The sequence below is a fragment of the Bombyx mandarina genome, chromosome 18 (genome assembly GCF_030267445.1).
Source record: "Bombyx mandarina strain Sakado chromosome 18, ASM3026744v2".
Classification (NCBI taxonomy): Eukaryota; Metazoa; Arthropoda; class Insecta; order Lepidoptera; family Bombycidae; genus Bombyx; species Bombyx mandarina.
The window spans coordinates 4,752,385-4,896,563 of record NC_143224.1 but is presented as its reverse complement, the minus strand read 5'-3'; the positions used below and the strand labels follow the sequence as shown (position 1 = coordinate 4,896,563).

The 144,179-nt window shown below is 37.8% G+C and overlaps 1 protein-coding gene and 1 long non-coding RNA gene across 3 annotated transcripts; both read left to right on the top strand.

Moving 5' to 3' along the window:
* The first annotated feature begins 3,907 nt into the window (after window positions 1-3,907).
* On the top strand, window positions 3,908-9,651 carry LOC149500951 (uncharacterized). Its single transcript, XR_016324560.1, has 3 exons — window positions 3,908-3,971; window positions 8,930-9,168; window positions 9,561-9,651. It is a non-coding gene; the product is annotated as an uncharacterized LOC149500951 (long non-coding RNA).
* Window positions 9,652-82,325: 72,674 nt separating this feature from the next.
* On the top strand, window positions 82,326-140,854 carry Cph (BCL11 transcription factor chronophage). Of its 2 annotated transcripts, none has more exons than XM_089734964.1 (5): window positions 82,326-83,247; window positions 118,602-118,778; window positions 119,479-119,682; window positions 120,732-120,917; window positions 137,205-140,854. In XM_089734964.1, the coding sequence occupies exons 1-5, from the start codon at window positions 83,211-83,213 to the stop codon at window positions 139,202-139,204; spliced, it is 2,604 nt and encodes an 867-aa protein (XP_089591090.1). In that variant the 5' UTR covers window positions 82,326-83,210; the 3' UTR covers window positions 139,205-140,854. The 2 variants fall into 2 exon arrangements, with proteins under 2 accessions (XP_089591090.1, XP_089591091.1); XM_089734965.1 differs by lacking the exon at window positions 82,326-83,247 and adding an exon at window positions 101,966-103,246.
* The last annotated feature ends 3,325 nt before the right edge of the window (window positions 140,855-144,179 follow it).

Genomic DNA, 144,179 nt, shown 5'->3' with positions numbered 1-144,179 from the left:
ATTGCCTTTATAGGCAGACGAGCATACGGCCCACCCGATGGTGAGTGATGACCGTCGCCCATGGACGTCAGCAATGCGAGCGGCTAGCTAGGCCGCTGCCCATTAATGTTTTTTGAGCTTTAGCGAAAATATCAAACAGAAAAGAAAGAAATATCGAAACGACTGGTGTTATTAGATATTGTGAGCTTGTTTCAATAGGAAGTAACACGGCCAAAATTTCTTTTTTTTTTAGTATTGGGCTATTACTGTTGGCCTTTCCAGTTTCATCAGAATATGTATGGGCGAGCAAAGGCTCAGTCAGGAGGAGTTGGAGGGTTGGATTTGCAAACATCTGCCCGTGCGCCTCCAAAGGAGACCTAATAACTCAAGAGTAGCTGCTTCGCGAATGAATTTACTATCGAATCGGGATCGCGACCCGCTGAGAAGATCCGGCAAGAAACTCAGCGGGCTGATGTTGATTAAGTAGTTATAAATTCTGCTTTGAATGCTGGGATAGCCATTCCTTAATACATCTGAGACCCGCAATGGTGTGACATAATTCCCGTTTACAATTACAAATACGTAATACTACCCCGTAAGGACGTCTGCTCGTCATTACAAAAAATACAGAAAGAGGTTTTGTATATTTGTCTTGTAGTTCGAAATTAGTACAATTGTTGCTGGCACTTGTATACAAGTGTTTTTGAGTAGATTTCACGTGGATTTAACATTTCAACAAAATTGCTCTATTTTTAAGAGCAGACGACGGTCTGCATGGTGTTAAATGCTTTTAAAGTTCATAAGCGGACAACGTTATTCTTTTATTTACAGTTGGTCGAAGAATCAGTTACAAGAACATGTGATTGATTCACGACAGAAATCGGCCAAACGACAGTATTAGTACAAGTAAACATAACCAGTGCTCATGGAAATTAGGCAGAAGCGTAGAGAAACTTCGGTAGGTAAAGTTACAAATGCAATATGTAATAGAATCTAAGAATTAATCGAATAAAGTGATTAAAAATATTATTTTCTAAATAAGTTAACTCTTTATTTAAAAAAAAATTGACAAACAGATGAATGTCCAAACTAAGGTTGAAAATAGGAAGCTTAATCTTTTGTAATACCGTGGTCATTCGATCCTAACGTCAAAGCCATTGTAAGAAAAACGGACTTTGACAAAAAAAAGGGATGACAAATATGTGTCAGCTATTCCGACAACAATCGATTTTGTAAGAACTTGTTATTGTTGTGTAATTGTTACAACAACATTTGTGGTTTTGTTTTGACAGTTCTAATAATCGAAACAGTAGCGGAGCTCATGTTGAATAATTTGTTACTTATTGTTGTGTTTATGGACTTTTTTTTGTGTGAGGTATTTAAGTTTATAAGTTGATTTCCTTTTTACATTTTTCTGTTTATCTTTGTCATATCAATTCAGCAACATACTTTTTGTTTTTTCTTATTTTATTCCATAAATAGTTACAAGTGCCCTTGTACTTACTGGTGGTAGGACCTCTTGTGAGTCCGCGCGGGTAGGTACCAGCCTATTTCTGCCGTGAAGCAGTAATGTGTTTCGGCTTAAAGGGTGGGGTAGCCGTTGTAACTATACTTGAGACCTTAGAACTTATATCTCAAAGTTGGTGGCGCATTTACGTTGTGGATGTCTATGGGCTCCAGTAACCACTTAACACCAGGTGGGCTGTGAGCTGGTCGACCCATTTAAGCAATAAATAAAAAAAACCCTCACATAAATAGTTAACGGTTATTTACATTGGTACATGGTAGTGCGCTTATAATTCGCTCCAGTGCCAATTACGAAGTATTCGTGGTCATATTTTACGGGTACTTTATTAGTTTACTTAGTTTTACGTTTATATACTATATCTAGTTCTTCTTCTGCTTGCCCTTATGCCATAGTATATGGACTAGGGGCAGCATTTCCTTTTAGCTCTGTCCTACTGCATAGAGATTTGGCATGAGTTTTATGATTGGCCTGTCTTACGTCAACCCTCTTTGGGTTATATCCAGAGTGGTATATCCATTGCAATTGCAATTGCATTGCTTAAGGAGGAACTTTTCTGTTTCTTCTTTTGCTGTTTCTTTTACTTCATCGATATGTGTTTCTATGATATGCATTTTATAATTATTACCATTTACACTTAAATTTAGATTATCAATTTTAAAAAATATAATATTTTACTCGTTTTTAATACTATAAAGGACTATATGCCACAGATGTGTGGAATATTAAACTAAATAGTATACTAAAAAGTAAAAAAAATAGTACTGTTCTTATTCTTATAATATTTCCAAAATAATACTATACTATTTAGTATACTATTCCACACATTAGTGGCATATAAGCGCCGAATTCCAGCTCTTCCCTTACCAAATAAATTCAATTTACATAGTATTTTGAAAGTTATATATAAGCAACGCTGGTTATAGTCAAAGATAATCAACAAAATATAACCTTACGCACAGGTCGACCGCAAAACAACAGCCGGACACGGTCGGGTGACCGTCGCACGACGAGGCTCAATCAAAAAGACCCCTGTCATTAACAAAGCCCATATTCTCTAAACTTGTTGGTTTGAAGTCACGAAGGAAAATCGCGTCGTTCCGTGTGACATGTCAACGCTTATCATAAACTGTTACCTCTACTGTTATTTGGTGGTTATGACAATAATATATTTTCTAAATAGAAATTGAAGGCGAGATCTATGATATTGTAAGCACAATAGAGAAATATACTCTGGGTTTTCGATAAACATGTTATAAAGCTCAATCAAATAACGCAAAAACTAAAAGTTGCGCACAATATTATTAAACAATGAAATTCTTCTGAAATATGTAAATGAAAGCGTTCTATTTAGGTTTTTTCGTGTTCGATCGAGTCCAAAGTTTATATTAACAGTTTTTTTTTTGGCACATAGAAGGATTGTTTAAATTTTGCTAATATACTAACAATAAAAATCATAATAGTGATTATCATAATCGCCAAAGTCAGATAAAAATCACTTCGATGGTATTTTTTTTATTGCTTAGATGAAAATAATATATTTTCTAAATGCAAATTGAAGGCGAGATCTGTGGTATTGTAAACACAATAGAGAAATATACATGGTATATTTAGGAGGAATCGTGGCCTTAAAAATGAGACGCCCGTTTTATTCGGCGTTACTCTTACGATGAAAGAGTAAATTCAGGTACTGAAATCAATAAGGCGAAAATAATAATTTGTGTAAGTACTCTTCATCATATCAGTTTGTCCACTGTCCACTGCTGAACGTAGGGCTCCCCATGTCCAGTCCAATGTGGCCAGGTCAGTCCATTACCACCATGTGCAGCCAACGTGACCCAGCGTTTTTCACTCACTTCTCCTTCATCTTTCCCTCACTGCTGAGAATCGTAACACATATGATTTTCTTCCACAGTGTTCCGTCATAGGTGGCAAGGACCGAATGGTATAGACTATTACCACTCGCTTTCTTAACCAGATCTGACAATTTGGCTGGTGTTCTGGCCAGGTCGCGCTTACCTTCTATACAAGGTCATCGTAATTACTCTTGGTAGGACCTATTTTGAGTCCGGACGGGAAGGTACAAATATCCTGCCTATTTCTGACACAGAAGTGTGGTGCGTATGGATTTAAATGGCGCTACAGACGTTGTACAGTGCTGCCGAGACTTAGACCTCACGTCTGAAGATGGATTGTGACAATCACGTTACGATTTCCATAAGCTTCAAAACCAGATGACTAAATGAGTTGAGACAAATCCGCATATTCAAGTTTTGTTCTCAATGTAATTTAGAAACAATTTAGAGGTGTATTATTACGAAATAAATAATGGAGATAAACCGCTTGATTCGTTTCTTCAGTTTGTTTGTTATAACATAAGGAGCGGCCGTCGATAGCTGTGGTCTTGTCGTGAGAACACCACGGCGTATGGTTTCGTGGTAATTGACGATCATTAGGAATTGGGCAGGTGGGTATTGAAATTTAAATCAACCTTTCATATTGACTTGGATCGAATATTTGGAACATGGAACATAATAGAGAAATTATTCTACCATTCTATAATTGTGAACAGACATTGTAGTTATTATTGAATTTTTTATTAAAAACAAGGAGAATATTAGCAAAATTTACATTGGCCAATGTTTTTAATTCATTAGCACGTAATGGCAAACGGTTAAACCGTTATGGCGACTGGGTACCTTCGGGTTGTTTTGATGGGTTCACGAAACAAAATAATAACAATTAATGCTTAGTTTAATAACCTAGTTTGTTTTCCATTTACTATGGCCTAGTAGAATTTATTTGTGCTTCCCCCGGTCACCGTACTCGTCGAACTCGTTGATTACGACGAAGAGTTCGACGAGCCACAGCCCACTGAGTTTCTCGCCGGATCTTCTCAGTGGGTCACGATTCCGATCCGGTGGTAGATTCTGCGAAGCACTGCTGTTGCTGGAGCTGAAGCTAGCAAACTCTCTCAGTTGGAGCCCGTGAGCTCACCTACCCGTCCGGGCGTAGCTGAAATAGGTCCTTAGGCTACCACTGAATAGTTAGGGAAAAAAGGAGGAAAAATACGCATTACTAGATAAAGTTCTGCTATTCTAGTATATACGGCTTTCACTACATGAGATTCACATTGCTGTGTTTTGGGCTCTATCCAAATTGGTCCAAAAAAACAAAAACTTTAATAAAAAAAGAGACAAGAACTGTTTCTGGATCTTTCGCTTAATTTCGGGAAACATCCAGAAACTGTTTCCCAAGTATTTCTTAAGCATATGATGTTAAAATGCATAATGTATTTCACGTTGGTTGTGTGTGGTCCAAAAGTGATGGTGACGACCAATATTTGTATAAGATACTGTTGGAAACTATGGGAGTGATGTTACAGTAGAGAGAGGAGCGGTTGGCGAGTTGAAATTTAAAAATATGAGTTAACTATCTTTTACAGTGTTAAGTTATATAAGAGAAATGGTAATCAGGCCATGAGAAAAAAAAGCAAATAATGAGGCTTAATATTTAAAAGAAATTTTCAGGCCTAAAAATTAACAGTATTGATGGTTTCAATGTAAAATAGTAATATTAGAATGAAAATATTAAAAGGGGTATTAAATAATAAAACAATTTCAATCAGGTCTAACACTCGTTGTTGACCGTGGTAGCCCCCCTACCTCATCCGGGTTCTGACCTCGGAGGGGATCGGACGTCGGGTGTAAGAGTGCAGGGGAGTCGTTTAGTGGGTGGGCCCTAAAATCCTTGGGCCCGCGGTCTGCTCGCAACACCATGCAGATCGTTGAGTCTCACATACCCCGCGCGCCCCTCTTGCGCGGGGACCTCGTAGGAGGTTTGGCCCTATAACCGAAAAAAAAAAAAAAAAAAAATGTCTAACACTCGTACGACAACTGCGAATGTTACTTATGACGACGCTTGTAGTCAGCTACAAGTCAAGTAAGTATTGTACTTTTTGACGAAGCATGTTGCTGATAACTCTATTTCTGTAATCTGACGAAGCGTGTTGCGGATAATAACATGTACTTTTAGGTTAGGAGTATTGTTTTTTTTTTTATAATAAATTAAATAAAAATTTTACTAATGCGAATAGACTAAAATATTAACAGTTATTCACCTTTTTTTTTTTTTTTCTCGGGCCGGGGGCCGAACCTCCTACGAGGTCCCCGCGCCTAGGGGGCGCGCGGGGTATGTGAGACTCAACGATCTGCAGGTGTTGAGAGCAGATCGCGGGCCCAAGGATTTTAGGGCCCACCCACTAAACGACTCCCCTGCACTCTTACACACGACGTCCGATCTCCGTCCGGGGTCAGAACCCGTTCAGAGTAGGGGGGTTCCCGCGGTCAACACTACAACCAGACACGCGGCGCCACCCCGAGGACGCCCGACCGACGGGTCGTCGAGGCGATAGTCGACGACCAACGACGTCAGTCTCCGCGGTACGGCGGCCCTACCAGGCCGCCCGGGCGGTGCCGCTGGTGTTCCGGGATACCCCGCTGGGCCAGAACCAGCCTGCCGGGTGGGAACGCGATACACCGCCGACCGGGTTGCTCTTCAACAGTATGTTCGGCGACGACTGCGACGACGAAAATGCGGACCGCATCGCAGTCCGCAGCCGCCGACGCGCCGTCCCGTCCTCATGGTGCCAGCGCGCTAGAGTGACGGTAGCGTGCGGCGCAGCCTCAACCCCCTTAGGTCGCCCCGTGACCATCACCGGGAGGAGACTGCCTCCTCATAGGGGCTGGAGCTGGACAAACGCCCTCCTCCGAACCCCGGCTCGACGGCGGCGGCACGGCGCCGAGAGGGAAGAAGAGCTCTCCCTCTCCCGTTCCGCCACCTCCTTCTGCGAGATGGTGGACTCGCAGAAGTCGAGCATCGCCTGCCAGGACTCGTCGCTGCCGAGCATCGTAGCCACGACGGTCGGAAGCGACAAGTCCGGTCCTATTTTTGCAACGAGGACGCGGCGCTGCTCCGCGAAAGCGGGGCAGTACGCGAGCGTGTGCTCCGCCGTGTCCTCATTGCAGCCACTGCAGTGGTGGCACTTCGGCGTCGGCTCCCTCCGGGCGACGAGGTGCAGGTAGCGACCGAAACAGCCGTGTCCCGTGAGCACCTGCGTCGCCCGGAAGGTGAGACGTCCTCGGTCGCGATTCACCCAGTCCGAGAGGACCGGGCGGATCGCCTCGACGGTCCGTCGCCCGTAGGCGGGGTCCGCCAGGCGGCGAGACCACGCCTCGAGCACGGCACGCCGAGATTGAAGCTTCCGCGCTCGAACTTCCGCCGCACCAGGACGCGGCTCCCCCCTGGAGCGGAGATCGCATCGCCACGCGTAATCCGCAGCGAGCGCCTCCGCTTCCAGGTCCCAGGGAGGCGTCCCAGCTAGCACGCACGCCGCCTCGAACGAGACGGTGCGGTATCCACGAACCGTCCTGACCGCAATCGCGCGCTGCGGACGTCGCAACGCCGCAACGTTGTCGCGGGTCAGGGCGTGGCACCACACGGGAGCCCCGTACAGTGCCATCGACCGCACCACCCCCGTGTAGAGGCGGCGCACCACCACGTCAGGCCCCCCGACGTTCGGCAACAGCCGACTCAGCGAGCCGGCAGCCGCCATCAATCGGGGACCTAATCTCTCAAAGTGAGTGCGGAAGCTCCAACGACCGTCCAGTACGAGACCGAGGTACCGTAACCCGGTCGCCTCGATCTCGACGCGAACGCCTCCGATCACAAGGTGGGCCCCCTGAGGCGGCGCTCTCCGGGCCCCGTGAAACAACAGGGCCTGGGATTTATCGAGCGCCACCTCCAGACCCAGCCTTCGGATCCTGCCAATGACGAAGGCCACCCCCGCGCAAGAAAGACGAGCAGACTCGCGCAAATCCTTCCCCCGGGCCACGACTAAAGTGTCGTCCGCGTAGCAAACTATACTCAGACCCGGGAGAGGAGCGCTAAGGGCGCCCCGCAGAACCCAGTCATAGCCGATGTTCCACAAGAGAGGGCCAAGGACCGACCCCTGTGGAACACCGCGCTCGACGGGGAAGCGGAGCACCGTCCCATCGTGCCCGGTGCACACGACCGATCTATTCTCGAGGTAGGACCCGATCAGCCGACGGAGATACGCAGGGACGCCGTGATACTCCAGCGCCCCTGCGATTACCGACCAGGGCAAGGTGTTGAACGCGTTGGCGATGTCAAGGGACACCGCCAGTGCAACCCCGCCCCGGCCGACAGCCTCATCAGAGAGGGCACGCACGCGCATCATCGCATCGATGGTCGAGCGGCCCTCCAACAGTTATTCACCATGCGCTAACCCGAATCGCACATAAAATGAGACTTATTTATAGGCAGGCTTTCCATCATCGCAATGCCCTCAGCGTCCCGGTCACCGTATCCTTATTCAAATACCCGCAACGATATCACAATTATACAGTCCAATCTGATAACGGGTGTTTATTCAAGCAATCTGCTATTTTATTTCAACGGTCTTTATCTACGAATTTCAGGGTTAATTAATTGTGATGAAATCATGAACTCATCAAGAACATGAGCTCTTTTTTTTTATAGCTTAGATGAGTGGACGAGCTGACAACCCACCTGGTGTTAAGTGGTTACTGGAGCCCATAGATATTTACGACCTAAATGCGCCACCCACCTTGAGATATAAGTTCTAAGGTCTCAAGTATAGTAACAACGGCTGCCCCACCCTTCAAACCGAAACGCATCACTGCTTCACGGCAGAAATAGGTTGGGTGGTGGTACCTACTCACGCGGACTCACAAGAGGTCCTACCACCAGTAATTACGCAAATTGAAATTTGCGGGTTTGATTTTTATTACACGATGTTATTCCTTCACCGTGGAAGTCAATCGAGAACATTTGTTGAGTACGTATTTCATTAGAAAAATAGACTGATGAATGATCTAGATCACAGAGAAATCGTTTTTCAATCGTAAACTACGACAGGACATTTGAATTTCTTATTATTGGTTTGCTCAGAACATGCCGCAAGCTCGTTCGCTTCTCATTTAACCCGGAATACATTATTAATTAGCCGAAGAAATACAAACATAATAATACCTAACCATGCAGGCTTGTATTTTAAACCATTGTCTATCTCAGACCAACAGTAGATCTAAACACGACTGTCTACACTCTGCCTGCGCCGCGCACTTGCGTACTTCGGGCATATTGCTCGGAAAACACCAGATATCTTAAAAAGACTGTTCGTAATAAGGAAGATCGAGGGAAAGAGACCGCGCTGGCGCAGTCCGACAAATCTTGCGAGTCCGCACGGACAGGTACCACCACCCTGCCTATTTCTGCCGTAAAGCAGTAATGCGTTTCGGTTTGAAGGTCGGGACAGCCGTTGTAACTATACTGAGACCTTAGAACTTATATCTCAAGGTGGGTAGCGCATTTACGTTGTAGATGTCTATGGGCTCCAGTAACCACTTAACACCAGGAGGGCTGTGAGATCATCCACCCATCTAAGCAATAAAAAAAAGGTGGGTCGATCAAATCCGCACCGCACTAGAGATCTCATTCCACGAAGCTCTTCATGCGGTCAATGATTGGAGGCGCTGGAGGGACAACTACAAGGAGTAAAATCCTGTCGAAATATGATGGTCCCGACCCTCAGCAAGGAGGCAACGACGCGAGTAGAGAAGGTTTGTATCACATTGTAGCGGTATCTGAAATAAAATTATTCGGATTATGATGAATATAGTAAAAGATCGTTGAAGTTGAGATCGCATACTTTTAATGTTCATTAATTTAAGGAAATATAAAATAGACGACTAAACAGAAGAATGTCGTGACGATAGTTTAACAAAACGTTAAAATACCTCTTGTAAAAATTAATATAAAAAAAAAAAATTAATATAAAAAAAAATCGACATGCCCGCTAAGTTTCTTGCCAGTTCTTCTCAGGACGGAGGCTAGTTTTTGTGAATTGGCGGTAGTTCTTATTGATGTTCAACAAGTATGTACTTTCATTTATGTTGAATAAAAAAAAATATTGATTGATTGATTGATTGAAAAGTGCCCTTGTTTTTTTCAGGTTCAAGTTCAACAATTGAAGAATTTTGTCAAGAGATGGGATAACAAGAATAAAACTGTTGTCTTGTGAATTATTCAAAAATAAATTTGCGTATAATACGTAGAATATAATTGTTTTTATTGCAAACAGTCGGTGTAACCAAATTTTTCAATTCTAAATTTTTATTACTGGTGTAATCATTGACCGGTTACTGTCGTGAACTTTAGAAGAGAGAGTCTTATGTCCAGCAATGGACTTCAGTGGCTGATGATGAATGGACGAGATCATTTTTTAAAACTGTTTCAAATGTTTAGCTATTAACACTCGTAAAATTTGTTTGTTGTTTGTTTATTTGAATAACAAAGAGAGTTCATCTTGAGTTTGTTCACATCTTGACGTTTCTCAAGTCTGTTTCGCCACAGCGCTGTTGTCTCTCTCAGTTTTAATTTAATTTTGGTAGCTGTCCAGACACGAACACGGTGTTAGGGTTGGTTTACATTGAAGATCGAGGGAATTTTTTTATGCGCAAAAATTAATTTATTTTTCGTTTTACGTGTAATAAATGGGTCAAATGATTGGAGCACACAGGCATTACAATCAGAAAGCCAAAACCCATCCTGAAACATGAGGTCGAAATCTTAATTGTATTCTATAACCTCTGTCTCATCCGTGAGAACCGGACGCGTGAGTCGCGGCAGAAATAGGCAGAAATGTGGTCCCATGCGGGCTTTAAAGTATGCGCCATTACCAATTAAGTTTGATATCGTAACCAAAAAAACTACATATTAGTTAAGGAACATCAAGAAGTATTAAAAGAAAATACGACCATAAAACTATTTTTAACAATGGACACGGAGCTTAAAAGCTTAATATCACAAGTAAGGATGGACGCGATTAAGCTTGCGGTTAGATTTGCAACACTCGAATTACCTACATAGCAATGGTTGCGTTTCATCCTCCTCTGTTACTTCATAGTGTTTTTAATTGTGATAATTCAAATAGTAATTCTAAGAAAATTACAAAAAAAAAGTTACAATCTCATTCAAAAGTTTTTTTGGAACGAAGTTCCTTATGGGACGATGCGGAGGGGTACCCTAACCGGGAAAAAACGTCCGTAACGTAAGATTTTTATTATTACTCAGGCTGTTTCCAATTGAGCTCATAGACATCAACAACGTAAGTGCCAACCACATCGGAACATGAGTTCTAAATCTCATTTCTATAGTTTTTTTTTTTTTTTTATGATTGAAGGATTACTGGTGGCCCGGAGGCCTTTCCAGTTTCACCAGGACAGGTGGGCGAGCAAAGGCTCAGCCAGGAGGGGTGGGATTTGCTAACAGCCACCCGAGCGCCTCCGAAGGAGACCTAACAGCTCAAGAGTAGCTGCTTCGCGAATGAATCTACTACCGGATCGGAATCGCGACCCGCTGAGAAGATCCGGCGAGAAACTCAGCGAGCTGATTCATGGGTTAGGTTGCACGGCGAACTCTTTGTCGAGTTCGACGAGTACGGTTACCGAGGTCCCTAAGCCTGCTCCTAGTGTTAGAGCTGAAGGCATCTAATGCAAAGGTTATTGGATCTGATGGATCCGTAAGGACGTGTCTAGGGCGTCGACGGTGACTGGCTCCTGCATGATCAGGATTCGGGGAGTAGTCAGCGGCGGCAACGATAAGGCGATTATCATGACGCATAGCCTTATCGAAGTATCGTTCCGACGCTAACTTCATGTATTTCTGGATAGATTCGAGGCCCAGGTCGTCGTGTAGGTCAACGTTCCTCACGAACCACGGAGCTCCGACGGCTACCCTGCAAAAACGGGATTGTAGAGATTGGAGGGTGTCTATGTGTGTGCGGGCCGCGTGAGCGAACACCACACTCGCGTAAGTCATGACGGGCCTTATGCAAGTTTTATAAAGTGTCACCTTGTTCCGAAGGGACATTTTACTCCGCTTACAGATCATGGGGTACAGTCTACCGAGAATAAACGCGGCACGGTCACGGACTGATTTTATATGTGGGCGGAATGTCATCGATGCATCCAGGGTAACGCCCAGGTACTTGACCTTCCTGGCTCAGGGTATGGGTTGTCTAAAGAGAGTAATCGGGGGTGTGAGATTCCTCCTCCTAATCCGGGAGGAAATCCGTGTGGAGCTTCCCCTCTGAAATAGCACCGCAGTACTTTTCGCTGGGTTGATGTCTATGCGCCATTTTCGGAACCACTGTCCTAGGGCTAAGGCTGCGCTCTGAAGCTTCTTCGCGATTAAGGACTTGTTTCTACTGGAATAGTAAACAGTCGTGTCGTCGGCGAATAAGGCTAACTGGGTCGGCGGTGACCGGGGAATATCGTTGTCGAAAAAGCTAAATAGGAGGGGTGAGAGGACAGAGCCTTGCGGGACTCCAGCTGTGAGAGGTCGCGGGGAGGAGCGGGTTCCCTCGACTCGATATCGAAAAGAGCGGTTCATTAAGAAGTCCCGTATGATGAGCACGAGACTATCCGGCACGCCCATGTTGAATAGTTTGAAAATCAAACCGTTGTGCCAGACTTTGTCGAACGCTTTTGCGACGTCGAAGAAGAGAGCTCCCGTATATAACGGTTTTGGTCGATTAAGCCCCACAAGAATGTGCTCCGTGAGGCGGTGCACCTGTTGAACGCATGAGTGATTTGTACGGAATCCGAATTGTTCATCGATGAGAATGCCCTTGGATGAGACGAAGTCTCTGAGGCGCTTGTAGAGCAGACGCTCATACAGTTTGCCTAGAGACATGAGGAGGCTAATCGGGCGGTAGCTCGTCGGATGATTTTTTGGTTTACCGGGTTTATGTATGCCGATAACGTCCGCTTCTTTCCACACCGCGGGAAAGATACAGTTCGCCATAGCGGCATTGAAAATAGATGCCAACACCACGATGAGTTGGACGGGTAGAAGTTTAATAACGCGGTTGGATATACCGTCGGAACCGGGAGCCTTGCGAGGACGTAGGTTTTTGATCAAGTCTTTAACTTCCATCGGGGTGACGGGTGGTAACGCATCCGAGGGTGGCAAGGAGGCTCTGCGTTCTACCTCACTGTCTACTAATTCTACATGAACAGGGTCCACGGATTGAGTGCTGGGCGTGCACTGGGTTTGCAATGTATCGGCCAGCATTTCTATAGTACAACGGTTGCCCCACCCTTCAAATAAGGGCTGAAGTTTTTCGTAAATGTAGAACTATAGAAGGATACGCGAATAGTCAAACGAAAACATTTTGCACACATTACTGCTTTGCCATCAAAAGGCGGGGTGGTGACATCTACGGGCGCACATGAATTTTACCACCACTAAATCTATTAATTTGTTTCACCTTGTTTATAAGTTTTCCTTTTCGGCATTTACTCTAGACATTAAATTGAATTTCAATAGTAGTACATATCTACTATCTATATATTAATACGTGAAACAAAAACTTTGTATCCCTTTTTACGAAAATTGCGAGGACGGAAGAGTATGAAATTTTCCACACTTATAGAGAATATAGAGAAGAAATGCACAATGCTAATATTTTTTTAAAATAATGCATAAAAGATACATTAAACCAATAAAGAAAAAATTACACACACTACATACCATGTATTTGACGCACACACGCATGCATACTATTTATTGTCAAACTTTTGGTCTTGACGTCTGTGGTCAAATTGAGAATAGATTAAATATTGTTTGTCTTTATTAATATTTTTTATAGTGTAGCCTTGGCGAAATTTGTGATTATAGAAGTATAAAATACAATCATAATAGTGTACAAACTTACAATTCCAATTAATTATTATAGTCGAATTTCGACTACTGCGGGACCTCCAGTATAATTTAATACGCTCCATTCTTTTGTGGATAATAAAAAAGCGACATGCAAACCTAAAATCCGCCTGTAAATTTCTTTTTCAAAGAGCGAGTATTTAAAGTAATTATCGTAAACTATTTTTATCGACGAAGACTTACTTATGTATAATATATGTAATTGGTGCACGGCTACAGATTACGCGCAAGACTTAAATTTTACGAAGGAATTTCACTTTACTACTTTGGGTATTTACGGAGCCCATTTTTATATGGTTACAAAAACTATAGAGCGTTCGTATTCTTCGATTTTCAACGATGACAGTCCCAGGCTAAAATTGTTTAGCTGTTGTTACATTGTTATTACTGTCTAGCTTTAGATACTAATGACATATTCGGTATCCGTTTTCTTTCTTTTTATTGCCTAGATGATGAAAGAGCTCACGACATCACAGCGAGAATGTCACTATTCGCCTTCAGTCTTGAATTTTATCACGTCTTAATTGTATGGTAATTACGGAAAATGTAATTTTTGCGAGATTCATTTTTATTAATCGATGCTATTCCTTCTTCTTCATTGTACAAGTGAAAATAAATTGCGAAGTTTTTCATTAGGAAAATTGGTACCTTGTTGCGGGATTTGAACACCGGCACCGTCGTATCGATACGAGTCCACCGGGCGTCTTATCCTTCAGGGCACGACCACTTCAAAAGTCTTTAACATTGGCCCTCAAAGATGGTCGGAGGAGAACAAACACTAACAGCCTAGAGTAACTTAGAAATACCCTCGATAACGTGCAAATAATCATTAAAACATTATAGAATGGGACACTATTTATATACAACAAAATATGCTCTTTAGAAATATGATTGGCAATGAAAAATATAGTGACCGGTAAAATATGTGTGCCGTTGCTAAAACACATTGTTCCGAGGGTGGCGAAGTCATAACAGATGGAAACTAATCGATGTACATTCGCGACGATCATTAATACAGATTTGTATACGTCCGAACGAGCAAGCACACTGTGTACAGATGAGCACATTTATTTTTAGAACAGGTGAAAAGCGTAAATTAACCATCTCTCCTCGTCAGTACTCATCTACAGATCACTTAAAAAACAATTCGTTAAATATATTTTTTATTTTAAAACAACGTTACATTTTGATTTGTCTCAATTGTTACTACACAAATAAAATTGATAGTTTTCATCCTAAATTTCCTTTGTATTAATGAATGCTGCTAATCTGTAGCATCGATCTAGCCTTAAGCACTATATTCTTTCTCTATATTTAATCTTAAGTAATCTGATTATGTACAACTAATTTTATAAACTATTAAATAGAGATGTGGGTTAATTTAATGTTGACGATTCATATTTAGATGGCCTTATGTAATGACTAATTTTATTATGTAATCACTTCTGTATTCGTCTGTATTCATGTTCTCTTAACGATGATCTGTCATTAGCTGTATTGATTCATGAGCTCTGTTGTCACGCCATTTTCTTTACAATATTGTTACAATATTTCCCAGTAGAGCAATTTTACTTTTCAATAGCTCAAATAATTGCTTTAGGCCGGATTGCGGTACCCACCCGTACGGAGCTTCTTTAGTAAACATATCCGAGCCTACTGATATATAATATAATCAGGTTGATAGTTGACCAATTCAAACCAATAAGAAACCGGATTACGAACGTTAATTCTTATCACACTTTTATCTACTTATGTATTGTTCGTTTGACTATTCTGGTATCCTTCTATAGTTCTATATTTACGAACAACTTCAGCCCTTATCATAATCCAAAGCGGTGATATAACAGTTTGAGGCTTATGAAAGCATTAAAACAGCAAACAATTGGTACAAAAGTGTGACGAAATTACATTACGTTGTATTTGTTATTCGACAGGATGTTAAGATTGTGTTTTTTTATTTATTCTGGTGATGGGCAGATTGGCTCATCTAGTATTGAGCAGCGTATTGTGATACTTGACTAATAGGTAGCCCCATCGTGCCTAGTTCTGTGGTGATACAATTATGCGCTTGGGTTTGATGGATCGAACACTAGTTGTACTGGCAAGTGATGTGAATTTAGTGATGACATTAACGCAATCTTTTAATATTGAATGGGCCGCGCGTTCATTCATCGTGGAAGATAGAAAGTAATAACCTTTTGTTAATGTAATGGAGACTGATATATATGCTGATAGCCTTGAGGGGCTATTTCAGCTTTGCCCGTACATGTAGATGAGCTCACGGGGCTCAAACCAGAGTGTTGCTAACACCGGCCCTAGCAAGAGCAGCGCTTCGCAGAATCTACCACCGGGTCGGAAACGCGACCCACTGAAAAGATCCGGCGAGAAACTCAGTGGGCTGTGTCTGTAGGTTAAAAAGTGATATGCATAATGGTGTATGTCGTTAAGTAAAACAAAAAAAAACTGTAACACTGCTAATCAAAGATAAGTGTTGGTCTTCTCCGCATAATCCGTCAACTTTTGGCAGTGAAATATTGCGTTAAAAAAAAAATGGTGGGTATATAGTCAGGACCAAACTGCGACAGCTTTAAGCACAATCAAACAATTGCCTAAAGCCACTCGACAGTGTGGCACACGTGTCGATCTGCTGTAATCCACGGCTTTAGTTTATAATCCGACCACCCATACGATGCTCGCGACGACCACTATTATGCTGCCCACAGAAATAGTATCCCTATTATTAAATAAAACGCAATGCATAGGTGCACATATTATTTTTATGTCGTAAAACTGAGACCACCTACGCGTCGTTTTTTTTGCGTAATGCGAATTTAATGAGGCGTTCGTGATTTTTGCGCTATTTTTGAGTATTCCTGCCATCGGAGATTTCTATAGATGTGAATTCTCTTTGTGTGGCATATTGAATTGGGGCTTCATTAAAAGTGCTACGTACGGTTCTGTATCCACGTTAGAAACTGAAATCTAAAAATATCCTCATATGTGTTTTTTTTTGTGTTATTGCTTAGATGTGTGGACGAGCTCACAGCCCACCTGGTGTTAAGTGGTTACTGGAGCCCATAGACATCCACAACGTAAATGCGCCAACCACCTTGAGATATAAGTTCTAAGGTCTCAGTATAGTTACAACGGCTACCCCACCCTTCAAACCGAAACGCATTACTGCTTCACGGTAGAAATAGGCAGGGCGGTGGTACCCACCCGCACGGACTCACAAGAGGTCCTACCACCAGTAAAAATGTGTTTCATGATTTACTTTACTTCTAATAGTTATTGATGAAAAATGCACTTGTGGTGAAATCATTTGTTAGCTCAAATAACTGTTATAATCATTCTCTACTTTTTTTTTTTTTTTTTTCTCGGGCCGGGGGCCGAACCTCCTACGAGGTCCCCGCGCCTAGGGGGCGCGTGGGGTATGTGAAACTCAACGATCTGCAGGTGTTGAGAGCAGATCGCGGGCCCAAGGATTTTAGGGCCCACCCACTAAACGACTCCCCTGCACTCTTACACCCGACGTCCGAACTCCGTCCGGGGTCAGAACCCATTCAGAGTAGGGGGGTTCCCGCGGTCAACACTACAACCAGACACGCGGCGCCACCCCGAGGACGCCCGACCGACGGGTCGTCGAGGCGATAGTCGACGACCAACGACGTCAGTCTCCGCGGTACGGCGGCCCTACCAGGCCGCCCGGGCGGTGCCGCTGGTGTTCCGGGATACCCCGCTGGGCCAGAACCAGCCTGCCGGGTCAGAACGCGATACACCGCCGACCGGGTTGCTCTTCAACAGTATGCTCAGCGACGACAGCGACGACGAAAATGCGGACTACATCGCAGTCCGCAGCCGCCGACGCGCCATCCCGTCCTCCTGGTGCCAGCGCGGTAGAGTGACGGTAGCGTGCGGCGCAGCCTCAACCCCCTTAGGTCGCCCCGTGACCATCACCGGGAGGAGACTGCCTCCTCATAGGGGCTGGAGCTGGACAAACGCCCTCCTCCGACCCCCGGCCCGACGGCGGCGGCACGGCGCCGAGAGGGAAGAAGAGCTCTCCCTCTCCCGTTCCGCCACCTCCTTCTGCGAGATGGTGGACTCGCAGAAGTCGAGCATCGCCTGCCAGGACTCGTCGCTGCCGAGTATCGTAGCCACGACGGTCGGAAGCGACAAGTCAGGTCCTATTTTTGCAACGAGGACGCGGCGCTGCTCCGCGAAAGCGGGGCAGTACGCGAGCGTGTGCTCCGCCGTGTCCTCGTTGCAGCCACTGCAGTGGTGGCACTTCAGCGTCGGCTCCCTCCGGGCGACGAGGTGCAGGTAGCGACCGAAACAGCCGTGTCCCGTGAGCACCTGCGTCGCCCGGAAGGTGAGACGTCCTCGGTCGCGATTCACCCAGTCCTAGAGGACCGGGCGGATCGCCTCGACGGTCCGTCGCCCGTAGGATAATCATTCTCTACTGTTTCAACCCCGATGAAATTCCGTAGAAAATACAAAAATATTGGATTACCGTCTTTACCATCAAGTGCTTCACTTCATATATTAAAGTCGGCGGCAAATTGCCTGTTATCTGTTCAATTATGAGTTGCCTGCAAGCTCAATTGTTACTTTTCAAACAGAGCGCACGATAACTTCTACAGAAATAGTAATGTTACTAGTACAGCAACACAGCACAGGCTCTGCCACTAGCAATTACCCAAACGGTGTTAAAGAAGGCATTCTTACACAAAGAACACATTAAAAAATGTGTATTCAGGTGTTGACCGTAAAATCACGTAACCATTATAATTTAAAGCTCACAGAAGCCGCAGAAACACGACGCGTGTATTTTTTAAACGCAAAAATTCAAAGGCACAACCGCCCGCGCATAATTCGACTTCCAAGCAAACTTAACGTGATTAATTTTTCGCATTTTTAAATATCTAGACTGCGTTTGTATAATTTACTGTTAAGTCTTATTCGTGAAGCGATAAAGTTCAGTTTCGAAATGAACCGGCCGATTCAATGTCGGCTGGTTTATCCGGGGTTCTTTTCAGTGGATGTATTGGAGCGCGTAAAATTTTATTTTATCGGATGCCCTTGTTTGGTTAGCGAACGGACATCGTTCAAAAATATGCATTCTTCGGCAAACGTTGGCCAAATAAAGGTATTAAGTTTTGGTCGGATCAGAATAATAGTGTTAAATTTCGTGAATGTATCGAGTATGATGTATCTATGGGCGGTTTCTTTGTGGCGGCCTCTGAAGATGTATCAGGAGAGTGAGTACTGACAGATGAGTGGAATTTATAACTACAGTGACTTTTCATTCCTATACATATTGGAGTGCGTATTTATTTCGTGGCGTAACTAGGATATTGCTGAATCTAATTAAAAATACTTTTGCGGCTTAATTTCGTTTTTTTTTTCTATAATAATACTATAGTTTCTTCGCCGTTTTGAATATTTCACAGTTTTAGGTGATCACAGACAATTAGATCATATAAATAAAGTTGTTAGTACAATAACCAAATATTAACTTATAATAAATATCTTAGTCGTCCGTGTCCACGAAAACTGTAAGGTATTCAAAACGTGGGAAATAATGTTATGACGGGAGATCAAGCCATGAAAATACTTTTCATTATCTAGTTTACGACTCAAAATATTATTACCGAATCCCCCCAAATAAATCACAGATTAAGTAATACTATAATCTCAAGACAGATTACTTTATAAGGATCATCATTTCAATGATCATTTAATCATCAGAAGTACTCATAATTTGACACGCTTGAAGCTTGGGACAGCCGATGTACTATAGAACTGACAGTTAGAATTCATGTCTTAAGGTGGGTGGCGGCATTTACGCTGTTGATATCTACGGGCTTCAGTAACCACTTACCATCACATGGGCCATCAGCTCGTTCCGCTTTGTATGCAATTAAGAAAGAAATAATAATAATTGTCAAGGCTCATATTTCACAAAAACGTGTTGTGCGGTTCCTCATAGATGTTTGTCTGATTTTTTTATATTTTATCCTTGCATTTCAATTCCAGGCTCTATATCAGAGTTGACATCCGATCGTTTTTCAATAATTTGTTTGTCAATTTTCTATTCCACTTAGGATATTAGCAAGCAAATTTATTACGATTTTGAATAATTTAACGTCTATGTTAGGCAAAATAACTTGTCGGCTCTGGAGGGTCAGACCTCCTTGTTCGTGACCATGAAGCATGTGTTATGACACATTAGCGCTCGCCCGATGACAGCTCTGTAATTTGCAATTAGCTATGGAAATAGTTCGTCTCGTGAATTTATGGACACTATAGTGTTGTAAATTGTAGCTTCATTTCTAGTTTGTCGAAATTGTTGAATGTTTAAGAAATAATTAAAGAATATGTTTTATTTTAATTTTTATTTATCATCATCGTAGAACAAATGAAAAGTTTTAAGAATATTTCCTCATAATAGTAATAACACATTTATTCCAAATAACCTATTCACGATACATTCAAATCGTATTTTTTTGTTTTTAATACGCAACGCTTCCTTTAAAATACTATGCAAGTCTTCGATAAATTATCGATACGATGAGTACATCCCTAAACATACCAAAGACGTATCTAGTGGTATAGACGAAATAAGACATCATTATGTAATCTTCAGTTTCTTTGCGGTACCGTCGTGGACCAAGGGTCAGGGCGAGGTGTGATGAGCATCGACGTGGTAAGTGCGGAAATTTAACACGAACCTCGCATACCATATACGTGAAATTGTGTGAGAAGTAACTTATACTCTTTCTAAACGTTCATTTTCATACAAGATTCTTGTCGAAGACTATATAATAATCTAACTATATATTAATACCTGAAGCAAAAACTTTGTACCCCTTTTTACGAAAATTGCGCGGACGGAGGAGTTTGAAATTATTTCCCATACTTATAGAGAATATAGAGATTGCTGAATGCTAATATTATTTTTAAATTAATGCAAACTTATCATATACATTTTTTGAGTTTCGTTTTTTGAACCTGTATTATAGTTTTTTTTTTATGATTGAGGGATTACTGGTGGCCCGGAGGCTTTCCAGTTTCACCAGGACAGGTCGGCGAGCAAGGGCTCTGCCAGGAGGGGTGGGATTTGCTAACAGCCACCCGAGCGCCTCCAAAGGAGACCTAACAACTCAAGAGTAGCTGCTTCGCGAATGAATCTACTACCGGATCGGGATCGCGACCCACTAAGAAGATCCGGCGAGAAACTCAGCGGGCTGATGTTTAGAGTAGGTTGCGACGAGTAACCCTGGTCCCTAAGCTCGCTCCTAGTGTTAGAACTAAAGGCGTCTAGTGCAAGGGTTATTGGATCTCGTGGATCCGTAAGGACGTCGACGATGACTGGCTCCTGCGTAATCAGGATTCGGACAGCGATAGAGATAGATATACATATATATAAAGTAAAAGAAAAGGTCGTGGTTGGAGAGATTGAAAGTTGAAAGTCCCATCACTCGATATGAGTAAAGGCATCTTACCCGCTACTCCTGCTAAAAAATCATTTATCAACAGCCGACAATAAAATACTAAAGTTTCTTTCGTATCGTTCGTAATAAATTGGTCGCATACAAATTTAAACGGTAGCTATAACAAACCGGTATATTTATCAACTGACAAATTAATTACTGGCCGACAGTACCGGTCCTATATCGGTTCGTTAGTGGCTTATTGGTGTCGTTCTCTTCATTTCATGTGGCCTTTATCTTATCTAAAGAGGACGTGCGGGTGGTAGGTATATAGGCTGCTTCATTGTTATGCATCTTCGTGGCGTACAATCGAAAATAAGCTTTAAAATAAAAAGCGTAAAACTTAAATTCTAATATCAAATATATATTTTTTTCCGTAAATTTTCTCGCTGCCGATAACGTTGTAATTTGAAGGTTTTTGTAATCGAGTAAGGTCGTTTTTGGTTTGTCATTGACTGGTTTTTCCGGTAGTTTTACAACTAACTACAATGGGCAACTTGTTCGACGATAGACATGTGAATAATGTAGATGGTCATCGACCAGTCGGAGTGCTGATAAGGTGAATTGGTGTCGCACAATTTTAAAACTGAACGTTTTGAAATTTATTTCACATAGCTGGCTCGTTGTAATTTTAACATTATATTCTACCGTAATAAATGAAGCTCTTAGTAATTAATTCGTAGATAACAATGTTGCAGTTGAATAAACTGTTCTAATTCTCGTTTCACTACTCAATTCGTTTCTCTGATAAGAACTAAGAATAATTCGTAAATTCGAACAAATTTCAAGCAGTCAAAGTAATAGATTTAGCTATAAAGCCACTATTACAAGTGCGTTGGATTTTAGAGGCTAAGCAAATAGCAGATCGATACTTCGATCCTCGGTACATTTTGGGTTAGGTAGGCGTATGCTGCTAATTACGATTTTCTAGTTCTTAAGTAATGTACCTACCTTCTCTAATTCTCTAGGTTTTTTTTTGTTGTGGGCAGACGAGCATACGGCCCACCTGATGGTGAGAGGTTACCGTCGTACATGGACATCAGCAATGCCAGGGGCAGAGCCAAACCACTGCCTACCGCGTTTACCGCACCGCTTACCGTATGACCAAGTGGCTTATACAATTTGTTGAAGGCGATAGTTTTTTGTTTAATTGCGTGCACGGGCGAAGAAACTCATGGCCAACCTGATGTTGAGTGGTTACCGGAGATCATAGAGATGCTGTCACCCAACTCTTGTGTTTCAATTGTTTAGTAACTACGCAAATTACGATTTTTGTGCTTTTGATTTTTTTATACCAGTAATTTTCTTCATCGTGTAAGTTATTCGTCAAGCATGGATCGAGCACGGGCACCATTAGATAAATTTATACCTGACTATGGGATTTTAACTAGTATAGTCACATTGTTCGATTTAACACGTCATGGCGGATCCTTCCACTCTTGGTGGTGTTAGTCATTCCAAGGGCCAGTCCCCGTTCTCGTCGAACTCGTCGCAGAGTTCTGCATGCAACCTAGCCTATAAACACAACCTACTGAGTTTAATGCCAGATCTTCTCAGTGGGTCGTGTTTCCGATACGCTGGTAAATTCAACGAAGCACTGCTCTTGCTAGATAGAGCATGTGTAAGCAAACTCTGTCAGGCCACGTGAGCTCGCCTATCAAATGGCTGAAACTAGAATAGCCCTTCGAGGCTACCAGCAATTGGAAGTTATTAGCCAAAATGCATCGAGTATGTACTTCATCAATATTTTTTTCGAGATTTGAATACCGATACAGTCGCATCGCTTGATACGAATGTCCAAGGCTTTTTATCCTTTACGCCAGAACGTCTTCACGAAATTGCTTGCTTTTTCTTATTATGAACACAGCCAGACACAATCGAAGAATATTTGATGAAAATTTGAAGTAATTTGCTAAGCGTTGAAATTAAATTCATTACATTTATGGAGTTTTGTTAAATTTCCTAACAAACTCGCTTCGAGCTTCGGTACTTTTGACATTCTGACGGACAGTAGCCGTTGTTTACGTTACGAATTTAATATTCGAATAGATTTAAATTTAATTTCGTCATGTCTATAATTTGTTTCGAAAAAGGGAAAGCTATCAGACTGATTTCGTGTTAAAATATAATAGGCGTTGAACGAAAATGACCGGGTTGTCGGACCTCACCATGCTAAGGTACAATAGGATGTCATCATCATCATCATTTCAGCCTATCGCCGTCCACTGCTCAACATAGGCCTCTCCAATAGATTTCCAGTGCGACCGGTCCATTGCCACCTGCATCCAACGAGACCCAGCGCTTATATATATAATAGGATGTACTTTTTGTAAAAAAAACTTTACGATGGATACGTGTTTTGTTTTCCGTGCCTTCTACAGTTCCCGACCTTGGTCGAACGTTTTTTGTTACTAACAATAATTTCCTGAAATTGCATTTGTTGAACACTTTCTAGGATAACGACTATTCACGATCGAAACATCTATAAAGTATTGTCAGTTTAATATAATAATAGTGCCTCTCAAATACAATCACTACATAGTATAAAACAAAGTCTCTGTCTGTTCTCTGTCCATATATCCCTATGTATAGGGATATATGGACAGAGAAAGCGACTTTCCCTATACATAGGGATATATGGGCTTAAATCTTTAAAACTACGCAACGGATTTTGATGCGGCTTTTTTAATAGATAGAGTGATTGAAGAGGAAGGTTTGTATGTATAATAACATCCATTAAATAGTGGAAAAATTAATGATAAATTACAGTTTCTGAAGCAAAGTGAGGGCGGGTCGCTAGTAATAGTATAATAAGTAAGTATGAATAGTATAATAATATAAATTGTTTTAGTTTGTAATTTTCTCTCGAGTTCTTGACTCGGCCTAGTTTCTAGCTCCCGCCCTAAAACCTTCAGGGAAGAGGAGGTTTGGATTTCCTTGAATTTATGAAAACTGTATCTCCCAAAACTTTACTTATTATTGTGCATATTATGTGTATGGCTGCTTGTTTTTGTACGAGATGTTTATGTTTGATATAAATTGGAGTTCATTGATTTTTTTGAATTAAATGACCTTAATAATAAATAATAGTTTTAAAAAAACTAACAAAATACACTTTTATAGAAAATCCAACTAAAAATAGAAAATAAATTTTAATATTATAAATTTGAATTACATAGAATAGCGTAAGAAAAAATGATTTTATTGTAAAAAAAAACGTGCGGTGCTTTTCAGGATATTATCAAAATAACCCTTCTACTCATATCTGTTCATAAAATATTTACTACTTATACCATGCACCCCACGCTTTTTTTACAATAAAATCATTTTTTCTTACACTATTTTTAATCCAAATTTTTTAAATTTAATTTCTTGTTGAATTGTCATTGATCCTTAATACGAGTTAATCCGACGTTTGAAGGGGGTCAAAATCATGTTCAAAGATTCCGTTACATACTAACATACATACGTCTGAAGCTAATAAAAGCGTATTAAAAATTTCACATATCCGATAGCATTCGTTTGTCTGATAGTATTTTGTTTACTTCAATTTTTTTTTTATGTTAGTTTTGAATTTGCGTCGCAAATACAGTAGATCATAATGTACACAATACTAAAATATACAGTCGTGAATACGTGTGATTTTAGATGGGGAGGTCGGGGTCCCTGGCAGTACCACTCGCGAGTGACCGCCGTGCGCCCGCACGACCTTTCACCTTAGGGGACCGAACAGAAATTAGAATAGAATAGAAACGTGCTGATAAAATTTTAGGAACCTTAAAGATTACATAATTGTTCTGATTATTCAAATCGAATCGCTATTAATATCTATTTCGTCGTACAATTCGTGTGAAATATAAATATAAAAATTATTTTCTTAATTCCATTATAACCTAAATGCTTTTCGTTGTCAAAGACATTTTAATTCAAATAAGTTAGTTATTTAAAGAATCTCTAGATTCTAAAAATCATTAATCACCCCTTATTCAAAATTTTTTACCTCCACGGTGTTTCGCGAGCGCTATGACATGTCTTCTTCAAACGAGGCTTATGGAGAGTATTAAGCGGGAGGCAGCGGCTTGGATCTGCCCCTGGCATTGCTGAAGTCCATGAGCGACGGTAACCACTCACCATCAGGTGGGCCGTATGCTCGTCTGCCTACAAGGGCAATAAAAAAAAAATATCTTTATCCGTAAAATCTATATTACTTACTGTAAAATACTAAAATGCAAATTCAACCACATACAGTTACAATTTTCTATTAAGAATTGTTTACGCAATGTCCACTCTACAGTTTTATTCGTAATAAATCGAATCCAATACGTACAACTATCAGATTTAATGCCGTTGATAAATGAATGTGTACCGGCCAATTGCAGGGCTGTGATGAAAAAAAAATTACCAAACCATGAATAATATCAGTGAACTATAACAAATCATCGTGGGTTTACTCGTAATCTTAAATTAAATGTATACCTATATTTAAAATATTTTACTTTCTGAACAATTTCGGTAATTTTCAAATTATATTTTCGTCTTTGTGCATAGGAAACACGTTCGGTGTAATGATATAATTGTGTTGTTAAGTTCTATATATTGATTAAGGAGCATTCTGAAATATATGATCCACGCGGGCACGTATCAAGCCCCACTACCAGCTATCAGGCAAGTTTCCAAATTTAGTGATTTTACTACACTACGTTCTTTCTTCAAAATAAAAGTAAATATGTAAATATTTGTCTCAAGGTTGAATCAAGGCAAAATGACACAGTGATGAGTACACCTTATCTTTTTTATATTATGCTAAGAACGTTTATTTAAATTTAAACAATATACAAAACAACTTTTCTAATTTAAAAATAAATAATTTGTTTATTTACAATTTTTTTACATTTAAAAACATAAAAGAATAATTAATGAATTACAGTATGTATGCTCTAGATAATATGAACTAAAACTTTTTTTTAAAGTCAGTGTTTAAAATTCGAAATCACAAATTACTGCAACGAATTTTTTTATTTTTTATTTATTTATAACTTCTTATACTGGAAAGTATAAAGGCGGACTTAATTCCATAGGCATTCTCTAACAGTCTACCTTAGGGGAGTGCAGAGATGAAGCTCGGTAGGTGTAGTGTGAAGGTGATATTACTTAAACATATGTGTATATATAACATACATAATATTTATAGATACGATACTCGTACTTAAATAAATACATATACATAAATATATAGATGTACATAAATATATACATATCATAAATATATACATATAAAAACATATATAAACAAATATTATCAATTAGATGACTCTGCTAACTCTCTTCAAAAGAAATTCATACAGACAAACAACTTCTACTGAATTGTTATTATGACACTGAATATTATTCGGCTTATGGCAAAAGCCATGGTCCACTGGTAATGGTAGCTGACCGATTTGGGGAACGTTTTATTACTTTTTTTTTTTCTTCTATAAACGATTAATATAATGCTTACTACGCTTTAAGGACAATGCGCGGCATAAATTATATTGGACAAATACAATTTCCTCGTCTCCTTGCTTTGGATAATGAATAGTTTGTTCTATTTAATATGTGGTGACCATGAAAAACGTGATAGATGGAAATGGCTCTTTTATTTGTGGGCGACCATAAATTATAAGGATTTCGTCTTGTAATTTATAATAGAAGTTTTATCAGTAGTTAGAACTAGTCGTTCCTGATTTGATTCTTCCTGATAACGGTAGTAACGAGGAATGACTATATTAGTAATCCTAAGGTCGTAGCCGTGAATGGTTTTCGTCGCTTAGGGAAATAGGTATAGGCGAGTTCATAGGCAGGTCGATGTCTATGTCAATTTAAATTAATGCGATCCGGAAATCTTTTCTTTTTCTATTTATATAAGGTGAATCGTGAGTCCGCACTGGTAGGGTTCACCATATTTTTCTGATGATAAGTAGTTGAACGCATGCGTTCCAGTTTGAAGAGTAAGAAAGTAATTATATATTTAGGTTTAATTATTTATTTTTTATTGCATAGATAGGTGGACTAGCTCACAGCTCACCTAAGTGTGTGAGCTCACCTGGTGCTAAGTGGTTGCTGGAGCCCATAGACAGCTATAGCGCAAATGCCGCTTCCCACCTTGAGATATGAGTTGTAAGGTCTCACTTTAGTTACAATGGCTGCACCGCCCTTCAAACCGGAACGCATTACTGCTTTACTATGTTTCGACCTTATGAGATGAATGGGCTACCAGTTGCCAACTAATACTTTTTTATTGCCATTTCAGGCAGACGAGCACACGATCTACCTCATGATAAGTACTTACCGTCGTTCATCGATATCAACAATGTCAGAGGCACAACTAAGCTGCTGTCTACAACTGAGTCTCCTCGAACCTCGTTTGAATAAGGCCTAGTGTATATCTATTGGTCATTTAGCCATTAAAAAATAAAACAGAACTTATGGCCATTCTACTCTGCAACCTTGAGTAAATATGTGGCGGCAGAAATAGGCGGACTTAAAAGTGTAAGCACGTAAATCAGCGAAAATAAACGCCGGAAAATCAAGTTGCTGTGAATTTTCCACATTAAAACAAAGCAATTAATTTTACTGCACACAAGGAATTAGTGTTATGACAAACGTTTTGTATTTATACGAGACAAACAATATTATTATAAGGATCCCAGAACACATCTGTTAGAGGACATCGTGAGGTTGTAAAACTGTACAGTCGCCATCGAAAGGTGGTTAAAGGTATTTTGTTTGAATATTCATTGCGCTATATGAGATTTTAACTTGGAGATAGCCTTTTTTTTTTTTATTGCTTAGATGGGTGTACGAGCTCACAGCCCAACTGGTGTTAAGTGGTTACTGGAGCCCATAGAGATCTACAACGTAGACGCGCCACCCACCTTGAGATACAAGTTCTAAAGTCTCAGTATAGTTACAACGGCTATCGCCCCACCCTTCAAACCGAAACGCATTACTGCTTCACGGCAGAAATAGGCAGGACGGTGGTACCTATCCGCGCGGACTCACAAGTGGTCCTACCACCAGTAATTACGCAAATTATAATTTTGTGGGTTTGATTTTTATTACACGATGTTATTCCTTCACCGTGGAAGACAATCGTTAACATTTGTATAGCCCTTAGTTTACCATAGGCACAAGCCACTGAGTTTCTTGCCGGATAATTTCATCCTCTTGCTAGGGCTAGTGTTAGCAAATCCTCTCAAGTTGAGCCCGTGAGCTCACCTATCCGTCCGAGACTAGCTGGAACTATTATTTTGAAAAAAAATAAATGAAATGTTATCTATAATGACTGTTGTCCTTGCTAATTAATGCAGTCCGCTTAAATAACAAGACTTCCATCTCATATCTGAAGTCTGAACTGACATTCACAGGGCTCATGGTCCAGTTCAGCAACTAACATCAGATGCAGCAGCGGCTTGGCTCTGGCTCTGGCGTTGCTGAAGTCCATGGGCGACGGTAACCACTCACCGTCAGGTGGGCCATATGCTCGTCTACCTACAAGAGCAATAAAAGAAAAATATCAGCTCGTATGCCGATTTAGTGAAATCAGCGTCAACTATGATTTTTTAACGCAACACCTAAATTCTTTTGAAAATATTACGCTCACGATTGTACATAAAAGATTGTGCAATCACACGGACGCAGCATCATCGTCATTACACTAAACAAATAGGACGAGACTCCACAATCAAGAATTAAATAATGAAGCAAAGGCTTTACTGTCCTCTATAAATTACAACTCTATCTACTATCTCGTGACAAACAGACGCGGCGCTAAATTAAATAAAACAATCTGTTATCTGGCGAGACGCAATCGAAATGGACATAGTTCTTTAGGTTCTTTACGTCATGTTATTTTGAAAATTCGCTGTGTAACGCTGATGTTTTTGTTTTCGTTTTACGTAGATGAGCAGCTGGACCTCCCGAAGTTAAGTGGCCACCAATCGAGAATAACACTTTGCTTACTTTGGGAACTTATTAGATCGAAATTTCAATGGTCTAGAAAATCTACTGAGCCATTTCCAGGAAACCAGTATTGCATAGAAATCGACGGAATCAGTACTGTAACAGCAGTATAACCGAACCTAACCCATGCATCAGCCCGCTGAGTTTCTCGCCGGATCTTCTCAGCGGGTCGCGATTCCGATCCGGTAGTAGATTCATTCGCGAAGCAGTTGCTCTTGGGTTGTTAGGTCTCTTTGGAGGCGCTCGGGTAGCTGCTAGCAAATCCCACCCCTTCTGACTGAGACCATGCTCGCCCATCTGTCCTGGTGAAACTGGAAAGACCTCCGGGCCACCAATATTCCTGCAATCATAAAAAAAAAGTATAACCGAATTAAATATCTTACTTATGCACTACACGGTTCCTTTTCGAACTGTTTCACAGCAACGGTAACAAATAAATGTTAAACTCGCCACTTTTCTGAAAAGTTAATGGAAATAGCAGATACAATCAAGAACTAACAGATAACGCTAGGATAGTTTCAACAAATATGTGTATTTCATATAATTAGCGACGCAGCTAGGCTCGGCTGAGACTCATTAGTAATTTATAGTTTTCCGTGTTTATAAGCCTATGCGATTCCGCTACAAGGTAAACGTTTTTTTCTCTGTACTCTGTCTTGAAATTTCATTGCGTGAACGAACATTCTTGATGTTACTAAACTACATACCCGATCCTGTAGACCGAATGGTAAACCGTCGACGTCGCCCAAAGCACGTCATTACGGATCCTCCTGATCCATTAACGCTGCTTTTAGGCACCACAAGCACCGGTCATTGTCCTTGTCGAACCCATCGCTCGCGACGAAGGACTCAACGAGCGAATTAACCCATAGACACAGTCCACTGAGTTTCTCGCCGGATCTTCTCGTGGGTCGCGTTTCCGATCCGGTGGTAGATTCTACGAAGCACTGCTCTTGCTAGGGTCAGTGTTAGCAACACTCCGGTTTGAGCCCCGTGAGCTCACCTACGCACGTTAGGGTGAAGCTGAAATAGCCCCTCAAGGCTATCAGCATAGGTGGAAAAAAAAATTATGTTAAACCGTTCTTTCAGTAATAATTTACGAGCAGAAACAAGCAATATATCGAATATCTTTACCTGTAAAACAGTTTCTGACTGCCTGAATTGTGTGACCCAGTAAGCTTAAGCATACGAGGATTCTGTTGAAAACTGTGTTAAAGACTACGTAAATTACCATCGCGGTCCATGCCACCCATGATCGAACAGAGTGGAAGAACGTCACATGTGGTCGCGATCCTCAGTAGTGAGGGAACGATGTAGGAGAAGAAATTATATTTACTATAAATTAAATTAGCAAGAGATGAAATAATATAAAAAATGTTTTTCACACATATCCCTGAATTGTGAAAATCTAAGAGCAGTATTTTTAGTTGTGACAATTGTACAAAATACCTTGCGGGCTACCTGCTAAAGGGCGGTGACTATTCATGAACGTAGTCAATGCCATGTCACATGTCACTAAGCCCGTTACTTGCTATTAATGTTATTATTTGACATTGTAAGAACCGCGTATTTGTTACATAATTACAAAACAAATTTTACAGTTTAACATTCACAATCGCACTTACGCCCTTTCGGGATCAAATCGAAATAACATGCTAATTTCAATGCAAACACGATGTATATTTACCAACCTGCTACAGATAAGACGTGAACAATCGTTAGCTGTTCCCACTTGATAAAGGCGCGATTAATGTGGTCAAAGGAAACGCCGGTGTTTGTCTTCTAATGTTTGATTTAACCTCTTTCCTGTCGTGAGATTTTATAGTTAATCTTTCTTATTAGTGAAGCTTGTCCGTCATATTAAATTTACACACTATTTTATGTATAACACCATCATTTATCATTTATTATTTATTTTATTGAATATTCGTTTATACAAATCTGAAATTCAGAAAATTATGTAATATAGGATATTGTATAGCGAATTTTCAATATACTAACTAATTTTGAAAGTTGGCATAAAATTTTCTTGAATAGCTTTGGTAGCTCCAAATGACGCCATTTGAAAGCAATCATTGCATTGCTGAATATGGGTCAAAAATACATAGAATCTGGTTTATTTCCAATGAATGACCCATTTCCAAACCAATTAATGTAGTGGCGGTACCAATTTGTAGCACGCATTCTGTCAATCTTGTGTCAAACACCATAAGGTTATATTAAAAAAATTCATATTGTGATTAAGTTTTTTTAGCTTTCCTAATTTTCCACGAAATTTTCCTATTTTTTTCTTTTTTCTTTCTTAAGAACCTTCTCCTGGCAGTAACAAGCACAACAAAAAAGAATTAGCGCAATCGGTTCAGCCGTTCGCGCGTGATGTCGTGACCAAGGGAAATAGGGATTCATTTTTATATGCATAGATTCAATGCCTACTTTCATGTTGTGATGTCTACAATTGCGTGGCGTGTTATTTACGTTGTGATGTCCATAAATATCTAAATTAAAACAAAAAAACCAGGTTGTTGTCAAACGTTGACCGCGACACGTCATTGTTATATAATAATGCACCCGTTGACTCCTCATTACTGAGATGAGATATCTGAACGCGGAAGTGTCGGACAGAGCACCGTAAGCTGTCATGTCCCAGAGAGCATCAGAGCAATGGTCGCGGGACAATTTGTGCGGCAGCAAAGCGTTAAGATCGTTAACTCAGAACCTGCATTTGTCGTTTGGACCCGTGGCTAATGTGTGCGAGGGAACTGATCCGAAGCCGCCAGCGCTGTGACTATTTCATGGGTTTCGCGTTCCGATTTGGTAAAGCAGTTTGGTTCTTGTTTAAGATTATTATGATTATTTGAATTTATTTTTTCTTTTGTATCTAAAACGAATACGAACATATTTTTAGGTACTGTAAAGAGTATCCAATACTTTTTAGAACATTTTGAAATTTGAAAAAAAAAATTGTCACCTCCTTAGTGTCCATATATTATAGTATTTATTTTTCTAAAATGTCATTATTGTTTTGGTATATATTTTTACTTGAAAATATCAGTATTTTGTAAACACCTTCCGAAGGTGGAAGCTGATGCCAACGGAAACAAGAAAATCATATTATTATCTTTATGAATCATCATACAAATGGTTGTGTTAAGGATGAGTTAAAACAAAGCATTTACCAATTCGAAGGTTATAAACTTAAACGATAAAATCAAATCAAAGTACATTCGTAATTGAGTGGAAAATCAACGCAACTCTGTAATCTAAACCTATAGTTTTATATATCGGACTTATTCTAATATTTCTTAAATGACATTTAGACATAAAGTATTAATGGTAATTTAATAAGACAACATTGTAGATAATCTATATTTATGGGATAGCCACTCTAATCCTTGTCAGACTAGGTAACATTAAACTGTTCTGTCTATTATGCGGCTTGAGCGTTTTATCATCGCATTTGCTGATATGGTCCATGTCGGAAACGTGTTTGGAAGACAATGACCACTAGCACGTGTGTGGCTAAAGACTAAATCATGCATATAAATGGTTCCGTTACTTTATTGAATGTAATTTGATCTTAATGTAATCTGATTTTAATTTGCGTAATTACTGGTGGTAGGACCTCTTGTGAGTCCGCGCGGGTAGGTATCACCACCCTGCCTATTTTTGCCGTGAAGCAGTAATGCGTTTCGGTTTGAAGGGCGAGGCAGCCGTTGTAACTATACTTGAGACCTTAGAACTTATATCTCAAGGTGGGTGGTGCGTTTACGTCGTAGATGTCTACGGGCTCCAGTAACCACTTAACACCAGGTGGGCTGTGAGCTCATCCACCCATCTAAGCATTAAAAAAAAACTGATTTTGATCTAGTTTCTTAAGTAGTAGCATTTACAGTACGATGTCTCTACTCCACTAATCAGTTAGATGTTGGATTGTCGATAATCAAAATCTTTCAGATTATTTGGAACATATCTACTAAAGAATTTGTATTTTTTTTGGTATTACCGTATATTCCACGACGAGTGTTCTGCAAACTATTCTAGTTTAAGTTGGTTCTGCTATTTTCATTTTACAATCAAAGTGCTTTTTTGAAGACTCTGATTAAGAAGTGTTTTTATGTATGCGACTCGCAAAATCCAAAGCTAATTTATTGTTTTTATTCAAGAAGTGTGGTCCGTGTTCTTAGTCGTATTTATCTAGGCGTCGTCTTGTCTTAACGACAAGGCTCGGTTCACAATCAATAGTTGCAGTTTTAATGAAAATAGGTACCAATTTCTATGAGAAAATATGTACCTAATACGCGTTCATGAACGACTTCTCTGATCACAGTATAACATTGTGTAAAAAATTAAGGCTGTTGTTATGTTCAGAGATTTATGAGACATTTTGTCTATTTTTGAAAAAGCAGTCTTCAGTGATAATTATCGGTGTGGCTATGCCTCAAGCTTTTATGAAATCCATGAGTGACCGTAACCAGTCACCATCATCTGGACCAAAAGACTCATCTGCATTTGAAGGTCATCATACAAAAGTTTGCAATGTATAATGTTTTTCTAGATAAATTTGACAGAAATCGAATTGAGGTAGACTTTTTTATTTATTTTTTCCTACCTAAGATGATAGCCTTGAGAGGCTGTTTCAGCGTAACCTTAACTAGTAGGTGAGCTCACGGGGCTCAAACCTGACGACGCTGCTAACACGAACCCTAGCAAAAGTCGTGCTTCGCAGAATCTACCACCGGATCGGAAACGCGACCCACTGAGAAGATTCGGCGAGAAACTCAGTGGGCTGTGTCTGTGGGTTAATTTACTCATCGAGCCCTTCGTCACAAGCGACGGGTTCGATGTGAACGATGACCGGTGCTTGAGGTACCTAAAAGCACAGAGGTAGACTATCACACAGAGCACAGAGGTATAGACACCTCACAACTTGTACTTATACGATGAAGTTTAAGATCAACAATAGATTTTATGTTTACGTATATGCAAGCCGACAAGAATCGGGTCCACATGTGACCGCGGACGCGAGCTCGATCATCGCTCGCCGTGACGAAGCTTCTAGTAGTTACTGTATGGTCAATTGCCGGAGCCCTAAAACAGCGCTGGTTAACTCAGCACTCCCAGAGCAGAAAGATAAATAATGGAATTTGATTTTATACTTACGCAGACGGCTCCTTAATTAAAATTATACTATTTTTAAAATTAAACAGTAATTTTTCACCAGTCGAAATATCTTTACTATCTTAAATCTATTAAATTTTTACTATACAGTAATCGTACATTAATATTGTCCGTGAATTTATATATATTAGTCCTAGTATTCTACCTTTGTTCCACACTGGCTCTGAATGCGTTCACTTAAATTATATAACAATATTTGATCGCTAAAATGTTTCAATAATACACAACCAAAACAAAAAAATGTTTTAAAAGTGACGCTAAAATTTTCATTGGTTTTATTTATTAAATTAATATTTATTAATACTTAATGGATAATAAAATCAAATGGATAGCAAAAAGCAGCATTTTATCACCGACGTAGTCAAGGTACGGAACACGAGAGTAGTAAATTGGAAAATGATAAGAATACATTACGGTATCAGGTATTAGTTCGCTTATTCAATGTACTAAATCGTACGGTGTATTTTTGCATTCATATGTCACTCAAATGTTACTTTTACGCATTTAGACTATTTGTTTTAGAACACCCCGTTAGCGTTTTTTTGTTGTTGCTATATTTGGGTAAAGAGTCTTGAATATTGTCATTTTATTCTTGTGGAAGAAACGCGCTCGGGACAAACATGTCCATGGACATCGCAACCCGTACGACCGACCTCAAAATTTGAAGTCGATATCTGAATTACACTGAAGAAAGTGTTTGTTGTTTCTATCTGAAACGTTGCAAACACACGAAGCTTGAAGTATGGTTGACTGATGCAATAGTTTGATTATTTTTTTCCCTACCAATGCTGATAGCCTTGAGAGAGTACTTCAGTTTCGCCTTGACGTGTAGGTGAGCTCACGGGCTCAAACCAGGAGTGTTGCTAACACTGGCCCTAGCAAGAGCAGTGCTTCGCAGAATCTTTTTTTTTTTTTTTTATGATTGAATGATTACTGGTGGCCCGTAGGCCTTTCCAGTTTCACCAGGACAGGTGGGCGAGCAAAGTCTCAGCCAGAAGGTGTGGGATTTGCTAACAGGTACCCGAGCGCCTCCGAAGGAGACCTAACAACTCAAGAGCAACTGCTTCGCGAATGAATCTACTACCGGATCGGAATCGCGACCCGCTGAGAAGATCCGGCGAGAAACTCAGCGAGCTGATTCATGGGTTAGGTTGCACGTCGAACTCTGTCGAGTTGTACGGTTACCGGGGTCCCTAAGCCTGCTCCTAGTGTTAGAGCTGAAGGCGTCTAATGAAAACGTTATTGGATCAGGTGGATCCGTAAGGATCTAGCACAGAATCGGAAACGCGATCTACTGACAAGATCCAGCGAGAATCTCAGTGGGCTGTGTCTATAGATAGTTTGATACTATTGAGTTGGTCTAACGATACATCTGGCAGCCGACTACTCTTGTACAGCTATTTTAAAACTCATTTAGTTATTTGGCGTTAAATTTCTAAACCAGTAACTGAATACGTTTTGTTCTTAAATCGTGTATTCGCTAGATTGACTTTTTCTTAAGACTTATTACCCACCGCAAACTCACACTCAAAATTTAATGTGACGAGATAGCCGCTGCTTTTTAGTTTTACACAAAAAAAAAAATACGTCAGGTGGTCATGATTAATAAAAACCTCTCAGAGGCACGTGGTCTCGTATTTTATGTATTTTTTATTGAAGTAAAGGCTTCTACCGGATATAGCTTGATGGATGTCGGTCAATGGGTTAAGTTGTTAACAACAAAAACACATGTTACGCTGTAGGTTGTTTGGAGGACGAGCTTCGATTAAGGAATATATATTTCGAAGACCACATTTCCATGATGAACAAAACTTGCAGGCAATACAAGCGATTCCTATAGTATTTCTTCCGCGAAGAAATCATGCGTGCGAGTTTGAAGGAGAGTTCTTATATATTGATTTTTCGATGTGTGCTATGTTTTATATTGATTAGGTAGTGGAATACATCTGAAGAGAAAAAAATATTTTAACATTTTTTTTTTATAAGATCTTCTATTTAGATTAGTATACCTTGATTTTCCATGAAAACTGCTTTCGCGGTTTGATGATTCTTTACTTTTTTTCACGTTAAAGTATTTGGATCGTTGGTAACAAAAGTGAAAAGTGTTTTTAATTATGTATACGACTCGCAAAATCCAAAGATAATTTATTGTTTTTCTTCAAGAAACACGGTCCGTGTTCTTAGTCCGTATTGTTATCTAGCTGCCGTGGCCTTAGCGACAAGACTCGGTCGGATCTCGTATCAATAGTTGCAGTTCTACCAAAAATAGGTACTATTTACGATAAGAAAATAGGTACCTGACACGGGTTCACGAACAACTTCTTCGATCACTAAATAACATTGTGTCAAAAAATTTAAGGCTGTAAAATTTCGAAAAAGATAAATGTACTGGTACAAGTAAGCTCGCGTAGATAAGTGTTATTTATTTATATATTTTTTCAGCCCACGGATGTCCAATGCTAGGCCTAAAGGTTCACCACAGTAACCAGCCTTGCATAGCCTACATCTCACGGTTTCCCGCGATTTTAACAGGTTTTCGGTCCATCTCGTGGACGGCGTAACCACGCTGCGCTTCCCAGTACGTGGTCACCACTCGAAAACTTTTTAATGCCAATGGATATCTGTTCTACGAGCAATGTGCCCACTACCACTTCTATCTTGCAATCCTTAGGGCTATGTCAGTTACCTTGGTTCTTCTGCGAATCTGCTCATTCTTAATTCGACTTCGGGTGAGATAGACGTTGCTTAGTAAAATTGTGATTACAAATCTCAAGGCAAGTGGCGACTTCAATTCTGTGTTGTCAATATGTTTCGGGTGACCACACAAGCCCAGTTAACTTATTCACCCTCCCAAAAATTTATACACGTAACATTTTTTTGAAGCATCCATAAAAACTTGTAACACACCGTAATTGAGAACGAAATTTTATCTCGGGATCAAAGTCGCAATAACCTTTTGTTCCATCAAGCTTTACCCCTTACAAGTATGTTTTTTGTTCATTATCCTCATTGAAACTAGCTTGGCCTAGTTTTTGTATACGAAAGTAAGCTACATACATGCAAATGAACTTCTTACCGATAACATTGTACCTTCGGATCTTTTCTAACGGAATTTACTTACAGTATACAAAAAAGACGACGATGCAATTTTTTTAAAGGATACATAATAATGGAGTGTTTTTCGTACTAGTTTTTTCTTACTACCCTACTTAGTAGAACGAGTTCAAAGCCCACCTGGTTAGGTAATTATAAAAGTTCATTGACATTGCAACGTAGAACCAACTTGAACTTCACGACCGACGCCTCAGCTGTATCGTATAGTAGTACATCGTTTGCCACATACTACCGACTCTTGTCATCCTTACGGCAGAAATAAATAAGGGTGTTAGAGTTATACCTGATCACAAGTAACTTTCACTGCTAAGATAAGCCCTTTTGAGGAGTCTGCAGAATGGGTGGGTAAAGACTTGGTGATTTGCAGCACAAGCCAATAATCAGGTTTGCTGTAGACTACTCTACCACGTCCGCCATTAGGACCAAAATGAGATTAATAATATAATAATAATAATAAATTTAATTGCCTTTCACACAGATTGAGATTAATATATTTAGGTAAATAAAAGAAAAGGAAAATAATAAGGCAAAAGGAGGTGGCTCAGCTAATGCTGTTCAAAGTAGATGAATCGCGCTCATGAACAGCGCTGATTTTTAATTACCCTTTAATGAATGTTATGTTAAGGAATCCATATTCTAGCCAAGGTAGGCTTCCTTATTTGTATGGGTTTTGAAAGCATTCACAGACGAGAAAAAAACAATAATACATTTTTTTATTGTCAAACTATACGTCAAGCTCTAGTGAGAAGTCATTAGCCCACTGAGTTTCTCGCCAGATCTTCTCAGTGGGTCGCGTTTCCGATCCGGTGGTCGATTCTGCGAAGCACTGCTCTTCTTGCAGGGCCACTGAGCTCACCTACTAGCTCGATGAATCTAGAATAGCCCTCGAGGTTACTAGAGTAGGAAAAAAAAGAGAAGTCAATCTTAATGAGTGATGATGGGCGGGTGTCTAGGGCGGGCAATAGCCACGGACCACGAGTGGCGGCGCCATCTCCGCCCCGCCCGCTGCGGACACCCCCCACGAGAGCCTCACAGAAAAATGCTATCTAAGAATGAACTTGAAGGTAACTATTTTCGTAAGCAATAGATTATCTAAATCGATTGAGTGTCGATTTGAACAAAAAACACATAGTGTATTCATTTCAGACGTTGCAAGGTCTTGAATGATTCACGGTCATAGTTCCAGTAAAAAACGTTTGTATTTATAAGTTTTTCAGAATTTTGCGGGTCGATTTTCATGCAAAGCAATTAGATAGAACAATTGATAGCCATTTAGTTTATCAGTTTAAAAAAAAAAAATTAAATTTGTATGTGGTGTGAGCTGAATACGAATTTCACGCATCCACGATTTTATAACGCACAAAATTTTATATGTTTAATACTATTTAATAATCTATTTAATTATGCAATAAAAAATTATTGTTTATTTAACTTGACTACATTTAGTAGTAAGTCCAATTTCCCAAAAATGTACTACAGTCTTAACTATAAGAATGTAAATTTTCTATCTTTCCTGACCTTTTACTTTAATAGACACAAATCGGCTTACTGATGGTAGGACTTCTTGTGAGTCCGCACGGGTAGGTACCACCGTCCTGCCTATTTCTACCGTGAAGCGGTAATGTGGTTCGGTTTGAAGGGTTGGGACAAACGTTGTAACTAATATACTGAGACCTCAGAACTTATATCTCAAGTTGGGTGGCGCGTTTACGTTGTAGATGTCTATGAGCTTAACCACTTAACTTAACCACTTAGCACCAGGTGGGCTGTGAGCTCGTCCACTCATAAAATATAAAATAAATAAATTAAAAAGATATTTCTATTTACCATTCTAATTTTTTATGACTATAATTTATGAATGTTATATATGTATAATAAATTGACATGTTAGTAATCTTCAATTAATTTCTATATTTATTTTATATTTGCACACTTTTTATTCGAGTAAAAACATGCTGGAATGTGAAAATTTTATAATGCCATTATTTATGTATACCATGTCTCCGGCAAATAAATTAGTTGAATTGAATTGTATTGAATTGAAAATGGATATTGTTCGACAAAGTTGACGGACCTTTCTTCTTCAACCCGTGTCTACCCAGTGCTGAGTGTAGATCTCTTCGAATACATTCTCCATTCCCATTCTCCCAATCAGTAGACGGACCACTAATACAATAATACATCAGATATTTAACAGAATTGTTAGGAATATGGATAGGGAGCTATTGATCCATAAGGCTACCCGGTCGTGGTACAGTCATCGACCACCGCGTCCGAGGGCGGGGCGGCGATGGCCGTGCCAAGACGTGTGACCTGTGGCCTCTGCCCACCTTAAAGTAACACCGCGTGGTACAGGTGCGACGATTTTACAGGCGAATTGTAAGCTCTTACGAAAAAATACCATGATTCTGCCTATTTTTGTCGTGAAGCAGTAATGCTTTGCAGTTTGAAGGATGGCACAGATAATACAATTGAAACGTAGATGTCATGACGCAAGATGAGCAGTGACATATACGTTGTGATTTGTTTTTCCGGTAATCACTTAACGCCTCATAGCCGGTTAGGCATCTATGCTAGAAAAGATAGAAAAACTATATTCATCGGTTTTCATTTTAATCATCAGTTTTGGTGTTCACGAACGACTAAGGTGCTGTTATTCGTCGCATTTTTAATATTGTGCCAACTACCATCTATTTTTCTATAAAAACATTTAGATTTCTTTTTTAAAAGAAAATAAACGCACAAATATAGCTGGACAGTGAAATGGAAAACATAGTAGTTATATTTATTGTAAGAAAAAAAAACATTACAGGCAGTTTTTATAAAGCCAAGAATAACCAATAATAAAAAAATGCATAATCAAAACCATGTCTGTCCACACGTACATGACCTAAGTTGCTAACAGTATGCACTGTACCTTAGTTTGATTATTCAATGCCAAAAGTCCCATTCAATAAGGTACCGTTTTTATCCATATAAATAAGGTACCGTTTTTACCATCAGAAAATCAACTGTCGCATAGTTGTTTTTCTGATGTAGAATAGACAGCTCGCGGCGTGTCGCACGGAACGTCCCAGTGAAAATAAAGGCAAAGTCACGAAGGACAGTAGGTAGAGTCCCGTAGTCATGCAACCTAAAATATATTAAATGTATTTATGAGATTTCTTATAACAAATTTTATTACATTTTTTTAAATGTAAGGTCTCTGGCTTGGTAATTAAATATAAACATAGTAGTTTTCAGTGCTGGTTTGAAAATAATCTCATAATTTGTATAAATTTATTTCGACATGCTAGTTTAAGTGAACAAATCGGACAGCATCAGTAGTTTTTCTTTTCTAAGTAAATAAATATAGCATCGAAGTGTGCCAGATAAGATACGAAAGTGAAAATTCGAAATTATATCATTCGCAAAAAATTTGAAATAACCTTGTGGGTCTTTTTAAATAATTTTATAAGAAAATCATAGCAGGAATTAAGTGTTAATTATATAGTCCGTTATGGAATGAGTAACTTACTGTTAACTCGATCGAATAGTTCTGTCTTGTACAGCTGTGCTTGGAAGATGGTGAATTTTTTAATAGATTTTTTTCTTATGAAATACGTAATCAACAAATGTTCACGATTGACTTCCACGGTGAAGGAATAACATCACGTAATAAAAATCAAACCCGCAAAATTAGAATTTGCGTAATTACTGGTGGTAGGACCTCTTGTGAGTCCGCGCGGGTAGGTGCCACCGCCGTGCCAATTTCTGCCGTGAAGCAGTAATTCGTTTCGGTTTGAAGGGTGGGGCAGCTATTGTAACTATACTTGAGACCTTAGAACTTATATCTCAAGGTGGGTGGCGCATTTACGCTGTAGATGTCTATGAGCTCCAGTAACCGTATTTTATTTATCGATTGAGGCACTACGAAGTCTGCCGGGTCAACTAGTTTTCAAAATAAAAGTATAAAGAACATAGAATTTGATATTTCCGAAACAAATATGTCTTCATCAACAATATTAAGTTACGTTTTTAATTTGTTTTAAATAATTGACTACTTAAGTCGGTTCTCGTTTAAAACGGAATCAGTCTTAAAATTGTTAACAGCTGCCACATGAGCTCTCGAATGCCTTTAAAATCGAACGTTCTCTTTATTAATTACCGCCGTCAAAGATATTCTATTGTCGAAGCTGGTGGGTACGAGAATTGAAGTGCATTCCATCCCCCGCATTTAGCAATAGCGTAACTGCGATCAGAGATCAGCGGGGTAGATACGTTTATTTCATTAATGATGTGGAATTTGTTTGCGGGTTCGTTTATGCAATTTTTTTTATATATTGCTAAGATGGGTGGACGAGCTCACAGCCCACCTGGTGTTAAGTGGTTACTGCAGCCCATATACATCTACAACGTAAATGTGCCACACACCTTGAGATATCAGTTCTAAAGTCTCAGTATAGTGACAACGACTGCCCCACCCTTCAAACCGAAACGCATTACTGCTTCGCGGCAGAAATAGGCGGGGTGGTGGTACCTACCCGTGCGGACTCACAAGAGGTCCTACCACCGTAATTACGCAAATTATAATTTTGCGAGTTTGATTTTGATTACACGATGCTATTCCTTCACCGTTGAAGTCAATCGTGAACATTTGTTAAGTACGTATTTCATTAGAAAAATTGGTACCCGCCTGCGGGATTCGAACACCGGTGCATCGCTACATACGAATGCACCGGACGTCTTATCCTTTAGGCCACGACGACTTCAAATTTTTTTTCACTGAAAAAGTACCTGTTGTATGTAACAGGAATTAACAAATGTATTGTAATACGCTAATTATATTTTTGAAATCAATTATAAATTTACGAAACTACCTTTTTTACTAAGTTCTTGAATTTATTTGTTGTTGGAAATTATAACATAAACAAACACGCAAATCCACGATCTATATGAATATTATACAGGGTGTTGATTTTTTCATATCCGCCCGTAGTACTTCAAGTACTTTGATTGGTACTAAAGTCGGCTTGTCTTTGAACTATAGCGATTTCATTTATTGATTACGATTACTAAAATTCATAGAAGGTTCGTCGACTCTTTTGCGCCGAGTTGTAAGGTATTTGTTTTTATACACACGCATATATATCCAATATTTCCCGATTCTTAGGTTTCAGATTCGTCGTAGTTGGACTGGATTGACAATTTCGTGCTTTGGCTAGTCTCGTCTGATCTCTTCTTATCTCTCTCTTTTAAGGCTGCCGGAGCTCATGCTTGAATGTCACTTTGAACCCTAAATTGAACGTCAGCTTCAATATCATCGTTCAACTTTGACATATGAAGTTTAATTCCGGCTATACTATAAGTCGGATTATAGGATTGCTTTGCGGAAAAAACAGAAAGGAATGACGTAGAGACAAAATAATACTACAGTATTGCGAGCGTTATTGTCACGGATATGTAACATATGAATACCCGTGAGTATACCTATGAGCCGTGCTAAATAATAGAGTTGTAAATCGTAAACTTTTTTTTTGCCCTTGTAGGCAGACGAGCATACGGTCCACTCGATGGTGAGCGTTTACCGTCGCCCATGGACATCAGCAATTCTAGGGGCAGAGCCAAGCCGCTGCCTACCGTTAATTAATAGTGTGTATAATTTACTGCTCTGGTTTTGTGGACATACTGAAAATATACTACGTTTATCTTCTGATAAATATCCGAACCGACAATTTTCTTCAATAATAAGATTTTCAGATCAATCAACCAGGTCAATGTAACCTTACAATAAATTATTTCAACGCAAAAATCGTACATCGCAAATGCCTGAATGAACTACAACTTAAATATAAAAAAAAAAAATCTTTAATGTAATATCGGCAAAAAACCTGTTTATAAAATATACGTAATGATAGAATATAAAAAAAAAAAACATTAAAACCGTTAGCTCAATCCGTTTGCTCGAACAATCAGAAACTTCATCGGCTCTTTAGAATTCACTAATACACTAATACGGCATATTGTAAGGGGTCTGCTTCTTTTCATAAAAAAAAAAAAAAAACGAGGGCCAGCAAGGTAAGAAAGGGTCAGGCAAATGGTTTTTTGTTTAAAAAATCCCATACCAGATGGCCGTGGCGTTTGCCAGCAAAAAACCGTGCGTGCCCATGTTTTGTGCAAGTCGTTGGTAGCGGTAGAAGAGACTTTAGATCGATGATGAGATTTCGAAGCGGTTTTACAAAATCAAAATGTTCATTTAATTTTACTTATTAACCTCTATTACCTGTAAAAAGAAAGATTCATACACAAATAGTTACTTGTGGCTATGCGATTCTATGTATTTTTTATTAGTAGGTTTGAAGGGTGGGGCAGCCGTTGTAACTATATTAAGACCTTAGAATTTTATCTCAAGGTGTGTGGCACATTTACGTTGTAGATGTCTACGGGTTCCAGTAACCACTTAACACCAGGTGGGCTGTGAGCTCGTCCAAACATCTCGGCAATAAAAAAAAATAAAAAAAATAGTACGCAAATAATTTGATTATTTAATTTGGGCCAGCCACATATGCCGCCGCACTGACAATCGGTGGGGCACAAAAGTACTGGATTGGAGACCTCGTACTAGACATTGTAACGTGGGCAGACAACCAACGAGGTGGACCGATGACCTGGTCAAAGTAGTTGGTAGAGATTGGATGAGAAAGGCAAGAGACCGAAGAGAATTGTGTGCATTCGAGGAGACCTACACTCAGCATTGGGCTGGACACGCGTTGAAGAAGAAGAAATAGTTTGATGAAAAAGGCAAAATTTGAGAAATCCCATATATTTGTGGACAAGTCGTTGAAATTAAATTAATTATTATTTTGCTGACCGTCCGTCCCTAAGGTGGATAGATAGTACAAACCGAAATCGTGTGTCGAAACACATAAATTTCAACGAAATTAATGAGGTGTGCCTCTAACGTTTTGATATAACAGGATCCATGGCAACAAAACAGGTGGTCATTTACCGTTTATTTTGCCACATCATGCCGTATTATAATTTACGACCCCGTGACCAAGACGTTTACCGGAATTTCGTTTTTTTGTGGCAATGACGACAAAATGCTTTAATGTTTTCTGCGTTATCTGGAATCTTTAATCGTTCTCGGAAAATACGACTTTGGGGTTCTTATGTTTTTTAAACAAACACGAAATTTATCTGAAAATGATAAGTAGTTAGAACATATTATTATTGATATTATTATCAATATTATCGTCCATAGTTATTATAAAATATTTTTTTTGTATCTCAGGAATGTGGACAAGATAGGATCATAATAACAAATTACATTATTATTTTTGCAACGTTTAACATTATTTAACATTATTTTTGTGCGCATTGTTTTTTTTTGCCCACTCAAATTGAAATTCATGAAAATTCAAACCTCATTGCCTCCATACTAGCTATGGCAAGCTTAGGCCACTTTTGGCTGCACCTCAATTATCTTGCATGAAAACTTTAGAAGCTCATCGACACTAAAAATAGAACGCAGTAGTCCTTGAGATCTGAGATCAGAGTCTGAATAGAATATCGTAATAAATTTACCCTACCCCTTAAACTGGAAACAATAGTTTCTGTGACACAAATAACTAGAATGTAAGCAACCGTGTATTTAACTATGCATCCCGCAATATCTTTATATACAATACGGTGGACTTTTTGGCGGGAACGCGAAGAGTGAAGTTGTGTGATTTTATTTTGTCTATTTAGTGTTTCTTCAGGTTTAAATGTGTAATCACGCTGGTTTATTTACTGTTTAATATCTGTGAAAGTGCACAAATGTGGTAAAATGAAACAAAGCCGCTGGACGTAGCTTCTCGGGATCCTCCAAAAAGTCCACTGAAAAAATCTCAGTAAATGACCACCATTTTACTGAGATTACATTTCATCCCATATCATCTCATTTCATTTAATTTCATCCCAGTTGATTAATGTCTCAAATTAATCAACTTCATTTCATTTCACTCCATATTATCATTTCTCATAAAAATAAGAATATAAAATAAAATAAAATAAGACATGACTTAAAGGTCTTAGTTACCAGGTCATAAGATCCCTTTAAAAAAAAATACAATACAGAGCAGACACATTTTTGAATTGAGATCATGCAATTTTTAAATGTACTCCTACTTTTATTCTAAAATATTACGCAAGCAAAACACAGTGCAGTTGTACAATAATCGTTTCTCAGACACGAAACTTGAATTAAACGTATGATTAATCATAAAGAGCCTTGTGTCAGCCTTCGTGGTACAGTTAAGCCTTTTGTCGCATATTACGAGTGCACGTCTACAATCAAACGAGACATTAAAAAGAATTATTACTATATATAGTTGTCAAACTATGAATGGCAAATCCGTGGATTTATCTGTGAGACTTATAGGTTATGTCGGGCCAGTGAAGACTTGAAGTATGAAAAAGTTTGTAGTATTTTTTTTAATATTGCCACTTATTAGCGGTTAAGTTGAAGAGTTAATAGGTAGCATTCTAGATCTGATATCTCGGCCTTAGCTATACCAAGCTTTAATAAAATTAAAACTTGGTCTTTAAATCGATATTTCAAGTCCCCTCTTTATGGCTCTAGGCAAACGAGCGTACGACCCACCTGATGCTAAGTGCTTACCGTCGCCCATGGACTTCAGCAATACCAGGGGCAGAGTCAAGTCGCTGTCTACCAAACGTACTATCTTGTCATAACGTGACGTACTTTATAATTGGAATGACTTATTTTAAATGCATGTGGGCGTTATGTATATCACGTTTCGCTACTGAAACAATACATATATTTTGTGTACATTTTCGTCACTTTCATCTCTTGAGATAAGGCGGGTTGAACGCATGCGCGATAAAACGCTTGATGGACGATCGCGGTCGACTACGTTCTCACTAGAGTATAAATAATCGAATAGACATGACCGAAAACAATATCCAACGCCAATTTTTTTTTAATATTCGGTTTTATTTATACAGATATAAAAAACAATATATAATAAAAACGATGAACCTAAAACTAAAAAACCTTAAAAAATATAATATAATAACTAAAATATATTATTAATAGCAGTCTCTTTAGGCAAGGTTCCGAAGATACTGACAGCGTTCCCCTTTGAATAGCTAGACTAATTATTGTCTTGTCTGAGATAGCTGCCAGCTCTTCGGTCTCCTGTGATGTCGACTAACTTTTTGCTATTTCCTTAAAAAGCGCTAGGACCCCACGGATTAAATGTCTCGACATTGAATATTAGGTTAATTGCTAATTTAATAAATTGAATTAAAAGTCGTAGATTTGAAATTGGGCTAATACTTCTTCAGTTTCCACATATAAATTTAAAATTATGCGTTCACCATATCCTACTATGAGCGTAATGAACGGTTATGCCAATGCTTGAAAACGTTTGTGTGTTATGGTTTGAAGACAATAGACCAGCTCACAGCGCTGGAGTCTACAGATATCATAATGCATATATACTAGTGTAGCAATATTAAAAAATAAAAAATAAACTTAATTAGAATCAGGTTTTTGAAGTGAAACTTCTAACGCGACTTCCAACAAGGTTGCGTTAAACGCTTAACGCTACCATGGAACAGAAAGAGACAGAGCGAGAGTGAATGCGTGGCACTCGAACGCATGCGCGTAGTATACCTGTTACAGGCCAGCGCGAGCGTTAGCAACGAGTAGCGTTCAATACTTTAATGAAGTATTTAAAAAATATATAATATAAATGTTGAAAATGTCGCATCTCTTATACACAGCATTTCCTTTTACAAGAGCAATCTGATTTAAGGATGAAAAATGAAGAAAACCACAATACTACACATCGAAAAAGAAGTTTCACTTCATTCACGTCTTTTTTTTCCCTACCTATTCGCTGAAAGCCCAAGGGGCTATTCCAACTACGCCAGGACGGTGAGCTCCAGGACTCAACCTGAGAGAATTTGTTAACACTAACCGTAGCAAGAGCAGTGCTCCGCAGAATCTACCATTAGATCGGACAAGACATGTTATGGGCGACGGCCAATGCGTTGACCTGTCGCCTGGGTCGGATAAGATAATCATGTATGAAACATTACAGACGATTATAAAAATGCCGCTTCTAATTGTATGTAGGGTCAGAGTCCGCGAGCCGGATACTCGGATGATAATGCGCGCTTGCTGATGGAGATTGATCGCGTCAACGATGCGATGTGTACACACCTTTATGTACGTGCGAGACCGGTGCGGGGGTGGGTAAACTGGACCGCTTTATACCATTTCCATTAAAAAATACAACCGAAAAAAAAGTTCTTCTTTACTAGATATCGGTTAGCAAAATCTATAATTATTTTTTTAGGCCTCACTGTGAAAGCGTGATTATATGCAATAGGCATGAAACATAATTTAAGATATGAGTTTATTTTTATTATAATCGATATCAAAATATAAATAAGTATAATACTATATATAAGAAAATATTAAATAAATAAAAATATCGTACACATGTATATGCACAAATAATATCGCTAGATACAGGTGACACAGGGTCGGACGTTGTGGCGAGGATTGGGGCAGGTCTATGTCCAGCAGTGGACATCTGTGGGCTAAAAAGTAAATAGATACCGTTAATTATTTTGGATAAACGACCAACATATATTATGCTTAGACGTTAAGATAATGCAATAAAAAAAATTGTCACCAAAGAAATAACATCCACTTTTACTGGCGTAACAAATCTCGTAAGTCACCTAGTAACAAGCGGCTACCAGAACCTATTAACGTCACAACGTAGGTCCTGCTTCATTAAAACATGAAGTGAATATTCTGCTCCATTGTGTGACGGCACAAAACTTACGCTAAAAACTTGTTAAATCAAATCAAATCAAATCAAATCAAAAAAGTTTTATTCAACATAAATGAAAGTACATACTTGTTGAACGTCAAAAGAACTACCGCCAATTCACAAGGATTAGCCTCCGTCCTGAGAAGAATTGGCAAGAAACTCAGCGGGCATAACTTTTTTTTTTTTTTTGAAATATTAGAATTTTTTTTTTAATATTAGTTTTTTTTAAATATTCATGTTTACAATAAGTAATTATAACATAACAATTATTACAATATTGAGATGCCCGGAGCGAGCAACTCATTTCCACTTTGTGCAATCTTCTAGATAATCATTGACTTTATAGTAAGCTTTATTGCACAGATGTTCTTTAATAGTTTTCTTAAACCTATGTGTATATGTAGGTTCTGAACATCTTAACTAATCCAAGACATCAATAACGTTGAAAATTTGGCAAGCAAGGTGAAATGTGATAGGGAATACTTACTTAGATGTAACCACTCGGATCCGTGTAAAATATACAAAACAAATTACAAAGCGCGCAGCAATAAACATCATCGTGCAATACAATAATTCAGTAACGCCACAGATTCGGTTGTGGCAGATGGTTACCAGCAATAAATCGGTGTTGTTTTACGAGAGACGGGCCCTGCACGTGATCACGATACGTGACCCTTTAGTAGGGCTTTGCGGTTGCTGGAAGTACTCGAAAGTGGTGAAAGAAAACGTGCAATAACACTTATATAATAATAATAATACTTACACGTATTATAATGTAGCCGGATTACTTATTATTACTGGGCTAAACATTTTTTTTATTGCTTAGGTGGTTGGACGAGTTCACAGCCCACCTGGTGTTAAATGGTTACTGGAGCCCATCTCCCTAGATATCTACAACGTAAACGCCACCATCCACCTTGAGATATGAGCTCTAAGGTCTCAGTATAGTTACAACGGAAGCCCCACCCTTCAAACCGAAACGCAGTACTGCTTAGCGGCAGAAATAGGAAGAGTGGTGGCATCTACCCCGTGCGAGCTCATAAGACGGTAGACGGACCAGTAACTACGCAAATTATAATTTTGTGAATTTCATTTTTATTACACGATGTTATTCCTTCATCGTGGAAGTCAATCGCGAACATTTGTTAAGTACGTATTGCATTAAAAAAATTGGTACCCGCCTGCGGGATTCGAACACCGTTGCATCGCTAAAATAGAATGCACCGGAAGTCTTATCCTTTACGCCACGACGACTTCTTAAGCACATTTACTTATGAATTATGTTGGATTTGTTTTCATGAGCATTGAAAATTGTAGCTTGTTTTATTAAGGGACTAACTCGGTGATGCATTAGCTAGCGGCCCTGACTGTTTCGCCGAGGGATCAATTCTCACAACAGGCAAAAATTTCGTGTCATGAACAGATTTTTTGTTATATGGGTGCCTATATCTATATGTGTATATATTTAAAACCAGCTGAGTCCTGCGATGTTACCCGTTGTCGTATCGCGGGTGACGCCGCGGGACGAAGCTTGTCTAAAAAAGTAACCTAATTTACTCCTTATATTATTATCATCAGCCACCTATCAGTGAAAGTCTCGTCAAAATCGGTCCAGCCGTTCCAGAGATTAGCCGGAACAAACAGACAGACAGACAGACAGACAAAAATAAAAAAATATATATTTTGGTATATTTTATGTACTGTGGTATACATACTTACGCATTTAGTAAAAAGTGGTTATTTTATTATTACAAACAGATACTCCAATTTTATTTTGATGTATGTATATCAGCCTCTGGTTCTCATAACACAAGGAATCTTAATTTAGGACCGGATGACCGTGCGTGATTTTGTTTTCAGTTATTTATTTATATTTATTTAAAACAAAAATATATGTTCTTTATGTAATATTTGAAGAAAATATAGTTCAGAGAACCCTGAACTTAGTAATTTGAGAAGAGTCGTTGATTGATTGGATATCAGTAACACAAATTGCATAGCAAAGCGATTGCCCACTGAATAAATCATAAGATATTTTAAACCAATCGCAATGGCCGTTACGTTTCGCATCACGCGTACGCGTTAAAAAATCACCAACTAATCTGAAACCAAAACTTAATTAATAAACTGAGACCAAACATCCGTTGCCCAAAACTAAGGACTATCACAAAAAAAGTCACCAAAACCTTTCCCACATGCGGTTAGAGACAACTGCTTTACAAATGCATCTATATTCGAACTGATCGCCTTATATCTACCTGTATAGAGTCGATTTTATATTTTAATTGACTTATACGATGTTGGGTTTCGTTTGTTTTTTTTTTTTTCGTATCAGGATAAATAGGTCGCAGGTTATTTGCCATTTGCAAGGTGCAGGCGACAAACGGAACATATGTACGCGGTACGGTAAAATAATCTAAACTTTGTTGGTGTTATATAGATAAAGGAAGCTATTGTTTTTATGGTGAAACCTGTGTTTGATTTCAACGGATATCCTAAATAAAACTATGAGCGATTTTACAAAAAAATTCATACATGAAGCTTGAGATTATAGTGTTATTGTTGATCTGGATACGAATTGTTATAAAGATTAGTACAAATACTCGTATAGTCTTGACGGTCTTTGACTATTTATATACAAATAATATGCTTACATAGTGGTAGGACCTCTTGTGAGTCCGCACGGGTAGTTACCACCACCCTGCCTATTTATGCCGTGAAGCAATAATGCGTTTCGGTTTGAAGGGTGGGGCAGCCGTTGTAACTATACTTCAGACCTTAGAACTTATATGTTTTTTTTTATTGCCTTTGTAAGCAGACGAGCGTACGGCCCACCTGATGGTAAGTGGTTATCGTCGCCCATGGACTTCAGCAATGCAGAGCCAAGCTGCTGCCTACTGAAATCTCAAGGTGGGTAGCGCATTTACGTCGTAGATGTCTATGGACTCCGTAACCACTTAACACCAGGTGGGCTGTGAGCTCGTACACCCATCTAAGCAATAAAAAAATAAAAAACATTGTTTACTAAGATCGTTGATAACTAATTTAAAGTTACGTAAATTAAAAAAAAAACATATTTAAATGAATCATAGTAACAGTAAGTCATTATTACTTTTTTTTAAATTCTTTATTGAACTTTCCACAGTGTCTCCGTGGACCGAACGGTGGTTAAAAATAGTTGTAAAGGTGGACAAAAAATTAAACCGCGGCCCATCTGGGCCGACTCCACGCAATATGGATTCTGACCCTGTTACCGACGGATATTTGTTTTATCATCGGCTTATCCTGTGGGATTTCGTATCGTGGTAAAATTAAAACAACTGCTCAGGGAATAAGACTCAGGGTTTGACTAGGGAAATTAGCGCCGGAGATTATGAAACGTCTAGGTAGAGCCAATGACTACTACAAGTGCTTTTTATATTCAATAATAACTTAAAGTAAAGTACTTGTCACAGCAGAGTTGTGCATGTAGTTTGGATTTAAAAAATGTTGATTATTGTGAGATTAAATTTTTTTTATTACTTAGATGGATGGACGAGCTCACAGCCCACCTGGTGTTAAGTGGTTACTGGAGCCCATAGACATTTACAACGTAAAAGCGCCACCCACCTTGAGATATAAGCTCTAAGATCTCGGTATAATTGCAACGGCTGCCCTACCTTTCAGACCGAAACGCATTACTGCTTCACGGCAGAAATAGGTAGGGCGGTGGTACCTACCCGCGCGGACTCACAAGAGGTCTTACCACCAGTACTATGAGATTAATTGGCCGAATGGTTAAATTACTCATTGCTAGCACTCATATAGAGTGATTCTACTATTACCCACTATATTAAGGGTTCAAATCCACCGCAAGGCAGCTATTTTCTAATGTCCAATTTTGTCAATACCTTCGCTCTGACAAACGATTTGCTCTGACTTTTTAAATGCTATACTAACTCAGGAGCAGTTCAATTAAAAACCCTGCCGTAAATTATGTTCACACAAGGATAGCATAAAAATGGTAACATTATTAAGACTTCACTTGCTGTCATCAGTAATCAAATCAGACAAGATATCTTAAGCTGTAGCATTAACTGATACTGCAATTTCTTAGCATTATAAGCTTGCATACGCCTACATATCACATATATTTTTTGTGGTCGGCACACTGTAACGGTGTGGGCATGGCAACGACATCCAGATGTGGCGCTTAGCGGTGTTCAATAGACTTGAGAGAGCAATACGCAAATTAACTTTTATTCAATCATCGGAATTATTCGTGCCTATCCCAGTATTGAATCATGGCTAATTTTTTTTTTTTTTTATTGCCCTTGTAGGCAGACGAGCATACGGCCCACCTGATTTAGTGGTTACCGTCGCCCATGGACTTCAGCAATGCCAGGGGCAGAGCCAAGCCGCTGCCTACTGAAAATTCGAATGACTTTGAGCATTTCACTTATTAGGTCAAAGATGGCTAAAAAACGATTTTTGAATTGCATTCACTGCTTCACATCACATCATCACGTCTGCTGATTAGGAGAGCTTACTGTAGCTAGAATTGCAAACGCTACCGTTTAGAACGTTATCCAAGAAGCTAATATACGAATAGAATCCGAAAATGAGAAAATGAAATGAAAATTAATAGTAATAGGGAAATGGATTAAGTTGCACGTTAATTGTAAGCTTGTGGTGCTCTGAATACAGAAAAATTCTGAATTGTGGTGATATAAAATTGTATCTACACAGGAGTATTTTAGTCAATCTATACTAATATTATAAAGAGGAAAGATTTGTTTGTTTGTTTGTTTCGAATAGGCTCCGAAACTACTGGACCGATTTGAAAAATTCTTTTTCCATTAGAAGCCGACATTGTCCCTGATGAACATAGGCTACTTTTTTTATTTTATTTTTTATTTTATTTTTTTTGTTTCATGTGTGTTTTAATGTTTCCGAAGCGAAGCGAGGGCGGGTCGCTAGTCATAAATATTTATATGAAAGAAAATGTAAAATCGTTTTTGTTTGTGTATGTCCGTACTTAAATTCGAATTTTTCCACTCTCAACTGATGTTTTACCATTACCTACTTATATGACGCTGGCCGAAGCTCTGAAATACACCGTAATGCTGCTATGTCTTAAGATTAAAATTGACTTAAAAATATACGCATATTACATTTGCATGTATTATTATGTCGTTTTATACTGTCTTGTATAGAGGACATTATATCAATTTATTGAGCCAACATTTGTCGCGGAGTGACCCATATGGTCAGACTGTATGAAAATATTTAAACATATTATAACGGCCTGTACTATTACCAATAAAATATGTTTTTTGATATTTAATTTTAAGTTGTTTAAAATTAAATTTGTATAATTAAAACTACTTTTTATTTTTGTTATATTATTTTTAAGGTATCGAATACTCTTGCAGTTTTCCGTTAAAATAAACTTGTTTTAATTACGTTAACAACTCGCGAAAAACGTAGATGATATAAATAATATTTAAGTTCAAACGACGCTTGTTTCTGATAATTTGTTTTATTGTAGTGTCTGATGTATTATAATATATTAAAATTGTGTTCCAAAAATGAATAGGTTTTGTCATTATTTTGAATTTTGAAAATCAAGAATGTTAAATTAAATTTTGTAACAAAAAGTAATGCTGTGTTAACAAAAATATAATAGCACCATTTTTTTAATCCTATTGAGAAGCGTTTTAGTTAGAAATGTGTTAAAATGAAACAATATAATCTAATGTGTCTCGGAAATTGTGGTATTTTCATCTAATTTTTAAAAACAATTCATTGAAGAAATCCACGTTGTGTTTGTTTAAGAAAGATTATTATATTTTGGCTAATTTAACGTTATCTTTAATTCTAATCATTCGACCGCTGACTCTGACTGTCCAGCACACATCATGGGATATAAATTCTCATACAGGACAAAGTGGCCACGTCACATATGTCCGAGCTGCGCACATGTAGAGCTGGCGACCACGTGTGCTTCGTTATTATAAACTCCCGGCTATGTGTCCTCTGAAATACTTTTATAATATATAAAAAAAATAGACTTTACTATTATTAGAAAAAAAAAGTAAACAAAACAATAATAAAACAAGTAAAAAAAGTAAACAATTAAAATATTTAAAATATTATCATACTATACTAATAATATTTATACTTTTAAACTTTAGGCCCCATCAAAATAAGAATTTCATATTTTCATTGAGCATCGAAAATAATACAAGAAATTTCCTTTAATACCTCAGTCGGCGTTGATGTCATTAATAAATCAGTAAAGAATATCTAATAATTAATTAAATAAATAACTGGGAACCAAATTCACGCCCGGTCCGGGCCCTAATTAGAATTCTCTGTATTATCGGAGGCCGATGAACATATTTGTATGTGTTTGAATATATACATATATGTATAGATAATAACCACCCAGACAAAGAGCAAGCAAACCTGTTCATCACACGAAAGTTCAGGAATCAAACCCCCGGACTAGTTTAAAGAAGACATTGAATAGTATGACTTAAAATCGAATCTTTTATGGTTACCAATAAATATTATTAAAAACTTTCATCAGATGTCATCAGTTTTTTTTTTTTATATATTTTTAGTATCGGTACAACGAACGTTCTCTTCGAGATATTTATGTAATTACTAAATAAAAAATTAAGGTATGGTGTTGAAGCCGTGACTACTCATCAATATTCGTGAAGATGTCTTCTTAATTTAAAAGAATACTAACGCGGCCTTGAACTCACAATGCATAAATTTTCGTTTGCATAAAATTAAATCTTTTTTTTTTTGAGTTATTAATAACACATAAATTCTACATTTGTTTTTGGATAACATAGCCTAATATGAACATAAAAAGTTGTGTCAAGTAATCATAGATCCATTTCTCAATTCACAAAAAAAAAGTGGTAGGTAAAAATCAAAACGCAATGTCCGTTTGTATGACAAAAGGCCAGAGCGTGATATCACGTTCCACCAAAGGTTGCATCTGAAATTGTGACAGATACAATATAAATCACGGTCACTCTACGTGAGACACGAAATAACCGAAAAATGACCTACGTTGTGACAGAAACGATGGGATAGAGGGATGTAGAATAGAGCCGCGCAAAAAATCTGTTCGCCAGATCAATATCTGCGGACTTATGTTTCGAATATTCGTTTATTTTAATCGAATACTTATTCTTGTCTTAATGAAAAATAGATTTGCCACGAAATATAATAAAAATATAACATAATTGTTATTTTTCCTACCTATGCTGATAGCCTTGAGAGGCTATTTCAGCTTCTCCTTGACGTGTAGATGGGCTTACCGGGCTCAAACCGGGAGTGTTGCTAACACTGGCGCTAGCAAGAGCAGTGCTTCGCAGAATCTACCACCGGATCGGAAACGCGGCCCACTGAGAAAATCCGGTGAGAAACTCAGTGGGCTGTGTCTGCGGGTTACTCGTCGAGCCCGTTGTGAAGACCATTGACTATGACATTGGTTCAATGCGGTTTTTTATAACAGGAGCCTCTTATAAATTTATAAAACGATGTCAAGACAAGACCATAACTAGCCGCAAACAGTTATCTCGACTAAGAATCGAACCCCGAGATGTCTCGCTCGATACGTCCCGGGCATACGAAAACGATACATATTTTTTGTCGATTCCCGTAAAACTGTAAAAAGTTTACCGTTATGGCCACGAAACACGTTTTGCATAAATCATCTCGAGTGGGCCTTATGGGACCGTTTTGAGACCAACGAATTAGTTATATTTGTTTTGAAAATTCGAATGAGAGTTTTACAGTTTCATAGACTGTCCAGCGGTTAATAAGGCGAGTTAGTGAACTACTGAATCCAGATTCGGTTCCCGATCGGATTGAATTATACTTGGTCTTGGTCAAGATAAGTTTTAACCCTAATTTTATGGCATAGTTCAAACCACGTTCAAGGTCTGTATTTTAGTATAATTTAGGAAGGCAGGATGAGCGCTGTCAAATCAAATCAAACCAAATGAAAAAAAAAAATTCAACATAAATGAAAGTACATACTTGTTGAACGTCAAAAGAACTACCGCCAATTCACAAAAACTAGCCTCCGTCCTGAGAAGAACTGGCAAGAAACTCAGCGGGCATACTGTCTTTTTTTTTTTTATATTCGAATTTTTTTAAATATTAATTTTTACAATGAGTATTATAACGTAACAATTATTCCAATATTGAAATGCCCAGAGCGAGCAACTCATTCCCTCAATTCGTCACTTCCTCAGTACACGATGGTCTTTGTCGTTTAAATCTAAAAAATCTGTCACTGATAAAATGCCATTGTCAACATGAAACGAAATCTTGCTGAGAACTATTTTTGCTAAGAGTATACGGGTTCCATAATTTTTATTTGCGCAGTTTGTGGTGGGCGTATTTTTAGCCTTTATGGATAGGTTTTCATATCAATTTTGGCCGCAAAGCCATCAAGCGTTCGCAGGCTAAAACGATTAATCTACAATTGAGGCTTCGACCTCAAGTCTCAAGGTAGGTGGTATTTTCATTGTGATGTCGATGGGTATCAGTAACAACCTAGCAACATGTGCATGTGTCCGGTGCATTCGTGTTCAGGGATGCACCGGTGTTCGAATCTCAGGCGCGTACCAATTTTTCTAATGAACTGACTGAACTGAAACAATTGTTCACGATAGACTTCCACGGTGAAGGAACAACATCGTGTCTTAAAAATCAAACCCGCAAAATTATAATTTGCGTAATTACTGGTGGCAGGACCTCTTGTGAGTCCGCGCGGGTAGGTACCACCACCGTGCCTATTTCTGCCGTGAAGCAGTAATGTGTTTCGGTTTGAAGGGTGGGGCAGCGTTGTAACTATACTGAGACCTTAGAGCTTATATCTCAAGGTGGGTGGCGCATTTACGTTGTAGATGTCTATGGGCTCCAGTAACCACTTAACACCAGGTGGGCTGTGAGCTCGTCCACCCATCTAAGCAATAAAAAAGAGGTAAGAAATAGAGTCAAGAACTTTAAAATTTTGTTGTTGCAAATGGGACCGCCCACAATAATGCATTGCATCTACAAAATCTAAAAATGTAAATTGTTAAATATGTATATGTTAAATATGTTTCTTAATGTATTCGAATGTAATTTTTTTTAAAGTAGTCACGGTCGTGGACATTGAAACAGTTTAACGTAAAATTTTAGAGATTTTTTCTGGCTCCCTCCTTCATTAGTTAGTGAAACATATGTTTGATATTATCGGAGACCAAGAAGGAACCATTAAAACGAATCTTTATTAGTCCGATAAGGTTCGAACGAAAAAAAACTTCAGAACAAATCTTTCTAGTGACCACCCCAATAAATAAATGTTTAGCTAATTTTAATTAATCTTGATCGGAGGTTTTCTTTTGGTGACTATTAATTTACGACTAGAGGTCCCGCAGCAGTCAAAATTCGACTATAATTAATTGGAATTGTAGGTTTCTACACTATTATGATTGTATTTTATACTTCTATAATCACAAATTTCGTCAAGACTACACTTATAAAAAATATTCACAAAGACAAACAATATTTAATCTATTCTCAATTTGACAACAGACGACAAGAACAAAAGTTTGACAATAAATAGTATGCATGCGTGTGTGCGTCAAATACATGGTAAGTAGTGTGTGTAATGTTTTCTTTATTGATTTAATGTATCTTTTATGCATTATTTTAAGAAAATATAAGCATTGTGCACTTCTTCTCTATATTCTCTATAAGTGTGGAAAATTTCATACTCCTCCGTTGGCGCAATTTTCTTAAAGAGGGATACAAAGTTTTTGCTTCACGTATTAATATATAAATATTGCAGTACACATATTTTGTGGTTCACTGCAGGGGGGTGAAATTTTAAGCACGTTCGCTTTGCCTAAAGCTACTTACGTATTTTCTCTACGGATAGTAATTCATTACACGAATTATCTGTATATTAATACGTGAAGCAAAAACTTTGTATCCCTTTTTACGAAAATTGCGCGGACGGCGGAGTGTGAAATTTTCCACACTTATAGAGAATATAGAGAAGAAGTGCATAATGCTTATATATTTTTTAAATAATGCATAAAAGATACATTAAATCAATAAAGAAAACATTACACACACTACACATCGTGTATTTGACGCACACGCATGCATACTATTTATTGTCAAACTTTTGTTCTTGCCGTCTGTTGTCAAATTGAGAAAAGATTAAATATTGTTTGTCTTTGTTAATATTTTTTATAGTGTATGTAGTCTTGGCGAAATTTGTGATTATAGAAGTATAAAAAACAATCATAATAGTGTTACAAACTTACAATTCCAATTAATTATAGTCGAATTTCGACTACTGCGGGATCACTAGTGTTGTTTATTCTCCAAATATTTAATCAAGGGTGAAGAATATGTGCTTCTCGCTGTCAATCAATCTAGTTCCTGTCAGAGTGTGTTTTTTTTTAAATCTTTATCAAACTTTAATCGAATACCGATTGAAGCAGAATAGACACTTTTTGCTGTCCAACTCTTTACGTAATCTCAAAGCATTTTTCAAATATAGCGAACAATGATTCCGGGTCCGAGGTCTATCCTAAGGAGGTCTATCATATAGAGATTTAGTTCGATAAGACGACAATGCCTGTGGGCGTTCGAAAGAAAAAAACACTAAGAAACATGAAACGGAGAATTATTCGCAGCGTCTTCTTTGAGTTCTTATAAAACCGTTTTTTGTTGCAAAAAAACATAAATGAGGGTGGATAGAAAAAAAAAATTTGGACAAAGGCCGAATAACAAAGCTTTTTGATGCAGCTTTTTGCTGATGACCGTGTAGTTTTTCGATGGCTTACACTGGTAGCTTACCTGTGCTAGGAGGTTTATAAATTAATCGTAATTTTAATGGAGCTCTAGACCTGAGTAAAAAAATGATGCTAACATAAACATAATATTAAAATATTGTTGCTAGAAGCTATACAACGTCAATGTATCTAACTATTAAACATTACTTTGCAACATGACATCAAATGCTTTGTTTATATATAAGTTCTAAAATCTCAGTATAGTTACAACGGCTGCCCCACCCTTCAAACCGAAACGCATTACTGCTTCACGCAGAAATAGGCGAGGTAGTGTTTCCTACCAGTGCTGACTCATAAGAGGTCCCACCACCGGTAATTACGCAAATTATAATTTTGCGGGTTTGATTTTTATTACACGACGCTATTCCTTCACCGTGGAAGTCAATCGTAAACATTTGTTAAGTACATATTTCATTAGAAAAATTGATACCCGCCTGCGGGATTCGAACACCGTTGCATCGCTAGATACGAATGCACTGGACGTCTTATCCCTCAGGCCATGACGACTTCAGATTTATTTGGCTATTTTAACAAACGTAATAATTCAATAAAAAGATGCGTGGTGTCGTAGAACACCGGAAAGGAACGAAGTTCCTTATTATAAAAATATTAATTTTAAGTTCTATTCGAGATATAAAGAAAATAAAACTGGTTGTTTCCCAACAATCCACGTTCATTCGGTAACGTGCGAACTTATTGTGGTACACTTCATTCACGGTTGTTTGCGTAAGAGTTAGTATATTGCGCAAACGAACGCTCTGAGATCGTGGTCAATGAATGATAAAAAAATATGTTATTTTTTGTACGTTATTACAAAGTTAAGTCGTACACTGTGCTCATTACTAATAAAAATCTTACGTTACGGACGTTTTTTCCCGATTAGGGTACCTCTCCGTCTCGTCCCATAAGGAACTTCGTTACAAAAAGGCGAAACAGAAAAATTTAATTCGAAACGTTAAAAAGTACAGTCGCGTACACAAGCTTTGACACGCATTCGTTCGATCGTGTCGCAAGCGACCGCGAGCTAGTTCCGAACACAATCATTTGGGCTTCGAACAGGGTGGAGCGCCGACAGATTGCGCACGTCCGTTAATGACAGGCCGTCGCGTCGGTGCGCGTGTGTCCAGCCCGCGTTCATTCAATGCAAATATTGTTTTGTTGCGCGCAAGAATCGCTCTAGACACGACACAAAACATGTAACGTTGTTGTGAAACTACAATCGTAAGTTTTGAGATTAGTAAACTGAGTTAAGTGAATTATTGAAGCTTCGAATATGAGGCACACACATAACATAATAATTTTGTATAAAATGTTTATGTACAGTGTGTTGTTTTTGACATGACATAAAATTTATGTAGTATCTTAGTATAGTACATATTTTAATGAATTAGTATATTAATGAAGCAAAAACTTTGTACTCCATTTTACGAAAATTGCGCGGACGAAGGAGTATAATATTAATATATTTTTTTAAATTACGAAAAAAAAAATTCATACATTATTGTCAAACTTTTGTTTTTGCTTATATTCTGTGGTCAAATTGACAAAAGATTAATATTGTTTGTCTTTAATATCATTTGTCTATAGTGTAGTATTGGCGAAATCTGTGATTATAAAAGTGTAATAGTCTTTGACAATAGAACCACAATAATGTTTAAACTTATAATTTCATAATTATAGTCGAATTTCGACCACTAGTCAATTTAAAAATGAATCAGTTTCAACTTAAAAATTAATTCTGTCTTATTGAAAACCAAAAGAAGTTACGGAACCCGCAGAAAAAAGAGCTACTAACGTTGCAAATTTTAATTTACACATAGTGTTGTAATTTTAAAACTACTAAGTGATCGAAATACCTATAATTCATTATAGGAAATGAAGGTAAAGAATTACGTCTCTTCTTCGTAGTACCTCGGTCTTGATTCTCACACAATGACCTCTCGCTCGATGACAGCGCGCCTGCCCACGCGCATGCTTGTTCTAATCACACCTATCTCGGTACAACCCGTCCATTCATGCATATTTGAACGGATTTTTATTCAACGGTCACGTGTGGGCAGACGTTTTGTTTTATTGTTTGAAGATATGACGTTTAATCGTTTTGTTATTAATAAATTTAATGATTGTTTGTTTTTTTTTATATTTTATAATCGATGATTTGCAATCCATTCAATCAAAAGATCACAATTTTAAATATTGACTATTTTGATTATTTGTGAGACGAGAAAGATTATTTTATATTTGATATTTGATTGTTTTAATATTCAGTTTGAAATATATTTTAATTTCATTCGTTCAATTATAATTTATTTCAATAAAATTATTTCTGTAATAAACACAAGAATAAATTAAAGAAATGAAGCAACAGTTAAACTGTTCCGCTTAAATTATTCAAATTAAGAAAAGGCCGGGTCCACACTGGCCAGTATGCTAATAGCTGACAATAGGAAATGTCAAAACTAGACAGTGTTATGTTGATGACTGTACATTTCTATGGACACACCCTTTTATTTGACGCGTTAGTAGTTATAAAATTTTCAATGGGTCATCATTCATAGACTGATTTCATTCATGCTTGTTATGTATTTTTTTATTTTAAATTTGTCTGTCTGTCACTCAATGCTTTTTAGATCGTTGTAATTTTATTTTAAGCAGTGTATTTATGAAAACAAGGTCTGATATTTTTGGCAGTCTCTGAAATTAGTCTGAATTCTTTGATTACAAAATTAACCACACAATTATGTAACAAAATTAGCAGTAATGATTTTTATTGGATCCTAAGACTTTTAGAGCATCAAAGTTTGAATATTATATACTTACAGCACAAAATTTCAATTTTTTTAATTATACTGAAATAGTACATGTACATAATTGTTATAATAGATTGTGCCAATACGCATTCCAGTTTGAGGAAAGGAAAATCTTCAATGCGTAACGCTGAGTCTCAAGATACATGTCGTATTGTCCACTCTACCTTTCGTCGTATTCCTCACTGCTGAGGGTTATGACCACCCTTTTATATCACCTTCGCACGCACGATCTTTCTCCATCTATTCTTGTCTCTAGCGGTGTGGAGGGCGTTGTGAAATTTGGAATCAAGGGCGGTGCGGATCTGGTCGGACCAACGTATTGGGCTGCGCGCACGAGGTCTTTTCCCACCTATCTTACCGGTCACGATGAGCCTCCCGAGATTGTCCACATCGTATTGTCCACATGCTCCGATAAATGCCGACCACTAAAAAGCAGTCGCTGTTTACCAAGTCATCCTCAATTAAAAATATACGACTTAGTAACATTTAAGCAATACTAGCCTTCAGTTTGAAGCTTCGCCTGCGTAGAGTACGCATAAATAGCGTGGGTCGAGACCAGTTGAATGAAAGGTAGTCCACTATAGTCCAGATAGTCCATATTCATTTACAGGGTGCAAACTATTTCCATACCGAATTTAGTCAAAATCAGTTCAATGACTTGGATTACGCGAAAACGTAACATACCGTTTTTTTTCCGTATTTATGACATTAGTATGGACTATTGAAATTGAATTGTTTTATTAATTTTTTTTTAGTAATAAATTAGTATTAAATCAATCATTGAATGAATCATTGTACTTGCAGAAAGATCCTTTGCATTATCTTGACCCAGTAAATTTATTGTTCACCAGTCAAGGCATTGATTTTTTTATTTGTCCCACTTAAAATAAAGCTCAACTTTGCTTGCTCATATAAGTTATTGTTTCGTCTTCGTCTGATAGAGTATTCAATAGTAAAACGTGGGCGAAATGAATTATGGTACAGTCGTGAACGAATTAAACCGTTTTTCTTAACAAATGAATTTAAAAAAAAAAAAATTACGAATGCCAGTTGATTCATGAGTGTTTTTAAAATATTTAAATTCACAAAAAACAGAAAGGAGGTCAATGACATCACTTTCGCTGTAAACGTTTGAGGATAAAGGAACGTAGAATAAACATGCGTTCGCCATAACACATAACAACTTGATTATCAAGAGTTTGTACACCGCAAAACGCATTCGTGATTGTTACGTAGCCTTCCGCGAAGCTCTGGGAGTGGTTTTGATGCATTTCATTTTAATATCTTCATTATATTTCGCCATAACGTTTGGTTTGAAGGATTACAGTGCTTAATGACAAATTTTACTAGTGATATGACCTTTTGTGAGTCCGCACGAGTTGGTACCAACACCTTGCTTATTTCTGCCGTGAAGCAGTAATGCGTTCCGGTTTGAAGGGTGGGGCAGCCGTTGTTACTACACTGAGATCTTAGAACACATATCCCAAGATCTGTGGCGGCATTTACGTTGTAGATATCTATGGGCTCCGGTAACCACCTAACACCAGGTGGGCTTTCAGCTCATCCACTCATCTTTGCAATTAAAAAAAAACCTTTTTAAAACCTTCTTAATTCTATTAATTAACAGAACACCATCAATACGATTGAAGTACCTTCGTTATAAACATGTTACTATATAGCGTTAATTACTCTTGATGAACCAAATTACTGTTATCAATTTATTACTGAATACAAAAATTGAATATTTTTTAAATACCATACGCTCCTGCAGTCTACTCATTTAAAACAGAAGCAAAAAAAAATTATCAATAATTTTAATTAATGTTAGCACTTTTCTAGTCGACTGTTTCGTGTAAAGTATAATACAGTTACCTACGCATCCAGTGGGCAGACGGTCCGTTTAGCAACAGCTCTCTAGCTCATCATCGTGAGCTTCATTAATTACACAGCGTTTACCTCTCATTATAAATAGACAAAACCAATTAAATCTTTCACAACACAACACTCATTGTTGCCGCTTGATTTATTTCTCTTTTTACGTCGACTGTACTAGAGCTGAGCCGTTTTGCGTAACGGTAATGATTCACAATTGAAAGTGTTTTTTTTTGTTATATGCTGGACGACGTTTGAGTATGGATCGCGTGAGAACCGGGAGAGAAATTCTATTTCCTTTTCTACAGTACAATGTTAATATTACTGGTGTTATTACTGGTACGAGGACCTCTTGTGAGTCCGCACGGATAGCTACCACCACCCTGCCTATTTCTGCCGTGAAGCAGTAATGCGTTTCGGTTTGAAGGGTGGGGCAGCCGTTGTAACCATACTGAGACTTTAGAATTTATATCTCAAGGCGGGTGGCGCATTTACGTTGTAGATGTCTATGGGCTCCAGTAACCACTTAACACCAGGTGGGCTGTGAGCTCGTCCGCCCATCTAAGCAATATAAAAAAAATTAAAAATGTGTAAATAGAAACAATGCCTCAAACATGTTATACTATTAATAGTTACAGTAATACACTCCTAATCAATTTGATGTCATAAAGCATTAGAACTTTATAAAAAGTTAATTCTGTATTTAAAAATTATCGATATTTCAAGAATGTTTCCAATATTACTAACGAGGACTATTTGGAGGGCGGTTTGTTTGACACCGGGGCAGTTAACGGAACCACACGCCGATCACACCTTCTGTCGTCTCCATCGAGTGCCTTAAGATTACAAGGCACAGTAGACGTATCTGTTTTGTTCCCACTAAGACTTGTGGAGTATACTCTCCACAAGGTAATGGTAGGCAGCGGCTTGGTTCTGACCCTGGCTTGCGACGGCAATTACTCACCATCAGGTGGGCCGTATGCTCGTCCGTCTACAACAAGGGTAGTACAAAAAAGGCAATGAAATAAGACAAATATCTTCTCTTAGCCGCATAAACTGAATCCTCTTGGTTATGTCCAATACCTCTCTTCTCGTCTCTGTTTTGATTGAGTCTGGACATACCTAAATCTCACAAAGCCAAGAAAAACGTTGAGCCGGAAAACGACGCATTTTTGAAAATCTTCACTCGTTCTGATACTTTTTAAAAGAAAGTAGTACTTTGGCCATTAACACGAGTCTTGGCTGTCGAACTGGTGTCACTTGCCAAAATAAAAACGAACATGAACGTGAAAGTTTGACCAGAACCCAAATGTCTTAATTTACATGCACTCTCGACCGCAGAACAGGGCTTATTTAGAAATTGCATACACTTTATAACATATGGCCAATATGTTCATAAGTTGGATGCAAATGATGGTCCAATTTACCGCAAAATGACTAGTATTTGGTCAAGAGGCGGATTATTTTCACTGACATCGGGGAACATGTCTTTCGAGTCTTGTTGTTCAATATAATGTATTTATTTGAGGACGGTGGTCCAATTTACCGCAAAATGATTAGTATTTGGTCAAGAGGCGGATTATTTTCGCTGACATCAGGGAACATGTCTTTCGAGTCTCGTTGTTCAATATAATGTATTTATTTGAGGACGATAAATTAATAATAATATTATTGAATTCAGTTAGCACCAAGCTCCATGATTTTAGGTGAATTTATTTATAGATATTACGGCCGGTGCAATCGTTTCATGCGTGGACTGTGTTGGTAGACACGTTTTTGGTTTTGTGTTCAAAATTTGAAACCAATTTTTTTTAGGAGATACATAATTAGCTCATGTTCACGAATTACCTCCGCAATAACGTAATAAAATCGCGTTATAAAAATAGCAACTGTAAAAATTGTAATTTATGTAATTACTATACAACTGACTCAACAGTTCTCAAACCTCGAGACGGGGTGTGGCTTTATGAAATATTTCCAATAATAGCTAATTTCCCGAGCACTACGTATGTCCTGCTTCAAACAAAGCTTGAGGAGAGTCATCAGTAATAGGCAGCAGGTTGACTGTGCTCCTGGCATTGCTCACGTCCATAAACGACGGTTACCACTCACCATCAGGAGAGCCGTATCTTCGTCTGCCAACAAAGACAATAAAAACGAGAAGAAACGTCTCACTTTTTTTTTAAAATACATTTTACTCTACTTTTAATAATGAGTGCGGAGTGTGCATAATAGTTGTATTTTTTACAAGGCTGTACAAGGGGGTCGCGGGTTCGAATCCCGCCAAGGGAAGATTTTTTTTATGATAAATATAAAATGACTTTTCCACGGTTATGGATGTATATTAAATGTAATATGTATGTATATAACAAAACAAAAACCTTACATTTATTTCCGTTATCTGGTACCTGTAACACAAGTTCTTTGCGAGCTTAGCACGGGACCAGTTAACGTGGCGTGATTGTTAGTAAATACTAGGTAATTTATTTATTATTATTTATTTTTATCGTGCATTTTGACAAGCAAGTTTGGATTTCGGTCGAGAGTCGGCCGCCAAGGATGCCGTGTGATAATCATTCTATTGACAATGCAAAACGTATACTTGTCATGTCCGAGGATAATTTGTTGGACTGAACAAAACATGGAGTAGAAGAATGCTACAAAAATTGAGAAAGTTTTTTTTTTCTTTTACGAAACATAATAAATAATTGATTATTTCGGGTACTGTACTCTGAATTTTTTTCAAGATAACAGTTTTCAAATCGAAAAAATATACTTTAATTGGACAGATGTGAATTACTGTATTAGGGTTTAAGAAAAATTTAAAGAGCTACTTGTGAGCTCGTAACCCTTTCTGGCTTTCATTAAACGCTGAAATTCATTAGTGAACCAATATATCTCAAGATCATGTATTATGTTTTCGTGCTGGTACGAAAATACAAACTCACAGTACTCTTTTGCTATACATCTTCAGGGTCTTATCTATTTCGCATAGTTCCTATCGATAGCCGTAGCGAAGCCACATTGCACTAAGAAGGTTTTTCTTGGCAACAAAGAAATAAATCAAAATAATAATACGAGTAATTTGTATCCAAGATATTTAACTTTAATGGAGACTCCACGTATTCCTGTTCAGAAAGAATGACAACATTTGGCTGAACCGCGAAAGTGGTATTATTGGCGTCATTGTTTGACACACGAACTACACGCGCTCCATTATGAAAATAATTCATTTTTTTTTAATACTCATACATTTAATATAATACGCCGGCCACTAAAACGTGAACTCAAGATAACAACGTTTTGTTCGCTGTCATTGTAAATTTCTTTATTGTAAGCAACGTCAGCCAGATGTCTTGGCGCAGTTTTGTAGGTTATATTACTTAAATCTTTTAGTCTTTAGTTTATCACTACTGTCCGTAAAATTATTTGAGTACACACTGGTTTAATGTTATTCGATAGTGTGGTTCTGATAATAATAAGCTCCCCCATAGACAAATATCACTGAGTTTCTCCCCCAATTTTCTTTGTTGGTCGCGATTCCGATTTAAGGAAGGAAAGAACGGAAGGTAAGGAAACAATTAATAACTTTTTTCCTGCCTATTCGCTGGTAGCCTAAAGAACTCAACCTGAGAGATTTTGCTAACACTAGCTCCGGCAAGAGCAGCGCTTCGCAGAATCTACCGTTGGATCGGTGTCGCGAGATACTAAGAAGATCCGGCGAGAAACTCAGTGGGCTATGTCTATGGGTTAGTTCGCTCGTCGAACTCTTTTTTAACGGGAACGGAAGAAATTACTTTAGTTTAGCTTTAGAAGTGAAGTAATCAAATTACATTACATAATAATTTTCTTGTTATTATAGGTAGGGCTTTGCGGTTGCTGGAAGGTACTCGAAAGTGGTGGAAGAAAACGTGCAATAACACTTATATAATCTATATATTAATACGTGAAGCAAAAACTTTGTATCTCTTTTTATGAAAATTGCGCGGACGGAGGAGTATGAAATTTTTCACACTTATAGAGAATATAGAGAAGAAGTGCACAATGCTAATGTTTTTTTAAAATAATGCATAAAAAATATATTAAATCAATAAAGAAAACATTACACACACTACATACCATGTATTTGACGCATACACGCATGCATACTATTTATTGTCAAACTTTTGTTCTTGACGTCTGTTGTCAAATTGTTAATAGATTTAATATTGTTTGTCTTTGTTAATATTTTTTATAGTGTAGTCTTGGCGAAATTTGTGATAATAAAAGTATAAAATACAATCATAATAGTGTACAAACTTACAATTCCAATTAATTATAGTCGAATTTCGACTACTGCGGGACTTCTAGTTAGAATAAAAATGTTGTTGAATATAATATACGATGTTGTACGACAAAGAAACCCGTTACAACTAAACACTTTCGCTTGCAGCTTTTGTTTAGGAGTCGTAAAAATGGCAAGCCTCATTAATAAACGGATAAATGCCTTACTGAGTTAATACAAATATCCTCAAACGTACATACATATATTTTAACGTAATTATTAATAACTAGAGGTCCCGCAGTAGTCGAAATTCGATTATAATTAATTGGAATTGTAATTTGTAAGTTTGTACACTATTATGATTGTATTTTATACTTCTATAATCACAAATTTCGCCAAGACTACACTATAAAAAATATTAACAAAAACAAACAATATTTAATCTATTCTCAATTTGACAACCGACGTCAGGAACAAAAGTTTGACAATAAATAGTATGCATGCGTGTGTGCGTCAAATACATGGTATGTAGTGTGTGTGTAATGTTTTCTCTATTGATTTAATGTATCTTTTATGCATTATTTAAAAAAAATATTAGCATTGTGCACTTCTTCTCTATATTCTCTATAAGTGTGGAAAATTTCATACTCCTCCGTCCGCGCAATTTTCGTAAAAAGGGATACAAAGTTTTTGCTTCACGTATTAATATATAGATGAAACGAAACGCGGCTCTATTCTGTAACTCACCTCTGTCATTGCAACTACAGCTACAGGGTCAAAGATTAACAGTCAGATGTTCAAGTTGCGTAATCTATGAAAAGGGATACCGAATTCAAAATTTAGAACGTACATGACCTCCAACCCACATGACGCGGCCCACACCGATCATTTAAGATTCAGGCCGCGTATACGCATTGTTTTACGTTTATTTGTATTTCGTTTCGTTTGCCTGTACAGGGGTTCAAAACCGACCGGCCAATTTGACTGTCACTGTCACATATTTAAAAAGTAGTTTTAGCATAATAAATACTTGTGTATAATTTTTTACTGGTGGTAGGACCTCATATGAGTCCGCGCGGGTAGGTACCACCACCCTGCCTATTTCTGCCGTGAAGCAGTAATGCGTTTCGGCTTGAAGGGTGGAGCAGCCGTTGTAACTTACTTGAGACTATAACTCACTATATCTCAAGGTAGGTGGCGCATTTACGTTGTGGATGTCTATGGGCCCCAGTAACCACTTAACGCCAGGTGGGCTGTGAGCTCGTCCACCCGTGTAGCAATAAAAAAAAATAATAAAAAAACATTAGTCCGATTGTGTACTAATAATGAAATGTTAAAATGATAAGTGTTATGTTAAATGATAATTTGATAGATGATAAAATCACTAGCAAATTCAAAGGAAGAATATCATATGAATAATGTCGCATGTTAGCGTAGCTACTTAAGTTGCATACCAAAAAAAATATTGAGATTTTCTGGTGAAGCTTTTCGTCAATTGTCCTTTAAGTAACTCAATATAGCGCAACGGACTTTTGTCAAAATATTTACTTAAGTCGCACAGTTCCAACAATGGGACTCTTGACGCTAATAATGCAATTCGTTCCATTCAAATCCGTACGAATAATTGTTATTTTAATTTTGTATTATTCTTTTCTTTGCGCCGATAATGCGACATGCGAGATTCAGATCTCGAGATAACATTCGATATCGTGTTGGGTCGTGTTCGATGTGTGCCTTTATATCGATAGTTTTGACAGCTGCGAAAAAAATCCTCGCGACTCTCAGTTGCTCTTGATTTTAACATTGTATTTAATAGACTCGTTTTTTATTTATTGCATAGATGGGTGGATGAGGCTCACAGCCCACCTGGTGTTAAGTAGTTACCGGAGCCCATAGACATGTATAACGTAAATGCCGCCACCCACCCAGAGATATGAGTTCGAAGGTCTCAGTATAGTTACAGCGGTTGCCCATCCTTCAAACTGAAACGCATTACTGCTTCACGGCTAAAATAGGCAGGGTGGTGGTACCTACCCGCGCGGAATCACAAGAGCTCGTAATATAAACGCTAATGATGTTAGTCCAACACTAAAAATGTATTTGGTGTGTCTCTAATACGATAACCGTTTGCGAGTTTTAAATAGAAGCTACTCAATTATGACAGATAGATCTTGGGTATAATACATAATACAAGAAATTAAGATTCACTTTTGTTTGAAAACGACGGCTTAGTGAAGACAAAAAGTGACCCCTATTGATGGCTTGGTCACGCACTTTTTGTATTTAAATACGTTGTCCTTGAAGTCACCTTAGAAAAACTAGAAACGAACTTGACCAAAGGGTCAGAGGTTATTTAGTGATTGACACACAGATGACGCTAAAACGTTTGTGTGATATTTTTTGTTAAGTTCACGGAGTTACATGGTTGTTGTTTTGTTTTTTTGAATTTAATGGGTATTTTGAAATAACCATAATGCGTTTCTTACGACTTTAAGGAAATGATTTAAATATGCTTGAGTACAAAGTACTGCCAGTACATTCCTACAGTTTGAACGTTGGTGGTAGGATGAAGGATATCGAACATTGATAGATGAATTAAAAATTGCCAAAATTCGTCGTGTAGATTAACCCACAAATACAGCTCACTGAGTTTCTCGCTGGATCTTTTCAGTGGGTCGCGAATCTGATCCTGTGGTACATTCAGCGAAGCAGTGCTCTTGCTAGGGTAGATCTTAGAAAAGTCTTCTACTCTGAGCCCCGTAAGCTCGCCTATAAGATTGGTGAAGCTAGCATAATCCTTAGAGGTTACTTGCAATAGGTAAAAAAAAAGGCAAATTTAGTGTTAACTACTTTTCTTACTTTTTAATAACTTTTCCAAGTAATAAATTGGTAGTAATGGCTGCTCAACCAGTTATTTATTTATAGCTCCCGGATATTCGAGCCTCCGGGTATATTTTTGTTTGAATAGAACACATCGTCTATATCAGGCTTTATCACTGGGAAGCCTCAACTGATTTTTATGTCACACCCTTGAAGCTAAACACTAGACTGTTTTGAAGCGCAAATTGTCAGGGCGGTGGTATAATGAGCACATCTATCAGTTCTATCACTAGTTTTTACCAATGCTATATACATTTCTCGATATATATTTTTCTGTATATTTTAACTACCTTATCGCTGGCAGCCTTAGCGGATATTCCAACGATTCTCGGACTTCTGCTAAGACTTCTTTTATAATTACTTTTATGTTTAAAACATTCGGAAACAGTTTAAGAAATCAGTTCTATAGTGAAAAGATAATCTAAAATGTTTCCAGTATTTTGTTTAGCACTCAGCTCTATCCTAATAGAGCCTTTGCCTACTACTAATAATAATGCAATAATACTAATAATGCCTACATTAGATCCATTAAAGAATTAAATGTATAATCTATTATTCTAATCGCATCAAAAAGAATGAATGACAAGCAATTTATTTGTGGTCGTTTCTATGGTAACGGTGAGCTAATAAATTAGCTTGAAGGACGTGGTCGATCCGGTCAATACGTGGTACCGTGGTACCGCGTTAGTCTCAGCGATCCTGAGTGAACATTGCTTCAAGTTTTCTAAAGGTTATATGACGTGTTGGATAATTACGTAAGAGGATTAGATTAAGTATCGGATACACCACAGGAACGCGTATGTGTGTGTGTTTTTGTGTCCGTCTCCGTTTTCTTCTGCGTAAGCGTGTGTGTGTGTGTTCACACACAAAAGTAAAATCCGCATACTCTATAAAATTAGCGTAAGATAGGATAGTAATACGCAGCTACCGCGAAGCATTATTCTTTTATGTTTGAGTATGGGCCATTATGCAATTAAGAGTATTTTTATTGCTTAGACAAGTGGACGAGCTCAGGTCACCTGATAAATTGGTACCCGCTTGGGATTCGAACATCGGTGCAAATGCATCGGACGTCTTATCTTTTATCCACGACTTTTTTTTCTAAAAATGGCGCAGATAAACAAAGTTAAAATAAAAATTTACCTATACAGAGTTTTCGTTATCGGCCCCATGTTTAGTAATAAACAAAGAGTACTCGTAATCATACGGTAAAAAGGGTCCGGTGCGGTGAGGTGGGCGCGTGCCCGCACATTGTGCGGAAAAGCTGCGATAACGACGCCGGTGTGGACAACCCTTTACTTTCAAATTACGCGTTTTTTTTTTTTTGTTAAAATTTATTATTTATACGGGGTGTTATTTTTTTTACTATTCTCTATTTTGTTTGAGACGAGATTTGCTGGGTTTGTTAACGAATAAATTTTAAAAGAAAAAAAGATTGACGTCCGCGAATCTTGCATTATAACATTTTGTTTGTCCGGTTGTTCACGAAAGGGTTACTCGACTTCGGCCCCTACAGGGTATTTGGAAAATTTGCTTTACGACGAAGGGAAGATCTTCCATCGAGCGGGTGATATTGCTCGGTACACCCAAAATCCGAATGTTGTTGTTCGGAACTTTTGTTTATGCAAGATTGTCTTAAAATGGTCGTAAGCGACATTTAGGCATTTGTCAAATATCTTGTGTTCTGTGATGGCTACCGCCACAGGGTACTCTCTTGATTTTTCTTAATAACTCTTCTTCAAATAACCTTAAGTATCAACTTGCCGTAAGAATTTTGTACCTGGTAACAATCCAATTGGCACCACTATCCTATCTATCTTCTTTATCTTCTCCCTTGAAGTTGGTATAATATTAGCCTTTGAAAGGTAATTTAATATTTATTTAATAAATAAATGATTTTATGTCTCAAGACAACGACACTATAAGATAGTATTCATAGGACTCTACCATACATACATTTCAATACCAAGCATGGTGTATATTGCAAATCATATAATTTATATTTCGAACGATATCCTCCCGGATACGATAGAAACGATTATGAATTAACCTTCCCTAAATTTCGTATTTGGAACAAGGTATATATTTTTTTAAATCTAATCACGGAATCAGCCTGTACCCTCACCGAGCGGGTGGCACTGGCAGGCACGATGTATTGACCGGCGGCCGCAGCTATTCAGACTTCTCGGGTCAATTGGCTCAGGTGGAATGCTTTTTGAATTTCGAATGGAAAATTTAAAAATATATTAAATTTAATTTACAGGTTTTATGAAGCTTTTCAAATTCGAGTGTCGTTGCATTCTGCTTTGTTATCAAGATTTAAATTATATTATAATTAATATTAAGAATATTCCATGACTGGTACTGAGTTGAGGACGGTCTTCAGTAGCAATGTAGAGAATATAACTAACGAGCGAACTTATAGCCTCTTTCATGTCGATCAAGTCAAACCTTCGTGCAAATGTGCAACATTTTAGTGTTAGTAATCGCGGAAGTAGAACTTTGTCCGAAATTTATCATAAATGTTTTAAATTGAATTTGAAAATTTTTCACATTTAAAACAATTATTGTATCAAATATCTCATTCGTTTTTACTAGCACTTCTTGATACACTTACTGTCGTCACACGTAAAGGTCTCAGACCGTTTAGAATTGCAAGTCAGAAGATGATACATTATAATATTTTTTATTTTATTTTTATTGCTTAGATGGGTGGATGAGCTCACAGCCCACCTGGTGTTAAGTGGTTACTGGAGCCCATAGACATCTACAACGTAAATGCGCCACCCACATTGAGATATAAGTACTAAGGTCTGAAGTATAGTTACAACGGCTGCCCCACCCTTCAAACCGAAACGCATTACTGCTTCACGGCAGAAATAGGCGGGGTGGTGGTACCCACCCGCGCGGACTCACAAGCGGTCCTACCACCAGTAATTACGCAAATTATAATTTTGCGGGTTTGATTTTTATTACACGATTCCTCATATTCTTCACAACCTCTCCACGATTTGAACAATCTGAGAATTTTATAACTACATAATTCTTTTCCTCAAAAAAAAAAAAACATTGTGCTTAATACATCGTTTTCAGCAAAAGTTCAGTGTTCTATAGTCTCTAAGGTCATTTTTATAATTTGGTTTTTGCGTAGTTCTTAATCTACACTATCTGGGTTTGTTTAATGAACGTTCGATCCGCACAAACAATCTCTATTGTGAGGACATTTATATTGTTATAAGCATTTCTCAATTGATGAGTAAGGCTCAGATGGTGTGGGTGTCGGCAAACAGATACTTTACCAATCGAAATACCCGCGAACCAATTACAATGGACTTATTATTTATATACATAATTATTTCTAGAAAGCTTAATGACGAGTCAGAGATTATAGGCCTTTGAATAAAGCTTGTCTTCTAGAAGTGATTGATTTAAGTTAAAGCATAGCTTTTTAATGAGGCTTGTGGAGAGTATTAAGCGGTAGGCTGTGGCGTGGCTCTGCCCCTGGCTTGCTGACGTCCATGAGTGACGGTAAGTTCTGAAGTCAGTGTGGCCTAAGGGATAAGACGTTCAGTGCATTCATGTTAAGCGATGCACCGGTGTTCGAATCTCAGGCGGGCATCAATTTTTCTAATGAAACACGTACTCAACAAATGTTCACGATTGACTTCCACGGTGAAGGAATAACATCGTGTAATAAACATCAAACCCGCAAAATTAGAATTTGCGTAATCACTGGTGGTAGGACCTCTTGTGAGTCCGCGCGGGTAGGTACCACCACCCCGCCTATTTCTGCCGTGAAAGCAGTAATGCGTTTCGGTTTGAAGGGTGGGGCAGCCGTTGTAACTATACTGAGACCTTAGAACTTATATCTCAAGGTGGGTGGCGTATTTACGTGGTAGATATCTATGGGCTCCAGTGACCACTTAACACCAGGTGAACTGTGAGCTCGTCCACCCAATTAGCAATAAAAAAAATTACAACTCACCATTAGGTGGGTAATAAAAAAAAAGTTTTTTCATCAGATAAAAGTATTACTAAAACTATCTGGTAATACGAAATCGAACGTCTAGTCTGGTCTAAATCAAAAGCGTAGGTTTTACCGGATCTTAGCGGTTCTATTTGCACTTTCACCTTTGCGCCCGTAAGGTCGTTCGCCCAAGACCTCCTGTTTGAATTAATGCGAAGCCTCTTCTGAATTTATAGCGCACGTTGGCGGGCACTGCATTTAGCGCTTAGCTACCGACCTATTAGCTCGCTTAGACGACTGGGATTCGCGCTACTAGTGTTGCAGGTGAAATTTATCGATAAACTTTAAATATTACTTGATTTTGATTGTTAGCTCTTATCTATCTAATATTATAAAGCTGAAGAGTTTGTTTGTTTGAACGCGCTAATCTCAGGAACTACTGGTCCGATTTGAAAAATTCTTTCAGTGTTATATAGCCCATTTATCGAGAAAGGCTATAGGCTATATAACACCACGCTCAAACTGGTTTCATATATATTCGCTTTTTAAAAGTAGAACTGTTAAGAATAATGCATAGCATAAGAGATAATTTAGTTAATGGATCATTGAAAAGATGACTGTCAATCTGGTAAAGTTACAATGATTTTTACTATATAAAGTTAGAATTTATGCTGTATTTATTGTGTATTTAATTTTATACTGTACTGCATTTTTGCGCTGCTATGGACCTAATTGTTGTTACTTCTTGGGGGTTGTTGGTTGACTGCCATCGATCGCACTGCCAAGCTTTGTGTTGGTATACTTTAAATTTAGAACATTAAGGCTATAAGGCAATTCAAGAACAATAGTTTATATAATTTTCATCGTAAATTAAACCTATATTTTAATATTTCCCATCCTTATACTAAAACTTGGTGACTTATTCGGCGAGCACTTGATTAGGAGTATCGTAGGCGATGATTCACACTCGGATTCACCGGAGTCTATCCTAATTAGTTTTATTTACATCTTCATAAACAAATACGAGTTATTGCGACAGTTCATGCCGTTCATTAATCTAAGGGCGCCATTTCTATTTTATCATTACTTTTGAGCTCCCATTATGGCCAAGGTGTCTTCAGCCCACTGAGTTTCTCGACGGATCTTTTCAGTGAGTCGCGATTTCGATCCGGTGGTGGATTCTGCGAAGGACTACTCTTATCACGGTCAGTGTTAGCAAATTCTCTCAGGTCGAACCCGTGAGCTCACCTACCCATTCACAAGATACTGTAATAGCCCTTTAGACTACCAGAGAATAGGTAAAAACAAAGGTGTGGCTTTCTAATTCTACATGATACATGACTCATTCGTACCAAGTTAATGTCGCTCTTCATAAATATGCCATTTATTTTAAAGTAAATACTATGAACCAATTTCACGACAAAAGAAAATCGTGTAGTAAAATCAACACAATCAATAATAAGGACCGCATTATGTGCAAGGCATTGGGGAAGGCCTATGTCCGGCAGTGGACAGATAAAGGCTGATGATGATGATGAATCAATAATTGGATGATTTACGTAATTGCTTTCGCGCGGGTAGGTACAACCGATGACAACCGTACTGTCCATTCTTACCTAAATGTAATAGCAAGTACCTCGGACTGGAAGGTTTAGTTATTCCAATGGTACACAAACTTTCGTATCAAGTTGTAAGCACGAATATGTCTATAATGCCAAAAAAACATATTGCTATTTTGAAGGACTGTAATGGATTGTGTGATTGAAACTTGAATAAATAAAAATAAATAAATAAATAATTAGTATTTACTAACAATCACGCCACGTTAACTGGTCCCGTGATAAGTTCGTAAAGAACTTGTGTTACAGGTACCAGATAACGGAAATAAATGTAAGATTTTTATTACACACATACATATATTTAATATACATCCATAACCCTGGAAAAGACATTTATATTTATCATACAAATATATTCCCTTGGCGGGATTCGAACCCGCGACCCCCTTGTGTAGTGACCATGTCACTTACCACTACACCAGACGGCCGTTAAATTAATTCTTTTACAGTGACATTACGGCCGTTTTGTCTTCATTTTTTAAATCGACAAATAACTTGATGCGAAATTTGTAAGTCAAGCGTATAGCGTATAGTCAAACATACTTGTGAAGTTTTAGATCAGTAAGCGCTTTGAACGTTCGAACGTCGTTTGGTTTGTCCGAAAACCCTCTTAACACCGTGTCCGTTTTAATTTTAAAATGGTTACGTTTGTCGTCCTCACCCTCACGTTCGCATACTATTTTCGTCAGCAGGACCAACACAACACCATTAATAAATATTCCTTGTCCTTTTCTGTTAAATAGACATTCGAATTTCGTAAATACGTGTTGCCTAATGCATTTTGCTTTTGTTTAATCTTCTAATTCTTCTTCTTCTAATCTAATTCTTCATACTAATAATAATAATAGTAATGTAATTTTAGATTCTTGTTTTGTATTTGGAAATGTAAATAATGATAATAATAAAATACAAATCATAGAAACAAAAACGGAAGAATTAACAGAAGAAGAAACAGGAAAAGTCCCTCTCTACAGCACCTATGGAGATATAGCCAAATGGTTGACTGATGGTAGGACCTCTTGTGAGAGTCCACGCGGGTAGGTACCACCACCCTGCCTATTTCTGCCGTGAAGCAGCAATGCGTTTCGGTTTGAAGGGTGGGGCAGCCGTTGTAATGTAACTATACTGTGACCTTGGAACTAATATCTTAAGGTGGATGGCGCATTTACGTCGTAGATGTCTATGGGCTCCAGTAACCACGTAACACCAGGTGGGCTGTGAGCTCGTCCACCCATCTAAACAATAAAAATAAATAAAAAAACTTCAGATAGGCGACCAATCGTAAAACTCATGCCAGATCCCTATGCAGTATCATAAGAGGACACGCTGCGTCTACCCCACAGAATGTGAGATAAGGTCAAGAACAAGAAGACGGATACTTTTAATCAATTTAGTTAAGATATCCAAATCTATGCCACGACTTCATTGAAAATGTAGTGATGAAGAAATTAAAAAGAAAATACACAGCAATATTTAGCGATAGTCACTCATTCTATTTAGCCGGTCATTGTTAGGAGTGTCACTTTTAAAGTACCGTAGTAGAGTTGATTTTAACATCCAACAAACGTGTTTAATCTAATCTCCTATCTTTTAGTATAACTTAATTCAATGTGGCTTAACGAAGGTAAGTCAATTCACAGACAAACAAAAATCTGTATATTTGTACCTTTGAACTACAAAATCGTTATAAAGAGTGAAACTTGAAAAGTTATACTCCATAACGAGTCCCTTCAGAGCCCTTCAAAGATATAAATTCTCGGACACACGTGCGCCACAAGCCGCGCCCTTGAAACCCTCAGTCTATTTCAGGAATTGTCCCTAGCATCATCCGAATAGGGCACGTATTAATTAAAGAAATAATTTACGAGTTCAGACCATCAATAAGCTGCTTCGGTCGAGTTATTTTAATACATTATTTTATGTTAATTGTCTTAGTCGAATTTTAAATTATTAGTCGTTACAAATTCCTTAAAAAGCCTTAAGCTTTAAGAGACATATTTGTAGTGGATTGGTCTGACAGACCCGTGGTCCTAACACTCATAGTTAGTCATACTCATAGCTTAGTCGATACGCAGCATGATAAAAGGACATACTGCGCCGACTCCATATATTGTGAGATTAGAGTAAGAAGAAGAAGTTTAACTGAAGTGATAAAGACCGCTTTTCTGTCGTAATGCCAATAATCTAGTAACGGACCAAACTCTTCCACATTTTCAAATATGAATGTGTCTTGTAGTCCCGGCAAACCAGCTATCCTGTTTAATACGTCCGAGAGAAACCCCATTAGTTTAATGAAAATTTATCCCCTTTTTGTTAGGTTTTAGATCGCGATAAAAAACCGACATGGTAGGTATATGAGTAATCTAAACCTGTGTTCACTAAGTACTGATTTATTTGTGTGTTGGCAATCTAAGAATTAAAATTTTAAACTTTGAGTTTATAAACATAATTCCCTTTTCATTGTGGTATTATAGTATCTCCGAATATATTTAGCTCAGAAATTTCTCTGGTGGCAGCCGCTCACCGCAACACACAGCGTGGGTAGACCGCCAACGAGTTGGGCCAACCTTGTAGGTACCTATGACCAGCGTTGGTACTGATGACGATTACAATATTCCCAACCAACAGGATATGAGTTTGTCCAAACGTTGAACCTAAGATTCTGAAATGTTCAAATATGTTCTTTTTTTTTGTTGAAGCATTTCGTGAAATCACCGTTGTCAACACAAATTAAACTCGATACTTTCACGAATATAACGTTACGTGTCTCAAATTGAGCAATTTCTCCATATCCTGCCCCACATCTGTCCCGCAGGAACACACGAACAAAAAAACATCCGTTGTACTGTTACAAAAAGAAACGTTAAGTTACTGGCGCATTAGAACGAAACACATTGATTAATAAGTCGTAAGAATAACGTTTTTGGGCAGTGGTTTGGCTCTTGTTGTTGAGAGACGTCGGCTGCTTACAGGCAGATGGGCCGTATTCTTGAATGATTATAATGGCAAAAAAAAAACAAAGAAAAAAGTTTTTAAAACAAACTTGAAAAAAAACAATTCCCATTTTTAGTGCAATAAATTGACGATAAATATTCGTATGAATTTCAGACGGTCAAAGCTTGCTAGAGCGTAAAGATTAAGAATCACATGTTAAACAAAACAACCTTTTATACTAAAATACTGCGGCACAAGAAGGCCATATCATTTTAAAACTAATTTGATTTCAAAAAAAGCTGTAACGTGAAAAACGGACTTTGAGAAAAAAAAACTTTTCACTGTCTGAAAACAGACAAGTATATAGATTCCTTAATTTGTTAAAAGATAATGAATATGCTCTTTTACGTTTATAGTTGAAGGGGAGAAGACAATGATTAATTTCAAAAAAATACTTTCGCTGTTAGTTTAAAGGGCTATTGCAACTACGCAAGAATGGGTAAGTGAGCTCACGGGCTCAACCTGAGAGAATTTGCTAACACTAGCCCTAGCGAGAGCAGTGCTTCGTCAAATCTACCACCGAATCGGAATCGCGACCTAATGAGGAGATCTGTTTTTTTTTCCCTACCTAGCTGAGAGCCTTGAGAGGCTATTTCAGTATAACCTTAACGAGCGATGACCGGTGCTTGAGATACCTAAAAGCACCGTTAGTGGATCGGGAGGATCCGAAATGACGTGCTTGGGGCGACATCGACTGCTTTCCATTCTGTCCGCAGGATCGGGAATGTAGTTACCGGCAGCCACGATGAGAGGATTCTCGTGTCGTGCCGCTTTATCGAAGTGGCGCATTGACGCCCACTGTAGATACTTACTGATGGACTCTAAGTCCAGGGCGTCATAGAGGTAAGATCTGGCAATAAAGTCTTTTTTTTTACGTTTTTACTAATGAAATAGTTATGACTTACAAAAGCTATTAATGATACTTACCAAATGTTCACGAATTCTTTCCACGACGTAAGATTAGTGTAATAAAAATCACACCCACAATAATTATAATTTGCATAATTATTGGTGCTATGGTGTCTTTGTGAGTCCGCATGGGAACATACCGCATACCACCACCCTGCTTATTTCTGTCGTGAAGCAGTAATGCATTTCGGTTTGGGGGGTGAGGGAAAACGTTCTACTATAAAACTGAGACTTAAAACACGTAGATATCGTCATTTACTTTGTTGATGTCTATGGGCTCCGGTAACCACTTAACATCAGATAGACCGTGAGCTCGTTCACCATTAATTAAAAAATATTATAGATTTTTTATTCGGGCACTCTCTTCATATCTATCCCTTAGCTGATTAATTAAATATTGATTGTCCCTTAAAATATGAACTTAATTACTTGAGTTATGTTTCCACTTAGGAACTAACCCAGGGTTCTTACACAAATATTTTCAGCGCCTCCTAACGGTGAGTAGCGTCGGGAAAATCCAAATTTCGACATTACTCACTATCCCTTTCCACACACTCACGCACTCCCACACATGAACGAGACAGCCGTACATCTAACCTGTTACTCCCGGGTTTCCGCGAAGGAAAACACCCAACCCTTGAGTCGTCTCAATTTTCAGTATCCACATGTATACATATGAAAGAGATAGTATTATTTTATATCGCGCCGGACAGCTGTAGTGACCAGTTTAACTAAGTTTGGAATAGCCTTTGGGGGTGTGTTTGGTCAAGCGGTATTTAAACAGTTCCGCGTTAGAAGACGAGATAAATAATGAATATTTCAAATATTTTTTCTCTCCTGACAAATTTATTTTTATTTATTACTTTAATAATATCGAAATAAATAGCAAAACAGATGACGCAGTGCCATAAAAACAGACCTTAATCAAGCGATACTCTAAAGCGTGGAATTGCATACGCAAATTTAAATTTTTGCCGCAAATAATCCAAAACAACTGAACGTCTGATAGCCCTGATAGATATATTTTACTTCTTCTACAACACAATCAAACAAAACACAATCACTAACCTAAAACAATCTCGACATTCTTAAAACAAAACAAAAAAACAAAAAAACAATTCCAAAATCAAACGAACCGAGATTCGAAATTTTCAATAATCGAACGCCGTCAAAGTCTGGAAACAATTATGAAAAACTTCGTTTTCGTGGCTCGTTCTCGCGCCGGTTAAGTCTCGACTGACACTCATAAAACTTATTAAAGTCAAGGACCGACCGAGATAAGTTGTTCGTGGCGTCTTAAGTAAAATAACGTTGAAGAAAAAACGCCGGAAACTTTCAGTGGAAACGACAGTTTGGCTACGTGTTGCGCTTTTACTCAAATTAGACGGGTTTTTAACGTTTAATTTAGTGATTGGAGGAGGGTTATTTTTCTTTTCTTCAATTGTTAAGACGTTTCTTTTTTTTTTCGAAGGCAAACGGAATAATATTACGCCCGAATACAATAACATAATGAGATTTATAAATCGTAAATGATATTTGCTTTAGACGTTACTTATGAGAGCGTAAATAAAATATGCAACGAATGCATTTTCCAAATGTTTTGTTGCTAAGGAAAAACATTGTTAGCTCGCGTAGCATGCGTAGCTCAGTACTACGGAGGTAGAGTCTGGTAATGTTTTAAAAAAAATAATGCTTATACAAAAAAATATAATGTATTAAAAGAACCGGGTACCTAATTTCATAAAATGGACTTTATTTAATGAGATTTAGTGAAATTCATTGGTAGTAAGACTAAATGCATCGTTCTCCAATTTCCTGAATTTACTTTGGACATCCTAATAAAATTTTGGACATATTTTACTTATAAAATCATACTTTACGTATTTACCGTTTTATCGTTCAGGCTCTTAAAAGTTAAGCCTCACAATAAAAGTACCTCACAACTTCAAACGAGCACTCAAGTTTCGGAGCTTTAAATATAAGCACGCCCTGAAACTGTACACTGACCGCGCTTACCGTCCCTTCAATTAAAAATTCCATCTTCTAATCGAGTCATGAAATATGCAAGCAAATATTATCCCTTTTTCTTTTGTACGCGTTGCATCTTCGCCCCACCCGCGCACGCACACCAACGCACGGCACTTGTGATTTGTAGCCGTCTCTTTCGGGAGCATGTGTGAACTGATCGGCGTCGGCGGCAGCCGTCTCCGTCGAACAGCCGAGACGGCGGCGACCGAGAGTAACCCCTGGCTACTTCGTATGGACTCGCACGCGGCATCGTCGGCCGGCGGAGCGAGACGGCGCTAGTCGTGGACACGCGGAGGCCGTGGAGCCCTCGCGTGAAGGGACACAGGACAGACGCTCTCGGACACCGGGCGAGAGCGGGCGGCTGGCCTCGCACCTGCCTCGCACCGCACGCGACACATATACGATCGCGATCGCTCTCGTAAACATTACGAAATATTCACGTATATTTGCATAAAAACCATTTTATTTTAATACATTAACAACGTTCGTAAATTTATTTTATTATTTCGAATATCGACTATAGAAATTTCGACGACGGACAGTGACTGAAAATTTGTTATTTCAAGTGAAGAAGTTTAAACAGATGTTAGTAAATGGAGTGTGACCAAGCGAGCCGTTTGCCGAATCGCAGGATCGCCACTAGGCGTGGATAGATTAGATAGTGCACTGAGACGCTCATTCAAGTGTTGATAAGGCCCTATTTATGACCAGTCGATTTACGCGAAACATTGAACTAACGTGTGAACTGATTTGCCGCAACATGAAAAGGAAAAAGTAACTTAAGTACTGTTTGTTTTTCCGTGCGATGAGTACTTTAAGAAAATGAGTGAGCGCTCTAAAACACCGTCGGACACTCGTAGGAGGATTTGTGATAAGTCGACCTCCGTTATCAGAAACGTTTTATGAACACGATAAACCGCTGGACCGGCGGCGGCACATGTGAAGTTTAACGAACTGTCTTCTGATAGAGACATATTAAGATAAATTGTTTCTAAGGATAAAACAAGTTGTCGAAGATCTAAAAATAGGTGACCAAATCAAGATGAGAATCAAAATGCCAGCTGTACGCATCGCGCAAGGTAAGGCCCCGATAATGATTTATTTTTGTACAAAATTTGTGTTTAGCGATACCGAATAAAACACGTCAATCATTGTGTGATAGTGTTAATTTATGTTTTCGAACATTTTTAAATAATACGGACGCAAATATTAATGATGTATTTAAACAAAAATATCGCTAAAATCTAAACCTAAAATCTAAAGCGTATGTTAGTGTAGAAATATTTTTTACTTGTTCAAGGAATCGCAATTCAAAAATAACTATATCCAAAAACAAACATCTTGATGTGCATCTAAATTATTTAAACATGTTTCAATGTGAAACGCTTTGTACATAATTTAAAAAATTATTTATCTTTACTCTTTCATGATCCTTGTTTATCAATCAAAATTTGTGATCCACTGCACTTTTTATTTCCAGAGTACTTATTAAATTAGAAACTAAATAGAACGTAATATATGTTATACATTTTACCATTTTTAATAATAAAAACGTAAAGAAAAATCATTTTCTCGGTACAAATTTAAAAAGTATTCGAACGCCAGATTTAGAAGAAGAAAAAAAACTCGCAAGCACACATTCGACGTCATCCCATCTGAGAGTCTATTCATACAACGACGAGCTACTTATTACCCCGTCTTACGTCAACATTGACATTACGAGGTGGTCACCATTCGTCCGAAGGGAAAATGAATGGAGTGGCCGCATTCATACATTCTCGGACAGTTGATGAGTATTTTTTAAGGGACAATGACGGAATAGACCGCTGACTTTTAAAAGTTGACGTTCAAAAATATTTCATTTTGTTACTTAAATAGGCAGACGAAATCTACCGCTATTTTGATGCTTAATAATTATACTATTTTATTCGTCTGTAAAAGAATGAACCAAACCGAAATTAACAAATGAATGGACTCATTTTTCGAATCTTTCGAAAAAAGACAGTCCTGTGAAAAAGTGTTCGTATTTTCTTTTAATATTGCAAAAAATAACTTAATATAAAATTACTAACCAAAAAAATAGATTTATCAGCTAATAATTATCAACTTAGTTTGCTGTAGCCGTTGATATTGTATTTATGGATTTAGTACCTCGGTACTGCCAATTTCTGAAATAATTGTGGAAACGTTGAAGGTGTTTTAAGTTGTTAAGGTTCAGCAAAGAGTGAGAATTCAATTGATAAGAACCAAGTCAGTCACGCTAAAACAATAAAAATGAAAAAAATCGTTCACCGACGAAGTTCATAAAATGAAATCCAATATACAAATATTAATAATGTAAGAACCGCAATGACCATTTCCTTTTTCTTTATTTCTTTAGACAGCCACTTTTGTTACTAAAATAATAATACAGTTTTAGTTTATTAGAATAACTCATTTTTCGAGGTCACCGTTGACTAAGATATTATTTATTTTAAAGCTTAATTTTCAAAAACCCGTCAATAGTTTGTATAATCATTTTTGATTCTACTGAAATCGAAGAATGAAGACTCTATATTCGTTATAACGAATAACTCCACCTTCCTACCTCCGATTTATCCTATTTATCAGCGTTGATTGAGAGTCATGGCCTGTCTTAACCATAACACCTACAGTAGATCTGTATTGAAATAAGACCTCGAAGTCTCAAATAGGTATTTTCCTATATAATAAAATTGGGATACATAATAATATCTAACAGATCTTTCTTCTACTATTAGATTTTTTTTATTGCTTAGATGGGTGGACGAGCTTAAAGCCCACCTGGTGTTAAGTGGTTACTGGAGCCCATAGACATCTACAACGTAAATGCGCCACCCACCTTGAGATATAAGTTCTAAGGTCTCAGTAAGTTATAACGGCTGCCCCACCCTTCAACCCGAAACGCATTACTGCTTCACGGCAGAAATAAGCAGGGTGGTGGTCCCTACCCGTGCGGATTCACAAGAGGTCCTACCACCAGTAACTTATTACATTACAAGTATTACGATAATAATATGTCTGAATTTATATTCTATTGCACTTATGACATTATAAATAAAATGTAACGAACTTGATTATTACTAATAGCGGCTCCTATTCATGAAAATGGCCTAATTAAAACGAGCTTAAAGTCAAATTCGTAGCGAAACACTTGAGTACTTTCTACTTCGGATATAAATCTATCAACATAATTCATTTAGAATAGATACAGGTGTTAGCTTAAATAACTTTTAATTTTAATAGACCCATTTGAGTTTTGTGCGCACTTGTACATGCACTTTAGTGGACCGAAAAAAAGAGTTTCAATAAGTGAAAATTAGTGGAACTTTTATTGAATAATAAGTTTCTTATGCAATTGTTAGAACAAACGGACGAGGAAGAACTAATAGCTTGAAGAGGCTCGCATCGTATACGCGTAGCTATTTAATTGTACCGGATTTACAAGAAGCCTATCAAAACACAAAAAATATCTCTATTAATATGAATTAGTGACGAGAATAATCGGCGGCCTTGTCGCTCAGAAGCAATACCTTAACTACCCTACCTTCTGGCCAGGATGCCTGTTTCTGCACTGAAGTATCAGGTGTACCTTTCTGAAGACCAAAATTCGTCTTTATGATCATATGTCATTAAGATTCAAATTCGTTTTTTAGTAGACTTGTATGTGCGTGTTCCGGTAACCGCATAGACCCAGATGGTATATCTATCCATCGATCGATAATAGTGAAAAAAATATACCCATAGACAAGTACAACGTAAATGCGCCACCCACCTTAAGATATAAGTTCTAAGGTCTCAGTATAGTTACAACGGCTGCCCCGCCCTTCAAACCGAAACGCATTACTGCTTCACGGCAGAAGAAGGCGGGGTGGTGGTACCTACCCGCGCGGACTCACAAGTGATCCTACCACCAGTAATTACGCAAATTGTAATTTTGCGGGTTTGATTTTTGTTGAGGCCACCTTCTAGAATTTGTGAACGAGTGCTACTGTAAGAAGATACTCTGTAACCTTTTCAATATTTTTATTACACCCCTAGGTATTACACCCCAAATATCTTACATTAGACGCATTCAGCTCTAACACTAGGAGCAGGCTAAGAGACCCCGGTAACCGTACTCGTCGAACTCGACAAAGAGTTCGACGTGCAACCTAACCCATGCATCAGCCCGCTGAGTTTCTCGCCGGATCTTCTCAGCGGGTCACGATTCCGATCCAGTAGTAGATTCATTCGCGAAGCAGTTGCTTTTGAGTTGTTAGGTCTCCTTTGGAAGCGCTCGGGCAGCTGCTAGCTAATCCCACCCCTCCTGGCTGAGCCTTTGCTCGCCCACCTGCCCTGATGAAACTGGAAAGGCCTCGGGGTCACCAGTAATCCTTAAAAAATGTTCATAAATAATATGAGAGCATTAAAATAAGGATAACTATGAGTATTCTTCAGAGTAGATATCGAGTGGTCAGCTATTTGGTTTAAGCGACATTTATCTTTGCATTTAAAGGTGCTATTTATTGGTATTAGCATCAATAGTTAGATGTATTTAATAGACTATATGTATACATGTAATAAGCAGTGACTTGGCTGTACCCCTGGCATTGCTGATGTCTATGAGCGACCGTAACCACTTACCATCAGGTGTACCATATGCTCGTCTGCCTACAAAGGCATTAAAAAAAAGAATTTTAATTAAGGGTATTTGATTCAAACAGCTGAAGAGCTTTTTCTGTTATGTTATATTTTTTCCTAATTTTAAACTTTAAATATCTTTCCTGTAAAGTTGCAAAAAAGTTTTCATCCTTCGATACAAGCAATGAGCCAAACGACGGCCGACTGAAACTTACGCTAAATAAAATTAAAACAAAAAAAAAGGCATTTGCGAATGAATCACAAAAACTGCATACTTATCCATTATTCAAAGATCAATTTAATATGAACAGAGAGACAGTAAACAATTTTAGCAAACGCTAGAAACCGTTTTAAAAGATTTTATTAATGAGCACCGGCCATTGTTTCCCCATCTCACATTCCCACTGGCCAACAGTAAGAGTTAATTGTGAACTAACTAGTTTTACTAATGGATTTGTTTGTGTTTGCAGTTCAGTTTGTAGTTGCGTGATTTTGTTTTGGCTTTTTTTTATAATATGGCTACTTCGGTCCAGTGTCAAAAGGTGGTATCAAATTTGATTAACTTTCACACTAATGAGTTCTCATGAACGATGTGTCTTTTTCACTGGAATAGCAAGAATGTCCTTAATATTGTAATGACTGTTTTCTATAATTGACAGAGTAGTAGCATTAGTAGTAAGTACGGTATCATGCTGTGCTCCAACACTGATTAAATCATCTAAACGTAATTCCATATCTTTATTATTAACCTTTGTAATAGTTTGGTCAAAACCGCTAAGGCACCCATGAAAATAGCACTAATCAATTTAAGCAAAATTATTTTAAATTTCACTTTTTTTCTACCTTTTTTTAATGCCCTTGTAGGCAGACGAGCATACGGCTCGCCTGATGGTGAGTGGTTACCGTCGCCCATGGACTTCAGCAATGCCAGGGGCAGAGCCAAGCCGCTGCCTACCGCTTAATACTCTCCACAAGCCTCGTTTGAAGTAGGACATGTCATAGCGCTCGGGAAACATCGTGGAGGGTGTTTAATCTTTACTAACTAATTAACCTACCTATTCTAGTGACCTCAAGGGGCTATGTTAGTTTCACCGAATGAGTAGGTGAGCTCACGAGGCTCTAACCAGGAGGCGTCGCTAATACTATCCCTAGCAAGAGCAGTGCTTCGTAGGATCTACCACCGGATCGGAAACGCGACCCACTGAGAAGATCCGGCGAGAAACTCAGTGGGCTGTGTCTGTGGGTTAAATTAAAATTTCACAATAATGTTAATTGCATACGACAAATACTCATATCCTCTTATCATACTTTAATTTTCATCAACACTATTATTTAGCAAAACTTTTGTGTGTGCGGAAAATGTGAACGCACAAAATAAAGAACTAGATTATATTTTTATGTTAATAAAGATTCTTAGATAAGTTTAAAAAGCATTATAAAATATTTTCGCATGCTTTACTTAGACAACAATAGATGACCGTTCGGACTTAAAATAACTTAAGCAACTTCTATCTAACGGAATAATCAGAACGCATTATTTTATTTCGGCTAAATGACGATTTAGAGATTTCTCATTTTCGACTCGGCTCTTGAAAATTAGATTTTATATTCAGTACATTTATTGTCAGTGGACTTGGTATGTTTCTATAGAGCGCGTATTTCTGATGGGCTTATTGTATGAGTGTGCGTTGACCGTCGCACGCGCACGGATTCCTCTTAAAACTAGTGTTATCGCACACATGGGCAATTAGCCCGAGTTGACCGGAGTCGACGCGCCGCCCTGATTGGCTGCCGACGCCGTGACGTCACCGTCGTCTGCGGCCGTCGCGCCTGATTGGCCGACACGCGTCATTTCATCGATGACACGTTTGTTCTTATTTTGTACTCGAGTTTAGTTTTTGTGAGCAAACAATAAGGTACGTGCCCCCCTATTCGGCATGTACGAAATGGATGACGTTATACCTTAAATCCAGGAAATATAATTTACATGTAATATCGAATTCCGAACATTTGGAAAGCATAATATGTTTGCTATGAGAATCTCTAAGTTTGGTCATGAGCTATTTGACAGAGTAGGTAGCCTTAAAGAGAAAGTAGTAAAAATAATTTTATTTTTAAATCTTAAACTAGGTATCACCTGGCACCAAATTAGATTTCCCTGTACTTTGGGTATCAGAGACTGATATAAATACTTATATAAATATTTACATAAATATATATCAAGATATCAGACAAGATAAACATCAAGACAAACAGCAAACAAGCCTGTTCATCACACGAATGTTTTATCCGATGTAAAAATCCAACCCCCGAACCTCTGGCGCAACAGCCAAGAGCACTAACTACTGCACCACAGAGTCGGTAAAAATTGATTCGAAACTTTACGGATAAAGCTTCTAAAGGAACCGGACCGTTATACGCAACACAATCAAATTAAAAATTAAAACAATCAGGAGACCTTAACGCGATCCCAATTAGGTCGGTGGCGCGTAGAGCTCTCCTTTTTAAAACCCTCTTCAAAACTGCGTGCGTATTACGGAATTTGGAAATTACTTTATCAGGTGCGACAGGGGCCAGACGGCATCCCGCAGTCGCTTCCAAACTTTTCAAAAATCCAAGTTAACTTCCATCTTAAATAAAACACAGCGCCGTTTTTTATTTTTCGGTTGTCGCTAATTGATATGGGTTTGGTGACGTCGAGTTTTTTTTAATTGAAATTGCTTTGTACGGATTTATTGTTTTACGGGACTTATTGTTGGACTTACCTAATAGAGACCCGTGTCGTTTGTCGTTGGGATTCGATGGGTACGTACGGCTTTTTTTTGCTCTGACTAATCTCAATTTAGATATGCAGAGTATCTACTTTAATTTGAGCAAACACTACAGTTTTTTTTTATTGCTTAGATGGGTTGACGAGCTCACAGCCCAACTGGTGTTGAGTGGTTACTGGAGCCCATAGACATCTACAACGTAAATGCGCCACCCACCTTGAAATATAAGTTCTAGGGTCTCAGTACCTATAGTTACAACGGCTGCCCCACCCTTCAAACCGAAACGCATTACTTCACGGCAGAAATAGGCAGACTCACAAGAGGTCCTGCCACCAGTAATTCCGCAAATTATAATTTCGCGGGTTTGATTTTTATTACACGATGTTATTCCTTCACCGTGGAAGTCAATCGTGAACATTTGTTGAGTACGTATTTCATTAGAAAAATTGGTACCCGCCTGCGGGATTCGAACACCGCTGCATCGCTAGATACGAATGCACCGAACGTCTTATCTTTAGGCCACGATGACTTCAGTTGTTTAGTCACTGCAACAGGTATCAAGTGTTAGGTATACTAACGCTATTTTTCAACAGCATCTTGAGTGATCGACAGAAGCATTTTTCTAAATAGGAATATAAAAAAATTGGGCAACGGTAGTTGAGACGAAATTGACGCTTTAAAATCATGTCTTCAGTAAACTCTTCACGTTAGTTGGGTCACGGGCCTGCTTACCAATCTAACCATTCCAAAACCATTTTTGCAGTCGTGTGACGTGCCGTAGTCAGATTGCGGGGATGGTAACAATTGAAATAAAAATCTGCCAGAAAGGTTTAATACTGTGTAGTGAAGCAATCAAAGTAATCTCTATAAATAGTTACTGTTGGCATCTTGTGAGCTTTTGTCACTGGTGGTAGGACCTCTTGTGAGTCCGCACGGGTAAGTACCACCACCCTGCCTATTTCTACCGTGAAGCAGTAATGCGTTTCGGTTTGAAAGGTGGGGCAGCCGTTGTAGCTATACTGAGAACTTAGAACTTATATCTCAAGGTGGGTGGCGCATTTACGTTGTAGATGTCTATGGGCTCCAGTAACTACTTAACACCAGGTGGGCTGTGAGCTCGTCCAACCATCTAAGCAATAAAAAAATTAAAAAAACTGAATTGGGACAGTTCCTACTTCCAACGCCACGCCATGTGTGAGTCGGCACAAGGGCCGATTCGAATAACCTATCGATGATCACCTCTTGAATAAGAGATATTCAAGAAAAAGAAATGCTCTAATCCAATCGGGACTTTGATTAAGGTAATTGAATGGTGCTTGTTAAAAAATTGGAAACTAAAATCAATAAAAATCAACCAATGCACCATAAACAACATAATAAGTTTTCAAACAAAATCAATTCCCGGCCATAATTAAATTAACATTAACTAACAATTGACTGTGAATCAAAACGGAAACAGCGAAAGGGCCTCACGTCAATTTAAGTATTGGCTACATCTTGTTAGCTTAGCGATTCAATATGTCTTCATTAAGGGAACATGGGAGCATCGCATTTATAAGCGGATCCTTCAATCTTGGTCCCTGGACTCGAGTTATTGGTCTCTCAAGCGTTGTTTTGGCCTGTTAAAGCAAATTACTGTGCGTAGGTCTTAAGTCGCCACTATTAAGTTTTTCTTTTCATTTTTTAAGGTCAGGTTTGATTCTGAAATCAAGCGTTACTCGTGTACGTTGGCTTAATTTTAATAAAATAGAGCTTAGGTTTAAGAGATATTTGCTATATAATAAAACGGTTCTAAGATTTTGACGATTACATCAATAGATAATTTAGTTCTTAATTAAAGAAATTCTGTCTAGATTTCATTACTGAGTCTAAGAATTTTCAAATTAAAGGTATTAGAGTCTCAAAGTATGTAAATACAGTTATAAAATTATGAAGTTAGTGTAAGATTATTGTTACTGAGTTTGAGTAAAACCATACATGAAATAAAATAAAATAAACTGTTTTTTTTTTGGCAAATTCATAGCTATAAGCTTAAATTTCGGATATATCAGAATAAATATTGACGAGATAAGCGGTAACATTGCTGACTTAGACTGATTAAAACTATACAATCCCTAAAAAAACATTTCAAGTAATGTTTAAAAAAAGAGAAACAGATTTGCAACAACAGTACAATTTTGCAACACCACCGTGGGAACAAAAACATCGATATATTTCGATCAATCGAAAAACGGACAGTAATTAGAATATGAAAAAGAACAACGAAATTTATAACTCAGACGATATTTAAATTATGGGAGTGAAGTTAATTTTCTTATAATAATGAAGCGGAGACCGCGGCCACCCGTTTTGTATTTCCGACTGGACAACTTTTTTTATGGTCGCGACCGATCGCGGCATTTCGTATTTGTGATGCCGAAGATAAAGACGTATAGATTTACATATGTTATGTCAGCGGAGGTTCTGGTAACATTTAAATTGGATTTATAAGTCCGGTTCCATTAAGAAGTGCACGACGTTGGGGGCAGCAACGCAGCAGAAATAAATAATCGATGGTCTAAAACAAAACGACTCCAGCGATTTATAGATTTTAAATTGCCAAGAAATGAATAACGAATTGTCTGATCACCGCAATTGTAAAATTAGTCAAGAGTTGTGACGGATGGTTGTTTAACAAAAAAAAAAAACATTTTGAAGAAAGGATTAAGGGACAAACAAATCGCGTTACAAACAATCACGAGTAGCTAAGCTTTTTTTTTGTTATTATTGTACATAATCTGTACAAAATTGAGATGTCGTTTTGAGATTTAAATTCTTGTCCTATCTAACGCAAGTTATCTTATTGTGTTCAAATAAAAATCGAACACCGATGTAAATATCAAAGGATTAGATTAAGACCTTTAAGTTATCTGATTTACGAGAAAACTTATTAAGATGTCCATTATGTTAAATTCACTAAGCCGTCGATGCTTTATTCAGGTTCAAAATTTAATATATTATAGAAATCTATTTGGATAGAAGAAGTCTTTTGAATGGCTTTTCAACAGATCCTTTGACCAATGTCCGTCCATTAGACGCTTAGAAAGTAGAGATAAATACAATGAGATAAAAAGATGTTCATAATCAGGCTTAATTTATAGTTAGGAGACCACAATCAATAGCCAGGGAGTGGGTGGACAGTTTCTGAAGAGTCCATCTTTGTCAAGCTCTGATACCGATTTGTTATTGTCGGCCTTTCAACGTTAGACAATTTAAAGTTTGGTAGGTGTTGTCCTCCTTTATTTTAAAGGTATCAGTTCAGAACAAAGACGCAAGCCTTTCGGATCAGTCCTTTACCATTAATCAAGAACAAAATGTGCGTCTTTATAGACGAATCAAAAACACAATAAAACCCATGATCAAAGGGACGATTTTATCGAAAATCAACAAAAGCTCACAACAGGTTGGACAATGAACCGATTTTGATAGAGGCACCTGAATCTCCAATATTTTCCCATGGTCAAACTTCGATAAACACCTTCACAAAAAATAATGTCAGCTTACCTTAGCAAACAATTGGTCAAAAGGATTTTTTTCCCCAAACATTCAGGAGTCCGCACCCACATGAGTCGGATCGCCGATAATATTGTAACAATACCGAATAGGGTTGTATATGAAGGCAAAATAACTATTGTGTATCATTATTTGACACTCTTTCATCAATTTTACTAGAAAAGGGCTTACAAGTGTCACTTTCTTCTTTTGTTGGCGTTTGCCTTCTTAAAACTGACTCTTTTTTAAACGAACTGATTTCGTTTTATTAGAATTTCTTTTATGGGATAGCTTTTTTTATTTTTATTGCATAGATGGGTGAACGAGCCCACAGCCCACTTGGTGTTAAGTAGTTACTGGAGCCCATAGACATCTACAACGTAAATGCCGCCACCCGCCTTGAGATATGAGTTCTAAGGTCTCAGTATAGTTTTAACGGCTGCCCAGCCCTTCAAACTGAAATGTATTACTGCTTCACGGCAGAAATAGGCAGCTATGTGGTACCTATCCGTGCGGACTCACAAAAGATCCTGCCACCCGTATGACTTATTGTTTTCCAATACGGTTGAAATTACAAGAAAATATTAGAAGAAAACTCACCAATACCATGCAAACCTCAAATAGAAATATGTCCACCACCGACCGGCAAGGGTGTTTCGGACAACATAGGGAATGGTGCTGTGGTCAGAAACTGAACATCGACAGACTTTAAAAACCTAATATATCTCGTGAGTTTATATTCAAATATCATACATTTCCACTCGATTCGTGAATGATAGAAGAGAGAGAACACCAAAACTACAATTTTAGAAACATATATCTTATCAACTAGTTCAAAGACTTCAAAAGCACCATCGCTTTGATCAATAGTGTCATATTCCCAAGTTTTCTAGGGTAGACTGCTGTACAGTAGCAGTACGATGATTATTTGCATCAGGTAGGTTGCATGCTCGTCTGCCTATAGGAACAGACGGGCTAGTCATGAGGAAGTTATAAGGGATCCTTTGTTGTGATGTGATATAAAACAGGAGTAAGTTGACAGTCCAAGCAACCGATCTAAGTTCACAACATACAGCGAATTTCCTCTTACTTATCTAGTAGTCAAGTCGTCGTGGCCCAAAGGATAAGACGTCCGGTACATTCGTATCTAGCGATGCACCGGTGTTCGAATCCCGCAGATGAGTACCAATTTTCCTAATGAAATACGTACTTAACAAATGTTCACGATTGACTTCCACGGTGAAGGAATAACGTCGTGTAGTAAAAATCAAACCCGCAAAATAATAATTTGCGTAATTGCTGGTGGTAGGTCCTCGTGTGAGTTCGCACGGGTAGATACCACCGCCCTGCCTATTTCTGCCGTAAAGCACTAATGCATTTCAATTTGAAGGGTGGGGCAGCCGTTGAAACTATACTGAGACCTTAGAACTCATATCTCAAGGCGGATGGCGGCATTTACGCTGTAGATGTCTATGGGCTCAGGTTAACATCAAGTGGGCCGTTCACCAATCTACGCAATAAAAAAAAAATATTGCTTAGATGGATGGACGACCTCACAGCCCATCTGGTGTTAAGTGGTTACTGGAGCCCATAGACATCTATAACGTAAATGCGCCACCCACCTTGAGATATAAGTTCTAAGATCTCAGTATAGTTACAACATACGAAAATCTCGCACAAATTGATCTCAAGTTTTTGTGATCTATAACAGCTTCGAAATTCACAATGATCTTGATTCAATGCATTATTCGATTGAAGGGATGATTGCTACGTGCCAGAGTTTACCTGATCCGTCAGACCGATCGTTTCTCATCTAAGAATGTCCTGTCTACATGAATGATTCCTTCGTGACCATTGTCCATATACCTTTTGATTCTCTATTTAATAACTCGGATTCGATTTTTTCTCTCATTCACCATACGGCTTACATGTCAAATTGGACGACCGCGGCCTTTTGATAGAACACGATTAATTCTTTTTAGTCGTTTTTATTTTTGTCTGTTTAATCTGGTTCTTGTTTGAATAATACTAGACTGTTTTAGTGCGATATTCTGTGAACTGGTGCATTCTTTTTTTTTTAAATCGCACTTTGATGACACACAGTAAAAGTTCTAGATTAGATTTCCTTATCCGTAATACAAACCCATAACGTCTCAAAGATTAAGTGGGTGTTAAAAATTACAAGACGTATGAAGTGAAAGATGATAGTTCGGTGTATTATGATTTATATCGTGTTATGTTCCATGTTCGGCATTGTTCTTGTCACACGTGGGCGTTCGTTTAGATTTATAGATACTCTTTGACTAAATACTCTTAATGTTTTGTGGGTGCTATGAAAATCGATGTCCACAGTAAGTGCAGTCTTCTTGTTTAAAATAAATTTTATAGATTTGTTTGTCGGTGATTTCCTTCGATTGTCCGACTCACTTCATCGTTTGACAAACTTATTAAATAAAAACTGAAAAAAAAAGTTTTTAAATCTATTTTTGTGTTTAATCTCGAATTTTTATTTTTATTATATTATATCTGACGCTTCGAATACTTTTTATGGTATCTTCATTCGATATTCAAAGAAAACAATAATTTTTTTTGGCGATAAGGGCTGGGATTTGGCCTTCATTGAGCGGTGTCATCAAAGAACCAATATTGTAATTCTCATTTTAGCATACTGATGGTAGTGCATATTGTGCGTATGCTTGTTTAAGTAGGTACTATCGTTCTACCTATTTCTAACGCCAAGCAATCGAGTTCTAGTTTTCAGAGTGCGAAAGCCGTAATGTGATCAAGGCTTCGTCAACATGTCTCGTGATGGTCGATATCGTTAATTTCGTATTGACTATGGGCTACACTAAGGCGTTCTCGAGTAGCTGTTAGCAAGCCCTCCTGGCTGAGCCCTTGCTCGCCCACCTGTCCTCGTGAAACTGGAAAGGCCTCCGGGCTGCCAGTTTTTCCCTCAATTATAAAAAAAAACCTCAGCAACACGTGCTGTGCCCTCAGCAACACGTAAACAAATTTAGCAATATAAAAATCAACTTATGAAATATACCTACGTGAGAAATTTTTTGACGTCATATCAGACTGGCGGTAAATGTGATAGAAGTCTTGTAATCCTTTGACACCCTTCAACGCCGTCTTGAGTGGGCGTTGAAATCCTATTTCCGTCCGTGTGATATCAAGAAATGTGTAGAAATAAAGGAAATTATATTATTATATTTTTGAATTTGTTAACACGATAGTGACGAGTAATCATTGTATTTCTTATATCATTGTTTTTAGAGTAATTATTTTGTTGAGATGTAATAATAATAATAATAATTTGTAATAATAACTGGGAATAATTCACTTACGGTCATCCGGCCCTAATTAACGATATCCAGTGCTATGGGTACCAGACTGATATACATACTTATTTACGTTGAAACATATATGTACGTATATAGATAATAAGCACCCAGACAAAGAGAAAACAAATCTGTTCATCGCACAATGTTTGCCCGATGTGAGAATCGAACCCACGACCCTCGGCGCAACAGTCAGAGCCGCTAACCACTGCGCCAGCGAGTCAGTCAAACGTGAACAGATTTCGAGTTGTTCTAACAACGTGACTAGAGATTTTTGCGTCAGGTGACGTCATTAAAATCAAACCACAACTTAACGCGCCTCAATGCAAAATTCATTTACGATTTTGAAATCGAATTATGCAATGATTTTTAAAGCAGCTTAGAAAATATGTAATCACCCACACACTGAATCAAGAGTTTCAATTTATTGTTATAGATAGTAAACACTTTAAAATCAGAAACATAAAGTTGAAATTAGGACATCAATGATTTCAAATAACTAAAAATAAATATTACCAATTGAAATTGGTTTTTATGTATGATAGATATCTATGAGAGAGTTGTTGAGATAAGTTTTCTATATTTAAATAGGCAAAGACAAAACAATATAGTACCATTATTTCATTTATTTAAACCAAATTTTTTTAGCGACGAAGCTCTAGATTTATAATTTGGATACATTGATTTTTCCATTCTAAAAATAAATAAATAACAAAACCAAAGAGAAAATGTTATATACATAATGCATCTAGAGCATGCATTGATTTTGGTCGAAATTCGGTCACTGAGCGAATACTAGTTTCAATAACTGATTTAAAAAACATATTAAAAGAAGACAAAACTGACACACACGAAACAGCTAATTTGCCAATAAAAGCTAGTATAAATAATTAAGTCTATATACGCAATAAGTAAATTCAACTTTATTTTAAACTATAAGAGCTGTTTCTGAAATTTCACTAAACACACACAGCTCCTTACAATGGTCATGTCAGAGGGTCAAGTTACTATGAATACTGTCCTTCATAATAAGACTGCATTTGACGAATGAATGGATTCGGCATCACGGATACAATCCGTAAAACTGTAACACTCTCGCTGTACAGAGTCGTAAGTGAATTTGTATGCTGAGAGCTTTCCCATAGCGGGCAGTTCGTGACCGTTCACCTTGTTAGCCGGTGAGCTTAGATTTATACATTCACAACTTAGATGAGCCGTGAATTGTGAGGAAAAATATACGTGAATTTTTTAATGTTTCCTTCCAAATTTTAAGTTTTTCTTTTTAATACGCTTTTATTAGCATCAGACGTATGTATGATGTTTGTAACGGAATCTTTGAACATGATTAAATATGAATTAAAAATAGTGCAAGAAAAAATGATTTTATTGTAAAAAAAGCGTGGGTTGCTTTTCAGGATATTATCAAAATAACCCTTCTACTCATATCTGTTCATGAAATATTTACTTTTACTTATACCATGTACCCCACGTTTTTTTACAATAAAATCATTTTTTCTTACACTATTTTAAATTCAAATTTACTAAAATTTATTTTCTATTTTTTAATTGGATTTTCTATAAAAACGAATTTTGTTAGTTTTTTAAACTATTATTTATTGTATGACGTTTTGAATGTATGTGCAAATATTTGATCTGAATGCTCATTGTCATAAAGTAACGGATAAAAAATAATATTAAAATATTATTATGGCGTGATTGCGTGTTTATTTATTTATTTCATTAACGTATTGTTTACTATTTTTAAAAAATGTCAAAGATTACTTTAATACAAAAATTAATGCTTTAGTAAGTCGAATAAAAAATGTTTCAAGCAAATGGGAGTAAAAAAATGTTTCCATTTTAGAACTTACATTAACAATAACGTCATTATTAATCCAAATAATCTTTATTAAACTGTTGACAAATCAAATTAAACGTCGAGTAGTGTTGCGCACGCAAACATACAGAGCAAACAACTAACTGTAAAGTTAGAGGCGAACAGACTAATAAATTCTATGGCGCGGCGAGGCCGCATAATATCGGCTTTCTTCCGATCGGCAGATAACCGCCAACTGACCCGCGTGCGAGTTAACATCCTATTGTCTGCCGCTGATAGCGCTCGCTCACTTCAGTTTCGTGCGAATCTCTGTGAATTTAAATTCATATTTAATACTATGTAACACAAGGAAATTCGCTAAAATAAATTAATAATCAAGTAATTATAATTTACGTAATTACTGGTGGTAGGACCTCTTGTGAGTCCACGCTTATAGGTACCACCACCCTGCCTATTTCTGCCGTGAAGCAGTAATGCGTTTCGGTTTGAGGGGTGGGGCAGCCGTTGTAACTATACTGAGACCTTAGAACAGTTAGAACTTATATCTCAGGGTGGATGGCGCATCCAGTAACCACTTAACACCAGGTGGGCTGTGAGCTCATCCACCCATCTAAGCAATAAAAAAACAATAATAATAATGAAACACAAGGAATCACGTTTAAAAAAAACCAATAGCTGGGGTAAATTACTTGCTTATAACTAATACAGAATGCTGTATAGCAAAAAAGCAACAGTAAAAATTTAATGGCCGTGTCTATTTCATAATATGTCTGAGATTATAATCATTGACCCGTGCGACTTAGTTCACACTATACACATAATTGTTTTAGTAGCGTTTGAAATCCACTATAAAATGGTCTCTCTGCTGCGCACCGTGCAGCTACAGCCAAATAGCAAATTAAGGTGGTCTTGCAACTATGTTGAAGCTTATTAAGAAATTATGAGAATAAGAATATAGATGACCTAAACTGCATTTAGATTATCTTAAGTTCAACTAAGTCCCCTACTTTGTTATAGAGATTTTTATGAACACTCTTTGGTAGCACAGATCCATTCTATGGACTAAGTGTCACATTAAGCTGTGTGGTCGATGACATATACTTTAGATTCCAGAATTCAATACTAAAACAGCCACAGTCCGATAGAAATTAATAATACTCTACTAATATATTATTCTATAATATAAATGACTTAGATTCTTTTAAATGTTTATTGTTGTTTGTGCGCTTACTCCCACGCTGTCGGTACCAATTTTTTTTCTCAAAAGGTGGTATGCCTTTTTTGCAACCCTTTGAGCTTAGTACAATGATAGCCACAATGTGTGTCTTGACCAGAATCGGAGCACATTTGTGAGACTCTTTCTGGTAAATTGATTTGCGAATGTGATTCGATTCTCGAACTTTCCAGTGGTTCTAATTTAATATTTGCTTCGTTGATTTAATAAACGTGTTAACGTATCTTATATTCGCGGCATTTAAAAGAATTGGGAACGAAAAAAAAAATTGTGTTTAAGATAGTTCAACAATGATTACAAGATATTAATATGTTAAATCGTTTTTTTTAAATTATCAATTATTAAATTACGTTTTCATTGTTGAGTGACCAACAAAACAAAAAAAAAACAATCCTTCAAAACGATCGTTACAGTTACAGCCGCGCTTATATTGCAACGCGAAACCACATAATAACGCAACACCCAAAAATTACCTCCAAATTAATTTTACAACAAGAACAGTAAGTAATACAAAAGCTACGAGTATATCGCACAATTGGAAAAGAAGACACAACAGAAGTAGCCGCGGACGCTCAATTCGTAGTGATGGGTATTAATTTATAATAATATATCGACTAAGTACCGTCATAAGGTTGTTTGTCCCTTGACAAATCTTATCACGAATTGTACAATCAGCACGATCAATTATTGACACCACCTTCTGAAAACGTTCGTATGTAAATTACCTAGTTTAATGAAATCAAGATTCACATAAAGTTATAAGCTTGCGTAGCTTACCTAGAAAACAATAGGCCTTAATCAAATATGAGTCTTCTCAAATAGATATTGTCTATCGTATTTCTACTATAAAATAATCAAGCATTCTAGTTTAAAAGGGGGGCAGAATTTTTTTTTCTTCTATTGTTTCTACCTATTCGCTGGTAGCCTAAGGAGCTATTTTCTAACTACAACCGGAGGCGAGGTCACGGGCTCAACCTGCGAGAATTTGCTAAGATTAGCCCTAGCAAGAGCAGTGCCTCGCCGAATCTACCACTGAATCGGTATCGCCACTGAGAAGATCCGGCGAGAAACTCAGTGGGCTGGTGTAGATTTCGACTTCATGATTGAGGTTAAGTGTCTGATAATAATGTCATGTCTGATAATAGTCCTAGACTGCTTTTGAGATTTTTTGTAACGTTAATCATTAAACAAAAACAAAAAAGAATTATTACTAGTACAACTACAACAAAGAGATGAACAAGCCAGATTGATTACCTATCATTTCGATGTTTCACTAAAATGATATATTTGCAATTGTCTCTATATATAAAAGTGAATTGCTGTTCGTTAGTCTCGCTAAAACTCGAGAACGGCTGAACCGATTTGGCTAATTTTGGTCTTGAATTATTTGTGGGAGTCCAGAGAAGGTTTAAAAGGTAAAAAAAAAAAAAAATGTTTTTCCTTTGATGTGTCCCCCGTCAGACGAATTCCTTTTGTTTATTTTAAGTTTATTTTATACAAAAGGTTAGGTCTTTTATTTATCGACTGAGGCGTTACGAAGTATGCCGGGTCAGCTAGTGCGTAATAATTATCAATTAGAATACTATGAGATATATTTTCTTTCGTGGCCAAGCACCTTCTCTCGAATACGCGATAAAAACATCCTTCCGACAGTCAAACGCCCATCACGCTGTTGTATTGTCCAGCTATAATTACAGGTCGAACGGAAGACGGGCCACAAACACCTGTTCATTTTTCACACGGTCGCACAACAGGTAAACTCATCCGAATTTCGATGGAGATCGAACAACGGTGTAACAGTATCCCTTTTTGTGGGTCTGTCGCGATTTTTTTTTGTACAATCGACCTCTCTTGTGTTCTGATTTAAATTTACAGGTGAATTTCGTCGATAATTAATTTTTTGTAGTATCCCTTATGCTTAACACAAAAATATGTACTTTAAATATTTTCATTAAGGCGACCTCTCCAGTCGTGATCATCGTGACCTCCTCTATCAACTTTTTTCCCTACCTGTTTGCTGGTAGTCTAAGAGGCTATTTCAGCTACGCCCGGACGGGTGGGTGAGCTCACGTGCTCAACCTGAGAGAATATGCTAACACTAGCCCTAGGAAGAGCAGCGCTTCGCAGAATTTACCATCGGATCGAAATCGCAGCCCACTGAGAAGATCCGGCGAAAAACTCAGTGGTCTGGGTCTATGGGTTAGTTCACTCATCGAACTCTTCGTCTTAATCGACGAGTTCGACCAGGACGGTGACCGATGTAATCTATGACTTTCGTCCTCATAATCTTGTGCCATTTAATCCTCACTTCGGCTACTCGGAGAGCATCGTAAACGTTGGAATCAAGGGTGGTGCGGATCTGGACAATACGGACTATTTGGTTGATGTTTCATAAGGTTGCTCCTACGATCCCCACAACCCCAGGGGTCTGTCCCGCAAAGATGCGTATAAATAAAAGCTATAAGAAATTAAAAATTTTGGTTCGCTATCAAAATTAAGCTACCTTACCATAACTGACCAAACTAAAAATAAAACTCCAAGAACCAAAGAAATTCCAACATTAATATATTTATTTATTTGCCGATGTCATCTTAAATGTAACGCACAATTTTCCGTTGCGTTCCATAGAAAAATCGAATTACCCTGTTTATTCCCATTATTTGCGTCAGCCCACCAGATGTACAATCGATGTCAATCTTTCTTGTTTGTTTACGTAGAAATAGCAAACATTTGGTCTTCGCAGGGGTCACTCGCCTGCGTTGTGACCGACAAATTGGATTGTCATAATTTTATTACGAATCGCTCCGTGGTAAATGTCAAAGGCCATGGAAAAATCTAGAAAACAAGATTTTCAAACTACGGAAAACGTAATCGTGTAAATGAGCGAAGATACAGTGCAAATTTTGAAGTCGTGTCATTGTTTATACAAACGCCACGAAGCTAGCCACGAATTACTCATAACTAATGAGTAACTCTTAATTTTGTGATTAATTGCAATATTCTTAAATAAAATGACCTTCGCGATAAAAAAAAAATTATAATGTGGATAAATTGTTAAGCTCAGAATAAAATCATAATGGTGAAGTAAGATCAATAATTCATGCTAAATATAACGCCACACAATTATAAGTCATCCATTCATTTCGATCCATGCATGATGTTCATCCACTAATACCATTTTCACAATGATATGCACTTTTTGCCATTCAAATGGGGGACAGTTGTATTTTTTCTGTATGGATTTAACGACGGTTCCTATTCGCGACGGCCACGGTACACGATTACGCATATTTTTGCTCACACATTATTAGGGGTGCCGTGTGTGAAAAAAATGTACTATTATAAATAAGAGGAGCCCAACAAAGGGATGGGAGAACGATCGGGGTCACTAGGAAACAGCGGTTTTGATACGAGATTTTTTTACCTGGCACTTTCGGGGGTATTTTTTTTTTTTTCGTTAATATTCTGGGGCTCAACTTTTACGAAGTTGGCAAGTCAGTCTGTGTTCATCTGCGAAGATGATCACATGCTTTATGACTTTGGATGTCTTGCAAAAGTGGCCGATGGTCTTTTGGACTCTGCAAACTGCGAATTTTGGAGTGACCGTGTGAATAATAGAAGAAAACTGTTTTTAGTGCAACATTTGTTTTGCGTCACAAATGGATCTTTCAACGAGGAGTAAGTCAAGATTTTTCGACTCCGGAATCGACTTAAGGCGTAAAGGTACTTTAGTAAATTTTCTGAAAAATTGACACGAAAATAACATAATCAACGAACACAGACTCTGACAATAAAGGCCCAATAACCAATATTCCGGACAAATTGGAAAGTAATAAGACTGTGAAAATGATATCTTGCCCCGAAACTTATCTTTGTATAGATCAGAACGAAACCAATGCCATTCGCATTAACATATAAATGAGGACGTAAGTGGACTGAGTGATACAGTATATTTATGTCCCTCACTTCTATAGACTCTGTGTTTTATGGACAACAAAACGGATATTTAGACAAACTAGTTATAATATTATCTATAGGCAAGTCTCTAAGTGCAGAAACATATTTCATATAAAATCCTAAAGCTTTGGATTTGAAACTGCCAGCCAAGAAATCTCAGTTATGTATTAACATAGAGCAATATTACAAGTAAAGCGATATTCCACTGATGCATTGACCGCAGATATTTTGCCGCACAGGCAGTATGTCAAAATAACGACCACAAAGTAATAGACGGAGAAATTTAGAGGAATGCGGCTGAACAATTTAGAAAAGTTATTTTGTATTTAAATCAACATCGAACTAAATGTACTGTCCATTTTTCTGCCTCCAAAATATTTCACGTTACAGTTATATTAACTGTTATAATATTAAATGAAGCGACTTACTTATTTTATCTTAATATTAAATTTCTTTTCTATTTTTGTGGTGTGAAGAAAATAAGATTTCACAGTTTTATTCATAACAATTCAAGTTACATCCAGCGTTTGTTGTGCCAGAAACCACTGGCACTAGTCCCGACCGGACGTCGCTAAATGACCCTACTTTTATTGCTTTGGGAATAACTGTATCTCTTGTTTCATGGCCTTTGAAATATTATGCAATTTGCGTTGCGAATGCTTATCTATATAGGATATGGGAAGTTAGATCCTATGAACTAATAGTAAATGCACTCTTTTTTATTTTTCTTATACAGACAGATAAGCAATACCCGATTTTCAGTTGTTATAGGGTATATCAAGGTGCATGCCGTCGTCTTAGTATTTTTGCCGAAAACTAATTATCAGCTGCAGTACAATAATGCTTTTATGTATTAGAATTTTCTGTGATTCCTTACTGATTCTAAAACTACATGTAAATATATAACATATATGTTTGCACGTTTTATATATAAGGCAGAAACTCTCGATGTAATAAATACAGTTTCTGGCAATAATTACTGGCGGGCAGTTAACGACAGTGGCGGAATTAAGATTTTTGCCATAAATGCCCGCGACGGGTAGAACTGCCGCTTCGAGGATTAGGGGTTAAGTGTTCGCTTTAACGGGTATTGTTCTAGAGATGTGAGCGGTATCGATAATAATTTATAAAGGCAATGATCATTTTTATTTTTATGTTCGTTTGATAAATTCCAATGCAATTTTTCTTTTTATTTTCATTTGCAAAATTTAATAAATTAATTGGAATAATCAAAGTACATTGACGGCTTAATATAGCATTTTTTTTTGGTTTACTTATTATTTCCGACGTTTCAAATACTGTATAGATTTTATGGTCACGGACGACTAAAGTGTTATTTTTTCGCATTTGAATAATGCGTTAATTAGAATTTACTTAAAAAACAATTATATTAAACGCAGCCTGAATTAAATTAAACGCAGTCTATGATTCGTAAAAACTGAAGAAAAAAATGTGTTTTATCCGTTCAATAAACAATGATTAATTAAGACAAGTTTTTATTAATGAAGGTGGAAGTAACAATCTAAAATAATACAGTAAGGTGAAATCAAACGAATGTAAGGAGATATTTATATTAGAAACGGTATGAATCTCCCCAACAAATTTAGTGGGATGAAAATTCAACCTATTTGGTCGTCTTTCGACCATGAAAAGAGTAGAGATCTTTTTATCACTCTACATGGGCAGATAAGATTACGGTCCATCTTGTATTTGACAGTTGTAAAAGTGCTAAACAGCACAGATATTTACTACCCGGACTTCTTCTCAGTCGTAAGCACTCTTGGCAGAGTGGTCGTGGTCATCACTTCGGGTGGTGGTGCGCTTCACCAGACGTCGTCATTCCTCGCGTACCGCGGTCCTTCTTGTATCCTCGTTAACGGGACCGCTTAGAGCTGCCTTTATTTGGTCGATCCATCGTAACGGTGATCTGCCACGCGGTCTTGTACCCTCTATCATGCCCTGCACCACAAGGCGCTCAACCCGGACTACCAAACTGAAAAAAGGCTTAGAAAAATTCGTACCTCCGAGATTCGCACACTGGCATAATCATATCAATCGATGTGCATACACCGGTAGTCCTACTCATCAAGCTAAGGATGCTTCATAAAATACACAAAATTTTATAGTTTTTCAACTATTCAGCATTTTTTTTTATCTCAAACATTTTAATTGGTTCTACAATAACGAAATCCTATTTAATCTATATCAGTTTAAGAAAAAAACCAAACGAAGCAAATTATATCATACAAAATCATTGCCACAGTATTATATATTATGATTGCTCTGACCTAATTAATGAAATCTATTGTGGAATATCGAACAGAAAATATGATATACTAAATTCGATTTTTATCGATTTTCTGAATCGTGTCCCTGCACTACGCTGTCGTAGTGTGCTTGCAAGCAGTCCGGCGTGACGTTTTTATTGACACTCGTGCCGTGACAAATATCTACAGGAAGAAGTCACATAAGGTGTGTGACTTCAGTACAACATGACTTTCTTATTAAACTTTAGTAAAACGTATGGATCTCAAGAACTGTGCTACTTAAAGATGTGATTAAGTACATCGGATAGTATTTATTAGAATTGAAATGCTGTAGCTATTACTTTAACCATGGTAATATCCGACGTGTTAATTATGAGGTAACTCGACAAATCTATGATACCAAAGCTGTACTGCTGGCGCATACTTTGATTGCTTCGCAGAATAAAAATATGCAAGACGTTATCCTCGACCCATATGGTCTCCCAATATTTTCACACCCGGCTTGTACTCAATTTAAAAACGAATCATAAATAAAATCATATAGTCTCTACATAATTAATAATTACAAAAAATACTATTTGCCTTATGATCGAACCACATCATAATCGCACGACTGCACCGCCTTCACACGCTTTCGACCATGGCAATAATATAATTAATCAAAATACATCGCAAAATCAATTTCCATCCATTGAATAAGTGTTCATAAATTCATATTGTGGACATAAGCTTTCCAATTTCATTACTAATTTTAAAATCCAACCTTAACGCCATTTTCACAAGATCCATTTCGGTACACCCTAAATAGTACGTTCCACAGTTAAACCGATACCGAACACCGCTCGCCAAAAATTGACAGTATAAATTTACGTTCTCAATTTTTATAACAAGCATTTTTCTATTAAGGGCTGTCCATCGCGTTCCCCAGAGGAGGCATCACGTTACACACCTAAAGCGAAAACGTGGAAAGAGAAAAGAAAAAAAAAATTCAAATCTCTCTAACGAACGGGCCAATACACAGGAGGCCTCTGTTTTCCTCTGCTTATTCCGAATATTCAACCAAGTATTCGGTATCGGTAACACGATTACTGACCCAGCCCTAATTTCATCAGACATCGTTGGCCGCAGTTTTTTTACGGGCGAACCCGAGGGATTCCATTTACCTGTTACAAATGTACACAAAAAATAATATAATGCAATTTCACGCGCAAACATACTTTCAATGTTTACGTTAAAAATATGCACTGCAAAACTTCAGTACGTGTTTGCACAGGTGAATCAGTTGCATATCAAACCTATTATGTAACAGCTCTTGCAGAAGTTTAGAATAAGTATTTTATGAACGCTATTAAAATAGGTTTCCTTAAGCGAAAAAAAAAACAACAAATTTGGCGTTGGACAGTGATCCTTTTGGTTCCCCAGGGCCGACGGAAAAAAAAACAAGACGAAGATAATCAGGCGTTTTTGTCGCGTGGAATTACGTCGGATAATTTGATTAGCTATCGGTGGGCGAGAAGCGTACCCTTAAGAGGTAATCCTATTTTATAGGCAGGCCCTTTAATCTGATCGATGTTAGGTGTTTTATATTGGAAGCTTCTGATTGTGTACTTCGTTTATTAGTATTATTATAATCCTGCCTATTCGTTTAAAATAGCGATGTACTTAATCAAACTATTGTAAATTATTTAAAAGAGCCAACTGAATATTGTACCACGATTCGATAATCCGCCAAAGATTTTTGCGAGGTGCTTTTGGTTTTTGGGCTTTGGGTTAAGCTGGTTCTGGTCCAGTATGTTTTTGGGCGCCAATAACGGAGAAAATCATAAGTAAGACTTGCCAGAAATGTAGGAAGAAAAAAACATACACATACACTGAATTGTACAGATTTAAAGAAAACAAGTCATTGTATCATGAGTAGCGATTTCGTTGTTTGCAATTCCATCTTGCCCATACGGGTATGCAACCTCGGTCTCATTAGCACGGTAGTCAACATTAATACATTTTTATGCTTTCGTTCTTGTAATATTCTCGTTAATTGTCTACCAATTTAACTCATCCCCTCATCACAATCCAGATGCGTGTACACCTAGATAGCACGTACGATATTCGAACAAGTTGGTATAATTATTCTGTCTATGTCTATCTCATCGCCGATCAAGCGTTCTGGATAACCGATTCCAATGCAGTTATGATTGTCAAGTGTATTTCGGCTGTACAATTTATGATATCTGTTTTTGCTCATGTATTACATCTATAAAATTGAAGTTTGAAAAGCGTAATTGTCTTCCACAACCAAACTTTAATGTATTTAGTGGGACGCATCTTTTAGTCTCCATATTGATTCAAGAGGTAGCACAAAAATCTGGTATTAAAAATAGGTCATTATTAGTCAAAAGTCGTCCACTGTCAGATACAAGCCTCTTCCAAGGTTCGTCAAGCAAAACGTTCAGTAATATCCGCAACGACCTGACCAACTTTGGTAAGGCGTATCGTAGACCAAAACTTAAATCCTGGTGATTTCTGCCGATAAGCAATCATGCCAGACCAAACCAGAACGGCTGGCAGTCAACAGCAACTATACAATGCATTAGAGACTTCAAGCTCGTGTGTCAAGGTTGGTATTCATCGTGTGATTTTATGGCTCCCGGTAACCATTTAAAACCAGGTGGGCTGTGAAATCGATTCATCATTAATACCAAAAAATCTGATAGAAAAGTCTTAGCACGAATTATTTGCAGAAATATTGCAATTTGATTTACACGATCAATGAACAAAAATAATTTGACAAGAACTGAACACTAACTGATGTTGTAAGGCGGTGAATTCTACTTAAATGTAAAAAGGAATCTTGAAGTGCTATCATACCTGATATTAATTATCTTATGTACTGAAGTTTTCAGCTTGGACTACAATTATAATGCATGTTACATGACTTGAAGTACATTAAAGTTTGACGCCATATGTACATAATACGGATTCTCCCGCGCCATTTGCTAAGTGAAATAGGTGAAAAAGCAAGGGTAGCAGAGTGGCCATGTTGAGAGAAGTGTGACGTCATTAGTTTGCTGTTGACATAGCCCGCCTTCTAAACATGAATAGTGAAGCAAAACTGCCGACATGGGCGTGGTGGTTTTAATACCGCGGGCAAGTATAATACATGCCTTCAGCTTAATTACTCAGTGCTTTAAGTCGATTTTTCATTGCAACAGAAAACATTTAAGATTTTGTTTAATGCTTTGTAGACAAATGGAGTGTTACAGTTTTAGTTTTGACATCGTTTGAAAATGTTTCAATTACCCGAATTCACAAACCAAGAACGGACGTGTTTTATTTTATTGCTATGTAGTATGTTCGCTAGTGATATATGAATTTATTTAATAAAAACACCCGGTGTTAAGTGATTACCATAGCGAATAGAGACATGATCTCAATATCTAAGTAAATACGTAGATAAAAAAAAAAATCCGAGTTATATTTTTATTTTACGATGCTAGTAGTCCACCATCGTGGCAGTCATTCGTGAAGATGAGTTAAGTGCGTGATCGATTAAAAAAAAAAAGTACCTTCCTGCGGGACTTAAGGCCTGACACAGGCGCAATGCTCGATGTGAGTAGGTAGGTACACTGGGTGTTTTATCCTTTAGGCCATAAACGCTTTACAATTATCATCTAATATATCCGTTCTCGGTCATCAAATATAAATATCGTATAAACTTACGTATTAGCATTAGTAGCAATGGGAACTCACAAATATTCCATATTCCACCACCACCCTGCCTATTTCTGCCGTGAAGCAGTATTGCGTTTCGGTTTGAAGGGTGGGACAGCCGTTGTAACTATACTGAGACCTTAGAACTTATATCTCAAGGTGGAAGTGGCATTTACGTCGTAGATTTCTAAGGTATATGGGCTCCAGTGACCACTTAATATCAGGTGGGCTGTGAGCTCGTCCACCCATCCATGCAATTAAAAAATTAATAAATAATAATAATAATGGTTTCCTGGAAACAAACGGCCTAGTAGATTTTCCAGACCATTGAAATTTCGACCTATAACGTTCCCAAAGTGACCGAAGTGTTATTCTCGATTGGTGGCCACTTAACATCGGGGGGCCCAGCTGCTCATCTACGTAAAACGAAAACAAAAACATCCGCGTTACACAGCGAATTTTCAAAACAACGTGACGTACAGAACAATCAGTATCTAGGCAATAAAAAAAAAGATTTTTATGGGCTCCACTAACCACTTAACACCAGGTGGGCTGTGAGCTCGTCCACCCATCTAAGCAATAAAAAAATATTCCAATTTAATAGATCCATAAAAACCATTTCAGGTTTATTTTTTTTATATTTTAATGAAACACAATATGTTATTAATTAACGGGGTCAAAGAGAACTGTTTTCGTGCCGAATTTCAACGAAGGAAGGCACAACCGAAGAATTTTATCTCGGTTTGCCGGCATACCGCATTTTTGAAAGGCTTTTGTATGAAATGCCCATTTCCGACGTCTTGAGGCATTGAATAAGTAGCCGTCAAAGGAGCCGATGTCAAAATTCACATGGTTCTTTACCGCGAGACGGAATAAAGGTAGCTAAGTAAAATTGTATGATGATTTCATATCGTATTCGCATGACGAACAAAAAAAATAACATAACATATTTTTATATATGTTACGATTGCACTGAGATAATTTGGTAAACAGGGAACGCGTACTCCATATTTGTAAAATGACAAATATGTTTCAATTTTTTATTATAATTTGTGTAATTTTTTTTTATTGCCCTTTTAGGCAGACGAGCATACGGCCCACCTGATGGTAAGTGGTTTCCGTCGCCCATGGACTTCTGCAATGCCAGGAGCAGAGCCAAGCCGCTGCCTACCGTTGAAATATCAATTTTAGTGTACTAGTTGTCCCGCAGTGTTCGACTATAATTAATTGAAATTATAAGTTTGAACATTATTAAGGTTCTATTGTCAAAGACTTTTATAATCACAGATTTTGCCAAGACTATTCGTAGACAAATAATATTAAAGATAAACAATATTAATCTATTCTCAATTTGACCATAGACTTTATGCAATAACAAAAGGTTGACAATAAACAAATATTCAGAATTTGTGAATATTGTGAATTGAATTTGTAGTGTGTGTAATGTTTTTTTTATTGATTTAATATATTTTTATGCATAATTAAAAAAAAATGCATTCTACACTCTTTTTTTATATTCTCTATAAGTGTGAGAAAATTCATACTCCTGCGTCCGTGCAATTTTCGTAAAAATGGCTACAAAGTTTTTGCTTCACGTAATTAATATATAGATAAACAACCAAACATTATGTATTGTTGTGTTATAGGAGGCAACTAGACTCCATTGGATAGGTTGAAAAATTCGTACACATTCATATAGTCAAACATCGAACATTTATTAAAACTCAGCCTTTAAATACAACATAAATTATTATAATACTTTTGCAATACAATAAACACACCCCCGCTAAAATTCAGTAACGATTCTTATTATTTTTATTCTGAAACTCTCAATAGCGTATTCGTGGTCGCATTGGGGTGTCAATGTACCCCTGCCAATTAACATCAGACACAGTGGTCAGAGATACGTCAAAAATATTTTCTACGAATAATACTCGTATGAATGACGCCGGGGTTGCTGTTCCAATAAATCCAAGTTAACGGTAAAATTCAATTAATAATTTATTTTTAATTGCATTTTTTACGTTTATAACCCAATAATTGTTTACAAGAGTGACCGATATGTCTACTGCTAGACTAATATTTTCGAATATGAAATTTGAAAGCACTTGATTGTCAATAGAAACATCAAACGAATTAAATATGTATAATATTGTGTAGGTTTATGAGTCGTGCCTACTATGTTCAAAAAATAAACTTATATTTTTTATATTTTTATTAAAACCAGTGGTCCCACAATAGTCAAAATTCAACTATAATTAATTGAAATTATAAGTTTGAACATTATTATGGTTCTATTGTCAAAGACGTTATACTTCTATAATCACATATTTCGCTAAGACTAAACTTTACTGGTGGTAGGACCTCTTGTGAGTCCGCACGGGTAGGTACCATCACCCCGCATATTTCTGCCGTGAAGCAATAAGGCGTTTCGGTTTGAAGGGTGGGGCAGCCGTTGTAACTATACTGAGACCTTAGAATTTATATCTCAAGGTGGTTGGCGCATTTACGTTGTAGACGTCTATGGGCTCCAGTAACCATTAACATCAGGTGTGCTATGAGCTCATCCAACCACCTAAGCAATAAAAAAATAAAAATAAAACTTTAGAGAAATATTAATAAACAAAACCAATATTTAATATATTCTCAATTTGACCACAGACTTTAAAAAAAAAAAAAAAAAGTGACAATTGACAATAAACAAGGAGTACATTTATATGTATGTGTTGTGTCGAATACATGGTAGTGTGTGTAATGTTTTTTTTTAATTGATTTAATGTGTCTTTACGCGTAATAAAAAAAAATATCATTCTGCACTCCTTCTCTATATTCTCTATAAGTATGGGAAATTTCAAACTCCTCCATTCGCACAATTTTCGTAAAAAGGGATACAAAGTTTTTGCTTCACGTATTAATGTATAGATAAGTAGAGTAATTAAAAATTTAATAATGTTCATGTTATTGAGAAACAACGTAGGTATGTAGCATTTCAAATCATTTCATCAAGAAAATTAAATAGTGATGACATAAAAACACAATTTTTTTTTATTGCCCTTGTAGGCAGACGAGCATACGGCCCACCTGATAGTGAGTGGTTACAGAGGTTGGTTGGCAGAGCCAAGCCACTGCCTACCGTTAAATTTGTAATGCTAATAAACTTAATTTATACAAAAAAACAGTCTCAGATCGCTTTGTATACAACAAATACTAACAGCTTCGCAGCATCGGAATCGGTGTACCGAAATCGAATTCATAATTAATGCAACGCTCAAATAAACTTTCGTTTCAGAGAAGTTGGTGCGACGCGGTTTGACCTTTTCTGGGAAAAAAAATAAAACATTGATCTAATATAGGAGTGCAGGACTTTGTGTTTAGCATATTTACTGATTCTCTTTTTTTTTATTTTTTTTTATTGCTTAGATGAGTAGACGAGCTCACAGCCCACCTGGTGTTAAGTGGTTACTGGAGCCCATAGAGATCTACAGCGTAAATGCGCCACCCACCTTGAGATATAAGTTCTAAAATCTCAGTATAGTTACAACGGCTACCACTCCCTTCAAACCGAAACGCATTACTGCTTCACGGCAGAAATAGGCAGGGCGGTGATACCTACCCGTGCGGACTCACAAGACCTCCTACCAACAGCAAAAAAAAAATTTAGATGATACGAATTTGTAATAAAACTTAATTGCGAAATTACTATTCAGGCGGATTAAGAGTCCGTCTGGATGTACCACCGTCTCTTTAAGACTTTGAGATCATGTTAAAGATATGTAGCGGAATCTCCGTTTGTGATAATAATTTACACCAATAACTACTTAACACCAAATTAATCGAAAGCCCATCTAATGGAATCTTAAAAAACATTCGACTGTACTCCAATTGTTTTGTCAAGTACTAGCTAACCCGGCAGACTTCGTAGCGCCTCAATCGACAAATAAAAGACCTAAACTTTTGTATAAAATTAACTTAAAAAAAACAAAAGTATTCCGTCCGACGGGGGACATCTTCATATTTTTTCACATTTTAAACCTTCTCTGGACTTCCACGAATAATTCAAGACCAAAATTAGCCAAATCGGTCCAGCCGTTCTCAAGTTTTAGCGAGACTAACGAACAGCAATTCATTTTTATAAGTATAGATAGATGAAGATGATAATTTTACATCTTAGTGTTACCAAGTGAAACTATCAATTTCCATTAATTCTGAAGCACTGTATAACGTCCACACACAAAACCCAGATATAACATGGACGTTGCCGTGTGTCGTAACGAGCTAATTTAAACTTTTCCTACCGTCCTTTGAAGGGTGGCTCCCCCTATATCACCTGAGGCGGGGTACTTGCCTAGATTTTCAATAAGCTAAAAATAAAAATACGGATTCATTTTGCTTTGTGCCTTTGTGTGTTTCGATTGTCATGAAAATTTCTTGTAAATACAGCTTACATTTTTATTTTTATTTTAGTCGTTTTAAATTTACTTTGTCACTACATTTTGTGAGGTAATGTAAGATAGCTTTATTCTCTAAAAGTTTATTGTGTATTTCCTCAGAGATGCTACAACTAACTTGCTAATTTATTCATTAAATTTTATTAAAAGTGTTTATTGATGTGAATGATATATATTATGTATATCCCATAGAAATCATAACCGAATACCAGTGCTGTCTTTAAGGACGATATTTCAATAACCAGCCAACAAAGCTAACTCTTGAATTATTAAAAAAGGAGAATCCTTGTGTATTCCCCAGCAGACAATAAAATTGTTACTAAGTTTGAAAAATCAAATAGTAACGTAATAATACTAAAATTAAATGGATTGAGCAATTTTAAACCCAATAGCTCTTAACTTAACTTACGTTAACAAAGCAAGACATAAATTGTCCCAAATCCAAATAACAATACACAGCTACCAACCAATAAATCTGACGGTGAAAATAAATAGTTTAAATGTGGGTGTATTTAGGTAAAAGGATGGACGATGGGTTGGCCACTGTCCGAGTACCATTCAATTATGCCACCCTTAAGTAATAAATCAATTGAGTAAGCGTCAAATGATTTGTGACTACTTCTTTTGTAGATGGAATTTGTATATAGCGCTTAGAAACAATAACCATACGTTGATTGTCTTGAATACAGTTTTGAAGGATAACAGTAAATAGGGTTAATTAGTTGCTTGGCTGTGCCCTCAGCATTGCCGATTTCCGTGAATGGTAACCAATTTTGGACAGATAAGCCCTCGACCGCCTGCCAAATTCATGATCAAAAATAGATCTGAAAGTAGAGGTACCTAAATATACTTAACAACTAATCTACACCCGTTATAGAGTTAAATACGGGCAGCTATTAAGTGTCTAATAAAATTCAGGATTAATTTTCAGAGCAATTTTTATGAACTGGTGGTAGGACCTCTTGTGAGTCCGCACGGGTAGGTACCACCACCCTACCTATTTCTGCCGTGAAGCAGTAATGTAATAATTTCGATTTGAAAAGCGGGGCAGCCGTTATAACTATACTGAGACCTTAGAACTTATATCTCAAGATGGGTGGCGCATTTACGTTCTAGATGTCTATGGGCTCCTGTAACCACTTAACACTAGGTGGGCTGTGAGCTCGTCCACGCATCTAAGCAATAAAAAAAAAGAACGCAATTGCGTTCATACGAAATGTGCGCAAAATATTCACTTTTTTAAATCGATTTTACGTCCATACTGAACACGGATTTATTAAACAAAAATGTATTATTCTATTACGAAGTATAGCACGTCTCAATTTAACCTTATCATCTATATCTATCTATAACTAGCGACCCGCCCTCGCTTCGCTTCAGAAACATTAAATTTTATTATTGATAGGCGAAGCCCGCCATGTTGCGCGCGATACGACAATAATTGCGGGTGACGCCGCGGGGTGAACCTAGTCTAAAAAAGCAGCTTAAGTTACTCCTTATATCATCAGCTACCTATTAGTGAAAGTCTCATCAAAATCGGTCCAGCCGTTCTAGAGGTTAGCCGGAACAAACAGACAGACAGACAGACAATAAAATATGTTATTTTGGTGTATGTACCGTATATATATTCATATGCATGTAGTAAAAAGCGGTTATTTCAATACTACAAACAGACACTCTAATTTTATTTATCTGTATAGATATATTATGTGTAAATTGTGGGTGTATTTCAATCCAAAGGGCGCATGTGTCGGTTGACCAGTGTCCGGTCACTACTGGGCAGTTTTTCGTAGGTGGGAGTGGCCAGAACGATCTTCTTCACACGGTAACTTTTTCGTCACCTGTGTAGTATTAAAGTTTGATTAATTCAATACTTATATTCTGATTTCTAGCTCATTATGAAAGTGATTCAATAACTATGACGTCATAAGAGAGTGTGCTTTTTGCGGCGGGATTTGGAAGCAGTAGTAGTTTATTAAATTAATAGAAAGGAATTTTACAGTTTCATCCCGTTTAAAATTTGAGTAATTGTTTTTATATATAAACAGACAAAGAAATATCGACAAATAATACTTCAGTCACCGGTGGCCACGAAAACTGTAAAAGTATTTGAGACCTCGAAAATAATATATTGGTAAATAAATTCAAGATTAAATCGAAACACTAATTATAATTATGTCTTTAACTCGCGAAAACCGAAGAAAATTCTAGTTTGTTAACTCGATGTAATATTGTGAATCTTTTTTTTATTGCCCTTGTAGGCAGACGAGCATACGGCCCACCTGATGGTGAGTGGTTACCGTCGCCCATGGACTTCAGCAATGCCAGGGGCAGAGCCAAGCCGCTGTCTACCGCTTAATACTCTCCACAAGCCTCGTTTGAAGAAGGACATGTCATAGCGCTCGGGAAACACCGTGGAGGGGAGCTCATTCCATAGCCGGATGGTACGTGGCAAAAAAAATCTCTGGAAACGCACTGTGGATGACCGCAGTGGCTCCAGGTAGTATGGATGAACTCTACTCCGGTGGCGGGCGGTGCGATGGTAAAAACGAGATGCCGGTATCATCTCGAATAATTCCTCAGAGCACTCCCCATGGAACATACGGTACAAAATACAGAGAGAACCGAAGTCCCTCCGTAGACCCAGAGGTCTAAATGCCACCTTTAAATTACTAGTGAACCAAAAAAAAATACGTATCATAATTAAACAAGCCTCAACCATCCGGAAGGAAGTGACCGAAAAAAGCCATTTGCCACGAGCGAGCGTTTGTTCCGACAAATCTGTAAAAAATTAACCTCAACAAACGTATACATTTACATAATATACCCTTAAAACAAACTTAGGTACGGCAATGTAAACAGAACAACCGAATTCCGTAGTTTTTTTTCTTCTTTGCTATATTAATTTGGTACTCGGGTTACAATCAGCCCCCGTGTATATTAAACGTTGTACAAAAGAGAATCCGAGTAAAAATAATAACGTGAGGGAACCGTAAGGGCGTCTATACAGTACTTATGTGAAATTAGCTCGCGAGCTCTTTGATGTGCCGGCCAATTGTGTGCGGCTTGAATGTGAAAACGCCTTTATAATTCCAAGGCGTCGGTCCTGAAGGCGGCTTATTTATTGAGCCCATTTAAACGTTCGTAATGGCAGTCGATGTGGTCGCGATGGAGTCGCTGAAAATTAGACCGATTAGTACTACTAGAACAATAGCGGATGTGCCTTGAACGCGCTAAGTAATATTCGACTCTCTCCGTTACCTGAAACAAATGACATAAAAAATTTAATGTCGATTTCTCTATATTTTAATACGTGAAGCAAAAACTTTGTACCCCTTTTTACGAAAATTGCGCGGACGGAGGAGTACGAAATTTCCCACACTTTTAGAGACTATAGAGAAGGAGTGCAGAATGTTAATATTTTTTTTTATTATGCATTAAAAATACATTAAATCAATAAGAAAAAACATTACACACACTATCATGTATTTGACACACACATATATATGTACATACTCTTTGTTTATTGTCAAACTTTTGTAATTGCATAAAGTCTGTGGTCAAATTGAGAATATTGTTTGTCTTTAATATTATTTGTCTATAGTGTAGTCTTGGCGAAATCTGTGATTATAGAAGTATAATAGTCTTTGAAAATAGAACCATATTAATGTTCAAACTTATAATTTTAATTAATTATAGTCGAATTTCGACTACTGCGGGACCACTAGTATTTTCAAAACGGCGTCCAAAACGATTCAGGAATGCCAAAACAATTTCAATTAAAAAAAAAAAAAAAACGGACCACTAACAGCTCTGATTACGGTGATGCGTATCCTCCGGAGAAATGTGGCCATCCCAACTGACACCTCCGTGAACGTAACAACTTATAATTATCCGTAATTTCACATTTAAAGGGCCAAAATACTATAGTCCTGTCACTGTCCATATGTTGTGAAACTGCCTTTTGTGTCCCTCAATGACATGTCTCGAGAAAGTGTGTCAGAATGTTTACCTCGCGACAGCTGTGCAAATAATTTGTTGCCATATACGAGTGTTAATTAGGTGTCTAATTGTATGTTCATTGCTAGGGTATTGGAGACTTTAAAATTCTATATACTTGTAAAATATTAAACATAGTTACTGTAGTGTCGCATAAATGCAGCGATGCTATTTTAGAACAGCAATGTACAGTGTTTAAAAATCGTTTTGCATAACTGGCAATCTAATGAGTAGTAGTTCTCTTTTTCCAACTGAAAAGGCAAAGGTCATCATACCATCCAGCCTAATCTTTTGTATATTCTTTTTTATGAAAAATGATACGGACCGAAATGAAATGAAGTTGATTAATTTAAAACATTAATAATTATGATATTAATTAAAATGATATGATATGGGATGAAATATGATCTCAGTAAAATGGTGGTTATTTTTTTTATTTTTATGTTTCATTTTCGTACATTTGTGCACTTTCACAAATACTAAACAGTTAATAAACCACCGTTATTACAACATTTAAACCTGAAGAAGCTCTAAATAGACAAATTGAAACGATTCACACAACTTCTCTCCTCGCCTTCCCGTCAAAAAATCACAATCTAATGAATTGTACTTATGTCAATTTTAAATATACTTAATATTAGCTACTTATCACAATGTTACGGATACCAACTATTTTTTTATGCCGCTCCTTTTTCCCAGCGGATGCGGACAGCGCGGCAGAGGGCGGTGGATCTCCAACGCCCGGAGTTCCAGCAGATACCCTGACCTGTGGGGCCTGCAGGAGAGCGTTTGCGCTGGCCGACATAATCAGGTTCATCCAGCACAAAGTCTCGTCCTGCGATAAAGAGCTCACGTCTTATCACTGCTATAGCGCTGGTAAGTATAAGTATCAATAGGGTATCCACTAATATTTTTGAGTTTTGAGATATAATCCTTTACATAAATCTGAGATATCAAACATTCCTTGTTGTGGATAAATGAAATTATACTAGTTAAATAAGAATTTTACACTAGTAACTTCACTCTATAGCCATATATTAGAAAGATTCACAATTTACCTACTACCGGTCGTCGATGATCCTCTACCAGAACACTGTCCACAGTGATAACCATACTCAATCCGGTGGACCGAATGGTATACAGTCGACGTCGCCCTAAACACGTCACTACGGATCCTCCCGATCCATTAAAGGTGCTTTTAGGTACCACAAGCACCGGTCACCGTTCTCGCTGAACCCGTCGCTTGCGACCAAGAGCTCGACGAGCAAATTGACCCATAGATATAACCCACTGAGTTTCTCTATGGATCTTCTCAGTGGGTCGCGTTTCCGATCCGGTGGTAGATTCTGCGAAGCACTGCTCTTGCTAGGGTCAGCGTTAGCAACACTCCCGGTTTGAGCCCCGTGAGCTCACCTACACGTCATAGATAGGACAAAAAAGTGATAACTAAACAAATATTAAAAACAATAAGACAAATGTGGAAATACATAGACAGATAAATATTCTTACAATATACTTTTTCATTTCATTTTCATACATAGAAGGTACGATCAAAACCAAATCGTTTATTTAACAGGTCCGAATTCAGACCAGGAAGACGGGTCCAGGCCAGGTCAGGTTTCAACAGCGAACTCTAGCGGTCGAAGACCCTCGCTTCTGACTGCAAGGCGACTTCCGAACAGCAGGATCCACACACCGCCTTTGGCTAGTCCATCAATAGCACCGCCTGACCTTTTAGAAGATGGGGGCGCTTCGAGCACACCCAAAAGACTTCTCGATGGTATGCAAAAATACTACGATTCACATACTAATAAGGACAACATTTTTTTTAATTAACAATGATATTAACAGTTGTTAGTACAGCAAAAGCTTCTTAATCGCGCTTCCTTCATCCGCGTTTTTATTATTCGCGGATTAAAAAAATGCGACTAAATTCTTATATTCGCGACTAGAGATTTATTTATTCGCGGATTTAATCTATTGTGCATCGATACATACAAATTGATTAAAACAATTCCAATATGTAGGTATCCAACAGACTATCTAACCGATTCTGTATTCACGGTATATTTACGGAACATATGTATACCTCGCGAATAAAGAGGTTTTACTGTATTAGGGCGAAACCGGTATACGTTTTATACCAAAATATTTTGCGTTCAAACTAGGGCGCACATTGTACTACAACCTTATGCCTCAATGTGGACAAAAGCATTCATTTTAAACACTGAATGGCCAGAGTCCTAACTAAAGAGTACTAAGGTAACTAAAATCAGACAAACTGGGAATTAATCATTTACGTCATCATTTACGTCATAAAAAATAGCCAATACCCATATGATAATTGTTTCATCTGATAATTTTAATTTGAACATTAAACAATATTAATAAGTAAACCACGATAATGAAATTACCTTCTTAAATCCATTCATAGAGTAATTAAATGAAAATGAGTAAGAAAATATACACATACATTTTATGTTGTCAATTTGTTGCAATTTTGACAAGAAGATAAACTATAATAGTTCTAATCTATATCTATACTAATATATAAATCTACAGTGGTTTTTACGGATGTTCCGTTATAACTACTGAACCATGCATCCTATTGGCTTGAAACTTGGTATCCATGCAGAAAATACATGTACTTAATGCATAGGCTAATATTTATATGAGTGTTGGGCTTCCTACACCAGTTGCGGGGGCGTTCATGAAATAATAATGTTAATTTTAAATGCCCAGCGAAGCGGACGGGTACAGCTTAATTCTAAATCTAATTCTTAGTTTAATTCTAAAGGTGAACCAAAATAATCATGATTTCTTATTCAGAAGCCGAAACTGAAACCTCAACACCTAAACGGCGAGCCTCAACATCACCGTTACCTTCAAGTTCGCCTGATGAAGATATCAAGCCTAAGATCAAGCAAGAGCGTATGGATACATCGGGATCTCCTGAAGACCAGAAAAAGTCGAGAACCGAGGTTGCCGACGCTGAATCAAATACCATGCATAGTGGTGAGTACAAACATTTCAAATATGATGTATTCAATTCGTAAAACACTTAGTATGCGATTAATTTAATGGAACCCCGTTCTTGTTTCTATAATTTTTTGACTATTTAGTTTGTTCTCCCATCAAATAAAACATTATAGACACGCTAAGCAAAACGTATATTGGATTGCCAGGCTAACGGAAGAAACACGTGCGTTTGACAAATTCCTTTTATACGTAAGTTCCACGTCATCGCCTTTTCACGGTATGATATTTAATATTTTTATTAATGATACTGGGCACTGGTTGACATCAAAGGATTTGGCTTGCGACGACATTTTTATCTTTGCTCCATCCTTTGTACTCGATGCAAGATGTTGCACAACATCATTGTTGGACGTTCGGTAATGCTTACGTCATCGTAGATCCATACATTCCATACACACACGCTGGGCGTAATCTCCAAACCCGATACATTATAACAAAGGAACGCAAACGAAATATATTAGACACGGTCTGAAAGCCACATTGAAAGGGGCAATGTTAAAAATACACCCAAATGAAAAGCTTGCGCTGAACCCGACTAAAAATAGCGAGATTTTTTCCTTAAAAATTCAAAACACTTCAATTCACTAATCCTTAAACCGTCTGATAAAAAGAATCCTCCGTAACATCTGTATAAGCGAGCAATCTTGCGGGGGTCGGTCCGGGGAATAATCTATCCGAGAGAGCTAACCCTTTGTGCGAGCAGATGCGGTGTCATTCGACACTTTTGTAATAAACCGTTGCACAACAAAGCTTTTCTTAAACCCGAAATTTGTGCATCGGTGTATTTTCAACCCGCATTTTGTTCGCTTCGTGCCGCTGTAAAAGCTGTTTTAGCAGCGAAACCTTCGTAACCAAACAGTGGCGGCTCACTTTAATTATTTCGAAGCTGCATTTATACCTCATACTAAAGTATTAAGAGTCAAAATTTCTCAAACTTTATACGTTTACATTAATTAGGTTACCGTAATTAAGAACTAAGACTACACTTTTGTCGTCCTAATATATAATCGGCTCGTCATGTAAATACAATTGCGCTATTGCATGTCAATAACAGGTTTTCCCTTGACACCAGTTGTTTCGGATTATTGAGTTTATCCTATACGTTCATATTAACCCTTTCGAGTGAGCTGTCAAGTCATATTCAATAAACCATGGGGTCCCGCTGCGATAAAATAAATTGATAACCAGAAACAAAAGAGTTTCAATCCATAAATCTACTTAACTGTTACAACCGCATTCAAAAGGAAGCTCATTGTCAAAACAAGAATATAATTCTAATGGTGACAGTAAGTCGCGACCTCGTGCCAACGAAAAAAGGATCTTAATTTTAATTATATTTTATTTATAATATATTAATTAACCCCATCGCTTTAAGGACAGATAAAGGGATGTTTTGTAGAAAAAAATTATTTGCATGAGCGCACGATTGACGTGCGTTCATTGTTATCATCTGCCTTTTGTGATGACCCTTGCGTTAACTGCCGCTTCGTCATTTCAGAAAGGACGTATCTTTGCTCCCGGTTATGTTGTATGTTCAACGCATACGTAAGCTGTTTTAAGGTTCATTTTCGGAGAGGTTTCATTGTTTTAAAATCCTTCTAAATTACGTAGCGAGCGATATTATAATTGTCAAAGATGCTACCGAGGCTCCATTGTTAGGAGCGGTCTTTTATAATTTTTTCAAAGATAAAAAATGTTTGGCGTGTTTCTGACACGTGGTACACGTTCGTGCGTTCGCCGTGACCTATGGAACTTCTTTGAGCATGACACAATGGTTTGAATATATTTTTAGTTTTTGTATGGTCGGGAAGGTGGCTAAGTGGCTGGTTTGTAAATAAGTGGGTTTTTAATTTTAAACGTGACGTCTCTGCGACTCCGAAACGCAAGGGGGAAGATGTCTCGTGTCTATCGCGTGTCCTTTGACTAGTTCATGTTTATATTTAGCGACAAGATACCGTTACTCACCCTCGAGCAATGTTTACGTCTAGCATGTTGATCGAATTTTTATCATCAACTTTTACGTTATAATTTCGTCTATATGAACAAAGAAAATGAGCCGGTTTTCGGAATCTGGGTCCGCATTGTGTCACCAAAGTCATTAACATCACAAAACGGTAAACCGATGGCCGTCAGTTATTTGTATCAAAACAAATATTGGAGCAAGTGTGAATCGGGTCCAGTGTTTGGTCTGCGTTGTTTAGTTTACAAATTAATGAAGGATTGTCGGGCCGGATGAGTGTTTCATATTCAAATTGTGCTTTAAACATTTCGTTGGGAGAATTGAAATTTTTGTTTAATGTTAGTGTCGGATTAGTGTTAACTCTGAATGAAACCGATCTGCGATTAGATTATTACACCAATCCCTCTGTTTTTGTGAGAAGATGAAATTCAGATGTCTTTTGTCTATATTATATTATACTGGCTACATTTCTGCCCCTATGGAATTATCGTTTCAACTTGAGTATGCATGGTCTGTCGCACCGCAACACGGTAGGTCAGATCTAAACAAGTACGCCCTTTTTATTCGTTCTCTCGTGCAAATAAATATCAACAAAGGCTTTCGAACGGTCTTTAGGATGTACCTAATGCTTTCCGCAGCTAATTACGTATTCGTGCGTGGCCCTGATAAATGATCGCCCCCGCAAATGATTCCTCGATTAACTTCCCGTCCGAGATATTTCCATATTATCAGGACATGTTTTCTTGAGGGTCGGTCACAAAAGGGCCATCTTCGTGCCCAATCTTTAATCCTATCTCGGGACCTTTGCGGGCAAATTTAAATTTCTTTAGAAATATCTTCCTTATTATGAACGTGCGGGTTTCTATTCGTCGTGACGTCGGCAGAGATAACGTGAGTTAAGTCCGAGAGGAGATTGTTGTGAAAAAACTACCGCTAACTTTGACGAGATCCCATCTGCGGCGATGCGTTCATACGATTCTAAACTCTACGCTTCGATTTTAAGCATTAAATTGGCGTGGCGATTTTTGGATTAGTACAACCTTATTTTGTATATGAGGTGATAAGTCTTTATGAGGGGTCAACCTTTTCTATAGTGAAGTTCACCCTTTTAGTGAAAAGAGTCCGTTGATAGCTGATTTAGGAATGGCGATAATGCATTCACTGTGTGTAAATATATCGTGGGCTTATGATAGATGGCCTAGTCGCTTTGAGTGGATGTGTGCTATAGAAATGTTTTCTAGAACTATGAACGTGTTTTGATTCTATTGTGTTACTGTGGAGCCTGCATATTGTATTCGAATGAGACAACTACTGGTTCGGTTTTTCGGTTAGCATAAAGGTCAAAAGGTCAATTGTTAAACGTTAATAATTTTAATTCTAGCTGTCATGCATTAAAAAGAAAAGTTCGTCTCGTATTTTTATAGGGAAAAAATCTGGCTTTCGACTACCAATATTAAAGATATGAATTATGAGGAGCAGAAAATACAGCAAATGAATGAACAAAGTGATATACTAATGAGAACGAGTGGTAGTTCAAAAAGTGAACCGTGACTTTTATTTGGGTTATATAGTTTCGGCAGCAAAAGGACCTGAGGTTGCAACTAAACGCGTTGGGCCCATCAGATATGCACCACTCTAGACGCGTCTCCATCCAATGCGTTTGATGTGGCCGAGAATAATAGATGATGATGCAACATTATAAAGAGAGAAAGAGAGAGAAACGTGGTCACGAACCTTAGATACATTTTTAAGAGTAAATAGTGAGCTCGCACAGGTGTTCACTATTCTACCTATTTCTGCCGTAACTGCCATGCGTTTCAATTTGAAAAGTAGGACAGTCATTATAGAATATAATGAGACTTGCAGTCGACTTGAAGTCATCGTGGCTTAAAGGATACGGCGCTTGGTGCATTCGTATCGAGCGATGCAACGGTCTCAGTGTTCGAATACCGCAGACGGGTACCGATTTTTATAATGAAACACGCATTTAACAAATTTTTACAAATCATTTCCACATTGAAGGAATAACATCGTGCAATAAATATGGAGCATTGCAAATCCAAATATTAAAATTTGCGTTTTGTTAGCCCGTATTGGCAAGTACCACAACCCTGCCTATTTCTGCCGTGAAGCAGTAATACGTTTCTGTTTGAAGACTGGGGCAGTCGTTGTACTGTAAGTAAGTCGTAAAACTGAAACCTTAGAACTCATCTCTCAAGATCTCTCTCATTTACGTTTTCAATATCTATGGGCTGTGGTAATTACTTAACACCAGATCGGCCGTGAGATCATTTACACATGTAAGCAATAAATAAAAAGTTTATATTGTAACCATAACGTCGATACTTTCAATATTATAAACCTGATTAACTCGTGCGAAACCGGGTGAATGGTTAGTTGTCTTATAAAGCAATAAAAAAACATCCACTTTGCCCTATAAAGCCCTTGTATTATAAAACTGAGACTTATAGCTCATTTTTCAAGGTAGCTGGCCGCTGACAATATGAAAAGCCATTTTTGTAGCAAAAAAATATCCACATAGTTTTCTTTATGCACTACTACTATATCTAGATATTTGTAAAGGTTAGGTCGCTTGGACTGAATGTGTGCACACGTGCATGTTTCGAAGCAGATAACTGTCATGGCTGGTTTGTTGACAAAGGGGCACCGCGCTGACCGATACGCGGAATCCGATAATTAGATTTTTAGTGCAGATTTTTATAATCGTTGTCTTTTCAATTTCTATTTGATAAATCTATGTTATTTTTTTATTAAATTAAAACAGTAGACTATGCAAATAGTTTAATATGTTATAATAATATCGTCAACACGCTTTCTGTCTTCGCGCTTATGCGCTAGTAAAGTTATGCAGTTATTTTCTCTACGTAATCGTTGTAGCGTAAGAGGCTATCCCAATTATGCCAGGTTTGATAGGTGAGCTCAACCACAAAGTATTTGCAAATACTAGCCCTAGTAGGCAGTGCTTCGCTGAACTTAGCACCGGATTGGAATCGCGTCCCACAAAGAAGATCCCGACGAAAAACTCAGTGCATTTAAACGGATCTTTTTTTTTATTGCTTAGATGGGTGGCCGAGCTCACAGTCCACCCGGTGTTAAGTGGTTACTGGAGCCCATAGACATCTACAACGTAAATGCGCCACCCACCTTGAGATATAAGTTCTAAGGTCTCAAGTATAGTTACAACGGCTGCCCCACCCTTCAAAAATTACCTGTTTGCCGTAAAGTTACATTTACCATTTCACGAAATTCGTATAAGCTGCAATCTAAAACAAATTCAGAAGCCCAACGACCCCGTTTACGACTTGATTTTTAATCAATGTACATTGCGTGCACTCGGCTTTTTTTTCGATCACTTGTTGTTCAGCTTATGCGGCAGTCGATGGTATATGCTCAACAATCTCCACTGAACTGATTTTAATGAATTTTTTCTTCGATGTTATCTAGTCAAACATAAAATTAATAATACTTTTAAAAATTATTTGCGATAATTCGAATACTCAATTCAAGGTCTCCGGTTGTTGTCTCACTCTTCGTAACTCTCTAACACTTTTCTTGTTATTGCAAAGGATCAAGAACAACAAATCGCTACACCTGTAAATACTGTTAGTTCTCTATGTGTGCAAAGAAAGATGATGCGATTTTTTTTTTAATCATAATCAAAACAATATTTAAAAATTGACGATTAATACCTTTGATGTTTCCAACCACCCACCCAACAAGAAAACTGTACAGTATTGTGAATGTAGAAAATGATAAAAGCAATAATTAACGCTAATCAGGATTTCAATGGTATATTGATTTGAGTTTGCACGTTTCAGTGAATAAAATTAAACTGAACTAAGTTTTTTTTTTTTTAATATTTTAATATTTCATTTATTGAATTGTTGACATATAGAGAAGAAATGGAAAATTAAGTTTCAAACTCAAACAAAGTTTGCAGTGACATCCACAGATCAATTTAAAATCTATGTCGCTCCGTCCACTCAGTATCTTCGCCCCTCTTATTTTATAGTTTTTCCTTCATTTTTTGTAATATGTGGTAATGGTCCTCACACATGTGTCGACAACGGTTATTACGAGTTTAAAATAGCCCCACACATCGCATCAGAGCGGTTTCGAAACAATTTTGGAACACATATTTCGGTGTCACTAAATGTTTTTTGGGGGAAGCAAAACGCGTCACCGAAAAAATCACAATCCGAATGCACTTACTTCTTATAATTTAAGTTTTGCGTTTCAAATATTATTTCTGACTAGCTGACCCGGCAGACTTCGTAGTGCCCCAATCGATAAATTAGAGACCTAAATTTTTGTATAAAATAAACTTAAAACAAACAAAAGGAATCCGTCACTGACGGAGGACACATCAAAATAACAACAAAATCGTTATTTTTATTTAATTCCGAGCAGTTTGATATTTATCTTTACCTTTTAAACCTTCTCTGGACCTTTACAAATAATTCAAGACCAAAATTAGCCAAATCGGTTCAGCCGTTCTCGAGTTTTAGCGAGACTAACGAACAGCAGTTCATTTTTATATATATAGAAGATTAAATAGATCACTTATTATTTGAATTTGGAAGTTTGTTGTTTTTGTTTTCTGTTTTATTATTCGCTCACCCATAGTGACCTACTTAAATAATGACACCTAATGACCTTTCAATACTAGCCCTCGACGTCTGCTCACAGCATATCCGAACCAAATATAATATAAGAAAGATGGAACCTCGAGATCAGTAATACACGTCTTTGAACCTAATACAGACTTCAGCTCTTTCAAATACTAACAAAATAAATTTTAACGTTAATTTTTATTCGTGCTATACCTTTTACTGGTGGTAGGACGTCTAGTGAGTCCGCACGCGTAGGTACCACCACCCTGCCTATTTCTGCCATGAAGCAGTAATGCGTTTCGGCTTGAAGGGCGGTGCAGCCGTTGTACTGTTACAAGTGAGACCTTAGAACTCATGTCTCATGGTGGGTCTCGGCATTTACGTTGTAGACGTCTATGGGCTCCGGTAACCAATCAACATCGATCTAAGCAATAAAAAAATCTATTAGAAAAAAAAAACTATTTGAAAATTATTTTTCCGAATAGACCGCCATTGTAAAGCGTTTTATAGTACTTTTCCCATTTTTTATTTTTTTATTTTATTTTAATGCTTAGATGGGTGGACGAGCTCACAGCCCACCTGGTGTTAAGTGGTTACTGGAGCCCATAGACATTTACAACGTAAATGCGCCACCCACCTTGAGATATAGTTCTAAGGTCTCAGTATAGTTACAACGGCTGCCCTACCCTTCAAACCGAAACGCATTACTGCTTCACGACAGAAATAGGCAGGGCAGTGGTACCTACCCGTGCGGACTCACAACAAGTCCTACCACCAGTAATTACGCAAATTATAATTTTGCGGGTTTGATTTCTATTACACGATGTTATTCCTTCACCGTGGAAGTCAATCGTGAACATTTGTCAATACGTATTTCATTAGAAAAATTGGTACCCGCCTGCGGGATTCGAACACCGGTGCATTGCTAGATACGAATGCACCGGACGTCTTATCCTTTAGGCCACGACGACTTCATTTAACGATAATCGCACCTTAAATTGTCGTAAATATAATAAATTGAAAATATTTCTTTAACGAATTGAGGGTCACTTAATAATTGTCCTTTTGATAGCAGCGGTCGAATCGGTCACTGTAAACGCTACATAAATTAAAACAATAAGTAACAAATTTATTTTTTCAGTTGCGCTCTCACGACCCAGACATCATTGGGTTGCGTCATTATGTAGCTATTATGTTCAATTCAAATGTTTGTTAGTGAAAATTAAAAAAAAATTGGTTTTAATATAGATAAATAATTTGTTTGTTGTTGCATTTAATGACAAATACAACAATGGCCTTTCAGGTTTTGTTTCGGATTTTCGAGGCGGTAAAATTAGCTATTTTAAAATTGAACAAATAAATTTGGAATTATCTGGAATGAAGACACTATTGCGTAGTAAATTTGTATGTTAGAATATTTGATATCATACTGCTTGCGTTTGATATGGTAAAAATTAAGTATATTATATATTTTAAACCGGTTTTTACCAATTCGCGTCGGCATATATCCAGTCCACCGGCACTCAATTTAAGAGTTAGGTAGAAAAACTTATTGAACATACAACGGCGGATGAGAAATAGAAATACAAATTTGAAATGCCTTCTATTCTTTTTATGATTATAATTTGAATAAGAAAATAATTCAATCAAACGTGGTTGAAAAATATTCGGTCACTCACGTTCTATTTTCAAATTTTATTTTCCGTCATAGCCGGCAACATGTCTCGCAGTTATGGGTCACAATTTGCACCATTCGGGTTATAACTTGGCAAAAGCATAAGGCCGTGTTTATATTGCAAGCGTGTTGCAGGTTGGGGATTAGCTAAATTGTGATGTATATGAATTTATATGACTATGGTCCGAAAACATTGTATTTAAAATTTTCATATAGAAATTACGAAATTGTTCATATATTTCTTATCAAATTATCGAACCTACAGAAATCAATGTTCGCTTTATAATTATCTAACTAGATAATTTTATTAATTGGTATTGTGCTTTCTTCCATAATACTATACAAAAAAAGGGTGCGTGCTTATGTACGCGCGTAAGAAGTTATACTTTATTATTATTATTTTTTTTTTTTAAATATTTAATCATTAATAATAAATATTTAACGTTAATAATTTAATAATATTTAGTATGAATTATGTAAAATAATAATTTTGTCATTTATATTACTAAAAAATTAATGCTAATAACACTTTTTTTAAGAGTGTACATGCGCGAAAGTTCACCTGCGGCTATATTCAGATTCGCCAAGTTACGTCGGTCGTATTGTAATGAGCGATTTAGTGGGCAACTTCATTTCTGTTAATTTTGTGTCACGGTGCGCGCGCATCGTAAAATTTCACTCTCATCAATTTTTCATAACGCGCCTAAAGAAGTATAACTTAAAAAAAAATTCTAGGAATAGTTGAATAACCTCTATAAAATATTAGTATCGGAAAAATTTCTAACTTGAAAACTTTAAAAAGTTGAAAACGCTAATCGCTGTTCTTGTAGCTCAGCCTTAAAGGGGTGGCAAGGGGTCGGAAGGGGAAGGCGGTCATTCAGCGCAGCGGCGCGACGGACATCCGCCGCATAACAAGTCGATGGCGACTCACAGTTGGAACGCTGCCGTTCTTATTTTAAAAAAATATATATGCATAGATCAAAAACGAAACTAGTTCTTAGTATTTTTTAGTTTTTTTTATTCTTAAATTTTTTTTTTAATTCTTATTTTTTTTTACAAAGGAAATAGTTTAACTCTTTGAAAACTATTGCTACGTTTCCTATAATCTGTATTTTGATAACGAAGGATAGGTAACATTTATTTTTTGTATACTTATATCTTAGGAATGGGTCAAATTTAGTATGTATTTTTATATAGTGTGAAGGTATACTGTGTAAGTGAGAGGCGCTGGGGTGCGAACAACTGTTGTCGTCAGAGGAAGCGGCGCCGGCAACTTCCGGTAAACGTTCAGTACTTAAAGAACGAGAGTATCTTGCGTTTTAAGATTTTTTTATTTCTTTTTTTTTTTGTTCATTCTCTTTTCAATTAGTTTTATTTAATAATTCATAAGCACTAGAATTTTTATGATTTACTGTTAGAACTACTTCATTTTTTTACAAGTAGAGAGTTACGAGATTAGAGTTTTTTTTTCGAGAGTACGATACGAATATTTTCTTTAAATGTTTATTCGAACATTTTAATGTAAAAAATTCTCGATTAACTAAATTACATTCATAGACTTACATTCTGAGACTGCTATTAGACGAACTGTTACACGGTAGAAGTATACACGGTAGAAGTATACAAGCCTACTATATCTACCTATGTGGGCTTATAATATATTATATTACCTTCAGAATGAATAATAAAAAATACCTATGTTTTTTTTTAAATTAATTATATTTAATCAGTTCAAATACAATTGACATTTCGACTTAATATCTCAAATTAGCTGGCGACATTCTTCACGTTATATCTATCTACTACATAACTATAGTCTTCTGCTTCTTCTTCTATATCGTTCCCTTACTGCTGAGGATCGCGACGACATGTCATTGTGACGTTCCTCCACTGTGTTCGATCATGGATGGCATGGACCGCGTGATACAGACTACCACCAAGTGCTTGATGACCGCATGATGTGTCCAAAGAAGCTCATAACACGTTCCCGGCAAATGGCAGAGAGCCTTTTTTGGATGTATAACCCCCTTAGAATGGACTCGTTAGTTCTTATGGCAGTCCACGGTATTCGTAGCATCCTCCGCCACACTCATATTTCAAGGGCATCGATCTTTTTGCCATCGGGGCTTTTCATGCACTATGTCTCCGCTCTATAGAGGAATATGGGAAAGACCAGGGCCCGCACCAAGCGCGCTTTGGTCTTATAGCGGATGCTACGATTTTTTTAGATTTTCCCGAGTTTGGCCATCGCACTTTTAGGCATTTTTTATAGTCTAGATGAATGGACGAGCTCACAGGCCACCTGGTGTTAAATGGTTACTGGAGCTCATAGACATCTACGACGTAAATGCGCCACCCACCTTGAGATATACGTTCTAAGGCCTCAGTATAGTTACAACAGCTGCACCACCCTTCAAAACGAAACGCATTACTGCTTCACGGCAGAAATAGGCGGAGTGGTGGTACCTACCCGTGCGGACTCATAAGAGGTCCTATCACCAGTAGATGTTATTTGCGATAGATAATATCTATAATAACTATACATTATAGATAACATTGCATCAATCATATTAATGAGGTATATAGTATGTATTTCAATGTTACCGATTAATTTACAACGCAGTCTAAATATTTTCGGGGCACAAACCACATCCGAAGGTCTCCCCGTCTAGACCCTCCTGTGTTTAAAAATTTCACCCCCACTGCCTCGGCCACAATGCTCCGTAATTACTGATCGCCCTTTGATATCGAACCAGTAGGACAATGTTCGACGTCTTTTTTGAAATTCTTACGACAACTTAAAGGATCTTTCGTTTATTATGATACTAGCAAACTTATTTTATATACTTTATTATGATACTACCCGGCAGACTTCGTAGTGCCTCAATCGATAAATAAAAGACTTAAACTTTTGTATAAAATAAACTTAAAACAAACAAAAGGAATCCGTCCGACGGGAGAAACGTCAAAGGGAAAACAAAAATGTTTTTTTATTGAATTCCGAGCATTTTCATATTTATTTACCTTTTAAACCTTCTCTGGACTTCCACAAATAATTCAAGACCAAAATTAGCCAAATCGGTTCAGCCGTTCTCGAGTTTTAGCGAGACTAATGAACAGCAATTCATTTTTATATATATAGGTAATATAGATTATTTATTTTTCGATGCGCCCCAGTAGGTACTATAAGCGCGCGAAGGAGTTTCTTTAGACACATTTCCAGAAAGTGAGGTGACAATTTAGAGAAGCTGCTGGTAACAGGCAAGGTATGCAGAAGAAGGCCCAGAGGCAGAAGTCTAATGCACTGGTCGGACCAAATATGCTCCACTCTCAACACTTCAATCCAGGTTGCTATCCACACAGCCGAGGATAGGCAGGAGTGGCGAAGGATAATCCAGGAGAAAGTTATTAGAGGAGGCCACGACCGTCAGCATTGAAGATTATCGTCGCAAGGAGATTTATTTTTTAGTTGTCATAAAAAAAATTAGGCGGTTTCATTGTTGATAGTGGTAGTTAGGGCGCTGGCTTTATATATACATAAGTAAATCTGAAAATCGCATACCTGAAGGTAGTTGAGTTTTATTCAAACACTCTAAGTTCTTAATGCATACATTGACGTTGCGCTTTTTTAATTGTGTACGTTTTATTACATAGTTTTTCGAAATACAAATAGATTTTTAAATCATCGTATTAAAATTTAACTTTTTTAATTTTTTATTGCTTAGGTGGTTGAATGAGCTCACAGCCAACCTGGTGTAAAGTGGTTACTGGAGCCCTTAGACATCTACAACGTAAGTGCGCCACCCACCTTGAGATATAAGTTCTAAGGTCTCAAGTATAGTTACAACGGCTGCCCCAGTCTTTTAACCGAAACGCATTGCTGCTTCACGGCAGTAAGGCAGTAATAGGCAGGGTGGTGGTACCTACTCGCACGGACTCACAAGAGGTCCCTACAACCAGTAAAAATCCATCTTACTGGTGGTAGGACCTCTTGTGAGTAATTGCGCATGTTATGTTGTTACATGTTACGTTGTGGATGTATATGGGCTCCAGTAACCTTTTAACACCAGGTGGGCTGTGAGCTCGTCCACCCATCTAAGCAAAAAAAAAAGATTTTCTCTATTACAATATATTTTGCATTTAGTTGCGTAGGTAGATCTCTGCAATCTAAAACTCTACGATTGTTCATTTTGTGATTAAGCATACGGCTTAATAACAATACTATGGCGATATTTAAGACGTCCTGTGCTTATGTAACTGCTGATATAACGTAGACCGTGAACTGGCAAACAATAAAATCGGACCCTTCGAAAATAAAATTACTTTTAACATCTACAATTGGCTGTCGTGGAATTGAAATGAGTAAAAAAATAATTTTAAACTTTCGGTAAAATAAATTTTTGTGATAATTAATCCGAATTCGAAACGTCGTAAATTGTAAAATTAACGAAATAAAAGCGAAATTAAATAATTTCGTAAAAGCCTTAATAAACTACCTTAACACTTTTCCAAGGGCCACGTCGAATGTGCTACTATATTTATTAAAAACAAAGTTTAGTTCCGTAGCATTTTCGTGACTTTTTGACAAAACAAATTGAATACAGTATACTTAATTGCTCACCAAAACCAATTACTGGTATACTCGTAAATACTAAAAAAGCCAATAGTATTAATAATTGAAAAGTATTATAACTAATCGATTTCAGTGTAACAAAATTTTATTAGATGCAATAATAATGATGTAAAATTGTTACACGAGCTTGGTTACGTTAGCAGATATAAATATACATCGTGTAATTTTTTATTAACAAATTTGATTTAAAGAAATACTCCACTACTACTCCATACTACCTGGAGCCACTGCGGTCATCCACAGTGCGTTTCCAGAGATCTTTTTTGCCACGTACCATCCGGCTATGGAATGAGCTCCCCTCCACGGTGTTTCCCGAGCGCTATGACATGTCCTTCTTCAAACGAGGCTTGTGGAGAGTATTAAGCGGTAGGCAGCGGCTTGGCTCTGCCCATGGCATTGCTGAAGTCCATGGGCGACGGTAACCACTCACCATCAGGTGGGCCGTATGCTCGTCTGTCTACAAGGGTATTAAAAAAAAAAAAAAGAAAAGAAATACGTTTAGATTTTCGAATCACCAATTTAAAAAAGTAAACAAAACATTTTTCTGTTTAAGGTCATTGACCACACGTGTACATAATATAATAATCTTTAATGCCACACGTAGACCAAAAACCGATCTTATCTATAATATAAACGATAGAAATTACACGCTCTCTAATCTGCGTAAGTCGGTATCAATCGTTGTTGGTACGACATGCTTTGTTGCTGACCCTACTTGTATTAAGCTACATTTGAGTATGATCAACAGAAAAACGAGTTTCTTTTTTTGGTAATTAAATCAATGATTATAAATTAGCCTTAGCTATATTTGTTTTAATGATACTCATAATTTGATCTTTTCTTCTCTCTTTTTTCAAAGACATCTATAAAAACTGTTGCTAGAATAATATTTTCAATGGGAGGGTGTGTAAATAAGAAAAGTTATCTTTTAGAGCACAGCAATAGTCTTTCTTCTTTTTTATTCCCCTTGTAGGCTAACGAGCATACGGCCCTCCTAATAGTGAGTGATTACCGTCGCCCATGGACTTCGACAATGCCAGGAGCAGAGCCATGCCGCTGGTTACCGTTAAGTACTCCCAACAAGTCTCGTTTGAAATAAATTTTAGAAAAAATTAAATAGAAAACGAAAAAATTTTTGGTCTTCATCAAAAAGCGAAAATTACTAAAATGCCTCAAACACTAAAGATATTTTAATAAAAAAATGTCTGTTATATATCTGTTTCTAGAAAACTGTAATGATTGAAACGAAAAAATTAAAATAAACTTAAAATTGGCACTGAAATAAAACTAAATTCTTAATATAATTTACATAGCATGCAAACGTGTACAGTTAAACAAATAATAATGTTTCGCAAAGTTTTTATAAAGTAGGAGTATAAAAATCATTTTTAATTTTTTGTTTACGATGGTACATTGAAAACGATGACCAAAACTCCAATACAATGAACAATGCTCGGACAAAAAGGTCACAATATTGATATCGTGATAAATGACACGTATATACAGCGTGATGTTATTTTATACAACGTATCCAATACTTCCTCAATAACCATTTACTGGTGGTAGGACTTCTTATGAGTCCGCACGGGTAGTAATGCGTTATGAAGGGTGGGGCAGCCGTTGTAACTATACCGAAACCTTAGAACTTATATCTCAAGGTGGGTGGCGCATTTACGTTGTAGATGTCTATGGGCTCCAGTAACCACTTAACACCAGGTGGGCTGTGAGCTCGTCCACGCATCTAAGCAATAAAAAAAATATAACAAAAAGAACGTGTTTAAACGTTCATACTTGTATAAAATTAGCGAGTACCGAATTAATTGTCTTATTAGGCACTTTTTAGGACTCAACACTATCTGCTCATTATTATACTGGATTCTGCGCACATTGAATGCTACCAAAATTTTCAGTTATTTCTTATCCTACCTATCCTGAAAGAAAACATGCAATAATACATATAAGTATTATAATGTAGCCAAATCACTATGATTTTTTTTATTGCTTATGTGGTTGGACGAGTTCACAGCCCATCTGGTGTTAAGTGGCTACCGGAGCCCATAGACATCTATAAAGTAAATGCCGCCACCCACCTTGAGATATGAGTTCTAAGGTCTCTGTTTAGACAACGGCTGTCCCGCCCTTCAAACTGAAACGCGTTACTGTTTCACGGCAGAAATAGGCAGGGTGGTGGTACCTACCCGTGCTGACTCACAACACGTCCTACCACTAGTAATCAGCTTAAAGACAATATTTTTTTGTTTGTTAATGAAACATTCAGCGAAATTTAATATCAATAACCTCGAAGTGTTAAAAGTAATTGATGTGTCGTCATAAGTTCCTTAAATGTTAATAATAATTTGGAAGCTTTAAAGTTTGTAATGAGCATCAACCTGTATGTTCCTTCTTTCCGGTCGGTCACAATCTGACCGTTACATTTCAATAATCGTCTTAACAGTCGAGATCGCTTATCGGACCGCGCCCACCTTAGTGACGGAACTGTCGAATAATAATCGATAAAGATTCACTAGTGTGGGCGTCTAATCGATATTAATCATGTTGGATTAGAACCACACACATGTGCCTTAAAAAGATCTTGCCAATGTTACGGGTGTTATTATGTGGTTGACATTCGTGGCCTAAGATAATTAACACTGATTAATAGTAGCGTCTTATAGTATTATAAATATGCATTGAATGAAACGATTTCGATTTCAGATTGAATAGTTCACAATCTCACCGTTCGTTTATGTTAGTTTTCGTTCACATCACTAAAAGAGTTGAGACATGACCGTATGGTTAATAAAATGCGTCTCGGGTTCACAATGAGCCATCAAATTACTGTCGAAGTGGGCGCGGCTTGACCACGTGACCTTAACACGAAATCATTCAGGATACATTCATCACTTATGAAATCCCGGCGCATATAAGAATTCATGAAACGCATTACGCACACATTCGCTAACTATTATCTAACAGCTTTGCGGAATCCGTGAGATAAATATTCTTTCTTTTTTTTTTCTCTCTCTGGATCCGGATAGCGTTACGTAGATTTCAATATAAACAGTCTCAAACCGCGCGTGCGTACGTGATTTCGGCCCGCGTATATTTCATAAGATTTTAGAGGTGCATGAATCACGCGAGACACGGAACGGCGATCACTCACCGCCGCCGCACCGAACCCTCGGACCTTCGCCTGATTAGCATTCGATCCTCGCGCGCTCCCTAGGCCCAGCACTACGATATGTGAGAGCTATTACTAGACACTTTGCCAGTGTTAATATTGCTGTAAATCTTCCATCGGAAAGCGTTCTCATCAATTTGGCTTTTACATGTTTTAACAGAGCTTTCTCTTTGTCCACAGAACCGAGTAACTACGTATGCTCAACTTGCAAGGCCCGCGTGCACTCCGCGTGGAGATTACTTCAACACGTCCAACACGTGCACGGCGTTAAAATTTACGTGGAAACGTTGCCCCAACCGCACCTCAACAAACAGAACCATTCATCATCAAGCACCTCTTCCTCAAGTTCTGGTTGTTCTTCTACGGGTGCACCTCTTCCTCCGCCCACATTGCGCCATCATCCTCTACTGCCACCTCCAGACATGCATTCCCCTTTTGGAGTTGGTGGTCTTTTGCGAATGCCGCTACCTGGTAGTCTACCTCCATTAGCCCACCCGTCTGTTCCTCCAGCTCCATTATTTGCTCGACCGAATCACCATGACCATCGCTTTAGAATGGAACAACTCGTTTCGGAACAATTTCGTCACCACGGACTGAACCTTGCAGCCGCAGCGGCCGCTGTAGCTGCTAACTCCCTTCCACCACATCAGGCGTTTCCGTCACCGGCGGATCGACCACCTGTAATACCAACAACAGTATCAGCTCGAGACAGACCACCACCAGTATCTCAACCACTTTCACTTGAACCCCAGCTGGATTTTTACTCGCAGCGCTTGCGGCAACTGGCCGGTACGACCAGTCCAGGGGCGGCCACAGGCAATTCGAGCTCTCCTAGCCCCAGGAAGCATTCGCCTCCGTTCGCTTCCCCGTCGCCCTCCCGAGTCGGTCAGACTCCACCGGTGGGCGCCGGACCCGGAACGGTGGATACCCCTCGTGAAGCGATCAGACCACATAGCTCGACTTCACCAGAACGCCGAATAGAGCCAATGGCAGCTGATGCTCCCCCTCCCGAGCGCTCCACGTCTACTCCGCCAGTGAAACGCAACAACGATGAGGCTATACATTCCTGTGAGTTTTGTGGCAAGAAATTTAGATTCGAAAACAATTTAATTGTACATCGACGCTCTCATACTGGGGAAAAGCCCTTCAAATGCAGCGAATGTGATGAAACTTTTGAAAAAGCATCGAAATTAAAGAAACACATGAAAGTACATCGACTACCAGATGTAAATGGTGAAGATGGAGAATCTGGTGGCGACACTGGAGAAGATGATTCTGATGATGACATGGAGGATGAGGAGCTCGAAGGTGAAGACGAAGAAGAAAATGAAGATGGAGAAGATGTTGAGGAAGCAGAAGATCTAACGGTTTCCAATAGTAGTGCTCCTACTGCACCCTCGAGGAAGCAGACTCCAGCGATACCCGCACATCCCCCGACGGCTTCTGTTGTTGGAGAATTAATGGATAAATTTGGACTATCAAATATTGCTCAATATAGCGAAGCTTTCAAACAAGCACTCCAAGAATCTGGAAACTCACTGAAATGGCAGCTTGCGAAAGATCGGGATAATAATAATGGCCCTCCTAGTGACAAACCAAATGGTATGCCACCGACAGCAGCTTTACGGTTAAAAGAAGAATTTGCCAAAATGCCGCCACAGCCGCATCCTCTTTTTAACCCTTTTGAAAATCCTTTCGAAGCTTCTAAGCGAATGAAACTGGATATGGAGAGAAGTGAAGGATGGTGGCTTCCCACATTGCATGCCCAGAGACCTCCTGAAAATATATTTGAAGGCCTTAAGAACAGCGGTAACGGCCTTCTCCAGAACCCTTTATTAAAATCTAAAGACGGACGACGGAATGATACCTGCGAATTTTGTGGCAAAGTATTCAAGAATTGCTCCAATCTGACGGTTCATCGTAGATCTCACACCGGCGAAAAACCTTACAAATGTGAGCTATGTTCCTATGCGTGCGCTCAGAGCTCAAAGCTCACTAGGCACATGAAAACTCACGGCCGACTCGGCAAAGACGTGTATCGATGCAGATTTTGCGAGATGCCTTTCTCTGTCCCCTCAACTTTAGAGAAGCATATGCGCAAGTGTGTTGTGAACCAAAGCAACGGCGCTCCTTTGGCCCTGTCGGATGATTCTAACGCATGTAGAGACGAGGCCTCGTGACTCTACCCGTGGGGTGGGCTACGCCTGCCGCCGCCTGCGCCTCCCAGCCAGATCTTCTAAGATCATAAACAAACCTCACCATTCGTCGCTTTCTATTTAAATTTATTAGCTGTTTGGCACGAGCGGTCTCAGGTCCTAACATTCTGTGTCTAGTCTTAAGAGTTGAATTATAAGGACATTAAAATTGCAATACGAGCCCAAAATTTCGTATCGAAAGGCATTATTTAGTTATCGTACCTATCCCACGAACGGAGCAAGTGTTGAAATTACCCGTTAAATCATTGTTAATGTTGATTTTAGGTGGATCATTGTTTATTTTTCGGAGGCTGTAAGGTACTTCGGACGTTTTTTTTTTTATGTTACGTGCATTCATTCGATCTTGTTTTGACATGTTTTATTTATAGACAAAAGAAAATGTGGAAACCAATGCCAAAGTTAGCTATGTTGATTTATGTCGATCTAATTGTTTAGTTGTATAGTGTCAATTAAATTAATAAAATTTTCCAGTATTCATAGGATCTTCATAGTTCGATGTAGTACGTGTTTCTCGGTTAAGTTGTTTCGTAATTTTTAGGGATTTTATCGTGTATAATAAAAAATAAGAAAAATGTTTCCTATCTTAGACGAATATTTGTGTAAATATATGGTTTTAAGTGAATGTGTAAATGGAGTACCTACCTAATGATGTTCATGAACATGATTCTCATACATAAACCGAAAACGAATGAATACGGTAAGTTTCCTGAAATCGATATTTACGCGATGTAAAAAGCAAAATTGGAATCGATTTAAAGGTAGAAGGTGTTATTCGTAATGTCTGTGTTTAAATTAGTAATAAAAACATATTTAAGAACCAGTGAGTGAATCGTATGACGTCGTTTCTCGTTTATTTTTATTGTACCCTAGTTTTTTTTTTCTTTCTTAAGACTGATGTGAAATAATTCCAGTTTTGTTTTTCGATTGACGTTCCCCTGAGGTCCGCGTGGAATAAGACTTCGGAAGCACCATTTAGTCCAATCGTGAACCTATCAGTATACGTACTTAATGTAAAATAAATAAAAAAAGATAGAATTTATATTAGATAATTGTATAAGTAAATTATGCGAATGTTTTGTCGTCCATTGTCGGTTCGTTGTAATTAAGGACTTCTTCGGACGATATAAAAAATAAAAGACATAATATAATTCTCTGGTATGTCGTTTGAATTAGTCCTTGATTCTATTTAGCTTAAATGTTCACAGTGAATATTTTTGACATGCAGATGGTTCAGGACACAGAACTGAAGACGAAACTGCTTGTTAAAAATATGAAAAAAAAAAAGAAATAAATCTGTATAATTATTATTTTCAAATAAACTACACATCCAACCACTGACTTAGGTCAGAGAATCGTGACGCAAGTAATAAAATTATGAATAAATGTTTTCGCAATATGCACGTTTGCAATATTAATATATATTCATTTGTTTTTCATTTAAAGTATTGTAATAATAATAATTAGCGACAAACGGACGAAAAATTTGACAAAACATTTGAAGTAAAAAAAATAAGACAAATTTTATTGTGTAACTATGTGAAAGATGGAACTGTTTTTATTATTTTTCATTTTTATTATTTTTATTTCAATAAATATCCGTGATTTGTTAATCGATTGAATTGTTTTATTTCACCTATAGATAGTTGCCATAATGAGTGTCATATTCCATAGGAAACAATGACACCGGCTAGATTTATGATAATAATATGCAGTTTTAAAGTTGAAGTCTAGAAATTTATTTGCACATTACTGAAAGCAGAGTTTTTGTAGCCACCCATGAGCCCATGGACAACGTGAATATCGGCGCCCACCTTGAGACTTGTGGTCTATATCTACATTATAATAAACGCAAATTGAAATTATTGAGGTTCAATTTTTATTACACGAATTTTTTAATATGTAAACCCAAATTAATTATTTAAAGAACGATAACAAAAGAATAATATTATTTACATACAAGTTTATTTAAAAAAAAAATCGAGCTTAGTTACATTTTTTTTCTCATTCTACTTCAATTTAGATCCTCCTCCTCGCGTCGTTTCCTCACTGCTGAGGGTCGTGACCATTATATGTCGACAGGGTTTTGCTCCTTGTAATGTCCCGCCAGCGGCTCCGATCATTGGCCGCATGAAGGGCGTCGCGGAATGGGATCTCTAGTGTGGTGCGGATTTGGTCGAACCACCTTGTCAATTTAGTATAAACCATTAAATGATTATATAAGCTGATCTAAACTTTAAATATTCACTTCTTCATATCAAGTCCTTCTTCAAACAAGGCTTGTGGAGAGTACTTAACGGTAGGCTCGGCTTGGCTCTGCCCCTGGCATTGCTGCAGTTCATGACGGTAACTACTCACCATCAGGTGGGCCGTATGCTCGTCTGCCTACAAGGGCGATAAAGAAAAGAAAAAAAGAAGATAGGTGATTAAGATACTATAGCCTTCAATGACTCCCATTGAAGTACTAATGTTGTCCTGCAACCCTGACATTCTTTTACGGTGTCCTCGTACGTGGCTGGCAAATCGAAACCCGCTCGACGCTGACGAAGGGCTCGACGAGCGAATGAGCCTATAGACGCAGCCCACTGAGTTTCTCGTCGGATCTTCTCAGTGGGTCGCGTTTCCGACCCGGTAGTAGAATCTGCGCAGCACTGCTCTTGCTAGGGCCAGTAACAACAACACTCCGGTTTGAGCCCCGTGAGCTCATCTACATGTTAGGGCGAAGCTGAAATAGCCTCTCAAGGCTATCAGCACAGGCAGGAAAAATTAAAACGTTCATACGACGGCTGGCACGGACTGTTTTATACTTATTAATATGTTTAGGCTGCGATCTCTTCCCTGCCGACAAACTCTGAAAGGTTTTTTATTTATTTTTTATTGCATACATAGGTAGACCAACTCACCGCCCTCCTAGCGTTATAGTGGTTATCGGAGCCCATAGACATCTACAACGTAAATGCCGCCGCCCACCTTGAAATATGAGTTCTAAGGTCTCAGTATAGTTACAACGGCTGCCCCACCCTTAAAACCGAAATGCATTACTGCTTCACGGCTGAAATAGGCAGGGTGGTGGTACCTACCCGGGCGGATTCACAAGACGTCCTACCACCAGTAATTACACAAATTATAATTTTTCTGTTTTGATTTTTATTACACGATCTTATTCCTTCACCACGGAAGTCAATCGAGAACATCTGTTACCTACGTATTTCATTAGAAAAATTGTTACCCGCCTGCGGGATTAGAACACCATTGAATCGCTCGATACGAATGCACCGGACGTCTTATCCTTTAGACCACGACTACTTACTTTCTACCGGTCTCTTTATATAGTAGTGGCCGAGAGGCTGCAAGCTACCTAAGATTTTTCCGGGACGGGACTTATTTATGTAAATATTGACGATCATGATAACTTGATCGTCAATATTCACATAAGTTTTCCGTGCTGAGTAGAGGACTACTTAGCACAGATGGTTAAGCAAATGCTTTGTTTGTATGTAGGAACATACAAACAAAACATTTGCTTGACCATCTGTGAATGTAAACAAAGGAGAAGAAAGCTTAATAGTTTTATGAATGAGTCTTTGTACCTTTGCCGACTCAATAGCAATATCCGTAAGGGATTTCTGGGAATATGTCTTTTTTTTTTTTTTTTTCCTACCTATGCTGATAGCCTTGAGAGGCTATTTCAGCTTCACCCTAACGTGTGTAGGTGAGCTCACGGGGCTCAAACCGGAGAGTTGCTAACACTGACCCTAGCAAAAGCAGTGCTTCGCAGAATCTACCACCGGATCGGAAACGCGACCCACTGAGAAGATCCGGCGAGAAACTCAGTGGGCTGTGTCTAGTGGTTAATTCGCTCGTCGAGCCCTTCGTCGCAAGCGACGGGTTCGACGAGGACGGTGACCGGTGCTTGTGGTGCCTAAAAGCACCGTTAATGGATCGGGAGGATCCGTAATGACGTGCTTTGGGCGACGTCGACTGTTTACCGTTCGGTCTACAGGATCGGGTATGTAGTTTCCAGCGGCCACGACAAGAGGGTTCTCATGTCGTGCCGCCTTCTCGAAATGGCGCAATGATGCCGACTGTAGATACTTACTGACAGAGTCGAGCTCCAGGTCATCGTGGAGATCCACGTTCCTCAGGAACCATGGTGCTCCGACGGCTATCCTGCAGAATCGGGATTGAATAACTTGAAGGGGCTTCAAGTTGGTGCGGGCTGCGTGAGCGAACACTACGCTTGCATACGTCATAACGGGGCGTATGCAAGTTTTGTAGAGAGTTACCTTATTACGGAGGGACAGTTTGCTTCGCTTGCAAAGCATAGGGTAGAGACGTCCTAATATGAAGGCGGCACGGTCGCGTACCGTTTTAATATGGGGACGGAATGTCATCCCTGTGTCGAGGGTGACGCCTAGGTATTTGACCTGCGAGGCCCACGGTATGGGCTGGCCAAAGAGAGTGACGGGGCTAACGGCGGAGATGTTTGCGCGCCTATTAGGGAGTGGGATGCTCGAAGTGGTATTCGGAGGGCGACCCCTTTTGAAGAGCACCGCTGTGCTTTTCGTGGGGTTGATGTCGATGCGCCACTTCCGGAACCACTGTCCCATGGTGGCTACTGCGATCTGGAGTCGCCGATGAAGCAGCGACATCTTCCTACACGAGTAGTAGATAGCCGTGTCATCGGCGAAGAGCGCTAGATGGGTCTCCGGAGACCGGGGTATATCATTGATATACAAACTAAATAATAACGGGGAGAGCGCGGAGCCTTGCGGGACTCCGGCAGTCAGATGACGGGGGCGAGAGCGAGTTCCCTCTACTCGATATCGAAACAAACGGTTCGACAAGAAGTCTCGTATGATGAGCACGAGTCTGTCTGGCACTCCCATGTTGTACAGTTTGTAGACCAAACCGTTATGCCAGACTTTGTCGAACGCCTTCG

Bases quoted from the DNA above. Each gene is read 5' to 3' on its own strand.
- Cph (XM_089734965.1), top strand. From the start codon at position 103,183: ATGGATCTTTCAACGAGGAGTAAGTCAAGATTTTTCGACTCCGGAATC. The intron at 103,247-118,601 runs GTACTTTAGTAA...CCTTTTTCCCAG, and splicing joins AATCGACTTAAGGCGTAAAG to CGGATGCGGACAGCGCGGCA. The intron at 118,779-119,478 runs GTAAGTATAAGT...TTTATTTAACAG, and splicing joins TTATCACTGCTATAGCGCTG to GTCCGAATTCAGACCAGGAA.